The 144,179-nt window shown below is 45.2% G+C and overlaps 1 protein-coding gene across 1 annotated transcript; it reads right to left on the bottom strand.

Moving 5' to 3' along the window:
- Window positions 1–29,071: 29,071 nt before the first annotated feature.
- On the bottom strand, window positions 29,072–138,486 carry PLPP4 (phospholipid phosphatase 4). The gene is made up of 3 exons (XM_049855265.1): window positions 138,381–138,486; window positions 88,675–88,783; window positions 29,072–29,230 (listed from the first exon to the last, which is right to left on the bottom strand). The coding sequence occupies exons 1-3, from the start codon at window positions 138,434–138,436 to the stop codon at window positions 29,105–29,107; spliced, it is 291 nt and encodes a 96-aa protein (XP_049711222.1). The 5' UTR covers window positions 138,437–138,486; the 3' UTR covers window positions 29,072–29,104.
- Window positions 138,487–144,179: the final 5,693 nt, after the last annotated feature.

Raw genomic sequence — 144,179 nt, 5'->3', positions numbered from 1 at the left:
TGTCTTCATCCTATTGGATGCCCCAAACCCCTGCAGTTGGGGGATTCTGTAACAGATTAGGACAGCTCTTTCCAGCCATTATTTTGACCATGGCCATTACTGAGAAACTATGGCTCCCAAGTTGGCCTTCTCTCAGGAAAAAAGCATGAGATTATCAAAAACAATTAGAAATAAATTTATCCTCATTAGCAGTCAGTCAGCCTTTTTGAGGATTGATAATGTTTAAAATGTATAATAATTGTCTTTATTCTTGACAGCCTGTAAGTTTTTACGTTTTTTTTTTTCTGACTCGTAATAGTAAAACCACTGTTATGACTCATCATTTATGAGGTAAGCATCCAACATGAACTCGTAAAATTGTAGAAATGTCTCTCTTGTTTTCTATTTCATTGGAAGTGTTGGTGATTGTCATTTCTAAGTCTGTTACGCATGTTGATGCCTCTCCCGAGTGTTCATTACTCTTAAGGTTAAACAACTGGGAGAGATTGTTCTGAAGATCACAGACAGCATTGACGGTTGATATGCGCGATGTGTACAATCTTCGTTAGTCACCCCTACAGATGTAGCAATTCCCATGAGGCAAATCTCCACCATGTGGTGATTTCAGCTGATGGAAGAATTTGAGGTGATGTTTACAAAGCATAGAGGTCTCATGACTCTCTGGCAGCAGATCAATTTCAAGTGGAAGGTACCAGGCCTGCCTATTGAGCATAGGCTTGGCTGGCATTATGTCTGAGAACCAGATGCTAAGGAGGCCAAGGGTGCCATTTTAATCTCCATATCCTGCTTTGTGACTACACACTCCACTCTTATCCCAGCCACTCATTCCACAAATGCCTGACTACAGATACAAGGGCATAAAGGAGGCGGAGAGAGAGAGAGAGCAAGAAATCTATCCAGTCACATGTCTAAGCTTTCACACTCATTGTTTCATATATAAGCCCAACAACCATCCCGTGAGTTAGGTAGATCTGGTGTCATTACCATTTTACAGATGAGAAGACTGAGGCTTGTCTATGATCACAAAGCCATCTTGGATCTACTACCCACTTATACTTCTGGAATCCAACTCAAAGAGATTGAAGGGGTTGAAGGTCTACCCTACAAATGCATGTCAGTCAAGACTGTGTGTATATTAAGGATAATTACCCCTCCCCCACTATTTTGTATAGTCCAGTCCCAAGCTCTAGGCCTATTTGACACCAGTGCCTTTATCCCTCCCTGGTAGCCAAAAACGAAGGCAGCAAAAGGGCCATCGAATATGCCCATCACAACATAAACTCAGAGTTTATGTACCCTCTGGCAATTTCTATTCTGAGAATTCTTTCTTTCAATATCTTCTTCACTCTTGTTCTTTTCAGTTCTTTTACCAAGTAAGTCACTCACTCCTTGGGGTGAGTTACACCACCTACTAGAGAGCCCACGGTACCAAAATAGGAAGATGTATTCAGGAACTGTGCCGACAATGCTGCAGTATACACAACGCAAAACCAATTCTATCTTCTCCCCGATGCATGACTCGGGTTGTTGATTGGTCTTCTGTGAACCTCAGATCTTTCTCCTTAAAGTGTTAAGGCACTGTCTGGTCAGTCCAATTCGCAATCATAGCTTTTACCCACTGCTGGGAAAGGGCAGATCAGAAAGGACACTAAGGCCATGTGAGAGAGCCATGTCAGTGGGATTTAGAGAAGGACAGAACTCTAGATGTCATCTAGTTCAAAGTTTCACGGTGGGTGATCAGTAAACAATAGTTCCCTTCTCTAATATTAGTCTGCAAGACATAGTAAAAATAATAACCAATATTTCTCAAGTACTTATTAGGTGCCAGGGACTTTTTCTAGGTGCTTTACATGCATTGATTCATTTAATCCTCAAATTGCCCTCTGAGGTGAGTGCTATCATTATTTCCATTTTACAGATGAACCAACCAAGGGTAAGAGAATCTAGGTAACTTGCATAAGACTACATGTTTGCTTAGTGGTATGGTAGAGCTGGGATGTACATCTATAGATACAACCCTGTGTTTGAGCTAACATCTGAAAACTTCTATAGCTGTCGTTCTTACCTGCTCAGCTATACTTTTCAATGAAGCATGGACTTGAGCCAGCAAAATATTTGTGCACAGAGGGCAATATTCTGAAGAACAATAGAAAGCCCCCTTGACAGGACCACTGAGCACACATATCCCATCATATCTGGATAAGACTTGGCGGTTACGAACTTAAATGGACCTGTCAAGCTATTTAATTTTTTTTTTTTTAATCAAATTAACTTTGACTCCGAGTCCCCACTGGAACCTCACTGGGGTGGCAAGAAATTCAAGTTCAGTGAATTTGGATTTCTCCCCACCCAGCATCAGAGAAAGGTTCTGGGGTCTCAGGCAGAGAACATTTGAAGAGGCCCTGGTGATTTTCATTCTTCACCAACCTACTCACTGCCTAACCCCACATGGTTCTGCAGGGTCCAGAAAGTCTGCTGCCCTTTTGAGTCAATCAATCTTTGTTGAGGTTGGGGGCCCCGAGACATGGGGTTCCACTTCTCTAGACAGGTCACACACCCCCTTCCCATTCTCCTGGAGATCCTCCCACATTCCCAGAGGACCATAACTCTTCCCACTAGTCCTCTGTGCCCTTCCCAGCGGAAGCTCTGTGAATGCAGGAATTTTTGTCTGTTTTCTTTGCTGATGTCTCCCCAGTGCCTAAACTACAGCTTGGCACACAGACTTGTGCTATTTTTTCCTTCCCCACCCCAAAAACCCCTTTCCATCTTTCTGCCCCTCTGGAACCCCCATCATTATCTTGTCAGGGACCTCAGGCTCTCAAGACAGCAAGTTCTGCTAGCAAAGTCCCCTCCCAGTGCAGCAAATGCCTCTTGGGCTAAAAGCTCAGGCCTGGGGGAGGGAAACACCCAGAGAACAGGACAGCAAAGACCCTCATTCTCTGATTCTCTTTCAACAGCCAAGGCAGAACCAAAGCAATATCTCAATAGTTATCCTACCTTCCATGGCACATGAAAGTAGCATGAATGAGCATTCAGCACTATTTACCTACCCTTTACTGGGGAGGGGGGGAGTGGGAAGACATAAGTGGGAAGATAATCTTAAAAATTTCAAGGTCTTTCTTAGAGAAAGTTTGAGAGGTTCTCTCTCCAGTCTAGGATAATGAGATAGCATTTGCACAAAAGGATTTTTCTCTCTGCAGTGCTCTTTTGTCCCAAAAAGAGCTCAGCTTTCAGTGTGGAGGAGCCTGCCACACTGGGCACCCAGCAGCCCAGGAAGCCAGAGACTGTGGCTGCAAGTCAGAGAGACAGAGAGAGAGAGAGAGAGGGAGACACAGAGAGAGAAGCACAAGGAGAGGCAGAAACACGCTGGCAGGGGAGAAATGAGAGAAGTCACAGACATACAATGATTCACAGGGACCCCGAAAGACATGCCAAATGACACAGAGACAGACTGAACCACTAAGCAAGCATGCAGAGGAGTTAGAACACACCAGTGCTGAACCATACTTTAAATGTTCTGTCTGTCACTCCTCAAGCTTAACTAATTTCACAATAAAGTCATAGCTTCCCACTTAGGCACCCTGGGAAAAGAATGATTTCATTTAACGTGCTATCTTATTGCAAACCTGCTTCGAGGCGCAGCCACTCAGAGTATCTTTGCTATCTGCTGCCTGCCCTCAATCCTCAGGCACCTCTCCACATGCACTTGGTGTTTTGAATTTGCTTTCTCACAGCACTTCTGGGGTTGGTTTAGAAGCTCCCTTGGCCCCTCCTTTTCTGGCCATTCTGGCAAATGCCTCTTGGTTTGCTGGCGTGTTTGGTCCACAAGCCTGTAGCTCCAAGTGTGCGATAGGCAGCTTCTTGACAGACGTTTGTGAATGGAATTGGAATAAAGTACATCATATGTAAAGGGACTGGAGCATTCAGTTTATAAACCAGTGTTACGGTCAATATTAGGCTAAGAAAAGAGTATTTTTGCTTAATTAGTTGGTTTGCTTTGTTTAATGCAAATAACCACCTTCAAGGTAACTGGATTTGGTTGGTGTTATTATTTTTGCCTCTCCCCCAACATCTCAAATGAGCTAGCTTTGCACCTTCTAATAAACTTTCAGGAGAAGAAGCGTTCCATATCATATAAGAAGGAAAGGACCGTGGATTTTATTTTCAGATTCTATTTTATTCATGGAGGCCCCTGGGAACTCTGGTGTGACTGGAATGGCACAGGACAGGGAGTTGGATGTTCTCTCACTTTTAGCCATGTCACTGTGAGTCAGTAAACTTAACCTGATGAATCATCAATTTTTACCTACAAAATGGAAAACATGCCAACTTCACTAGGAAGAATGGTGAGAATAAAACAAGTTCATTAATTCAGCAGGCTTATAGGGTTGCTATGAGTGGGAATTGACTCGACAGCACTGGGTTTGGTTTGTTTTTTGGGGGTTTATTAAGCACCCATTCTGTGCTAGGCTCAGTGGCTGGCTCTGGGGACCTGGTCATCAGTGAGACATGAATGAGATCCCTGCCCCCTAGAGGCCTACACTCTAGTGACAGCAGAAAAGGGGTGGGGACCGAAACTTGGATGACATAATTGTGACATGAAGGAAATAGAAAAATGTGTTAGAAAAATAACTATGGTTGGGGGCGGGGCAGGAAGCTCTTCCAGGCTGGCTCTTTCTCCTCCTCCTCTAGTTCTCTGTTTAAATGTCACCTCCCTCCCATGTCAGCTCCTCCCTTCCTCTCCCCCTCCACAGTTATTTTTCTAACACATTTTTCTATTTCCTTCATGTCACAATTATGTCATCCAAGTTTTGGTCCCCACCCCTTTTCTGCCATCACTAGAGTGTAGGCCTCTAGGGGGCAGGGATCTCATTCATGTCTCATTGATGACCAGGTCCCCAGAGCCAGCCACTGAGCCTAGCATAGAATGGGTGCTTAATAAGCCTGCTGAATTAATGAACTTGTTTTATTCTTACCATTCTTCCTAGTGAAGTTGGCATGTTTTTCATTTTGTAGGTAAAAATTGATGATTCGTCAAGTTTAAGGTTACTGACCCATGGTGACATGGCTAAAAGTGAGAGAACACCCAATTCCCTGTCCTGTGCCATTCCAGTCACACCAGAGTTCCCAGGGGCCTCCATGAATAAAATAGAATCTGAAAATAAAATCCAGGCAGAGGGCACAACAAGTGCAAAGGTGAGAAACAGCTTGGCTAATTTAATGAACAGACAGGAGGCCAGTGTGAGCAAGGATGGGGAGCCCAGATGAGGTTAGAAAGGGAGAAAGAACCAAGTCATGCAGGGCCATGCATGCTGGGGTGAGGATTTTTTAAGTGCAATAGGAAGCCACTGTAGAAGTAATACATTATTTATGCTTAAAAATACATAACTTTGGCCAACAAGCACATGGAAAGATGCTCAGAATCACTAGTCATCAGAGAAATACAAATTAGAACCACAACACTACACCACCACACACCTGCAATAATGGCTAAAATTAAAAGGCCTTACAACACCAATTGTTGACAAGGATGTGGAGCAGCTGGAACTCTCATACACTGCTGGTAGGATGCGAATGGTATACCACTTTGGAAAACTGTATAGTAATACCTTATAAAGTTCAACATACATTCACCATATGACCCAGCCATTCTGCACCTAGCATTTACACAAATAAGTGAAAACACATACCCACACAAAATCATCTATGCTATTATCCATAGCAGCATTATTCATAACAGCCAAAAGCTGGAGGCATTCAAAGTGTCCTTCAGTGGATAAATGGATAACCAAATTATGGTACAGTCATACCATGAGATACTGCTCAGCAATAAAGAAATATGAAATATTATTACACGCAACATGGATGATTCTCAAAAAGAGAAAGAAGTCAAACACAAAATACCACATATATGATTCTATTTAAACTTGACTCCACCCATATCATTAAGGTTGACTCTACTTTGAGGGGGCAGCTCTTCCTCAGTTGTCTTTTGAGTGTCTTCCAACCTGAGGGGCTCATCTTCCGGCACTATATCAGACAATGTTCTCCTGCTATTCATAAAATTTTCACTGGCTAATTCTTTTCCGAAGTAGACTGCCAGGTCCTTCTTAGTTTTAGTCTGGAAGCTCAGCTGAAACCTGTCCGCCATGGGTGACCCTGCTGATATTTGAATACCAGTGGCATAGCTTCCAGCATCATAGCAACACACAAGCCCCCACAGTATGACAAACTAACAGATGTGGGGGGGGTAACTAGTAATTGGATAAGCTGTCCCCTCCCCCTCCAGGTGTGCGGGTAACCTGAGGACTCTACTCTGAGAAACACTGCACCTGGAAGAAAGGGAACAAGGTACGCCGTCAGACCACAGTGAGAGTCCAGGCTGGGGCAGGGCTTCAAACTGGTTCCTTCCGGTTCAAACCCCTGCGGAAAATTTGCTTTTCTAACAAGTTACCAGGCAGAGGTGGATTAATCAGTAAGCAAGGTACCAAAATGGTCTTAATTGTGTTTACATACTATGCATAATTTCACATGGGTTTCATCACATCTTTTAAAAACAGGTGAAATTGTGCACTACAGACAGTATGTAAACACAAGTCGGCCCTTGCAGTACCTTGCTCACTGGGTAATCCTCCCTGTCCCCAGGTGATGCTACTGCTGACGAGAGACCAGTTCTGAGAACCACTAGTACAGCAGTGGGTCTCAAGATCTATTATACTTAAGAATCCCCTGGGGAGCTTGTTAAACTATAGGTTCTGACTCAGTATATCCGGGGGTGGGGGATGCAAATTCTCAGCAGGCAGAACGAGTTGGTTCTAAGTCCTGGTCTGGGGTAAGATCCGGGCTCTCTCTTTAAGCCTGAAGCTCCTGGATTGGGTAAGCTTGGAGACCCGGATGCCACTGTGGTCCAGAGGTGCTGTCACTTCCCTCTACCATGTCTTTGGTGGTCACCCACTGAGGACACACAGGCCATCTGTGGTGCCAACACTCCATCGGGAGGGGCCCCCACTGTCAGAGAGGGGCCCCAGTGTGAGGCTGCAGCAGAGACCTCCCAGCCTGAGCTGTGCATAGGGCTCCTGGGAAGTCTTCATCCAGGCTGGGGGGTGCCCTGAGGTTGGAACTGGGTGAAGGCAGCCCAGCTGGCTGGTCGTATGTCAGGGAGTGAAGGGAGCACCTCAGGGAGCCCCTGGAGCATGACTTTAGCCTCTTTTGGGGGGAGGGGAGGCACAGAGTGGGACAAGAGTGGCGCTGGGCCAGTGCGCAGAAGAGGAGCGTGCACAAAGGAAAGTCCTGTGTTAATACTGCAGTGCAAAATTTCCCATCCACACAAAGTTCCCTACTCACCAGATATAGTCCTCCAAGTCCACTTGGCCTTTGACCCCAAGGTGCAAAAGCAGAAGACGGAGGACGTGGAAATAAGCAGGATTTCCGTCAGTATCTCGGGAGTCAGCCTTCATCTGCTCTGCTGCCTCCTCCCTCCACAGTGCAGTCCTCGGGGGCCTCCCTGGCATCCTCCAGCCTCACACTCACAGGCCAGCTGTGCACCTCGACATCCCTGTGGGCTGGGAGGCCTCTGGGCTAGCCACTCAGCTATAGCCCAGAAAGGTCTTCAGCAAACTCTCCTAAAACCCAGCTTGGACCTGCAGCTTGGGCTTTCTGTCCTCCCAGCCCCCACTGCTCCCCAAATCTCCATCCGCTTGTGGTTTCCCAGGCCCCAGATTCCAGTTTATAAAGAAGGGCCTCCATTTCCCCTGCTTGTTCCTGTCCGGGGAGTGTGTCCTCCTGCTTTGGAACAACAGCTATTAACGCAATCTCAGCCTACAGCAAACCATGACAGACAAAATGAAGGAGCAAGGCTCTATTCTCTGTTCTTAATGCTCATTCCTTCAACAAATACTGAGCCTCTACTAAGCTCTGGTACCATTCTAGTGCTGGAGACCCACCCACTGCTGAGTCTATTCTGACTCTTAGCTGCCCTACAGGACAGAGCAGAACTGCCCCCATAGGGTTCCCAGGGCTACAAATCTTTACGGAAACAGACTGCCTACCACGTCTTCCTCCCGAGGAGCAGCTGGTGAGTTCAAACCACCCACCTTTTGGTTAGCAGCCTATTGCTTTAACCACTGTACCACCAGGGGTCCTCGTGCTGGGGACAGAACAGATAAAGTTCCCCTTTGTAGTGGAGTCCTAGGGCTACTGCAGCAAAACAGCACAAACTGGGTGGCTTATAAGAACACATTGTCTCACAGTTCTGGAGTAGGTCAAGGTGTCAGCTGTGTTGATTTCCTTTTGAGGCCTTGAGGAAGAATCTGTCCCCTGCCTCTCTCCCAGCTTCTGGTAGCTCCAGGTTCCTTAGCTTGCAGCTGCAGTATCACATGGCAGCCTTTCTCTGTCTCTTTGTCTCTTCTCCTTTACAAGGACACCCCTCAAACAGAATTAGGAATCCACTCAACAGCCACGCGTTTGGTTTGGTTTTGGCTCTACTTCAGTATGACCTCATGTTAACCTAACTGATTTAACATTTTGAAAGACCTTTCCAAACAGGATCACATGCACAGGAACAAGGATTAGGACTTCAACATATCTGTCACGGATTGAATTGTGTCCCCCCAAAATGTGTATCAATTTGGCTAGGCCATGATTCCCAGTATTGTGTGATTGTCCACCATTTTGCCAACTGATGTGATTTTCCTCCATGTTGTAAATCCTACCTCTATGAAATTAACGAGGCAGGATTAGAGGCAGTTATGTTAACGAGTCATGGCTCAATCTACAAGATTAGGTTGTATCTCGAGGCAATCTCTTTTGAGATATAAAAGAGAAGCGAACAGAGAGACAGGGGGACCTCATACCACCAAGAAAGTAGTGGCAGGGGCAGAGTGCGTCCTTTGGACTTGGGGTTCCTGCACTGAAAACTTCTAGACCAGGGGAAGATTGATGACAAGGACTTTCCCCCCAGAGCCAACAGAGAGAGAAAGCCTTCGCCTAGAGCTGGCATTCTGAACTTCTAGCCTCTAGATTGTGAGAAAATAATTTTCTCTTTGTTAAAGGCATCCACTTGTAGTATTTCTGCAGCACTGGATAACTAAGACAAATATCTTTTGGAGGGACACAATCCAATCCATACCACCTCTCAAGGTGCACATAGTCAAGAGTGGATCTTTATTCAACCTGTAACACAGTGGGCTGAACATACGTGTTTATCTCCACCCCTTCCTCCACCTCCACTAAAATGACAGTAAAGTCCTAGACCACCCACAGGACAAGGAGCACTGGGGGGAAGGTGACGGCAGAAGAGGGAAGTCAGCAATATCTAGGAAGATAGCAATTTAGATGGACAAGAACTCCAGCTTTCCTCTTCTGTTGTGACAAGGACTCGCACAGGGAGCAGCTGACCAGATGCACATGGCTTTGGACCACAGAGGCAGGAGAAGGACAAGGAAGTTCACCGCTGACAAGAACTGTGTGTGATCATCAACACTGCAGGGTCTGGGAAAGATGGACTGGGTTCAAATCTCAGGCCCCTGTCCCCTGGCTGGGCAGTCTAGGGCGTGTTTCTGAACCTCTTTGTGTCTGCTTTTCCGCATCTATAAACTGGGGATGGCAATAGTGCCTCTCCTAAAGCTGTTCTGAGGATCAGTGAGCTGGCAGGTGGAAGGCACTCAGGGCGGCTCCTTTCTGTCTTCTATTCCACATCTCCAAGGTTTTGAGGCCACTTTTCTGGAAAATCCACTTATGTAGAACATCCTAAGCTTCACGACACAGTGGCAGATCACGTTAAACAATAACAATCCATAACATTGACTGAGCACCTATTCTATGCCGAGCCCTGTGCTAAGCTCTCCAGACGCACTTTCTCATTTCATCCTCACCACAGCCCCATCATACGCATCTTCAGTTGCTTGTAACCTGCCCCAACAGGTGGCCGAGCTGGATTTGAACCCAAGCCCGTGCAGCTCAGAGTCCATCATTTACGTGTATGGGATTCCATACATTATTGTGATGATGCTACCTTACCAGGTAAATCGCAAAAGGCTGCCCCGAGCCCCTTCACCCCTCTGAGCCATCACCAGTGAGTCATGAGTTGGAGGAGCTTTCTTGAGCTCCAGGGTGCAGACATAGGGCCAGTCGGGCAGGATGAATAGCTGCAGAATGTTCTACAAAGTCTGCTTCAAGTAGGGTGAGGCATAGTTCAAACTATCCAGGAACGGCCCACCTTCAGACAGTCTCTGGAGTGACAGTGTGTGTATGTGTGTCTGTGTAACATGCACACGTGCGCATGTGTGGCTGCGTATGCAAGGGGGGTCTGGCACCCATTTTTAAATTAGTCTCAGCTCAGTTTCCTGAAATCTCCTTTCCACTGAAGCCAGTCCTGCCCCTCTCTGCAAACACATCACCCTCTCTAGCACCAGGATACCTTTTACACCTGGTATACAGGTGAGTACAAGCTTGGGTTGCCTGAATTGTTTCCATATGCACAGAACACCCTGCTGTCCTTAAGATGCTCACAAGCCTTTGAGTCTTTTCATGGGTTTTCTTCTAACTTCACACTTGTCTCCAATAATTCAAGTATCTGTGGGTTCTGCTGACCCTCTTACTGGGATTGCTGGAGGCTCTCCCTGCCCCTTTCCTGTTCCTCTTCTGGGCTGCTTCCCACGAGACTTTTTTGTGGGGGCCTGAAACCCTGGTGGCGTAGTGGTTAAGTGCTACGGCTGCTAACCAAAGGGCCGGCAGTTCCAGTCTGCCAGGCGCTCCTTGGAAACCCTATGGGGTAGGTCTACTTTGTCCTATAGGGTCGCTATGAGTCAGAATCGACTTGATGGCACTGGGTTTGGTTTTGGTTTGGTCATTCTCTATAATGCCTGAAGCTGCTTTTGCTGCCTGTGTGTGTGGTGGGCCGTTCTCTCCCGCACAGCTGGTGACTCAGCAACATCTGACTTAGGCTGAACACCTCTCAGTTAATTCTTATAAAAACCAACACAGTGAATTCTACAGTAATATTAACTCAATCTTATGGTGGGAGCTTGAGCTCCCTAAGAGGATAAATTGTACAGTTGTCTACTAGCGGCAGCAGCAATTAGCGGAGGGATTATAATTCAGCTAGGGCTTTAAGACTTGATCGCCACTACAGTATTACCGATGACACTCTCCTTGCTTGTACTAGAATGATCCTTTTCTCTTTAGGAAGTTCTATAATGCTAGGGAGCTTGCTCTATCTATTTCTCAGAAACTCAGGATTTCTGCAATAGTTACAACTCTTCTGGCCTGATATACTCTTGATCAGAGACAGTCCTAAAAGGTCCTATAGGGTTGGCATTGTTTCCATTTTGCAGATACAGACACTGAGGCTCTTGAGGGGGACACCTGGCCTAGGGGAATTGATCTCAGTCTTGTGCCTGATGTAGGAACTGAGCTGAGCTACCTTAATGGCCATCTCTTAGAGAAGATGAATACAGTCCCCTACTGCTGGGGTCCTCAGAACCCCCCAGTTCCCTGCCTTCCTGAGATAGTTGTTCGACTCTTCCTTCAGTCCTGTGAGCCATCCCGGAACTTCCCAGTGCATCCATATTTTTTTCAACTAGAGTTGCTTTCTGTTGCTTGTAACTAAAACAGCATCTAAAGAAGAACTTTAACTTCATCAGTCACAGCTCCTGAGATGTGGACGGTTGTTCCCAAGGACTTTAGGGAGCATTGCATTGATGATAGCTAGCCTTGTCCACCATGCAAACCCCAGCTCGAAATCTCAGAGAATTCCTGACAGGTAGTAATCTACATTGGAATGTTCCCCAAGTCTTCAGCATTCCACAGTTCCAAACACTGACACATACATACACACACACAAAAAATGCCCAGCTAAATAAAGCAGCTTAGATGAGGAAGGTCTGACATGGTGCTTTCATCTTGCTCTCTGTCCCTGGTTTAACACAAACACAAACCACTTCCCTAGGTCTTAGGACATGAAATACCATGGATTTTAAACATGTAGTGCTTCTTTGGGGAGTATTTTTGCCCTTATATGTGTGTGTTTCGGAAACCCTGGTGGCATAGTGGTTAAGAGTTGGGCTGCTAACCAAAAGGTCGGCAGTTGGAATCCACCAGGCGCTCCTTGGAAACCCTATGGGGCAGTTCTACTCTGTCCTATAGGGTCACTATGAGTCTGAATCAACTTGATGGCAACAGGTTATTGGTTGAACTGTTCTTAGTTGGGTGTTTTGTTACTTGCGTCCTAAAGCATCTCAGTGGAAACAGATGCCAAAGTAAAAATCAAGTGATTTACAAAACTACAGATTTTTTACTTCTTTTTAAAAAATAAGATCTGACAACACTGGGCTTGACTTCCTACCTGGCAAGAACAACCTGGAACTTAAGAGGCTCAGAGCTTTTTCCCTTGGTGTGTCCTCATGTTCCCCATGGTCTCACCATTGCCCACTAACACTGTCCCTGGCCTGCCTCATCCACTACTTTCCTCTCCTGCTCCCTCCAGGTATCTGACTTTGTGACTGCGGGTCTCCAATATGAACCCTGAGCAGGTGCACTCAGCAAAGGAAAAGAAGACTTACAGATCATAGCATCTAGGCTGGGTTCTATGTGTTACTGGGAAGTAAGTACTAAGGACATTCAAGTTGGCAAGTTAGTTTCTTGTAAGTAAGGTAAGCGAAGTCCATTCCCTAGAACCCATCATCACCAGGAGAAATGCCGTCATCAAGTTTCCAAGTCTACAGAGCTCAGAAGACATGTTGCATCACTGCAGCCTTCCTTCCCATCATGCTCCATCCTTCATTCCAAGACTCTGCTGTTCCCATTCCATGTGGCCATGCCCAGAGACCACCACCCACCTCTGCCTGTTCCATTCCTGCAGGGTTCAGGCTGTGTGCAACTGGCTTTGTCAAAGAGTCTGAATTAGTAAGCCTTCACAACCAAATGTCACCTTGAAGACTAAGGTGTGTCTGACCCAAGCCACGGTGTTTTCAGTCACCTCATATGAATGTGAAAGCTGGACAATGAATAAGGACGACCAAAGAAGAACTGAAGCCTTTGAACTGTGGTGTTGGAGAATAATATTGAATATACAATGGACTTCCCAAAGAACGAACTGATCTGTCTTGGAAGAAGTACAGTCAGAATGCTCCTTAGAAGCAAGGATGGCAAGACTACATCACACATACTTTGGACATGTTGTCAGGAGGGATCAGTCCTTGGAGAAGGACATCAGGCTTGGTAAAGTAAAGGGTCAGTGAAAAAGAGGAAGACCCTCAAGGAGATGGATTGACACAGTGGCTGCAACAATGGGCTAAAGCATAATGACGATTGTGAGGATGGTGGACTGGGCACTGTCTCGTCCTGTTGTACATAGTGTAGCTATGAGTCGGAACTAACTCCATGGCTCCTAACAACAACAACACCACCACCACCACATCCAAAAAAGATCAGGGGCTGAGGAAGAAACTCCCTCGTTCGTGGCCATTTGTTGGTGCATTATGATGTTAACATTTCTTTCACCTTAATAGAGCACGGAATTAAAATACACAGACCCACAAACATGCCTGCCTTTCTTGAACTGGCTTCCACTGTTCATTATAGCTGCTCAGGATCCTGCCATAAGCTTCATGTTATCATGTCCTCTGTAATTTTAATTACTTTTTAATCAAGCTTTTACATGGCCTGTCTTAGGGCTCTCAGTTTAATCATCAGCATTAACAATGCTATTCCTTGTAACTTGCACAGTCCTTTTTGGCCATTTGTCTTTAAATATAAGTATTTATATTGAATTTACACTTCATGGTCCAGAATTCTAAGTCATCATTAACTGAAGTACAACCCTTTCGCTTTCTTAAAAACCAAACCAAAAAGACCAGACTTACTGGCCTGAGAGAGACTGGAGAAACCCCAAGACTATGGCCCCACACATCCTTTTAGCTCAGTGATGAAGTCATCCCTGAGGTTCACCCTTCATCCAAAGATTAGACAGGCCCATAAAACAAAACGAGACTAAAGGGGCACACCAGCCCAGGGGCAAGGACTAGAAGGCATGAGGGAACAGGAGAGCTGGTAATGGGGAACCCAAGTTTGAAAAGGGAGAGTGTTAACATGTTATGGAGTTGTTAACCATCGTCAAACCTGTTGCAGTCACATTGATTCTGGCTCCTGGAGACCATGTGTGTCAGAGTAGAACTGCTCCACGGGGTTTTCAGGGCTGTGACCTTCCAAGAGCAGATCATCAGGCTTTTCTTCTGAGGTGCCCCTGGGCGGGTCTGAGCCACCAACTTTTCAGTTAGGAGTTGAGCGCTTAATCATCTGTGCCACCCAGGGATTCATCTTTTACTACTTGCTGTTGCATAGTGTGGGTAAAACTAGAGTTATAGAAGAGTAAGGGCTATATCAGATTGTTTTCTAACACAGCAAAGGATCCTTTTTCTGTATTTTTATTTTTGGATTTATTTTTGAAAATTACAGAATGTTTAGTTAAATCAGAATGTTGTTTAATTTTCCAACCTTATATGAATTTTAAATTCTGGATTGAAGACGGTATTTTGGGAATTGCTATGACTTAGTTTTGATGGTGCAAACAGTTAAGCATTCGACTACCAACCAATAGACTGGCAGTTCAAATCCACCCAGGGGCAACTTGGAAGACAGGCCTGGTGATCTGCTAAGCCCTATGGTGCAGTTCTACTCTGTACACATGGGGTCACCATGAGTTAGAATCAACTCAATGACAACTAAGAACAGCAATAAGCTTTTAAAGTAACTCACATGTTTTCAAAGTTGTTTGCTAATATACCAGATGTAATTTTAAAAAATCAATGGTTTGATTTGGAGGGAAGTCAATTCAAGCCTTCCACTCCTGTCCTCCATGGCTCTGTGCCTGAAGGACCATGTTGGAAGGACCATGGCTGCAGAAGGATGGAAAGACCGTGGCCACAGAGCGTTGCTCTGGGCTCATTTAACAACGTCTTCAAGAGGTGGTACATGCACTCCAGGGCTTAGCCCGCAGCGGAGAGGGCTGATCAAAGCCATCCTGACAGTTCTAACTGGCACATCCAGGCCAGAGATATTCAACAGATGATTTACACGGCCACTTGGGTCTTTCAAAACGCAGTCTGTTACACTAACTGCTAGAAAGTGACATTCATTTGGACATCAAAGATACATCACCTCACAGCAGGCTTAGGAATCTGGAGAACCACATGGTGCAGCCGTTCAGAACAGAATGGAGGGAATGCTCACTGCTTTGAAAAGAATGAGCTGGGCAAGGAGGTGTATACCGACAACAGGTGTATCAACCAGCCACATTTAAACCTTGCAAAGAGCTGAGCCAGAGTCCAAGTTTTTCTTGGACTTTCAACTGTGCTCTGTCACACTGGAACACTTCCCGCAAGACAGGAATGGGATACGGGCCACCACCTGAGGAGCCCTGAGGTACAGCAGAGCTCAGCAAAACTCGCATCTGAAAAGAGATAAAACTCTTACCTGAAGCTGCTTCTTTGGACCTTGGGCCAGTCACAGGTAATGTACGTTTGTTTTCAAAGGTGTTTGCTGGTGTAAATACTGTAATTTTAAAAACTGTTTGACTTTGGACAGAAGTTAAGTCAAGTCTTCCCATCCTCCATGCCCCCTTGGGATGGGCCCCAAGGCACTGGTTTTTCTGTCTGTGAGAGGGTTTTTCATACAGAAGGGTCTGTCATAGATTGAATTCGTCCCCCGAAAAATATGTGTCAACTTGGTTAGGCCATGATTCCCAGTATTGTGTGATTGTCCTCCATTTTGTGATTATAATTTTACATTAAGAAGATTAGGGTGGGCTTGTAATACCACCCTTACTCAGCCCACCTCCCTGATCCAGTGTAAAGGGAGTTTCCCTGGCCTGTATTACCTTTTATCTCTCAAGAGATAAAAGGAAAAGGAAGCAAGCAGAGAGTTGGGGACCTTATACCACCAAGAAAGCAGCACCAGGAGCAGAGCTCGTCCTTTGGGCATGGGGGTCCCTGCGCCTGAGAAGCGGGAAGATTGAGGAGAAGGACCTTCCTCCAGAGCCGACAGACAGAGAAAGCCTTCCCCTGGAGCTGACGCCCTGAATTTGGACTTGTAATCTACTAGACTATGAGAAAATAAATTTCTCTTTGTTAAAGCCATCCACTTGGGGTATTTCTGTTGTAATAACAGCACTAGATGACTAAGACAGGGTCAGAACAGGGGGACAAGTGGTTGTGCTTCAGAACTGGCTCTCCAACCTATGCTGTAAGTGTGGGAAGAAGGACATGGTACCTGAGTCCCACAGATACCTGCAGTGACCCCCTCTCCCACTTGCACTCATGTGTCTATAGTTTCACTGTATTTGGTGAAGGTCTATGCATGAAGTTACTCAGCTCATTTCCTTCTAGAGTCAATGACTCAAAAAGCCCTGGAAATGCAAAGACTGTAGGTCCAGTTTCAACTCCATTTCAGAGACATATGCTATAACAAGCTCACGGTGCAGAAAGCTCCTGAGCCTTTGCTTCTAAGTCCAGCACCTGGCATGACCTGCAGACAGAGCTGGCTTTGGGCTGGCTTCTCAAGCCTGTCTCACCTACAACACCTACTGCACCCCCAAACAACCGTGGCTGCATGGGATGGCCAACACCAAGTCTTCCAGGTGGGAAGTTTTATTATGTCTTACATCCATGAAAACATAGGAAGGTGGCTGATACAACAAACATTTTAGGGGAGTTGGCCAAGTGACACCCACCCCACACTAGCAGCCTCCTTCCACTGTCTCCCAGAGAGGATTCCTGGTGTCCTTCCCTTGCAAACTCAAGAAAGGTGAAAGTAAACATTCAAAGTAGCAGGAACACCGTTGGCAAAATGGAAGCAGAAAGATAACTTTGAGAAAAAACTGATGAGAAACACACTACAGAAAACCTTTTCTATGGTGTTATGGTATCAGGGTGGCAGGTGTACCCAGGGCTAAGTGTCCATTCTCCCAAGATACTAGTCATACGGGGCCTTCGGTGATGCCCTCTGGAGGCATGCTGGGCGCACTGTCTGGTGTGGACCTCTCATCCTTCTTCACTGAGGTCGGGACCTGGAGGCTGACGTACGGTTTATGACAAGCTGTGTTGGCCAGAGGAGGGTAGTGCTGTCTGTAGCAAATGTAAGCGAAAATGAGGCCAATGACGCCACCAACAAAAGAATCTAGGTGGGAAAAAGCAGAGCAGAAGAAACATGTTAGTATTCATTCAGATGTAACCAGTAGTGTTTTCCAGAAAACTCTTCCCACCTGCTCCGGTAACTGGTTGCTTATTGCTGTTGAGTTGGCCCCCAACTCATGCTAACCCTATGCACAATGGAATGAAATGCTGCCTGGTCCTGCCCATCCCCATGATTGGTTGAGGATCAGACTACTGTGGCCCTAGTGGTGTTTTCACTGGCTGATTTTTGGAAGCAGATCTCTAGGCTTTTCTTCCTAGTCCATTTTCATCTGGAAGCTCCATTGTAGCAACACGCAAGCCTCCACTGACAGATGGGTGGTGGCTATGCATCAGGTGCATTGCCTGGGACAGAACCTGGATCTTCCAAGCATGGAAAGTGAGAATTCTACCATGGAACAGCCACTGCTCCCTGGTTTGCTTATTAAAAAAAAAAAAAAAAAAAAAAAAACCATTGCCATCAAGTTGATTCTGACTCATAGTGACCCTATAGGACACAGTAGAACTTCCCCATAAGGTTTCCAAGGAGCAGCTGGTGGATTCTAACTGCTGACCTTTTGGTTAGCAGCCAAGCTCTTAACCACTGTGCCACCAGGGCTCCGGTTTGCTTATAGGGCCCCTCAAAAGACCAAGAAATAGAACTCAAACTGGAGGCATAAATCCTTAAGGCCCCTGCAAGATGCCATCATTTCTAGCACTTAAATATCCCTTTAAGTATGCGTTTATTCTCTTGTCCCCATTACTTATTTAACTCCTACCCGAGCACTACAAGAACCCACATTTGTGCTCCTGATTTTGAAAATCAATTCTAAATTCTGGAAGAAAAATTCAAGCCATCTCAATAGAATCTAAAAATGCTCAGGGGCTGTAATTTCTTTTTGTTTAGCAAGTTCTCACTGGAGCCCAGTGATGTGACTGGTGAGCCATAGAAACCCAGTGGGCATGCCGGTCTCTGCCTCCCAGTAAGTGGTTTCCCAGGGATGAAATGAACCTTCTGAGTCACAGACAAAGTGAATCAAACATTTTACAATCCACAAGGATTGGCAATATCCACAGACCTCTGATGGTGAGGGGGCCTGATCCCTCTAAGGGGCTGTAGATCCTAGCAGTTTGGGGGGCAAAAGATGGCGTGAGGCAGGAGGAGGAATCTGCAGGCAAGTCAGGATCCTCTACTACAAAGCGGTCCCTCACCAAATAGTGCATTCAACTGTAGCCCTACAGGTACCCCACGAAAGTAACTCACTCAAAAAGCCCTTATTTAGTGTGTCTGTGCTTTAAACTGTGAGCTCTGGTGTCACAGCAGTTAAGAGCATGGCTGCTAACAAAAGGTCAGCAGTTTAAATCCACCAGCCAGTCCTTGGAGACCCTATGGGGCAGTTCTACTTTGGCCTAGAGGGTTGCTATGAGTTGGAATTGACTCCACAGCAATGGGTTTGTTTGTTTGTTTGTTTGTTTACAGGTTTTCTGACCAAAAAGGTCCTAGCACAACAGAGAACTGCCCCTAACAAAAGAAATGTTGAGCTCTTGATAAGATTGCTGCCATGCTAAACCAATATTCTATTTGGGGGTTACCACTTTCACATATATTGTTGAATCTCATAAACCTCCTCTGGGCAGGTAGCATTAGTTCCATTTTACCAAAGAAACTAAGGCTCAGAGAGGTCAGCTGGCCACCCCACAGCCTGTGCTGTTCTGTGAGGCTATTTGGACCCTGGCAGGTTCTGGGCTTAACAGCACCATGAATTTCTTATGTCCCAGCCTTCAAAAGGCAGCAGGCCCATGGGCTGAAGGTGCATCTACCTGGGTTCAGGTGAGGTGCAAAGGTTCTCCTTGACCGGTCAACGTTCATGGTGGCAAGTTTCCAAACACTTCCCAGAAAATACTACTGTGTAAGGACCTCAGGCTGTCACAAGTTAACTCCCTGTGTTAATTTCAAGAGGCTGTCAAGGAAACGTATGTTTCAAGGAAACAGTCTAATGCGGAAATATTTGCACTACACTCATCAGTCTTTTTGTGGCCATGTTATAGGTATTCTGGATCCATGTAGATCTAGCAGAATAGTTTTTGAGGAAAGGGACAATACTTTTGTATTTCATTATCTCTCATAGAATTGCTTCTACCTTTGGCTATTCATAATGTAAAAAGTTCTATAATAAATAGCTTTAAGTTTTTTAAAAAATAAATTTAGTAATTTAGCATATACCAAAACAAAACCAAACCCAGCACCGTCGAGTCGATTCCAACTCATAGTGACCCTATAGGATAGAGTAGAACTGCCCCATAGAGTTTCCAAGGAGTGCCTGGTGGATTCAAACTGCCAACCCTTTGGTTAGCAGCCATAGAACTTAACCACTATGCCACCAGGGTTTCCAATTTAGGATATGTAATTTTATTTATACGCAGTAGCAAAACAGGTTAAGAAGTATAAATAAAAGAAAAAGCTCTTTTATACCCTTCTGTAATGGCAGCATAAATGTTGATTGCATGTAGACCAAGTGCCAATTCACTGCCCCGACACCTGGAACCTGGACACAGCAGCTAATAATATTTTTTCAAGTGATAATGGATGAGATCATTTCCTTGCTTAAAATCCTTCTTACTGCTCTTGGAAAACTGACCAAGTACCCATGGCCTCCAAAACTGCTCACCTGGCCCTGCTGACCCTCCCAGCTATCCTATGTCCTTTCCCCTCACTCCCTCTGCCGCAGCCACAGTCTTCCTATCTGTACCTCAAATATGCCCTGCTATTCTCCTTCCAGGGCTCCACACCTGCTGTTCCATCCTCAAGAATCCCCTCCCCTCCTTTATTCCATTGTGACTCATTCTTTGAAGCTTAACTAAACACCACTGTGTAATGAAGTTTCCCCTGACTTCCAGACTAGACCAAATCTTCCAGATACACACTTTGATACTCACCCCCCTGCAATCAGAATGCAAAATCACAGGCACACTGTGCATTTGTTTAACATTAACATATAACATTTGTTTAGCATTTAATATAATACTTAACACTCAATACTAACCTCCATGAGACAGGGCCTGTGCCTATCTTCGTGGCTGTGATTTCTCAATACCTTCAACAACACCTTGCTCAGAGCAGAATTAAATTTGTTGAGGGATGTGGATGAATGAATAGGTGCACAGTAATTCAGGGGTTAGGTTCTGGTTGCTGTCCTGTGTGACCTTGAGCGAGCCCCTTCCCCTCTCTAGGCCACAGCTACCTCATCAGTAATGTAAGAACACTGACCAAGGACATATGGCTAAGGTGGCTTCTGATGTTAATGTTCAGGGACTTTGATCCCCAGAGGCAGCCTGCTGAGGTCAAGTACTCAGACTGTTAGGAAACTGTGCTAACGCACATTTAGAAAACAGGTCACATCTTTGGTTGGGATAAAACATCTAGAAACAAAAGTTACTGCAACTGGCAAAAGGAAGAGACTAGATAATTGTCACTGCTTCCTCTCTATAGACTCAAATTTAAATGACCGAAGAGCACACTGTGACCGTGTGTCTCCATTTGGCAGAAAGGCAAGCAAAACATGTTAGTATCAACTCAGCCCTGGTGAGGAGCCATCAAGGAAGGAGGGGAGGAGGATCTGAGAGACAGCAGTGAAACCCAGGCTCCTCCAGGCTACAGGGAGCAGACCCGTTCCCCCTCCCAGTAGTGGAACCTGGGGCCATGGAAAGGTAGCACCTGCCCCCACCCTCCACCTAAGAATCTGCCATTCTGAGGAATCCTCAACCTGAGATACTGCAGCCCCTACCAGGACCACTCACGTCATCTCTCTGAGTCTGTTTCCTTCTCTCTCAAATGAAAATAACAATACTCACTTCGCTGAGTTGTGACAATGATTCAATGACACAGTGCTTCTTAAGAGTATGCCACAAAATAACTTAAAGAAGTGTCCATCACTATTGTTCGTATTCTGTTCCTCACATCCAGCTCCAGAACTGCCGGGGGCTTTCTGGTCCTTCCCCATCCTTCTCCTCACACAACAACTCAGTAGGCAATCTAGAGTCCCAATTCATTTAGCATGGACGTGTAATTGGTACCAATGGGTTGGTTTTTGTAGCTTTTTAAATACACTTCTAACGAATTTAAAAAAAATTGGCACCCAAGAAACGGGAAAGCAATATGTACCATGAATTCTTGAGCAGGGCCATAAGCCATAATTTCTGTGATTAAATGAAGTTCCTCAAATAGGGAAGCTCTTCATGTAGCCTATGGCTACCAGCCTATAAAATGTGCCAGGGCTTTTTCTAGCTCAAGGTCTTAGAGTTGCACTATTGTTTTGTTTCTCCTTTAACCCCAGGGAACAGCTCCATGGGATGTTATTTGATTAGCCTCTAAAATGATCCACAACACCTGCATTTGATCCAATGACTATGGAACAGGCCAAACAGCAAAACCTACAAATGACACCATTCGACTTTCTAATTTCTATAACACGGCATTTCATTAGGTGGATCATTGACCAAAAGACATCAAACCATTCCAAGTATGTGTTTGCTAGGCTTACTGGTTTAGCAGCACGAAAGGAAATGACAGGTCCTGCAGATGCTGTTTTCCCATTTAAGGGAATGAGTGAGACGTGATATCCTGGATGCTTCAGGGATTATCAGAGGCAGTGAGGGCAATGCAACCTCTATTCAAGCCATTTTCTCAGCAAAGTCATTGGGAGTATTGTTTATTACAAAGGTGGTGAATGGGATCAAAAAAATGATTTACTTTATGCAGGAGATTGTCACCAAGTGCCTTGAGTGGGCTGTGTTATTTTGATGAAATCACATTGGAATCTACAGGGCTTGTGCTGACAGAAAAGCGGGGGGTGGGGGGCAAGTAGGACTTTATTAGACAAAAATCGCATGGGATTAACTTCACTCCAGATATGGTAGCATGCAACTGGAGGGCTCCAAAGGAAAACACGTGAATCTCAGAGCCCCAGGAATGCAAAATACCGCTGTCTCCTTACTTAGCATCGGGTTTATCCATTCAGTGTATGTGTGTTGCACATGTATCAGGTGTCAGGGATGCTACCTGGTCCTAGGACATTAACTGAATAAATCAGACAAGTCCCCGCCATCCCAAGAATCTACAGTCTTAAAGGCCAAGACAGACAAAGATACTAAGGCAAAAATCAGCTCTGGCAAGCTCAACAACCCCACGAGGTTATTTTTGTCCCTCCCCACCGCCTCCCCCCACCCAGCCCCCAGAGGCTCTAATATTAGCGAAGCTTTCTGTTTTCATGACTCTGAGTTTCTATGAGAGAAATGACAGGGAAGGGGGAAACCACGATCTATCCGGAAGAGTGTAAGCTTGGGGGTGGGGGGCAGGGGCCACATCTGTCCTACCCAATACCATGCCTACAGCAGAGCACCTGTCTGGCACACAGACACAAGAGACATATGAATGAATGAAGAATGAATGTTTAAAATGTAAATTCTTTGGTTTCTTTTTAAATGGATAGAATGTGCAGAGAATAAGGTTAAATTTAGTAAAGCCAGTACAAAGAAAAAATGATACTAGTAAGAGAAGATTTCACTCAAATCACTCATTCATTCACTCAACAAATATTTATTGAGTACCTACTATGTACCACATGAACAAAAGAGACAAAAATCCCTGTCCACAGGAAGCTTATAGTCTACGGCACGAATCAGCAAATTTTCTAAGCCTGTTCATTTATGTATCATCTCTATCGATCTTTCACACTGAGTTGTGCAGTTGGGATGGAGACTATCTGGCCCTTTACTGAAGAAAAAGTTTGCTGACCTCTGTTCTAGTGGATAAAAACTCAACATAAAATAAATTAATTTATCAGAAGGTGGCAAATGAGCACAGGGAGAGGGACAGGGAGCATGGGATGTGGGCTGCAATTTTAAGTGGGCCGGCTATCACAGGAAGCCTGACACATAAGCCAAGATCAGAAGAAGGGAAGGGGAGGAGCCATGCCTACATCTGGGAAGAGAGCATCCCAGGTATAGGGAAGAGGCAGTGCAAGGGCCCTGAGGAGGGATGGGTCTGACATGTGCAAGGAACAGCAAGAAGTCTGAGGGGGTGGGGTAGTGTGAGCAAGGAGGGCAAGTATTTAGAAAATGATGTCAAAGAGGGACTGAGGGACCGCATCTTGCAGGCTATCGTAGAACCAGGGTCTGATGCTGAATGAAATGAGGGGCCACCAAGGATTTAAGTCACCAAGAATTTAAGCAGAGAGGTGACATGCGTGGACTCACAGCTGTAAAGGCTCACTCTGGCTGAGGTGTGGTGGGGCAATGGCGTAGGGAGGGAGGCTGTCAGAAAGCTTTTGCAGAAATCCAGGCACAGATGATGGTGGCTTGGACCAGGGTGGCGTGGAGAGGCAGCTGGATTCTGGAAATATTTTGAACATAGAGCTACCAGGAGATGCCAGAGAAAACCACAGAAAGCTGAGGGGGAGAGTCCCTGGAGTCAAATGAAGTAAGGCTGTCAATGAGACTTGGGAGCAACCCATGTCCATCTTCCCTGGGAACTAAGCAATAGGGACAGACCAGGACTAATGAGATGACAGAAAGAAGACAGTTCTGACTGAGATAGCCTCTCTCAGGACCAAAGCTTCCTATCTAGCGGGTTCTGATTGAAGGCAGAGGGTGACTTGGAAGCTGCAGACTCCTGAGGGGGGCCGTGGATGTGAATACAGAGATGAGTGGACTCATGGGACAGTCAACAGGTTCCTGAGGGGAGCTGCGTTTTGTAGCTCATGATAAATGTGTGTATGGACTCTGCTGCATGGGACAGCTGACTGAGGAGGAAAACTGGTGAGATCAGTTCACTGGGGCCAAGCAAGTCAGAAGGATAATTTTAGTGTTTTTGTTTTATGCAGGGCTGGTGGGGTTTTGGTGAGAACAATAATATAGTTCCAAGGACTCCTTTTCAAGTCACTTAATTTTGAACATCTAGAGACTGTTTCTGACAGCCCAAGGGAGGGCTGGCTGACAACACTGTGTGTCCCTCACTGGTATGTGTGTGTGTGAGAGAGAGAGAAGAGAGAACTTATGAGTGAGCTGGGCACTTCAAAAAGCCATCAGGCCTCGATGGAAGGGTTTCTCCAAAGGGAGCAGCCTCTGCCAGACTGTTGAGAGGTCAGACACCTTGCGTGGCACCTGCACAGCCCAGCACAGTGTCCAGCCCCAAAACACACCATCTGCAGAGTTGACAATCTCCTGAAGATTCATTTCAAATCACATGTCCATCACAACCCAGTCAGTAAACATGACAAAGGCAGTGGCGGCCATCTTGAAAGACTTTCACCAGATCACACAATGGCATATGTGACTGACAGGGAGGCTTCCAACCTCAGCCTGGGTGTGAACTAATGACTGTTTCCTTCCTTGAGACCCCCTTTTCTGGATTACATTCAGAGGGAGATACTGTTATGATGAAACACCACATGGGTACCCAAGGCTCCTTAACATCACCTATGATTAGGGAAACCAGTGTCAGTTAAAGGTTATCCCAAACAACTGGAGCTACATGAGGAAAGCCTGGATCCAGATACAGGGTCTCGAGGGGTGTTATTACGCCTGGCGATGGAGCAAACACATCCCTCTCACTCCTGGCTGTACCCGTCCACGGGCTAGAATCCATAACCACACAAAATTGTAAGTAGAGGCAGAACCTGATTTAATGACATGCTCTGCTTTCTTGGCACTTGTTCTCTCTACTTGTGTTTTCCCTAGCGTGGGCATTCCACACATTTTAGTGCTTGAAAACACATGGTGAGTCACAAAGATGAGGCTCTTTGTGAGGCACTGGGCTCAGTTAGCATCACCTGTGACATTTCCCAGCTTCCAGTGGACCTGAAAACCGGCATGTCACAGACATGGGGACATGAGCCACGGGCCGATGTAGTACTGATCCAGCTGGTCTCATTTCTGGAGAAGTTCCACTAAGTGTTTCACGTGGCCCTCCCTAGGCCCTGGCCTGTGCTCTGCACTTTCCTCACTTAATAGAACAACAGACTTGTGTATCCGGCATGTAGCTAGGGAGGTGGAAAAGCCCAGAGGGGTGCCGATAACAGAAGATGAGACAGAACACAGGCACGGTAATGGACAGATCAGGGCATTTAAGACTATGGGCCATTTATTGGATATAAGCATGCAGTTGACTAATCGAATGTATTTCCACATTAGGCACAGTTACTTGAATCAGTTCAAATGCATCATAAAAATCTCATAATATTAATGTAGTTAACTAAAGTCTATAATGAAAGGGTACTTGTCTTTGTTGATACCACAGGGCACCCCATGAACTCTCTCACGATGGGGGGCCCCGCCCACGGCCGCTGGGTAGCTTAGTCCACCAGAGAAAAGCAATAAGTATGTTCTCAGGTACACTCCCCACCTATGCACCAGTCAATGGCATCACCATCCATCTGCTTCTCCATGCTGGAAACCTTGGAGGCCTCCTTGCTTCCTCCCTTATTGAGTATTAAATGAATACATGCTCCCGCCCCAGAACTGGGATGCTGCTTCTTCACGTGTAGTAACAAGAGAAAGATGGATGGAACCGTGGTACAGTGTAGAATAGCATTTCTCAACCCTGGGACTATTGACACTTGGAACTGGAGAATTCTCTGTTGTGCAGGCTATCCTGTGCATTGCAGGATATTGAGAAGCCTCCCTGGCCTCTACACATCAACGCCAGTAGCACTTTCTCCAGTTGTGACAACCAAACAAGTATCTCCAGATATTGCCAAAGGTCCCCTGAAGGACAAAGTTGCCTCCAGTTAAGAACCACTGGTATAGAAGGTGACAGAGTTATCTACCTCAACCAGGTGTCCTGCCACATGAAGGGGAAAGCAGGTAAAGTAAACCACACTCATTGCTAACTAGAGGGCTCAAGGAAAGGCACACTCCCCTCCTGGCTCACCAGGAAATAATCTGAACAATGACACAGCTGAGCCACTACTTGGGTCACATCAATGGTCCATGCCAACTGATGCATATTCAGTTTTGGCTGAAGTCTATCATGTCACACTTTTGGTTTGCCCCCTGAGCATGGCCCTAAATGACACTGAGCATCAGTTCTCTAGCTCTTCTTTCCCATCAACCCACAGAGCAGTAATATTCTCCGTCTTCTGCTCAAAGCGCCTCTCTGTGCCCGTTGCATAGGATGGGTCTGAAGCCCCAGTCACCGGAGCCTTGGGTGCACCAGGTGTCCATGAACCTGCCATTTCCATCAAGCCAAGAACTGTGATTCGGACTTCTTTCACCTGCTACACCTAGGTGATGAGGAACAGCACAGGCCAGGGCTAAAGAGTGTTTAAGATGGGCCAACCTCACATCTGAAAGTTTTCAGGACAAGATCACTACACAAAGGTTCTTACTACTTTCCAATATAAAGCAAAAATTGATTTGACTCTGAGACTCTTGATCCTTCCCCAAATCCAAAGTGCTTGAGTAAAAGTGGAAACTGGGGGCTCATAGCTTACAAAGAGACTATGCTCCAAAAATCTGTCTGCCTCTCCATCAGTTGCTGGGAAACACAACACGTGCCTCCTTGGACGCAATGTGCTATGCGGCAGCAATGCCAATTTGCATATGTGCAGTGTTTTCAAATTACAAAGTCATTCAAGGTCAGTATTTCCCTGAGCCTATGAAAGAGCTCTGGGACGTATCTGGGGGTTACTGGTCCTGGGTTCAGAAGAAGAAATTGTGGTTCACAAGGGCTAAATGAGGGGAAGTCCATAAAACGTGATTCTACCCATAATATTCTTCACAGGAGATAGGTCAGTAGCGTCTGGGGTCTTAAAAGCCTTCAAGCAGCCATCTAGGATACTCCACTGGTCTCGCCCCTTTGGAAGCAAGGAAGAATGAAGAAAACTAAAGACACAAGGGAAAGATTAGTCCAAAGGACTAACAGGCCACATCTACCATGGCCTCCACCAGACTGAGTCCAATACAACTAGATGGTGCCCGGCTACCACCACTGACTGCTCTGACAGTGATCACATTAGAGGATCCTGGACAGAGCTGGAGAAAAATGTAGAACAAAATTCTAACTCAAAAAGAAAGACCAGACTTGCTGTCCTGACAGAGCCTGGAGAGACCCTGAGAGTATGGCCCCTGGACATCCTTTCAGCTCAGTAATGAGGTCACTTCCGAATTGTACCCTTCAACCAAAGATTGATCAGGCCCATGGAACAAAACAAGACTAAAGGGGTGCACCAGCCCTGGGGCAAGGACTGGAAGGCAGGAAGGAACAGGAAAGCTGGTAATAGGGAACCTAGGGTTGAGAAGGGAGAGGGTTGGCATGTCATGGGGTTGTTAACCAATGTCATAAAACATTGTATGTGCTAATTGTTTCATGAGAAACTAGTTTGTTCTGTAAACCTTCATCTAAAGTTCAATAATAAAAAAATACATATATATATATTCTTCATGGGGGAAACATCCTAGCCATATGGGCAGCACGTATTCCCGGTTCCAGGGAGGCAATGGGCATGCCTTGTTGCTGCTCATTCAGAGATTCTGTCTCCCTCCCTCTCAGGATGTAGCTTCACAGGATCCAGAACTTTCCCCAAGCCATTGATAGAACAGAGAACTGGGAGGGTTCTGGGCCCAGCCTTGTGGCCCTCTACCTCCCATCCCCTACAGGTGGGCTCAAGACCTTGATGGGCACCTGATGCAGCCACCTGTCCAGACCATGCTCCCACTTCTTTTCCCCAGTCCTTAACCCCCAGCTCCAAGCTGCTGCTGGGGAACCATCATGCCTAGAGCATGAGCTCCAGGGGGTGGTGGGTAAAGTAGAGGCTGGCTAAAGAGCAGGAAAAAGCTGGGAACTGCTGGGAGGAGCATGAGGCCCCTGGGATAATGGGGGAGCAGGCGTCCCAGAGAGGAGCCCCCTCACGTCTGGCCTTGCTTGCTGTAGGACTAGGAAGAAGACAGGTCCCACAAAGCAGCTGCTGCAGAGACAGAAGGAAGGGTGTGGGGAACAATTCCTGGTGGCTGCAGGGTGGCAGGGCAGGAGAGGAGGTGCAGGGCCATGGACAGATGGTGGAAGGCCACTGGGCTAGAGAGGCAGGACATTTCATTTGCTTTGTTTAGTGATGACTCACACAGTGGAGCTCTTTACCACTGCTTCCCAGATGTAATCAGAAACAACAGGCTTACTTGTTATTAACACAGATTCCTGGGTACCACTCCAGACTCACCCCCGAGAGCTGGGGTCCTAGCTCCCAGGGACTGATCAAGGTTATAGGAGGACTGCCCTGTGGAGGCCATATCTCCAGTAGCAACCTGTCTGCTCCCTGTCTGCATGGAGAGGGTGGCTGTCTCCAGGAGAGCTGTGAGCTGCAATTTATCTGCAGAGAGACACAGCATGGTTGGTTAGATTCCCAGGACAAGTCCCTCGACTATTCCATGCTATTTTGTGTTCTTTACGAATATCAAAGGACTGATGCAATAGGTGAGCCTCCTCCCAGCCTTGTGGCTGCTGCTCAGAACATTCCTGAAATTCATCTCTCAGCTGGACACACCCCTTGGCAAAGCATCCATGGTAAGAAATGTCCTTGTAGGGTAGATTTGATGTGCAAAAGGACCCAAAGCCACTTGGCACCCAGTCGGAGGACAGAGGCAAGTGATCCAACTGGGAAAGCACAATTGGGTCCCCGGCCAGGGAGATCTAAGGGTCTGAGGTGGGCAGAGTCTCTGTGAGCACGCCAGGGGAGGACGGGCTCTGTTCTTGCCCCAGCACGGGCAGCAGAAAGGCCCGGATGCACTTGAACACACAATTTGCTTTGGAACTGTGTCTGCTACATCGCTTGAGTCTACACCTGCTCCTGGAGGAAGTGGATGGGGCGCTGCAAGGGTGGGGGGCCTGGACAAGGACTCACCTTGCCAGTGATGCTTGTAGTCACACATACGAGACAGGGCGATCATCATGGCGCAGTATAGGGGCAGGATGGCAGCGCACAGCCGCCAGCTCTTGCCCCGCCCGCTCTCGGTGAAGCAGTGCAGCTTGCCAGCCAAGTAGAACGTCGTGAAGCCGAGGCCAGAAAAGGCAACTGGCAAAGAGAAAGAGCAGGTGTTACTCGAGCGGGTGGTGAGGGGCACAGGGTGTCCTGTGCGTCCTGCCCGCCATCTTGCTCACCCCCGGGGCCAAGGCCACACTGGCATCAGGCACCAGCTAGTCAATCTGTGCTCTTGCTAGAACCACATCGGTAGGAACTTTTCAACCATGAGAATGACCTTTCAGGCTTGCATGTGACCAAAGCCTATTCTGTCTCGTTCATTCAACAATGATTTCATGAGCGCTTACTGTGTACTAGGCAGGCACTGTGCTAGGAATGGGAAATAAAAGACATATACATGCTACCTGGTCTCAAGGAGCTCCCAGTCTGGTTAAAGGTCCTGGCCACACTAATAAACCCACTGCTGTCAAGCTAATTCCGACCCATGGTGACCCTATACCTGTACACTGTTTGCCCGATGACACTGAGTCAATTTCAACTCACAGTGACCTTATAGATAATTTTAATAGAAAAATGTGCATACGAAGGGCAAGAAGGGAGAAAGGAAAGGAGGCACCCATGGTTGGTTTCCCACAGGATGGAATAAGCAAGCATCAGATGGACAAGGTGGAGGGCGGCCTCCAGCCTGAGGGTGTGAGTGCCCAAAGCGCAGGGCAGTGATAGGACTGGGGGCTTTGCAGCAGGGAAGCTGGTTCAATATAGCTGAAGATAGGCAGCTTCAGGTGGCAAGAAGTGGCAGAGAATGCTCGTTGCAGATCAGCAGGGACCGAATTACGAAGCTGGTTTTATTCAGTGGGTGGTAGGGAGCCATCAGAGGCTCTTGAGCAGGGCAGGTAACAATACAATCAAATGATCTTCATCAAACTATTCAGAATACCCTTCTTTCAAGATGCTCAGGGAGCTATATACGGGGCGTGTCCTCACCTTTACATCCTGACTAGGGGTGGGCTATGGGGAAACGGGGGCTGGAGAAGTTACGTGTCTTGTCTAGCACCACACAACTGATCCTGGAGCCCAGTCTGGATGTAGACCCTGAGAATACTCTAAGATGATATCAAAATCACACTCTTGGACAATGATTAATTGATCTTCAATATTCTGAGGCACAACAGTGGACTAGATGACCTGGATTGCTGCTGTCCTGAGGCTCACAGACAAGCAGAGACAACTGCCAACAAGCAAGAGAACAAATGCAGACTCAGATCGTATCAAACAGAGATGTGCTATGAAGAGAGTAAAACTGGGTAATGTGACCAAGATGGGCAGGGGGCTTGGGGCTACCATAAGAAGGCAAGATCGGTGGTGGGGGGGCGGGGGGGGAACCAGCAGAACTGGAAGATATATATATATATTTTAAAGCTTCAAAGTAGCCCCGATCAAAGGACCAAAACGTACTAATCAATTTGTCTTAACTGGTAGAATCATTGGTTTGGGGGAAATAATCTAGGCCTTATTAAATAAAAGAGAGCAATAGTGAGAAAGTGTGTGTGAGAGAGAAAGAGAGAGAGAGGCACGCTGGGACTCGATCACATATGGAGCTCTGAGCTTTTCAGCCAATTAGTTTAAAACATGGTTGGCACTCAGTGAGATTTAGGGGGGTCTTAACTCCACGGTTGAGAACTGTTGTTCTAAGTGCACAGAAAAAAAAAATTTTTTTTTTTTTCTGTGCACTTAGAACAACGGTTCTCAACCGTGGAGTTACCTTTAACACTTGGGAAGTTTTTAAAAAAATACTGGCAGCCAGGTATCACTGCCAGGGATGCTGCTTCTACTGGTCCAGAGTGTCCCGGCACCCACCTGTATTCATTTTCTAAAGCTCCCAGGTGTCTGTAATGGCAGCCAGGGTCGAGAACCACAGCCTGAGAGGCTTCTGTTGAAGGCAGGGGCTGGTTTCCACCTCCTCTGGCTGCCAGCCTACTCAAAACTTTCCTGTTGATTAGAAACAATCCCGAGGGGCAGAGTTCCTAGGTAACCAGCCCACACATCAGCTGGTAAGGTGGGTCTTGTAAATCCTCACAATGCCAGGATACCAACACCATTAAGCGATGGCCAACGGCCTGAGCAGCGGCCATTGCTTTTAGCTGGTAGAATCAAGCTCTACATGGGAGCTTGTCAGAAATGCAGACTCTCAGGCCGGCCCCAGACCTGCTGAGTCAGAACCTGCATTTCAACCTGGTCCACATGTGATCTGGATGCATGCTGAAGTTCGAGAAGCCCTGGCCTAAAACATTCTCATCACCTTTACAACAGATCTCAGAGTTCGTCCTAAGGAAATAATACAAAACAGGGAGAAAACTAGAAGATGTTCAGCTCAAAGTTATTTACAATCATGGAAAAACTGAAAGTGACCAATAACAGGAGCCAATATAAGCAACCAAACCGGTTAACCTCAAGTCAGTTCTGACTTACAGACTCATAGCGACCCTGTAGGAAAGAGTAGAACTGCCCAGACCTGCCCCCCTAGGGTTTCCATGGAGCAGCTGGTGAATTTGAACTGCCAACCTTTTTGGTTAGCAACTGAGCTCTTAACCACTGTGCCACCAGGGCTCCTGTGGCATTTCCATGTCATGGACTATGATGCAACCATGAGCAATACTTAGAATATTCTGTTCAGTGAAAAGTGCAAGTTCAACAGAATTACAGCTATGTTCTTGCTGTCATCCCGACTCACAGTGACCCTGTGCACGGCTACTGTATGTAAGAATGAATAACCTGCAGCTTTTTCAAATTACATCTGCTAAGAATGTGGCGCCATGAGTCAGAATTCGGCTCGACAGCAATGGGTTAATAACGTGTCTTCTTCCTGTTCTTTTTTAAATCAAATATTAAACCAAGTTTATCCCAGAAATAAAGTGAAGCAAACATAGGAAACTACAAACATGGTGTGTGTACTGAAACACTTTGGAATAAAGGACGGCACGCAAACAGCAAAGCGGTGCCGACCCAGGCTGAGGTTTCATTGAAAGACGAAGTGAGGGCCTGAACTGGCCAGCCTGCTCTGATCCTTTGCTATGATGCAAGGGGACTCAGTGATTTACACGGCCTTCCCAAGTGGCACCATTTGGCCACCATCCCAGCAAGCACAATGGGCTCGTAATTTCCCCACGTCACCCACTTTGCTCCGTTCCTTCTACTCCTTTACACTCTTACGGGAGGTATTAGAGCAGGCGGCGACACTGGACACTTGGCTCCCATTGGTTTTGGCCTCCTGGGCTCTTAGGGAGGAGTACCGGACTTTATTCAAATTAGATGCTTAGCAACTCTATCCATCTAATCTATGTCCCCATGAAAAAATGAACTGGAAACTTTTAGGACAGAGGTGGCCCCAGCCAAAGCAGCCAGCACCACCCGGGCCTCCCAGCATGTGCTCAGGAGGGATAAGGGAAAAGCCGTTTGCCTTTGAGTCGACTTTGACTCATGGTGACCTCACGTGTGTCAGAGTAGAACTGTGCTCCATATGGTTTTCAATGGCTGCTTTTTCTGAAGTAGATCGCCAGGCCTTTCTTCTGAGGTGCCTCTGGATGGACTCGAACTGCCAACCTTTTGGTTGGCAGCTGAATGCTTTAATAGTTTGCACCAACCTAGGGATAAGGAAAGGGGTTGCCAAAAACCCTCCTGGGTCAAGACCTCGGGCTGCTGGTTTGAGGCCAGTCGTTACAAGCTACACCTAATCTCCTCCCTGTTTCCCAGGGACTCTGTTATGGACCACCTTTAGCACCTGAAGGCTCTGGCACATTCTCTGGAGAGCAGGTGAAATGTATTCTTTCCCCAAAGTGTTGAAGCATCTGCTTCTCTGAGGAGGAGGGGTTCGAGGGGATTTTTAAAGGCTGAGCTCAATGGCCCAGACCATGTGAGAGTCTGGCAGCAGCTCGCCTTCTTGGACACACTCTACTGGACCTTCGGGCAGCACTCTGAAAGCATTCCTGCAATACTCTCACTTTTCAGTGAAATGAAGTGCTCAGCTGCCAACCAAAAGGTTGGCAGTTCAGGTCCACCCAGAGGCACCTCGGATGAACAGCCTGGCGATCTACTTCAGAAAAAGCAGCCATTGAAAACCCTACGGAGCACAGTTCTACTCTGACACACGTGAGGTCACCGTGAGTCAAAGTCGACTCAAAGGCAAACGGCTTTTCCCTTGTCCATCCTGAGCACGTGCTGGGAGGCCCGGATGGTGCTGGCTGCTTCAGCTCTGATTTCATGCTAAACCTAGTGCCTGTCGTTTTCTCACTGACACTTGTACAGTTATTGAACCAACCTAATCTTTTGACAAAGTGCTCCCCAGGTGATTCCTCCTGGCCCACCGGGCATGTCTGAGCACGGGCAGGCTGGTCCTTTGCACGCCTGCTTCTCCAGTAACTGCCCCAGCAGGAACTCAGCTCTACCAAGCCACACTGAGTTAATATGACCCTACAGCTTTTCTGCTGTGAAATGGGGGGCTTGGGGGCCAGCGTGCAATCTCCGCTGCCCCGGATCTGAGATCCTAAACATCAGGGCTGAAATTGTAATTCATCCAGGAGAAAAAGAAAACAGGAAGAATAGCAAATGAGTGTTTTTAATTCTAGCCACACGATATCCTCAAAGAAAACATGCATTTGAGACACAAAAACCAAAACCAAACCCACTGCCATTGAGTCAAATGCGACTCACAGCAACCCCACAGGACAGAGTAGAATTGCCCCATAGGGTTTCCAAGGAGCAGCTGGTGGATTTAACTGCCGAACTTTCAGTTAGCAGTGGAGCTCTCAGCCACCAGAGCTCCACATGAGACACAGGACGGTTGTAAAACCATTTATTCCAGTGTTAGATGCTGTTTGGTCCAGCTGACTCTGTCTTTCCCCTTAAACACGGACAGAGCTTTCAGCAGGATTTGGAAAAAAAAAAACAGGAAATGAACATTCAAAGCACAGGCAGGGCCCCGGGTGTTTTGTAAGAAGAGGATTATAAATCAATAACCAGTTGCCATTGAGTTGATTCCAACTCATGGTGACCCCACCAATAACGTTACCATCAAGTCGATTCCGACTCATGGCAACCGCACATGTGTCAGGGCAGAACTGGGTGCCATAGGGCTTCCAACGGCTAATTTTTTGGAAGTAGATTGTACACGCACACATGTGTACATGCATGCACATACATGCACACATGTGCGCTTACATTCACACACACATATGTACATGCACGCACACACCCAGGGGCGGATTACTCAGGAAACAAAGTAAGCACGGGCTTACCTGTGCTTACGCATCTGTAGCGAACGATTTCATATGGGTTTCGTCACATCAAGATTTGCACCACATCAAAGATTCTGCTTCTAGGTATGGCTGGCATCTGTCTTTCTCCCAACCCCACAGCACCTCCCTACAGAATCCAAGCCTCTTTTCAAAATTTACAATCCTGGACAGAAGCAGATGACCCAGTAAGCAAGGTAAGCACAGGCTTACTTGTACTTACTTACTAATCTGTAGTGCATAATTTCACATGTTTTTTTGTGGAGAGGTGCTGTGGGGTTGGGAGAGAGACAGAAAATGTGAAATTGTTTACTACAGATGATCTGGTAAGCAAGGTAAGCACTTTGCTTACCTTGCCTATTGGATAATCCGCCACTGCTCACGCCCATGTTACACTGATGGAAAGGAAGTGCACAGAGTGATCAGGAGGGAAGGGCGTATGAGCCCCTTGCTTCCAGGTGGGTGGCAGGTTTTCTTGGCTGGAAGCAGCTGACTGTAAATATTTATATGTTAACTTAGCTGTGAAAAGCAAAGGTGCCTCTTGGAGCCCCTGAACCAGGAAGAAGATGAAAGATGGGGGTTTCTCCACCCACATTTAGCACTTTCGATGCTCACCCTGCTGCTGCCGATGACAGTAGATAAGCAAAGTGTCATAATAAAAACCAGAGGGTGACAGGAGGTGATACCAGGTGCATCCTGTGAGCAGGGCTCTCTGCCTGCCTGGTGACACTGAACAGAAACGGCTGAGTTTTCTCGCTGGGTGCATCCATGAGTTACCACGGGTTACAGCTCTCTCCTTGCAGAGAAAGGTCTATTTACTAAGCTAGCTTGGGTCCAATAATGTGGTTTTTCTCTCATCCCGAGTTAGCATTTAAACCAGAGGAAGACCTTTAGAGCCTAATGATCACAAGAAATTAGAAAATTGGCACCAAAAACAAATAAAAAAGTTTTAAGGGTAAACGAGATAAGAACCAGAGGGACAAACAGCTTTTCATTTTTTTTTTTCACTTTTGCTAATTATAATAAATTTCCACAGGAGAACAAACCATTCCTGACACCAAAAATATAACTGTGCCCTAAGGAGACAATCTGTACAAACTTTCCATGTTGTGACATTCAAAGAGTTTATTTCTTCTCTAGGAAGGAAAAGAGCAATACTAGGAGGTTGAATAAATATTAATGTTGAAAGGTGTTTGAGGGGGATGCAAGTGAGTCTCCACAAGACCACCCGAAACCAAGAACAGAGAAGCAAGCATGGCTGCCCAGCACCTACCAAGCCTGTTTATAAGCAGAAGCACTGCGTTGAGAGTCAGGGTCCCAGGTTCCAATGTGGCTCTGTCATTAACTGAATACATGATCCCAGGCAAGTCGTTTCTCTCTCTGGGCCTCAGTTCCCTCTGTAAAATGAGGGGCTGGACCACAGGGAACCACCACGTCATGCCCATGGGGGTCAGGCAGGGAGTGAACGTAAGTAAAGCCAGTTGGATATTGGAGCTTTCTTGCAACAGAAAACCCTCCTGGTTTATCTGCCTTCATTCCACTACTACTAGAAACTCTTGAGGAATGTCAGGAATAGCTTCCCTTTTAGAAGAAAGCAATGGCTCACTTGGACGATAAATGGCAACAGCTACCCGACATCAATGCCAGGGGGGACAACTGGGGGTGGTAAGGAAGTAAACTGCAGAGCACTCTCCTGTCTAAAAGACAAGCCACCTCAGCTCCTGCTAACGCCTGCCCCGAGGAAATGTGGACTTTGTGTCCTTGGAAGATTGATCTTCTCAGAGAAGAGGAAAATCCTGGTATTTACGGGAAATTTCTCCACTTTGAAATGTCAACAACTAATCAAAAACATTAATATGTGCACACCAATGTTCACTGTAGCCCAGCCAAAAGGTGCAAACAGCCCAACTGTCCACACAGATGACTACACAAAAAATCATACAAAAAAACCCACTGCTGCGGAATCAATTCGGACTCACAGAGACCCTACAGGGCACAGCAGAACTGCCCCACAGAGTTTCCAAGGAGCACCTTGTAGATTCGAACTGCCAGCCTTTTTGGTTAGCAGCCGTACTCCTAACCACTGGGTCACCAGGGTTTCTAGATAAACAGAATGTGGTCTGTCCAAACAATGGAATACTCTTTCAGCCATAAAACGGAATGAAGCTCCGATCCATGCTACGACATGGATGAACCTGGAAATAAGGTTCATTATTAATCATTATTTTAATATTATAATTGACGAATTATTAATGAAGTAAATGACACACAAAAGGACAAATAGTGTATAAATCCATGTATACGAATTATCTAGAATAGGAACCTAAGAGTCAGAAAGCAGATGAGTGGTTACCGGGGCTGGGGAGTGGGAATGGGGAGCCATCGCTTAGTGAGCACAGAGCTTCTGTTCAGGGCAATGAACACGTTACAGAAAGCAACAGAGGTGACGCCTGTACAACGCTGTGACTGTGATTAATGCCAGTGATCACACACCTGAAAATGGATATAATAGCTAATTTTAGGTTGTATATATTTTATCGCAATAAAAAAGTAACAGTGCAAACTAAATGAAGTTCACCTTCCGGTTGGGAGGGCTAGATGTGCCGGCTGCCACTCTGAGACCTCACTCAGGTCCCACCCTCCAGCTCTAAGAATCTACTGTTTGAACGACCTTCTAAGCCTGAGCTTGAAACTACACGCGTCACTGTGTCACTGTGTGCCTATTCCCCACATGAGAGCAAGGAAGAACTCAATATGTTTGGGGTGGTTTTGTTTAAAACAATAGTGACAACAAATTCAATTATGCTGCCAACTTGGGGGCTAAATACTCCACTTGACAGCAGGCAGAGTGTGTGCTGTTTAAGAAGTGGGCCTGTAAAGCAGAGCAGGGTGCTCAGTGTAAGCTCACCTTCCAAGGCCTCAGTTTCCTCATCTATATATAGGGCTAATGGCACATGCCTCACAGTTACCATGAGGGTGAGTGAATGAGACACTGTAAGACGCGGACCACGGTGCTTGGCACACAGAGGCCACTCTGCCTGCTGCAGCTGCGGCGTACAGCCTCCATTCCATCAAGTTGCATTTTGGAAAGAAAAGCCTTCACGACATCTACGTGAGTAATTTGCAGCTTTGCAGCTAGTTACACTGCTGCAAGTTCGCTTGAACAGAATTCTAGGGCCAGGTTTTCAGGCTCCTATATCTCACAGCCCCTGGGCTCTCAGAGGAGCCCTGGTGGCATAGTGGTTAAGTGCTCAGCTGCCAACTGAAAGGTTGGTGGTTTGAACCCACCAGCAGCTCCACAGGAGAAAGATGTGGCAGTCTGCTTCCATAAAGATTACAGCCTGGGAACCCTATGGGGCAGGTCTATGCTGTCCTATAGGATTGCTACGAGTTGGGATCAACTTGGTGGCAATGGATTTTTTGGTTTTGAGACTCAGAAGGCATCCTGGTGGTGCAGTGGCTAAGCGCTCAACTGTTAAAGGAAAGCTCAGTGGTCCAAACCCAACCAGCAGCTCCACAGGAGAAAGATGTGGCAGTCTGCTGCCATAACGATTACAGCCTGGGAACCCTGTGGGGCAGATCTACTCAGTCCAAAGAAAGGCTATGAGTCAGGACCAAGTCGATGCCAATGGGTTTGATTTGGGGAGGCTCTCAGTAGATGTGAGCTGATAAATTTCACAAAGTTGAAGATTTAGTGTACTGGGCCAGTGGAGATATCTTCTCATCTCACTCTGCAGGATGCCTGGAATTCTTTGAGGGGGGTGGGGATCAGATATGAGGCCATTCCTGGGCTAAGTGACCCATCACACAGCTTGTCTCCTAAGGCTCCCCAGAGACATGCATCACTGTGTTAGGATGAACTATGGACCCAAATTCTCTCCATGAGCTGTAGAAATTTTTTTTTCCTCCTTTGAAGGAGAAATTTCCTAATGACCGAATATTATTGACTATAAACCGAAACACCAAACCAAATCAGTTGCCAATGAGTCGGTTTCAACTCATGGTGATCCCATGTGTTGCAGAGTAGAACTGTGCTCCATAGGGTTTTCAAGGCTGTGACTTTTCAGAAGCATATCTCCAGGCCTTTCCTCCAAGGCACCTCTGGGTGGGTTCAAACTGCCAACCTTTCTGTTAATAGTCAAGCACTTAATCTTTTGCACCCCACTAATGAATACAACTTATCATTAAAAAAGAAAACAAAATGAGTATCTTAGCCAGGCTGACACTTGTCATTCTAAGGACTAGTGAATTCTCTGCTCACTACATCCACCCTCTACACCCCTCTCTGGGCTCTGCCTACAAGAATGATCCCAGAATCCTCCTGTGGCCTTCAGAACAGAGATCTCCCTATTCTCCTACAATGCCTCCAGAAGTCTGGGCTTGACCCAGCAAACAAGGTGTGCCGCTCTCAGAGCCATCAGATAAGGTGAAGTGATAGAAGGGAAGCCATACAAGATCCCAAGGGCCTGGGGAGTGGATAGGAGTGATGTTTCAATGACTGGAAAAGAAGGAAGAGGAAACTGTGGACACCTGAGCAGGTACTAAACATGTCCATCAGAAGGAAGACAATCGTGTGCTGAGTGGCTCCCAATTTCCAGGCACTGTGGAAATTGGGAGGACCTTTCGTTACCTCACCTCACTCCCTCCCAGAACAACGTGACGACATACGTATTAGGCCCATTTCATGGATGAGAAATAGAGGCTCAAAGAGGTCAAATTATTTACCTAAGATTAATGCAGCCACTTCATTATTTTTAAATAGAGTAAAATTATTTTTAGATAATTTAGATGAAGTGAATTATTTTTAAATAGTGCTAAAATCCCAGGTTTTCTTCGTATATCTGCAGGTATGATAACATTGTTCTCCATCTGGCTATTGGTTTTGATTCCCCAGTAGAAATGTGCCTATCATGGCCACCACTGAAGCCCGAGGACCCAGCACCCATCACACACTGACTGAGCCATATAGGGAAATTTATTCATTCCATAAGCATAACTGGATCCCACAAAGTACTGACACCATGCCAAGGTCCTTGGGGACAGAAAGATGTGCATGTCAGGAAATGGCATGTCCTCCATCCCCTGCTTCTAACCCGGGTGATACCTAAGTTCCTGTGCCAGTGAGATTCCACGCACCAGGATTTCAGAGCCCTGTCTGAGAAGAAGCAGTGGGGAAAAGGAAAAAGAGCCCAAAAGCTCACAACTAGCCTGAAAGCAAATGTCAGAGGCAGGAAATGCAAACAGAGAAAAGCAGAGTGTAAATTCCTTGTGTGACCCCAGTTTCCATCTTCAAAGAGGATTTTGTTCTTAAAAAAAAAAAAAAAGAACCAACTTAAGCACAATGCACACCAAGTGCAGAGGAAGCACCACAAGAGGGAGGAAACTGGACTTTGGGGAAAGAAGGTGGGGTCCTTTTGTCAAACTGCCAGAGTACCAGTCCTGGGAACCAGCAGTTAGAGGAGGCGAGCGAGGCACCAGCAAAGGAGGATTAGCGATTTTTAAATGACAGGAGCTACCTGGCCCCCCCAAACACCCTGAACTGCTTGCTGAAAAATGATTATTAGGAATCCTAACCGTGACGTTGCTCCTCTCCCGGGAGAGAATCGTGCGCAGTCACAAAGGTGGGAGTGCTTTGGTGTATCAGAGCATCCTAACCTATGGGAGGTCCAGCTCCCCAGGACACCTTCCTTTTTTCAGCCTTGACGGTATGCCACAATGACCTGAAACATAAACATAAAAAAAGGGCTTCCAAAGGAAGAAATGACCTCTCCCAGCAATACCACTGGGGGAACCGAGAGGATGGGCAAGATTCAGATGTAGATGATATTTTAATGAAAAAATTTTATTTTACCTCCCGAGGACTTAGCAGGATATCAACTTGATGGCGAGATTTGACCGGTAATGTGCACATTCAAGAAACAACCAGGCAGGCAGCAACCATTACTTTGCACAAGGTGCTCATCTGAGTATCCTCTATGTGGGTGAATGGGCTTCAGGGGGTTGGTGCGATTGTTAGCTGCTGCGGAGCTGGTCTCTGTCTTGGCCTCCAACTCATGGCCACTCCACATGTTACAGAGTAGAACTGTTTCATAGGGTTTTCTTAGCTGTAATCTTTATGGAAGCAGTTTACCAGGCTTTCTTCTGAAAAGCCACTGGGTGGGTTCGAACCACCAATCTTTCAGTTAGCAGTCAAGGGTTTAACCATTGATCCGCCAGGGCTCCTTCTTCCAACCCTGTTGTTGTTGTTGTTGTTAGGTGCCATTGAGTAGGTTCCGACCCATAGTGACCCTATGTACAACAGAACGAAACACTGCCCAGTCACGCGCCATCCTCACAATTGCTTTTATGCTTGAGCCCATTGTTGCCGCCACTGTGTCAATCTACCTCCTTGAGGGTCTTCCTCTTTTTCACTGACCCTCTACTTTAAAAGTGTGATGTCTTTCTCTAGGGACTGATCCCTTCTGATAACATGTTCAAAGTATGTGAGACAAAAGTCTCACCATCCTTGCTTCTAAGGAACATTCTGGCCATACTTCTTCCAAGACAGATTTGTTCATTCTTCTGGCAGGTCATAGTATATTCAACATTCTTCACCAACACCATAATTCAAAGGCATCAATTCTTCTTTGGTCTTCCTTATTCATTGTCCAGCTTTCGCATGCATCTGAGGTGATTAAAAACACCATGGCTTGGGTCAGGCACACCTTAGTCTTCAAGGTGACATCTTTGCTTTTTAACACTTTAAAGAGATCTTTTGCAGCAGATTTGCCCAATGCAACGAGTCATTTGATTCCTCCAGCCCCAGTCTCCTTTAATGGCAAAAAGTGTGACTATAAAAGCTCCATCTTAGGGTACCAGGATGCTTTAGCAACACACTAAAGCACTGGATTTCATTTTAGGAGACACTACGTATTTTAATTATGGGGAATTTAAATGGCATTTTTATGACAACAGTGGTTTGCTTAACCAGAAAATGGAAGCAACACTCCTCAAAGAAAAACAACAAAGGAAGCCTACCTCGTTATTCAAGGGCAATGAACTCCAACTAACATTTAATTACAATAGGCACTTGGAGGCTCAGGGTAGAATAAGACATGGCATTCTCCCGAGGCACTTGATTGATTTCTCAAATTGCAGATTCAAGCCACTGAGAATTCTGAAAACACTGATTTAGCAAGAGATAGCCCAGGGAACACTCAAGGCTTGCAATGCGAATAAATACAGAAGAAATGAAACTGGCCAGGTTGCCGGTTACACATCTCACACCAGGATGGATTGCAAACTTCATTGCCATTTCATTTTTCTAACGTAGCTATTTCTTCAGGGTGAAAAGACAGACTTCACCCCTTTTTCTCTTGTTCATTATAAAACGCACCTGCGACTCTGGGCCATTTGTTCTGATGTTTTGTATGGCTTCCACAGGGTCTGACAAAACTGCTAAGCCAGGACCTGGATTGCTTATTTTCTTTGAAAATCATGAGCAATAAAACATGCTCCAAAAACATGAAAATAAAATAAAATACTTCCGTTACAAAGTTTTTGAGGAAGAAAACAGCAACTTCTTGCATGAATTATCAAAACGAGATTTCTTCATGGAGTACAACACCTTGACTTGAATATAAACCCATTGTCGTTGCATCACTTCCAACTCATAGCGAACCTATAGGACAGAGTACAAGTGCCCCATAGGGTTTCCAAGGCTGTAATCATTATGACGGCACTGGGTTAATCGTTATGGAAGCAGATCACCAGGTCTTTTCTCCTATAGAGTGGCTAGTGGCTTTGAACCAACGACCTTGTGGGTAGCAGCCAAATGCTTAACTACTGCACCAGCAGCTCTCCTTGACTCAGATATAACATAGGTAAATATTTATGCAAAGTAGCATCAAAATGATTGGGTTTGAATCCTAGCTTCACTGCTTGCTAGCTCTGTGGTCCTGGGCAAGATCCTTAACCCTCTGGGTCCCACCTGTAAAAGAGTAATAAGAGCATCTCTGTTCGAATTATGGTATTGGCAAAGAACATTGAATATACCACAGACTGCCAGATGAGTGAACAAATCTGTCTTGGAAGAAGTACAGCCAGAATGCTGCTTAGAAGCAAAAATGGCTAGACTTCCTCTCATGTCCTTTGGACATGTTATCAGGGGGGACCAGTCCCTAGATAAGGATATCATGCTTGGTAAAACAGAGGGTCAGCGAAAAAGAGGAAGACCTTCAATGAGATAGATTGACCCAATGGCTGCAACAATGGGCTCACACACAGCAACAATTGTGAGGATGGCGTAGGATCAGGCAGTGTCTCGTTCTGTTGTACACAGGGTTGCTATGAGTCAGAACTGACGTGACAGCACCAAACAGCAACAACCTCATAGGGTTTTCCTGAGGATTTCGTGATGTAATACATGTAGAACATCTGGCTCCTGCCCAGCATACAGTAAGCACTCAATAAATGTTTGTTGTATTTTCGGTGCTAATATACAGTCAGTAGAAAGCCTCTACGCTTAGCTCAAAGTACTCAACAGGAGATTGAACTTTCTCTGTGTTCCTTCCATTGCCAATGGCAGGCTTAGCTTCGGCATACATGTCCACACCACTGGGAGTCCTGCCCACGAAATACGAACATATGCTTCGTGTTGCTCAGAGACAGGAGAACTGGTACTCTCCTACACCCACAAACAGATACTTGGTCGGAAATAGTTGAAGTTAAACATAACTGTTGCACTGCCACTGTGATTTCCAACACGAGAAAGAAGAGAGCAAACATCAGAAAAATCAGGGATGCTGTCGGCCACCTGCTAGCTGTAAATGAGCCAACATCTCCAGGACTATAGTGTCTGGGACACTTTGAGGAATCTGCAAAAACATGGATAACAGGAAAGGTGCCAGAAGCCTGATGCCAGGAATTACCCTGATCCGTAAAAAAAAAAAAGATTGAAAGAACGCACTGGAATTCCTTAAACCTTTGACACTGGTCCCTGGAATATTCAAAGCAAACCGGTCACCAGTTGCTGTTCAGCCGCTTCCAACTCACAGCAACTCTACGTGTGTCAGAGTAGAACTGCTCCACAGGATTTTCGAGGGCTGATTTTTCCAAAGTAGATTGCCAGGCCTTTCTTCCGAGGCATGCCTCGGTGGACTCAACCACCAACCTTTTGGTTAGCAGCCGAACATGTTAACCATTTGTACCACCTAGGAACTCCAAAGAATGGGGTGTGGTGATCTCCTAACCACCCTGACTTTCCTAAGGCAGGGAGGGGAGAGGGGGGCCACTGGCCTAAAGAACAAAAGCTCGGGGGCAACTACAGTCACAACTGAGGCCCCCAGTTTACAGGCATTTACTCCCCTCCAAGAAGCCCGCCCGGGTTACATTTATCTCCTCGAGCCTGCAGCTCCTTCAGGACAGATGCCGCCTTATTCACCTGTGTCTCTCCAACACTTCATTTAGTGCCTGACACCCAGGAGGCAATCGATAGATGTCTGTTGGGTGAATGAATGAGACATCAAGTAACCTGCTGAAGGTCACAGCTGATAAGTGACAGATACAGGACTCAAAATTACATCCATTCACTCAACTGTTCAAGCAGGCACTCAGTTAGGCAGACCCCAACTCCTATGCACTCTCTGTCTTGGCATGACACCCCATCCCAGTGGGTACTGATTTCATATGGTGCTTGCCAAAGCCACACCTGATGACCTTAATGGGTGGAGCAACAGGGGCTATTCTGGAGTTTGGGTAGCTGAATGAACAACTAAACTAAAAAAGTACTGATGGCAACCTAGCAGAGAGCCTGGTCTTATGTCTGTTCCAAGTCTTAGAGGGTGACCTGGCTAAGAGGGATTGAAGAGAGAGATGCTGAATAAAGTCCTTCTGGTGCTGTGAGGGAGTCAAGGTCCCTTCCACCTGAGCAGTCCCACACACACTGTGTACAATGCAAGGAAAATGTAGGATGTGATCAAACCCTATGGAAAGAAGTTAGCTGAATTGAGAAGAGCCTGCATTATGAAGATCAACGATAGTATAAAGACGATTTTTTTTTTTTTTAATCTAACTGTGGGAGTGAAAACTACCACTCGTCTGTCAGTTCATTATACCGTGGTGGCTTGCATCTTGCTGTGATGCTGGAAGCTATGCCACCAGTATTTTATATACTAGTAGCGTTACCCATGGTCAACGAGTTTCGGTGGAGCTTCCAGACTAAAAGGGACTAGGAAGAAAGGCCTGTTAATCTATTTGTGAAAACTAGACAATAAAAACCCTATGGATCACAACAGAACACTGTCCAACTCATTTGCTTTGGACACGTCACCAGGAGGGATCAATCTCTAGCGGAAAACATCATTTTTGGTGAAGTAGACAGCCAGCAAGGGTATGGGAGTCCCTCTGTGAGATGGATTTGCACGGCAGCCAAACGATAAACTTGAATTAGCTGATGACAGTGAGGCAGACACAGGACCAGGAATGTTTTGTTCTGTTGTATATGAGGCCATCATGAGTCATGGCTGACTTGACCATGAGTAACTAACACGGGGGTAGAAAGGTGACTACTTCTTACCCTAAAGGCAAAAATAAGTGCTTTCCTACTTGGGATCCGCTTGCTTCCGGTCTCTTTGGTTCATTTCTCACTCAGTGGTAACATGCCCCATTTCCCATCATTCCCAGCCCCAAATTTGCCACTTACTCTAACCTAACAGTGGCTGGGAGATTATCAGCCTTCCCATAACCTCCCAAAGGCAGGTTTGGGAGAGGGAACAACAGATATGTACTGCCCAGCCAGACAGGCAGAGCCGGTTACCATGGACCTGGGGGTGGGTAGGTCTGGGGACATAAGGAGAATGGCCAAGTCTGGCTCCCAGCTCAGGCCACTGCACCAGTTTACTCAGACATGTCTCTCTACCTCTCCGTGACTCCCTGCGCATCTCAGACACCCACAGGCAACAGAAGGCCCCAGGTACAGGGGACCCAGGTTACTCTCAGGTACAGACAACTTCACTGACAGCAAAAGGTCCCTTAACGTGGGTCCACTCAAAACCAGCAGCAGCATTTCATATTAAATAGTGCAAAAATGATTTTACTGAGACTCTCATTTGAGAAATCACATCAAAATTTATAAGAAGAAATTGATTTTGTCTTATATTTAACACAATGGGGTCACAACTGCCACTAAGTTAATTTTTAGAACAAATAAATCTAGCTTTGATTGTTTTTGACACTATTGTGAAAATAAAAGTACAAAATAATATAACACTTTCATCTCATAATCACCAAAAAACCAAAAATCAAACCCATTGCCAAAGAATCGATTCCGACTCATAGCGACCCTACAGGACAGAATAGAGCCACCCCATAGTGTTTCCAAGGAACAGCTAGCTGGTGGAGTGGAACTGCCGACCTTGTGGTTAGCAGCTGAGCTCTTAGCCACTACGCCACCAGCGCTCCTCAAAATCACCAAGAGGATAATTATTTTTTTACAGAAATGCTAGTAGTATTCAATTTTCCTCAATTACACATTTGAATTCCTTGATATTCAACAAGCCTGCCTTCTTCTGAAGCAACTTTACCGGCATCATCCTAATGGACTGGCCCCTCCCCAACTGCTGCTGGTCTAACTACCAGGTCCTCATTTGTCGGTAGGCTCTCCTGTAATTCCATCAGTTCTGCAACGTCACTTCCATTGACTTCATGAAATCCCACATCGATTTCCCAAGATATGCAGTTTTATTTTGTCATTCATCTGCAATGCGATTCCACTGTACTGTCATACAGGAACACCCCAAGTCAGTGAGATTGAGCAAGAATGAGTGGCCCCCACTAGGATTTGGCAGGAATGGATTTTTTGAGAAGGCGCCCCAGTGGTGCAGTGGGTAAAGCAATCGACTGCTAACCAAAAGGTTGGCGGTTTGAACCCACCAGCCGCTCCACGGGAGAAAGGCCTGGTAGTCTGCTTCCACAAAGATTTACAGCCTTAGAAACCCTATGGGGTTGCTATGAGTCAGAATCAACTTGATGGCAGTGGGGTTTGGGTTTTTGAGGGGAGGTTAGTTTTGGAGGTGGTCATTCTTTTGTGGCATGCTGATTTTGGCTTCCCCGTGCAATCTCGTAACTGCAAAGGATCAGAAAATGGTAACTAAGACAGCGAAAACCCCCATGTCCATGACCGTTTCAAACGAGAGCGAGCTTTATTTATACTGTATCAAACAGCAAAAGAAGACAGCGTTAGTAACGGAGCCCCAGCCACCTGCATTGCAGCTTCAAAGATCTTCTGCATTGATTCCATCAGCTCCAGTCCTTGTCGCTCGCTTCTGTAAAGAGCTCAGCAGAGTCGACATGGCTTTTTGATCACTGCTGCATGCCTGGAGCTTTGGGGAAGTTTGAAGCTCAGGGGTGAAAGTGGCTTTGGGTCTTGTGGTACCAAATCAGGTCATGCATTCAGTCAGTTCAGTTAAAGAAAAGAAGCCACCTGTCAATTCAGTCAAAATGGTCCATCTGGTCACTCCCTCGACCTAGACAGGCTGCTTTCTTGGGAATAAGCACAAAAGTCTGTGCATATGGAACACAGGAAAAATTCCTGATGAATTTAAATGATAAAGTTCCAGAAGCTTCCCAAGACACTCTTCTTGATGGCCAACTGTGATACAGTGAGGATGGAGAATATCAAAGCCTTGGAAGAAAATCAGATTCCAATTTTTTACCCAGAGGGGTATAATGACGTATTATCCTGACTTCAGCTCCAGTATTGCATCCGTCAGGTAGAGAAGCTGGGCTTCAGAGAAAGGTCATCTAACGAAGCAGCCAAATGCCTGAGCTTAGAGAAAGGCTCCTCATTCCCTACAATAATATCAGTTTTCATCAAAGTAGGAATCTGGCCTGCCAGATTTAGAAAAATATATGCATGTCACCTGAAACACATACGCACATTTATTCAACACGTCACCATCATCATCACCACCTGGGGCTATAGGGTTGAAAGTTCTACGATCAAGCCATTTATTTAACAAATACTTGTAGAGTTCCTACTATGTGCCAAGCCAGGTGTTGTGCTCACCTCTGAATGAGATGATGAACAAGACAGATTTGGTTCTTGGCCCCATGAATCTAGAGAGAGAAATAATTACAAGCCCTGAAAAAGTGTTAGGAAGGGGGAGTATTAGGAAATGTCAGGAATAAACATACTTTTGGAAGAAAACGTGGTTGATGGGGGCAGGGGAAACACCATTTTATCTCAACCTGAAAGATGAAAACTAACTAGCTATACAAAAAGCATTAGACAGAGTGCCCAGGTGGGGAGCAACAGAGGCCTTGAAGAGGGGGAGCTGGGTACACTCAAGGACTGCTGGGGGGTAAATGTGGCTGGGGTGTGGTTTGAGATGGGGCTGGAAAGGTTAGGTAGGGGCTAGATTTTACAGAGCCTTATGGAGCACATGCAGCAGGTCAAGCCATTTGAATTTTATTCGAATAGTTTTAGAGAGAAAAGTAGAAGAATCCATTGGTTGCTGCAGTACTGGCCCAAAGATAAGCAAAATTGGAAGAGGGAAGATCTGCTAGGAGTCTACAGGTATGAGTGACTGTATCAGAGGACAACGACTTATCTCAGGGGACCCAGTTATATCACAATGTGACTTCAAATAATACTTAAATGTAATCACAATTTATAACCTGCTTATTTTCAAGTTGGAGCCCTGGTGATGCCGTGGTCAGAAGCTTGGTTGCTAACAAAAAGGCCGGCAGTTCAAATCCACCAGCTGCTCCTTGGAAACCCTATGGGGCGGTTCTACTCTGTCCTATAGGATCGCTACCGGCAACGGATTTTTTTGGTTTTATTTTTGAGTTAAAATAAATCACATACAAAAGCCTTCGTCAATTACCATGCTGTTTTTAAATAGCCTTGAGATTCCCTAATACCTGAACAGCAATATTGTGATATCAGAACATTCTTGCTTTTGATCTCATTTTTCTTACTGAGATAAAATTTATATACAGTAAAATACACAGATATTAAGTTCTGACAGACACAGATACTTGTGTCAGCAAGACCCTAATCAAGATATAGATTTCCATCATTCCAAAATGTTCTGCCACTTTCCAGTCTTCCTACCACCGCCACACTCAGGACAACTGCACTCTGATTCCTATTCCACAGACTAGTTTTGACTGTTCTTGAACTTCATATAAGTAGAATAATATAGCGTGTTACTCTTTTGTGTCTGGCTTCTTTTGCTCAACGTCATGTGTGATAGTTTAGGTTGTATGTCAATTTGGCTGGTTGACATTCTCAGTGGTGTGGCAGTTATGATGTAGTTTGGCAGCTATGTAATGATGTACTCACCTCCATAATGAGATAAGATATAATATAACCACCTCCATGATGAGATCTGTTATGAGCAGCCAATCAGTTGAAAGGGCGTTTCCTTGGGGGTGTGGCCTGTATTCAATATAAGTGGGCTTTCTGGCAGAGCTCACGGATTTTTGCTAGTTCTGGATCCTGCCACTGGCTTCTGTTCATCTGACCTCTAGTTCTTGGGACTTGTTCTAGCATCTTCCCTGCCATCTTCCCTGCCAATCTTGGGATTTGTCAGCCTCCACAGCCTGTGAGCCAGAGGCCTGCTGTCTGACCTGCCAATCTTGGGTTCGCGAGCCCCTGCAGCTACAAGAGTCAGGAGAAGCCTCCAGCCTGACCCCTGGGCTTGGGACTTTCCAGCCTCTATAACCGTGTGAGCCATCTCTTTGATATAAATCTGTCTCCCTCTACATATATGTGTGTGTGTATACGTATAGTCTTCCAGTCAGTTGACTGGTTTTGCCTTTTTGGAGAACCCAGCCTAAGATATCATGTTTTCAAGATTCATTCATGACGTTTTATGTATCAGTCATTTTTGTTCCTTTTAGTTGTTCTCCTTCCCCTACGGATAAACATTTGGATTGTTCCCAGAAAGGCTCAGGAAGATGTTGGTGCCGATGAAATGCCTTTCCCTCCCTGAGTGTCCCAGGACCTCCTGGCTTCTGGACTGCTGTGATGTTATTCGCTCAACTTGCAGCAGGCAGATCTCAGATGTCAGTGGGTCCTGCTGGCTCTTCCTCACAGCTCATCCCCACCAAGCTGCCCCAGCCCTGCCACCCACACCTGCCCCTGCCCTGGCTGACAGGGGCAATCTGAGAGGTACCATATTTTTCATAACCTCCATCTACCACGCACATGATCAACTATGACTGACACATCTTGTAAGCAATATCTTGAAGAATGAAGCATACAGACTGCCTCTAGGAGAAGAAAAACCCCACCCAACATAATGTTACAAATGCTTAAAAGGATTTTGGAAGGTTTTGAAAATGAGGTCTTTTGCCGATACTAAGGATCCAGTTGTTCCTAATGCTTGGGACTAGAATGAAACCATTTGCATCACTCTGCAGTGGGTTTTGTGGTGGTTGATGCCCCATGAAAAGCTTTTACCGGTTAATTACTCAGTAGCACTTGAGGAGCTGAGGCACAGGCCGTCTGCATGGGAAGGACTGAACGTACTTTCACAAAGTCCCTTCTTGCTGAGGCTCACACAGTTCCACGGTTGGCCCAAGTCCTCCGATAGCACCTCTGCTCCTTCTGGGGGAAGCAGTCTTCTCCTTCTGTGATAAGCTCTTAAAGCCACGCAGAGCCATTCCAGATCTTGTCTCTCATATATGGACTGGAGGAGGCCCAGCAAACAGCACTTCCCAGACAGCCTCGAGCTTTTTAAGACAGCCTGCCTAGCTGCACCCAGAGGCATCCTTTGCATCCCTAAATTGAGCTCCATAAATTACGCTATTCACGTAGAGAACTGGCTGTAATTCCAACCTTCAGTGTTAGCCATCATTCCATGAATACAATGGAGGAAACTGCAAGTAATGACTTTAACTCCAACCGTCCAAGGTAGAAGGCCCCTGGGTGGTTAAATGGTTAACACACTGAACTCGTAACCAAAAGGCTGGAGGTCTGAATTCACCCAGAGATGCCTCAGAAGAAAGACCTGGCAATCTGCTTCCAAAAGGTGAAAAAAACGTTGCCATCGAGTTGATTCCAAACCATAGCAACCCCATGTGTTACAAAGTAGAACTGCACTCCATGGGGTTTTCATGGCTGTGACCTTTTGGAGGCAGATTGCTGGGTGGATTCGAACCTCCAACCTTCCAGTTAGTAGCCACACATTTAACCATTTGTGCAACCTAGGAACCCCATTCAGAAAGGTCACAGCCATTGAGAACCATATCGAGCAGTTCACACATGGAGTCACCATGAGTAGGAATCAACTCAAAGGCAACTGGTTTGTGGTTTTGGTTGGGCTAAGGTAGGCTCTGATCTCGGCAACTTGTGTCTGGGCCACGCCTCAGCCAACAAATGCACTGACCAAACTCTGGGTATCCCTGCCTCTGGGAGCTCTGCAGGTGTGGGTGCGACCATAAACACACATTTCTGGAAATGAACCTTCAAAAGGCCTCCCCCTCCCGAGTCTGAGGCTGGCAGTAAAGAGCCCTCACCGAGCTATTAGACTGCACCATGGCCAGAGCCCAGTTCAAGGGAGGGCTCTCTGCAGCGCACGCTGATTTTCAAGAAAGATCTAAATGGCACTCCGTAGGTCTTCTTTTTTTATGTACAAGCTAAAATTAGGTATAAACTTTTTTATTGTTGTAAAGATATAACACATTTGCCAACTCAAGGTTCTTCACCTGTACAGTTTAGTTATGCTAATTAATCATGCTGCACAACCATCACCAATATCCACCGTCAAATTTTCCATCACCGTCCACAGAAACAATGCTTCCTAAACAACGCCTCTCCCCGTCCCCTCCCTCCCACCCCTGGTAACCAGCAATAAACTTTGCTCTACTTGCATCTGCCTCTTCTAAATATTTCATGTAAGTGGGATCACACAATACTTGTCCTTTTGTGGCTAACTTATTTCATCCAGGATAATGTTTTCAAGGTTGATCCATGCTGTGGCATGGATCAGAACTTCATTTCTCTTTATGGCTGAGTACACACCATTCTTCTTAAACACACAACAGGCCATGATCAGAAAAACACTTTTCTTTTTTTTCTTACTTTGAAAAATTGCAAGACACTGAGTTTCCGGAGTTTATAGATCTGTACTTAGAATCAAATTAATACTGGCAGTGTGGACGTGAAAACCACTGCAAAAGGAATAAACCCACTGCCCTTCAAGGCAATTCCAACTCATAGCGACCCTACAGGACAGAAAACAACTGTCCCACAGGGTTTACAAGGCTATAACCTTTACGGAAGCAGACCGTCTATGTCTTTCTCCTGTGGAGCGGCTGGGGGTCTGAACCCCCAACCTTCCAGTTAGGAGCCGAGTGCAAAAGCAACGTGTTGCCTAAATTTATGGCCCAAATCCTACAGCCAAACACATACCGTAGAGGAAATTATTACTAATGCAGTAATTGAACAAACACTGTTAGGTGGGGAGAGAAACTGGAGTGATGGACTGGTGGGCTGCTGGGGTGCTGCCTTAGAACAACCACATCCAAACAGAAACTGTCAGGAAAGGAAGCTTTGTTTCATTCTTGTTCTCCCTTCTCTGTCACAGGGGCCAGAGACCAGCCCTCTCTAATCTCAAGGGAGAATCGGACTAAATTACCCCATCACATTTTCTCCCAAACCCTGAAAGGTAGGGATTAGAACTCCTAGTTTACAAACGAGTAAACTGAAGGGCAAAGTCAAGAACTGACTTGCCCAAGGTCATGTCATTATTAAGTAACAGGGCCAGTTCCCACTCGGGCCTGTCTGAATCTGAAAATAATCTCTCTCTTCACGTCATGACCCATATAGAAATGCATCTGTATACAAAATAATTTATGTAGAGCAATTTAACAATCCTAAAAAAGCAAATATATTGTCTTTTGCTCCCAAGGTAGGTCTTAAAATGGCATTCTTTTGCCACCCCAAAACACGTGGTTATAAATATGCAGAGAAAGAAGAAAAAATGAATGCAAACGGAACTTAGGCCAAGAATCCAAACGTCTTACAATGGCCTACATGTCTAGCCCCTCCTCCGTCTCCAGCTCACCTTGGGCCTCTCCTCCACGCACACTGTGATGACAGCCAGGTACACCTGATGCTCCTCCAGTCAGAAATGTATTCACCCCTCTTGACCCAGTCAACCCCCACACTTCCTTCAGAACCAATTGTCCCTGATGCCTCAGACCATGTTAGAGACACTAATTATTACAGCACTCTGCATTTCTCCTACTAGTTATGCATCAGGATTATAATTACATAGGTGTTTGTATTATTATCTGTTTAATGTCCATTTCTGTCCATCAGGATTGCCAAGGATGGTTGTTCAGACTGTTCACTGCCCAAGAGTGCCCAGCCATGGAGGAAAGTGTCACTGGCACTCAGAAGAGTGGACCACATCACCCTCCCTGCTCAATGCTCTCTCTACAATAACCAAATGAAGGTATGGGGTGTTCCATGAACTAAGGGTCAATGGTGAATTTGGGGTTCTGAACATACATTTGTAGCATAAATATAGCTTCAGTTTTTATTCAATTAAACCAACAAATCAATTTGTTCAATAAATATTTGGGGATACCTTTATCATGAGTGGTCACTGTGAGTTGGAATTGACTCAATGGCAATGGGTTAGGGTTTTGGCTTATTATGAGTGGCTAAGAGCTTGGCTGCTAATCAAACGGTTGGCAGTTCAAATCCACCAGCTACTCCTTGGAAACCCTATGGGGCAGTTCTACTCTGTCCCACAGGGTCACTATGAGTCGGAACCAACCTGAGAGCAACCCATTTGGAGTTGTAGTTTATTATGAGCAATTAGCTGAGGTAGGCCCTCGGAACATGTTGGTCCTTGAGGCAGCTAGGGTGCCTTCCCTCATGGTGCTAAAAGCTAATGGGAGAAGCAGACAAACAGGTGAACAAATGGGACAATCACAGACTCAACTAAGCGTGATGACAAAGAATAATGCGAGGGATCTTCAGGCATACTTCTTTAGTAAGGCCACAGTTAAGCTGAAATCCAAGGGATAAGGAGCTGACCATGGTATGTCTTAGTCTGGGTTCCCTCAGAATGAAACCCCAGTATGGGTTCAAGTGCAAGTAGGTTATTAGGCAGATGATCCCAGGAAACATCAGTGGGGAAGAGAGACAGGGCTGGGAAGGAGGCCAACAAAGGGTGTGATGAAAAGCAAGTTACCACTGTGAACAGCTAGAGCTGGGGAACTCTGGGAGACATCATTGGACACCCACCTCAGAGATGTCCCACGTGAGGGACAAGGGAGAGGGGGTATTTATACACCTACTTCCGTTAACCATTGGCTGAGGGCTGCTCCAGGGAACAGGGTGAGTGGCTATTCCCCACATGTCCAGTCTGCTGTGAGCACAGCAGAAGCCCTGAAGAGAGAGACATGCAGGTGGCTGGAAATCAAACTGGTAGGCATGGCACAGTGAAGGCTGAAGGAAAGGTGGGTTCTGACAACATACAGGAAACGTGAGAGAAGGGCGGCGCAAAGGCAAACAGAGGAAAGAATGTCTCATGTTGAGGGAGCTGTCAAGAGTCAGGCTCTGAAATCATGAGTTTGGTTCTGAAGTCAGGTGATCTGGGTATAAATGTCAGCTGTGTGGCTGTGAGCAAATGATTATCCTTTCTGAGCCTCCGTTTTCTTATCTGGAGAACAGGACTAATTACAGTACTGACCTCACAGATGTTGTGAGGATTAAGTGAGATAACACTTTTAAAGTTTTTAACATAGGCCTAACATGTTTTACATGTTCAATAAACATTTTCATTAACGTCAAAACGACAGTGTGGCTGGAATACAGCAAACGGGGTAGAAAGCAAGGCGTGAGGTGGAAGAAGTGGTACGAACCAAACCTCACAGGCGCCTGAGACATGTTAAAGAGTTTGGATTTTCCTTTAGATGCTCTGGCAACCACTAAAGAATTTTAAGCTGCAAAGTGACCTGACATGAACATTCTAGAATGTCATACTCTTCAAAGGCATGAGATGCCTTTTCTACTTCTACATCCCCAGTGTGCTAAATCCACTGCTGGCATAGAAGGAAATGCTATTTACCACTAATTAACATACTCCAGAGGCTGATGGAAGGAGAGGCAGGTTGGTTTGACTCATCCAAAGGCCACACAGACTTGGCTGTGAACTGATCTGTTTCATTTTCCTTCATCAGACTTAACTTCCTAATTATGTTGGCTGAGGATAACGTTCAAATGTGTTTGCATTTTCCAAGTAGGTATCGACAAAGGTGGGAAATGTGGCCCCCAGACCCACTGGGAGGCATAAGGAAGCAAGCCTGGAATGAAATGTTGTCTGTGGAAGATCCCCATGGGAATAACATATATGTTTATGAGTTCTATCCAAAAGGAAAAAGAAAACACAGTGGTTCTAAGAATATGCATGTTGTTGTTGTTAGGTGCCATTAAGTCAGTTCCAACTTATAGCAACCCTATGTACAACAGAATGAAACACTGCCTGGTCCTGAGCCATCCTCACAATCATTGTTATGCTTAAGCCCATTGTTGCGGCCACTGTGTCAATACATCTCACGAAGGGCCTTCATCCTTTTCGCTGACCCTCTACCTTACCAAGCAAAGAATATACATACTAGACATGAATCGGAAAAAACAGAAAGAAAGGGCCTGATGATTCTTAACCCAAAAAATAACATTTCTATGGCAGGGCTCCAACTGAGGATGGACACCCTCCTCTGCAGACTTGGACAATTTCCAGAGGAAGGATTATGAAGCAGTGTTGATTCATACTATATACCCATCTATCCATCCATTAATCCATCTATCCATCCATATCCTATATCCCAAAAGATGTCTATTACAGAAGACATGTGGTAGTTTTTAATTTCTTCTTTATTTGGAATACTTCTAACCTCTCAAATAATCTCCGGGCTCAAATTTGGAAGATTGTTAAAAGCCAGTGGTTTGAAACAGTGATAAAAGGAGACCACACAAATAGTCTCTCTAACAATTATTTTATAATTCAAGACCATTCCAACACCAAGGGCCAAGAAAGGGCTCAGTAATGAAAATGTTTCACAATTGTTGATCCCAGGAACTTCACATCCACATGATCTGATATTGTAAAATAGGAAGGGATAGATTGAAGAGCAGAAGGCATTTCTGCTCTCGATGATGAAAGGGTCAAAATAGCAAGAAAACATAATAATATATGTGTATGTGCCTACAAGCAGAGCTTCAAAATACATGAAGCAAAACTCAAGAAACAGACAAATCTATATTGGTAGTTGAGCTTTGAAACCCAACTCTCAATAACTGATAGAACAATGAGACAAGAAAAGCATGAAATCTGTGGATGACACCACTGTGACCTAATTGATACATTTGGAAGGCTACATCCAACAAAGGAAGGATATTCTTTCAAATGCACATGGAACATTCACCAAGGTAACCATACACTAGGCAGTAAAACAACTCTCAGTAAATTCTAAAAGACTGAAATCTTATAGAATACATTCTCTATTTGAAAGGGGCAGCGTGAGAAAGAGATTGTAGGGGCCTAACGTCCTGAGTATTGTAGCATTGTTTCTACATGGCTTGCATAATTAGCTTTTGCATACCCTGGTGATTTTGAGATTTGTGCTTTGTCTCCTCCCTTCTCTCTCCTGTCCACCATGATTCCATCAAGTTTAAAATCAACCTGTGTTCCTCTTGAATGAGCAGAACAATGATCAATAAGAACGGGGACGAGACAACCAGACAATGGGGACCCATCTTGTGACTGAAACCAGGATGGCATCAGAGACCTCTAAAGAATACCCACAGAAGGTCAACATGTTTGAAATGTGATCAACATACCCCCTCCCCACCACCACCACCGCCAAAGGGGAACTGCCTTTCTCTAGATTCTTTAAGCCTAAGCCCTAACCCTATAAAACCCTCCAGTCGGTCTCCAGCAGACAGACAGACTTTGGAGGAGCCCATTCCCCTCTGTCTCTTGTATGCCAGTATACAACAAGGCCCCCTTGCTGTTTACCTTACCCTGTCTCAGTATTGGCTTTGCAGCAGGCGGCTCAAATCCCTGTTTTGCGGTAACATATTCACAGTAAACTAAATTAAATGTGTAACATTAAGATAGCTAGAAAAGTTTTAAATATTTGGAAAATAAACAACTCACACCTAAATTACCCATAGGCAAAAGATGAAGTCACAAGAGCAGTTAGAAAATATTTTGAAGAGAATAATCATGAAAATATAGCATATCAGATTTTGTGGAGTACCAACAAATTTGAAAACCTAGAGGAAATGGACAAATTTCTAGAAACACACTACCTACCTAAGCTAACACAAACTGAGATAGAAAATCTGAACAGACCCATAACAAGACAAGAAATTGAAAAGGTAAGGAAAAAAAAAAAAAACTCTCAACAAAAAAAATCCTGGCCCGGATAGCTTCACTGGAGAATTCTACCAAGCATTCAGAGAAGAGCTCGTACCAATACTACTCAAACTTCTTTAGAACATAGATAAGGAACAGATACTTCCAAATTCATTCTATGAAGCCAGCATAACCCTGATACCAAAACCAGGCAAAGAACTACAACAAAAGAAAATTACAGATCAATCTCTCATGAATATAGATGCAAAAAATCTCAACAAAACTCTAGCTAATAGAATTCAGCATCATATAAAAATAATAATAATAATAATACACTGCGACCAAGTGGGATTCATACCAGGTATACAAGGATGGTTCAACTTTAGAAAATCAAACAGTCACAAATCAATCATAAATAAAAGAACTGCATGATCACCTCAATTGACATAGAAAAGGCATTTGATAAAGTCCAACACCCATTCCTGATAAAAACTCTCAATAAAGTAGGAATAGAAGGGAAATTTCTCAACATAATAAACGGTATCTATACCAAATCAACAGCCAACATCATTCTCAATGGAGAGAGACTGAAAATATACCCCTGAGAACATGAACAAAACAAGGACGCCCTTTATCACCACTCCTATTTAACATTGTGCTGGAAGTCCTAGCTAGAGCAATAAGGCAAGAAAAAGAAATAAAGGGCATCCAAAGTTGTGACGAAGAAGAATTGGTAACTACTCCCATTCACAGACGATAAGATACTATACATAGAGAATCCAAAAGACACTGCAAGAAAACTACTGGAACTAATAGAAAGATTCCCCAGAGTAGAAAGATACAAGATAAACATACAAAAATCAGTTGGATTTCTATACACCAATAAAAAGAACTATGAAAAGGAAATAAAAAGAGAACCTACATGCTGGGAAAATTTTTTTGGCTATGACAGACATATCCAACAAAGGTCTAATCTCTAAAATCTACAGGAAAATCCAACACCTCTACAACAAAAAGATAATAATCAATTAAAAAATGGGCAAAGGATATGAACAGACACTTCCCCAAAGAAGACATTCAGGCAGCTAACAGACACATGAAGAAATGCTCACAATTGCTAGCCATTAGAGAAATGCAAATCAAAACTACAATGAGATACCATCTCACCATGATATTACTGGCATGAATCAAAACAATAGAAAATAACAAATGTTGGGGGGGTTGTGGAGAGATTAGATCTCTTATGCACTGCTGGTGGGAAGGCAAAATGGTACAACCATTTTGGAAAATGATATGGCGCTACCTTGAAAAGTTAGAAATAGAAATACCATACTATCCAGCAATCCTACTTTTAGGAATATATCCTAGAGAAATAAGAGCCATCACATGAACAGACATATGCACACCCATGTTCATGGCAGCATTATTCACAATAGCAAAAAGATGGAAACAACCTAAGTTCCCGCCAACAGATGAGAGGATAAACAAACTATGGTACATAAACACAATGGCATACTATACAATGATAAAGAACAGTGATGAATCTGTGAAACATCTCACAACATGGATGAATTTGGAGGGCATTATGCTGAGTGAAATAAGTCAATCACAAAAGGGCAAATACTGTATGAAACCACTATTATAAAAACTCATGAAAAGTTTTGCACACAGAAACACTCTTTGACAGTTATGAGGGAGGGGAGGGGTGAGAAGGGAAAAACACTAACTAGACAATAGGTAAGCGGTAACTTCGGTGAAGGCTAAGACAGTACACAATACTGGGGGAGCCAGCAGAACTTGACGAAGGCAAAGTTATGGAAGATTCATAGACACACCCAAACTCCCTGAGGGACCAAATTACTGGGCTGAGGGCTGGGCATCATAGTCTTGGCGGACACCTAGCTTAAATGGCATAACATAGTTTATAAAGAAAATGATGAGTAGCATCTGGGGTCTTAAAAGCTTATGAGTAGCCATCTAAGACATGTCTACTGGTCCAACCCCGTCTGGAGCAAGGAGAATGAAGAAAACCAAAGACACAAGGGAAAGATTAGTCCAAAGGACTAACGAGCTACAACTACTACAGCCTCCAACAGACTGAGTCTAGCACAACTAGATGATGCCTGGCTACCACCACCAACTGCTCTGACAGGAATCACAATAGAGAGTCCCAAACAGAGCTGGAGAAAAATGTAGAACAAAATTCTAACTCACAAGAAAAGACCACTTACTAGTCTGACAGAGACTGGAGAAACCCCAAGAGTAGGGCCCCTGGATAACTTTTTAACTCACTACTGAAGTCACTCCTTAGGTTCACACCTCAGCCAAAGATAAAACAATAATATACGTAGCTCAACCACGTGTACGAGACTAAATGGGCACACCAGCCCAGAGGCAAGGGCGAGAAGGTAGGAGGGGACAAGAAAGCTAGATGAATGGAAATGGGGAGCCCAAGGTGGAGAAGGGGAGAGTGTTGATACGTCATGGGGTTGGCAATCAACGTCACAAAACAATATGTATATTAATTGTTTAATGAGAAATTAATTTGGTCTGTAACCTTTCACCTAAAGCACAATAAAAGTTTTTGTGTGTGGAGTATGGTAAAAAAAAAAAAAAAAAAAAATTTTTTTTTTATGGTCAAAGCAGGTTTTAAATGGAAATTTATAGGTTTAAATGCTTATGTCAGAAAGTAAGAAAGACTTAAAAACTATGATTTAAGCTTCCTACTTAGAAAAATGGAAAATGATGAGCAAATTAAACCCAAAATAAAAAAAAAAACAAGGAAATAATGATAAGAGCGAGAATCAATAAAAAAGAAAAGAGAACAAAAATAGAGAAAATTAAGGCAAAAGCTAATTTTTTAAATAGATTTAAAAAGAACTATAAAGAGCTTAGAAAAAAAACACTGGCATAAATCTTCGTGACCTTGGATTTGGAAACGATTTCTTATACATGACACCGAAAGCATAAGCAACAAAAAAAAAAAAGGAGGGGGGATTGGATTACATCAAAATTAAAAACTTGTGTCCTTCAAAGATCACCAGCAAGAAACCAAAAATACAATCCACGTGGGGGAGAAATATTTGCAAATTACATATGTGATAAAGAATTTATATCTAGGTTCTATAAAGAACTATTAGAACTCAATAATAAAAAGATAAAAAAAACCCAATTAAAATTGGGCAAAGGATCTGAACAGACTGTTCCCCAAAGATACACGAATGGTCAACAAGCACATGAAAAGATGTTCAACATCACTAGTCAGTAGGAAAACTGCAAATCAAAACCAGGTTGAGCTACCACTTCATAGCCCCCCACCCCCCGCAAAAAAAAACATTGCTCTCAAGTGGATTCTGACTCATAGTGACCCTACAGGACAGAGTAGAACTGCCCCATAGAGTTTCCAAGGAGCCCCTCGCAGATCCGAACTGCCGACCCTTTGGTCAGCAGCCGTGGCACTTAGCTACTACACCACCAGGGTTTCCTTAAAGGTCTTACAATTGCCACGACAACTTAGAAAAAAACAAAGATTTAAAGTGCGTGACTTCAAGACTGACCATAAGGCAACACTGATCGATACAGCGTGGTTCTGGCATAAGAACAGGCACACAGACGAATGAAAAGCAGAGTCCAGAAACAGTCCTACACTTACATGGTCTATTAATTTTTCACAAAGGCACCAAAGCAATTCAATCAGGGAAAGGAAAGTCTTTTCAACAAATGGTGCAAAAAAAAAAAATGCATATCGATATGGAAAAATGATGAACTTCAAACTCTACCTCAAAACCCCAAACTATAAAGTTTTTGAAGGAATCATAGGAGGATATTTTTGCAACTTAAGGGAGGAAACAGCTTCCTTAGGCAGGATGCAGAAAGCGATAGCCATAAGAGAAGCTTAAATCGCCCGCAGCTCTGGACTTGGGTAAAGCGGGCAAGTAGAGGACAGGGCTGAGAAACCAGCCTGAAAACAGGGAGACTAAGTCAAAGTCTGCAAGCTGACCCATGAGAACCCAGAACCCCTTCTGCACAGCTCCCAGAATGCCGGGCACACAGACACCAGGCAGGAGCCTGGAGGAGCCACCTACGGGGCATCAAACAGCCTCAGAAGAAAGGCCAGACGCTAGTACTCAGGGTAACCTGTGAAGAGCCCAGCTCTCTTTCCAATTCTTCTTCAATGAAGCCATAAGGATTCCGCCCATTTAGCTTTAGTGCTTCAACCTTCCATAAGAACACATTGCCACCAATCGCCAGATATTTACGACAAGCTTCCCTCATGAAAGATAGATACCAAAACACAAAAAATGAAGAGAAGGCAGGGCGCAGATGGCAGGGAGCAGATGAGATCGCCAAACAAAGGAAGGTAAGAGATATTGGGGGTGGGGGTGGGGGGATGGCAGTGAACAGGATGGTATTAATTAAAAAAAAAATCAGTTCAAGAAAGAAATCTGAGAAATGAAAAATATGAAAATTCAACAGAAGGGTGGGTAGATAAAATTAAGAAAATCTCCTAGAGATGAGGGGAAAAAAAAGAGAGAGATTGTAAAGAAGATATTAAAAAGATAAGACTGATCCAGGAGGTTCAATATTTGCCCTAATAGGAGTTCCCAAGAGAAAGAACAGAGAATACAGAGGGAAAGAGCATGAAATTCCAGATGAAAAGGATCCACTGAGCAGCCAGAACGATGAATACAAAAAAGAATTCACACATCACTGTGGAACTTCAGATGACCAGAGATAAAGGATCCTAAAAAGTTCTAGAAAGAGAAAACAAAACAAAGGAATGCTATCAGTGTAAACTAGAATTCTGTGTGGAAATGATTTCCAACCTAGAATTCTACACCCAGCTAGCGAATAAAGACATTTTCAAACACAAAAAGTTTCAACTCTGCCATGGTAGAGCAAAAACCTCCACTGACAATTTGTAAACAAATGGGCATGGCCGTTTTCCAATAAAACTTTATTTATCAAAACAGGCAGCCACCAGATTCAGGCCCATAGGTGGTAGTTTGCCAACCCCTGAACACCACTGTCATTTTAGCCATCCTCAGCAATTTTACAGGAAAGAAATTTCCTAATATGTCTGATTTGGCATTAACAGTTTTTTCCCTATATTTCTCTCTGAAATCTATTCTCTGTCTGGAAATCGAATCAAGACCCAATCAAAAATACAGCTTAGAGCTTATGCTATGAAAGACCACTCCCTTTTCAGCATAATTCCTGCTTTCAGCACCCTGAGGAAGCTACACTGCCTGTCTCCACTTTAAATCCAACCTTCTCCTAACTCTGAAGGAAATCACTCACTCTTTGAAACTGTGATCTCTGCTTTTCCAACCAAGAGTGGCTTAGGCTGCCTCACAGAGCAAGTCCTATAAGAACGCAGCCACGGGGCCATGCTGTTTGCCAACAACTTGCCATACAAGTTCTTCAGGTGAATGCTGTTTGGCCGCTTGTGGTAGATTGAGAACAAGATGCTTTGTTTCCGAAAGAATCCATGTTTGTTCTTAAGTTCAAAGAAAACCAACGATTCTGCAGGATGATACAGCACTCTGACTGCATCCCAGTTGTCAATTATCTGTAACCAGAGGGATGGAACAACCGTCTTTACCTAGCATGGGGAATTGGTCCTAGGAGACCCCTTAGCCCAGAATTATTCTGTCCAGTCTCTCAAGCCCAGTCTACAAAATTGATTTTTTTTTAAGAGAGAAAGATTGTATCACCATGGGAGGCCCCCATGATCATCCCCTCTGAGGAACAAAGGGCCAAGCCAACGACTAGGCTTCCTAATTAGCCACAATAAGAAATCCAGAAAATAGCACCGGTGGTTTTTCTAAGTGGACATGGCAGCGCCCTTCATGCCAATCACTGACCTGTCATAAAGAGGGGAAAGAGAGCAGATGGAAATACCATCACCAAAGCCTAGAAGCTGGGAGGATTCTGGGTCTGCCAGTAAAAATTGTTAACATGTTAAGTAGCACCTTAAGCCAAAGACAATAACAGTCCCTGTCAAAAAGCTTGTCTAGCACGACTCTGATGTCAGCTAAGCATCTGACAAGTCTGCAGACGGAAGCCCTCCAGAATCCCACTGGGCTGTGGCGGGCATCTAAAATAAACATTTTTGTAGAGCCTGGCCTCTAATTTCTCCGGGTCAGCAGCCTACCAGCTTGATGTATTCACGTGAGAACTATTTCCTTCATAAGCTCAAATATAAGAGTAGATATTAAATTGTGCTGCAGTCCTCAGTCAGCCATTCCAAAGGCCAGGATTAAGATTTTCACATAGGGTGTAATTTCTAACTTTTAATTTTTGAAGCCCCTTAAAACTCAGCATCAAGTCTTTGGGAGGACAGCACATACTCTAAAAGCTGAAAACTTGACTCAGCCTGAGAAGAGACAGAAGAAGAGCTGATCGGAGCAGATCCCAGATGGGTACAATTACAGGTACCTCTAAACATTGTGGAAATCCTGGTGGTGTGGTGGTTAAGAGCTACGGCTGCTAACCAAAAGGTCGGCAGTTCAAATCCACCAGGTGCTTCTCAGAAACCCCATGGGGCAGTTCTACTCTGTCTTACAGGGTCACTATTACTCTGTCTGGATGACTCAGAATAGAGTCAACGGCAGCGGGTTTTGGTTTTTTGGTCTAAACATTGCCAGCGTGGGAATACCTGACAATAGGCAACAGTAACTCAATATGGCAAGAATTCCTCCAGCCAGGAACTTCTATCCTCTCTAGAACAGACAAACTCACTTAAAACGTGACTTCAGAGAGAAAAAAGCAATTCCAAATGAATGTTTTGTCTTAAGTACCTGGAGTGGCCGAAGCTCCCAGAACCCTGAATGCTATGTCTTCATGCATTGCTGAGCTCCTTGCCACATTTAACCTCATACTGCATTTTAGAGAAGCACACACGAATCCTTCCCACTAAGTGTTAATGGTTCCATCTACACCTCTGACAAACCAAAGGAGAAAGTGAGTTATTTATTTAAATTAATGTGGCCTCTGAAGACTTGGTTGCATCTGATCATCAAAAGCCCTGTGACACGATGGTGTCCGAGCCTGGCGTGAAAATGAGCTAAGTGACCTTGGACAAGTTCCTGAGTCTGATGGAGCCTCAGTGTCATTGGGTGTAAAATGGAAATTCCCCATATATTGCAGCATTATTGTGTGGGCTAACGGTGGTGCATTTAGAGTGCCTGAGCACCCCAACATCTTGTGGGTGACAGGTGCTCACTTCCAATGGCTGTGAGCAAACTGTCCAACAACCACTTCCAGGAAAGAGCATCCAGTTACTCCTTGATCAAGTCACTATTAAGGTGTGCCTGAAGTATTTATAAAAAGAAAAAAAAGATTGAGGTAACAGGCTTGCCAACAGTAAATGACAATCAAATTTGTGTGGTATCAAGGACTTGGAATCTCCCAAGCAGTGGCCTGTGGCCATGGTTGTTTTGCAAGAATCTCAAGAACAACCAGCCTAGGTGTGCATTCTGCCATGAGCTGGGCACTCCCCAGAGCCTGAGCTATTTATCTTCATGTCCCTACATTTGGCAGAGAACCTGGCACCTAAGTCACTCCATAAACACCTACGCCCTTCAGCCAAAGGCTGAACAGGCCCATGGAACAAAACAAGACTAAAGAGGTGCACCAGCCCTGGGGCAAGGACTGGAAGGCAGGACGGAACAGGAAAGCTGGTAATAGGAACCCAGGGTTGAGAAGGGAGAGTGTCGACATGTCTTAGGGTTGTTAACCAATATCATACAACAGTGTGTGTACTAACTGTTTGATGAGAAACTAGTTAGTTCTGTAAACCTTCACCCAATGTACGAAAAAAGAAAAAGGAAAAAAAAAACTATGGATTAAATGAAGCTAAGAACCAGAATATTCTGGGAATTTCATCTCTTAATAAATAACCATATGCACAACTACTGTTTAATTAAAGTCTATCATATAGCACTCAGACACTGTAAGTGCTTCACATATATTGAGAAGACTAAATAAGATAACGTACTGAAACATTTGGCACGGCGGATGCTCCAGAAATGTTAACGACCATCATCCTTTATTTTAATCACCAACACTGTAACGGAGGATAAGTATTCCCATTTTATACAGAAGGAACTGAGACACCGAGAGGTTGAATCACAGAGCTAATAGGTGGCAGAGTCACGATTTGAACCCATGTTCGTAACACTCTAGGACCTGTGTTCTTTCCACTACACCACATTGCTCCCGATGCATACATTCAGTCTTTGCTTTAAGGCTAGTGCCAACTCACACACCCATCATCAAACTATATATTGGTGTGAATGCGTGTGCATGTGTGTGTGTGACAAAATGCCTTAATTGAAGGAATAAACTTGAGCAAACACTGAACTGAAAAGCACATCAGGTCCCAGGGAACACGGGCAAATCCCCATGGATTGTTCTAGTTCCCCAACCACGTGCTAAAGGGTGAAGTGCCATACACTGCACTCTGCCAAGCACATGAAAGCAACACGTACAATGTTCTGTAAACTCCGACATCTCCTCCCCAGGCTTCTTCCCACCCATCGAATATCTTGTCTGTAAGCCACCCACTCCACAGTGAAGAAAAATGAACCATGCTCAGCATTCATATACCAACACTTTTCTCTCCGCCTAAACTCCCAAAGAAAGCGATCGGAAAATACAGCCCCGGGAACTGATGAGCAACCCAGCCACTGAACTTACAGGAGGAATGGATGCTGGGGAAGCTTTTGCGGCCCTCGGACACCAGGTCAGGGTCACCTGTGCAGTGCATTTCCGAGTTCATCACTCCATCTGGAAAGCAGCGGTAAAAGAAATCGGGGCGAGGTCTACAAAAGACACCATGGACATTTTCACTATAAAATGCTGCCATCGCAAATGAGCCCCAAGCTGCCCCGCCACTCCCTGCTGGCCCCACCTACTTCTCCAAGCCTCCTCTGCCATCAAAAGAGGGCCTCCCCATGGAATACTCTAGATGAGGTGGGCTTGGGAAATGCTCAGGTTTTGGGGTCAGCAATACCTGAATTGGAACTCCAGCTCTGCCACTGACTAATCTGTGACCTTGGGAAGGTCACTCCCCCAAGCCTCAATTTCCACATTGGTAAAAGGGGGCAATCAACGTCTACCCAAAGGTGAGGTCCCAAGGATTAAATGAGTTGCCTTACGGAAGGTACCTAACCCCAGGGCCGGCAGAGTAAAGGGTAATTCCTGGCCCCTCTAATGCTCTGCCAACTCAGGGGCTGCTTCCAGGATCCAAGACTCCAGCCTCCTTATATCCCTATATCCTGTACCTGGGTGGCCATCTGCCCTTTCTCAAACAGCAGATCACATTTAACCTCATGAAGAGGATATGAAAGCTCAGCACTGTGATGGAGAGCCCAATTACCCAGGTTGGCATCTCTGGTCTGAGTCGTGGGAGAGACCTCCAGAAGAAGTGAGATGGAACCTGGCCCTGAAGCTGAGCTACCCACAGCAATCATGGATAACATTTATTGAGGATTCCCCAGGTACCAGACTCAGTGCTAACCACTTCACCTGCATCATATCATTTGTTTCTTATGACAACCCTGAGGCAGCCCCTTTACAGGTGAGAAAAATAAGACTTAGATAAAGTTCCTGCCCAGGGTCACATACAACCAAAAAGTAGCAAAGGCAAGCTCTAAGCCCCAGCAATTGGATTCTCATTGCCACACACTTCGCCCCAAGCTTCACTGTCTCACCCAAGTAAGGACTCTGAGACAGATGCCTGAGGGCTGGTCAGGTCACACGATTCAACAAATGTGTGCTGAATGCCTACCGAGCCCTTACCTGCACCTATCGGTCACCTGCCCTCCCAGCTCAGGGATCTAGGTAGGGCCCTTGTTCATCTCTCAAAGACACTTGTGTCCCATCTCTCCCATTTGGCCCAGTGTTTCTCCACATGTGGCTGTCCACCTACTGCAACAGAACCTCGCAGGACCGAGGCCTGAGAATCAGCATTTTCTCAGCCCCCATGGGAACTCTTCAGCACACCCAGTTGGAGGAACACTGCAGGACTGGGTCACGTGTTCCCCAATATATGTCCATCTTTCACCTGCCCAGGCGCCTGGCCAGCATCCTGCACCAAGTAGATCTTCAAAAAGTGCTGAGCTCCTGAGGGGGGATCTAACTTGTCCAAGGGAGCTACTAGTCAGGGCCAAAGTCAGTCTGGACCTGAGGTCTTTCTAACTGCTAACCCCTTTGGGAATGGCTCGCCACCAGGCAGTTGGGAAGGAGGCAAGATACACAGAGAAGAGAGTAAGAAATGTGTTGTAAACTCAACTTCAAATGCCAGGCTGTGCTTCTTATGCCAAAGAGGACGATAAATATGTAATCCTATTGATTTATTAGTGGCCCAAACTGACGAGTGAGTGAGTGTCTGGTGAGGACCTGGGCAGCAGTGGATAGGCCTGATGACAGCAATGGTCACCAGGTTACCAACTGGCCCCTAAGAGGAATGGTCAGTAGATGCTTCCTGACTACTGATCTCCTGCTTTGTAGAACAGTGAGTTCATAATTCAAAGGAGAAGGAAGATCTGCGCTCAGGTCATAAATCCCAGAAAGACAACTGTTTAAAGGAAAATATAAATACCCAAATTTGTTCCATCCAGTGTTCTCTGGCCAGAGCCTAAGTAATTGGTCACTATGCAAGGTTCCCACACAGACGACCTGGACAGTCTAAGTCACCATTTGCTTCTTTTTGGAACTTACCTTCCCACTATTAATTTAATAGTGTTTGTGCAGACGCCATTCAATGCAAGAGCCAAGGACACGGCTGAAAAACAAAACCAACAGATAGAAAAATAACCAGCTGACTCTCAAAAGAAAAGCATCATTATCATCATCACTGTTACATTATAATACTATTTAATTCATGACCTCAGAATCCAAACCAATACTTAAAAAAACTGAAGGAACTCTGCGTTGCTAGGGCAAAATATAATTACGATAGGCCTATGGAGAGTGACTCATAAAATTCCTGGCCCCTATGACGTGAAATTTCTCTCTCCTCCTTGACTGAAATTTTCAAATGAAGTCCATTCATCATATCCTGGCCTGATGGGGACAGATTTAATACTACAGCATGTGTAATTTCCTTTACTGGTAGAAAGACACATAACTTTTTTATTTCCTCCTGGCAACCTTCTCAGACGTCATTCTACTCGGAGCTTCTGCTGGAATCCCGCTGCAGAAGGGGACACCCCACCCTGAGACTACATCAGGGTTGACCAATCACCCACCCACAGCTGCCACTTGTTATCATACAGATCTCTGTTTCCAAGGAAGGCTGAGTCCAAAAGCCTCACTGGTTTTGCAGAAGGTTTGCTGGTTTTTTTTTGTTGTTGTTGTTTTTAAGCACTTAAAAACAGCAGGAGCTTGTGGAATTCATTATTTTAAAACCTACAGCACAGAGCCTTTCTCCAAGCAGCTTGGAAGGCCTTTGCTAGATGAAGCAGGGATCACTCGAAGGGTGCACATGGTACGAATCACAGAACTGTTCCCACAAGGACCTCGCACACCTCCTCCGTGGCTTATCAAGAGTGTGCCAAGGCAGAGCCATTCCCCTCAATGTGACAGAAGGTCACGTGCCTTGCATACACAGTCTAAACCTACTGCTGCCCCTTCCATTGCTCTGCTGAATAATAAAGCATGTGAGCTACCATCTCCCTCAGGCAAATACTAACTGTTCAATACTCGCCGAGATTGAGGTAAGTGTATAGCAGCAGAGGGGCGTTTTTGGGGAAGAGCTGCCTCAAGCACTTGATGGCCATAAGGGAGACAAATATGTTGTTCTACAAGTAGAAAGTACTGGGGAATGGCTAGCACAGTCACTAAGGCACAGCCATATCAGGCCACAGAGAAGGGGACAAAATCCATCTGCTTATAACAAGCAGTCAGAAGCAGAGAGGATGGAGGGACAAGTTCAAGTGAATACCTTTGTCAAAGGGACACTAATCACCCAAGTGTGGGGTGGAGAACAAGTTGCCATAGCAGAGAGTGGCAGCAAAGGAGTGATGGGCCACGGGGTGACAGTGGAGCATGACGCAGCAGCACGGCGCTGCCATGAGGACACCAAGCCTGCAGCTGGGGTGCATACGCTGAAACCAAGCCTGGGGAAGCTCAGAAAGAGCCTCTGATTACATTCTGCACACACAGACCCTTCCTTTCCCAAAAGCCAAGAGCAGGGATAATTCCCTAGGCCATCTTCCCTGTACTGTCCCCTGGCGCCAGGCTAGGCTGTCATGACAATAACTGGGTTGTGACATGGCATTGAATGGCTGTGCTCTTCTCCCACTTAGGGCTCCTCCACCAGGCTCCCTGCTGCGTTTTCCTGGTGGCGCTGGGTTCATTCTTCTCCTGGTCCTCACACAACCTCAGCACAGATAAGGTCTCTGGGAACAAGCATCTCTAGCTAAGCTCCTACTGTCCCCATGAATCTTAGTGAACTTCATAGACTGACTGCTCCATCGATCCAGAACACTGTACACTTCCTCAGCCTTCTGAATCTGGTTGGCATACTGTACAGCCCAAAGCAGCTCCTTGGAAAAATTTCAAGTACCTGAGCTAGAAAATACGTGGATGGGATGTACCCACCAACGGCTGGCAACTTCACTCTCGGATCCAAAAGCTTGAGGTGGGTAGAGAAGGGTGGGAAATGGGAGTAATGCTATTTAGAGTGGAAGTGGTCTCTGCATTCTGGAGGTAAACTGAGCTGATTAATATGCTCGTCTGAATAGCACAACCCCCCAGGGGCCAATGCAGGGGCCTCTCACTGGCAGAGAGAAGGCTGGGCTGAGACAGAAGGAAGGGCTGGACGAGCAGGAAACAGGGTCTCCGTCAGGAGCTCGTACTGGTTAACAATAGCCCAGTGGGCCTGGCTCATAAGGGCCATGTCTACAGCTTTTTTTTTTTCTACAGCATCCCGACACTGCAGGCTTGGAGAAGAGTCAGAAAGACAAACCAGATCGTCTAGTAAAGAAACTCAAATCAATATGTCAGAATTAGAAAGTGGAGCCGGCCTACAATGGCATGCATTGAGGGCGCATTCGTGATAAGCATTCTAGGGGATTAGAGGGCTTTGCGTTGCTATTTCTGATGTTGGGAAATTCAGCACCATAGCACTTCCAAGTCGAGTTCTCTAGTACACAGGCCTGGCTGGGCAGCAGCCTAAATCCCTAAAAAGCCAGATGCCACCTGGAGCACGTGTCCGTCCTATCAGCCAACACCGGATACCTGGAGGTGGCCCAGCGCTAGGTACGTGCAGGTAAGGGGAGACTTTGGGATCCAGCTTTAAAAACCTTACTTAAAGTCTGCTGAAGATGCCTGAGTAAAGAAGGGACCTGAGAACTAAACCACCGTCACTGAAAACATTCTGGGTTCCAGATAACATCAGAAAAACTACACCCAGTTTTCTGTCTTCGGTTTTCAAAAATCATTCCACTCGCCTCCCTTCCATGGCTTCCCCAAAACAGTGATTTAAAAAAAAAAAAAAAAATGACAACTCTGCAAGACAGGCGGCTCTTCACATTTGCACAAGGCAGGCTCTCATTTCTTTAGGGAAACAGAACATCAATAATTCCACTTTCCGCGTTAACATAGAAGAGGCAGAGTATGGCGTTCAATTTTGAAATGTCACCCTAAGGGCGATTTAGTGGAGAATTAAAAGGTCTAAAACAAGTAACAATGAGCGACTTGCTGCCCTAAAAACTACCCGACTCCAAGGACTGGCCTTAAGTCGTAACCCTAACCATGGAAGACAATTCTTACCCACAGAACAGATCCGGGGCCTCGGTGCCAGGGGGCAGCTAGGACAAACACTGAGGCGAAGGGACTTCCAGCCCAACTGAGAGGACTCCCAACAGGACGTTTTAGGGACCACAGTGATATATGTCCAAACGCTGCCTGGCTGCTCAAGCCATGTGGGGGGCACTACTCCCTTTTTGGGGAAACTGACCTACCTGCCAGGAGCCCCACCCCACATGTCCACAAAGCCCGCCACCTACAGGTGACCTGCCCAGGGAGCACAGCTAGCCTGAGAGCGTCTACAGACTGGGCAGAGACACGCGCCTTTGTGTCCAGGCTAAGAAACGAGTTAGACCAGAGTCCTGTCTGGGAAGCCTGGACCCAGAGACATGGTGAGGCTGTGGTGGGCGTGGGAACAGTCCCACGGATTTGGGGGGGAAGCAGGCACCACTGCAACTCCAAGCCTCCCATAAGTCACTGGGATGGAGCAGCAGGAATGACGTTCAGGAGGGAGAATGGAGAAGGGCGTGTGAGGAGAACAGGAAGACATATTACAGGGGAAGGGGGGCTGGAGCCGAGGGGGGAGTCCCCACTCCGGAGGGTCCAGCTCCCTCGTCTGGTCCCCATGCAGCCCTTCTGTACTTTTTTCCCCCCATTCTCGAGCATCTGTGAGACTGCTTGTTATAGCCCTGTAATTAAACCCCTAATTTGTTTGCACTAATCTGAGAGGGGTTCCTGTTCTTTTTAACTAGCAGAGCAGAGCTAAAGCCAGGTTATATAATAAATGTTCTCTGTGCAGCTTCAGAGTGGAAAGCCCTTCATACCCCAGATGTAACCCTCACCCTTGCCCCGTTACCACGAAAGGGGAGGTCCGTATTTTGCTACATTTTCATTTCCTCTTTGCCCAATAATGAACGAACATGCCCTTTAGTGAGGAATCGCATTCTTCCAGATTGCACTGCTTCCCTTAATGGCAAATCCATGCAACGCACCAAAATCACAATGCAGGTGAGGATGTGGGTAACTTCTATGTGAGGTGTCAAAAAGATAAATGGGATTCCGTTTTCCCAATGATCAAAAAGCTGAAAACCCAGCTATAGGCTACTTTATTTTGGTTGTTAAACAAGAGACGTTTTTGGCTATCTCTTACTACTGCCATTTATTCAGCATTTGAATAACAGGCAGATGAGAAAAGCTGATTTAATCCTCAAAATGTTAAGCTCTTGTCACTTGCAGATATGGATTAGCTTAGGGAGAAGTTATAACAATGGTGTTATAATCAACGAGAAAGATCCCACCAGGCTTTACACAATAACCATTCTTTAACTGCTAAAAGGTTCCCCAAATGGATGATGAAGTCTGGGCTTGTTCCCAATTTCTCTTTTATTTTATACCTGCCTTTGCCCATCTTTGCTTCTAGTCAATGTGATTTGTCAAAGGAGCCTGTGGTTGATTTCTGAGTTGCCCCTAATGGGACTATGTGCCATGAACCTGGTGGTGACAAAGTTTCAGATTCTCTTTGTCTTGGCATCAAGAGCAATGCTGTGCCTGCACAGCATGAATCTTGGAAATGTGTTCAGCACAATGGACAGCGGTAGCGGGTAGCTACTGCCAATCCCATTGTTAACAACTGCACATTAGCCCTTCTTTGGGCTTCAAGTTCATCTTGCCTTGCTTCTCCCAAGCTTAATTTGACCAAGAGAAAAAATCAGTTGGGTGCAACTGAGTTTTGTTTTTAAATTCAGCCCCATCCCCGAAAGCAGGAACTGTGAATACTCTACCTAAGAAGGCTTCCTTAATTTCAGTCTTGTCTGTTCGCCGGATAATTTTCACCACACAAATAACAGCCAGGGGTGTGAGGAAAGAAATTGCCTGGAAGAAATAACAAATAATCCCTTATGAGGACATCAGTTTGCCATCAGAAAGGCTGATTGATCGCTAGTTCCAGTTAGCTTCATTTAGACTCACAAGTTGAATGGTCTTCCTGAACTCCTCACCTCACACAAAGGAGGATAATTTATACCTGTACTTAAAGACTCTGCAGACTTGAAAAAGTGAAGGTCTGATTGTAGGTTATAATTGATTTGTAATTGCTGGGAGCCACGTTTAGTGGCAGCTTTTTAAACAGAAAAGAATAGTCTATAATCATCATGACTCATCTTTGCCAGTAACTCCCCTCAGGTTCTCCTCTGCAGAAGGGCAAAGGAACTCTTGGCCTCTCAGTCCCATCTCTCCAGCAACATAACAGCGTGTGCAACTTGTTTAGACTCAATCAATTCATTCTCTTTTGGTGTTCTTTCATTGAATATTCATTTCTTCTGCAAGGCAGAGGTTAACCCTTCTTCTGCATAAAGTTTCTCCTCTTCCCTTCCTCTGTTCCCTTCCCTCCCAGAAGCATACAGAGGCTCACTAAATGCTTAATGAGTTAATCTGGTGGAATTCAGACGCAGCAACAGACAGAAAACCTACCATGACAGAGGAACTGTGCTAGGTACCCACAAATACAGGAGCCTTTTAAATTCTCACCGTGGCTCTGGACCTGCTTTCTCAGGCTTGGGGATTAAACAATGTGCCCAAAGATACACAGCTGGTGACTGGTGAGTAGCAATACCAGGGTTTGGAGACCAGGTCTTCTGCCTCCCACACACAAGTCTTTATTCCGGCATACCATAATTCCATAATCAGTAGATATTTTTAACATTCCAAAAACCAAAAAAAAAAAAAAGCATTTATGTTACTTCCTTCTAATTATAACTTCTCAGGATAACAGTATCAGAAATGGTTGATTAGCTGACAAATCCACAGTTGACCTGGCAGTTGGGAGAGGGGTTACTACTGGCCAACAGGGTTCACGCTTTTGGAAATCTTCATTTGTGCTCCAACATGATATCACATTTTGGAGAGGGGCTTCCTAATAGGACTTTACCCATTCAGGGTTAATAAGGCATGGCTAGAAGATAATTTTGGTGGGTTAGAAGATAATTAGATGCTTTTCTTTTATAAAGCCTGAATTCATCCCAATTAGTATGGTCTTTTAAAAAATAACTTGAGATGCCCCACACAACCAGGCTGCCAGGAATCTTGGTGGTGCTCTTTGGGAACTGTCTTCAGAGACTGTTGACGAGACACAAGAGCGCCCTTCTTCTCACTTGCCACCATTTCTTTCCAACTGAGTGTGGCGGTAACCAGTCTGATGATCCACCTTTTCAGGTGTGGCCCTGAATGACTCAGACTGTTTAAAAGTCAAGTAGCAAGTCTTGTCCCCACAGAGGGCACAGCTGCTAAGGGCAGCTACAAGAGGGGAGACCCAGAGCTGAAGCAGAGAAGGCAAGAACTCCCTGCAGGCCACAGCAGAAGACGACATTCCCTGGTGAGAAACAGTCCCGGCAAATCTGTTGCTCTCACACCTTAATAACTGCAGGGCTTGTTACTATTCCCTCCAAGAGGCTGATATGACAGGTCTGTGAACCTACAGTTTTTAACAAGCATCTCAAACGGTGCTGGTGCTGGTGATTAGAAACACTGACGCCAAGCTTCAGCTCACACATCCAGTGTTTACAGACGGATAGTTGAAGCCCTGCTCACTGACTGCCAAAGATCTGGTCAAAGCAGAAAAATTCCTTGTTTTCCCAAACACCATGCCTACCAACTTACATCCTCCTGTGCCTCAATTTGTTTGTTTGTTTGTTTACTGTACTTTAGATGAAGGTTTACAGAACTAGTTTCTCGTTAAATAGTTAGTACACATATTATTTTATGACATTGGTTAACAACCCCACAACATTTCAACACTCTCCCTTCTCTACCTTGGGTTCCTTATTACCAGCTTTCCTGTCTCTTCCTGCCTTCTAGCCCTTGCCCCTGGGCTGGTGTGCTCCTTTAGTCTCATCTTGTTTTATGGGCCTGTCTAATCTTTGGCTGAAGGGTGAACCTCAGGAGTGACTTCATTACTGAGCTAAAAGGGTGTCCAGGGGCCATATGCTCTGGGTTCTCCAGTTTCTGTCAGAGCAGTAAGTCTGGGTTTTGTTTTGTTTTGTTTTTAGTTAGAATTTTGTTCTACATTTTTCTCCAGCTCTGTCCAGGACCCTCTATTGTGATCCCTGTTAGAGAAGTCAGTGGTGATAGCCGGGCATCTTCTAGCTATACTGAACTCAGTCTGGTGGAGGCCGTGTTAGATGTAGTCCATTGGTCCTCTGGACTAATCTTTCCCTTGTATGTTTAGTTTTCTTCATTATTCCTTGCTCCCAAAGGGGTAAGACCAGTGGAGTATCTTAGATGGCTGCTCACAGGTTTTTAAGACCCCAGTTCCTCTCAATTTAAACACCATATATAGACTGGTCACAAGTCCTCAAATATAAGAAACTAGCCCAGTTCCTGATAAATAGTAGGCACTCACTAAATAGCGAAAGACCCTGCAGCAACCCCACCAACAAGTCCAAACTTAAAGACAAGAAAAACAGTAGTAAAAGAGGCATTACAAGATCATCCTAGCTGATATGTAGTTAGAATAGACAGAAAAAGACGGATGGATGGATGGGCAGATGGACGGATGGATGGATGGATGGATGGAGAGACAGATGGACAAATAGATGCATGAATGCCATTAAGTTGACTCTGACTCTGACCTTTTATGTACAACAGAACAAAGCACTGCCCATTCCCACGTCATCCTCACGATCGCCAGCATATTGGAGGCCATTACTACGACTACTGTGCCAATCCATGTCATCAAGGGTCTCCCTCACTCTCACTGGCCCTCTGCTTCACCAAACATAATGTCCTCCTCCAATGACTGATCCCTCCAATGACGTGTCCAAAGCAAGTGAGTCAGACAATGCTCTGTTGGGATCCATAAAGTGTTCCTTGGCTCATTTTCAGAAGTAGATCATCAGGCCCTTCTTCCTAGTCAGTTTTAGTCTGGAAGTTCCCCTGAAACTTGTTTATCATGGGTGACGCTGCTGGTATTTGAAATACTGGTGGAATAGCTTCCAGCATCACAGCAAGATACAAGTCCCCACAGTATGACAAACTGACAGACAGATGGTGGTAGACAGAAATTAGACCCCAGGTGAAAAAAAAATCCAAGTTGGGAAGGCTGTTCCTATGAGGCTCGCAGAGGCTCAGGAACAAATTCCCCAGCAGGAGTGTGTGGACCACACAGTACCTGGAGGCACCACAGGGGAGAACTTTGTCTCAAGGTCTGTGTGTCTTGATAGGAAGCCATTAGCACTGGGGTGGTCCTGAGAGCTTAATAGCCAAAGGGGTCTCTTTAGCACTGCTCCCTGACTCAGCTCTCCTGCTCCTAATTGAATCCTCACTTTCCCAACCATGTTGGACTTAATTTAGCCCAGTTCACAGCTTTGCTAGCTAGATATATAACAGTACCTTTTCTAGAACCACTGAACTACTACTTCCTGGGCCAATGCTAAGCAGTAGAAGGACTAGAACAAAATGCTCCCAGGGGGCCCAAGGCTCCCCACCTCATGAGCTTCACAGGCAAGGAAATGCAGCTCTCAAAGTCAGACAAAGCACCCACCCTGGGGCAGCAGCAAGGAAAACGTCCTACCAGCATCTAGTCTCATTTTTAACTCCTGGACACCTATCTGTCATACCCTAGAGCAGCACAGTTGTCAAACCAGGATAGGCAAAAAAAAAAAAAATTTTTTTTTTTTTTTTTTTTTAGGATAGGCAGAGACACATTTACTCTTATCACCCCCCTTTCTTATTCAGATTATCTTTTAACTAAAAGTTGGAATTCAGAGATAACATCCAAAGGTCAGCACACTTGGAACTTAATTTCCTCTTGGGGCAGCAGGGCCTCTGAGCTGAGTCAAAGAGGGGTGAAGAGAGACTAAGCCCCCCACTTTCACTCAGCAAACAGCCTTACATACAGTTCATGCCCCTCCTGCTCTTCTGATGAAAGCCGTTGGAAGCTGCTGTTCTGCCAGCCGAGCTGATGGAGAAAATGCAGAGGGACACAGAGACATGGAGGCAAGGAGTGGCTATTCTGCCTCCAGGCAGGTATAGAGATGGAAGACCAGAAATTCCAGGCAAGATTTCCCCTGGTATTATTTTTCCTTGAGTTAATGTTTCCTTGGCTTAAAAACAAAACAAAACCCTGGGAATGAGTCTACTATAGAAAGACAGCAAATCCTTGGTGCTTATTAAAAGGGATCTGAGAGAGACCAGAACAATTCACTCAGCCAAAGGCTGCTCTGGGATGCAGGGAAAGTACAGAACTCGTTCTGTGTTTGCACCTTCCTCACCTGTTGTGAGTACTGGACTGCTGAATACACATACCTAGGTTAACAAAACAAAGGCTGGCAGGTACTGAGAACTTAAGTACCAAGCACTGTTCTAGGCACTCTATGTAAATAAACTAATTCAATCCTCACAGCAACCCTATGAAATAGGCTCTACTATTACCCTTATTTGGAGTCCTGATGGCACAGTGGTTAAGCGTTTGGCTGCTAACCAGCCGCTCTTGGAAGCCCTGTGAGGCAGGTCTACTCTGTCCCAGAAGGTTGCTCTGAGTCAGAATCAACTTGATGGCAATGTGTTATTATCCTTGCTTAATCAGTAGGAAGCTAATGAACAGAGAGGTTAGGCAACCTGTTGAAGATCACATAGCTAAAAAGTGGTAAAGAAGGAATATACACCATCACCCCCTCCCCCCCCAAAAAAACAATGAAATGTATTAAGAAAACGTTATACACCCCATTTTGGTGAATGGCATCTGGGGTCTTAAAAGCTAGCAAGCAGACGTCTATGATGCATCAGTTGGTCTCAACATACCTGGAGCAAAGGAGAATGAACACCAAAAAAACAAGGAAAATATGAGCCCAAGATAAAGAAAGGGCCACATAAACCAGAGTCTCCATCAGCCTTAGGCCGGAAGAACTAGATGGTGCCCAGCTACTGCCAATGACTGCCCTGACAGGGCAGGAGAAAAGTGGGATGCAGACCTCAAATTCTAGTAAAAAGACCAGACTTAATGGTCTGACTGAGACTGGAGGAACCCCAGAGGTCGTGCCCCGTGGGCTCTCTGACAGCCCAAAACTAGAACCATTCTCGAAGCCAGCTCTTCAGACATAGAGTAGACTGGACTATAAGACATAAATGATACTGGTGAGGAGTGTGCTTCTTAGCTCAAGTAGACACATGAGGCTATGTGGGCAGCTCCTGTCTGGAGGTGAAATGAGAGGGCAGAGGGGGACAGGAGCTGATAGAATGGACACGGGGAATACAGGGTGGAGAGAAGGAGTGTACTGTCACATTGCAAGGAGAGCATCTAGGGTCACATAACAATGTGTGTATAATTTTTTTTTATGAGACTTGAATTGTAAACTTTCACTTAAAGCACACACACACACACACACAAAACTAGCTGTCCAGTTGATTCTGACTCACGGCAACCCTAGAGGACAGAGTAGAACTGCCCAGAGGGTTTCCAAGGCTGTAAATCTTTATGGCAGCAGACCGTCACATCTTTCTCCCACAGGACATACACTGAGATTGCCTAAATCACAATCTGTACCCTTAACCACAATGTTACAGCAGTTCTCACCTTAGAAAGTAGGAAGCTTTAGGTAAAATATGGTGATCATTCTTCTCTGGACTTGGAAGAGGAGGGTACAGACTCTTATCCAGCAGCATGGATACCCATTGCTGTCGAGTGCATTCCGACTCATAGTGACCCTACAGGACAGAGTAGAACTGCCTCACAGGGTTTCCAAGGCTGTAATCTTTATGGAAGCAGACTGCCACATCTTTCTCCCTTGGAGTGGCTGGTGGGTTTGAACTGCCAACCTTTCGATTAGCAACCAAGTGCTTAACCACTGCACCACCAGTGCTCCTTGTGACATGGATAAGCTGTACAAATGTTTGTGACAGCTTTCAGGCAGTAAGCACCTAATATGTGGTAGGGGGCTGTCATGGATTGAATTATGTCCCCCCAACATATGTGTCAACTTGGCTAGGCCATGATTCCCAGTATTATGTGGCTGTCCTCCATTTTGTGATTTGATCTAATTTTCCTATATGTTGTAAATTCTGATTTCTGTCTCTGGTTAATGAAGCAAAATTAGGTGACATTAAATAGGATTTGGGTGGGATGCAAAACCTTTACTCAGCTCACAGCTTTGATCTAACGTAAGTGGAGTTTCTCTGGGTTGTGGCCTGCATCACCTTTTATCTCACAAAAGATAAAAGGAGAGCAGAACTAGCAGAGAGATAGGGACCTCATGCCACCAAGTATGAAGAACCAGAAGGCGACTGCATCCTTTGGACTCAGGATCCCTGCGCTGAGAAGCTCCTAGACCAGTGGAAGATTGAAGACAGGGACCTTCCCCCAGAGCTGACGGAGAGAGAAAGCCTTCCCCTAGAGCTGGTGCACTGAATTTGAACTTCTAGCCTCCTGGTCTGTGAGAGGATAAATTTGTCTTTGTTAAAGCCATCCACTTGTGGTATTTCTGTTATAGCAGTACTAGATAGCTATGACAGGGGCTTTCCTCATATTTGTTTAATTTTCTAACAACTCTGTTGGTGAACACATTATCTCCATTGTACAGATAAGAAACCTAGGCCTCAGAGAGGTACATGAATCACACAAGGCACACAGTGGGCAGGATGCCCCCAAGCTGGGCTGCCATGCTGCCTGGACTGGAGTCCTAAATCTCAGCGATCTCCTTAGCCCAACAGCCCATTTTACTGACAGGGAAACTGAGGCTGAGAAAGATCTTATAAACAGCATCTTGTAAATTACCAATTAATGTATTACACAGCACCCACATAATGAGATAATATATGTGGTTATTATTATAATTTTATATAATGAAATTAATTCATATATATTTTTTATATAATGTATTGCATATACATTATAAGTATCATGCAGCAGGATCCGGTATACAGCTGGTTTTGCATGATGCTTATTCCACAGTCTGGGAAGCCAGAGCTCTGCAGAGGGAAGTGTGTGGGAGAGACTCAGATAAAGATGAGCTGCGTTCAAGCCCCAGCTCTATGACCTTGAGCAAAGCACTGCTGCCAGGATCTAAATTCCCCAGCAGTTATTGAATGCTTACTGTGTACCACCACTAAGCAAAATGTTGTTTGTCTGTCACCCCATTGGATGTTCTCAACATCTCAAGAGGGAGATGTTCTTAAAGCCCCTTTTTCACAGATAAAGAAACTGAGGCACTGAGAAGTTAAGTGCTTTCATATGCTAGTAAGTGGCAACGCTGGGATTTGAACCCAGGCAGTCCACTTCCGAGCCCACACCAACCGCCCACCCACAGAGCCCACAGGAAGTGAGCATCCAACACACGCTGGCCATGGGCTACCATTTCATTATTTCCCAGGAAAAACTGTTGACAAATGACCCCAACTATACCAGGAAAAGGGTGCCAAGACCCTCTTGCCAGACTAATGAGGGTAAAGTGTTGCTAGCACAAGCCCACCTGTGCCCTTAGGTCTGCATAACAGGTACCTTCTAGTGCAGGGAAGATGTCAGGGACAGCGGAGGGCCTAATTCTCCAGGCGCCTTGCCCATGCCCTAAATGACCAGCATCTCCAAGAAGGGCCCCACCCAGGGCATCTGCAGTGAAACCAGCACGGACGAGCTGGCACACCTGGAAAGTGAGACCTCCCCTGATGTTAATGCATGGCACCTGGCTGTCTGGGATGCTTCCGGAAAACCGCAGAATGAGGAGCAGCAAGTCTGTGCCTGCAGGGGGAGGGGCAAGAGCACACCAAGAAATTTTAACAACTGAAAGGGATCAAGGTCAGAGCTGCCAGATGCTAGGATGGGAGGCAGAGAAGAACTTGTCACTGGGTTCATCCACATCCAGTGAGACAATGGGCCCAAAGAGCCTTAATTTCCGGCATCTGACAGAACAGTGTGTGGCAGATTGATGAAGACAACTTCAGGACGTGCAGACACCTGAAAAGGCCCTGCTGTGGCTAAACAATTGCATCTGTCACCAGAAAAAGAACTATCTAGGACTTCTTAAAAGCGCTGAAAAATTAAACTGTCCATCACAAGCCAGCTTTGTCTCTCTTCCCTCCATCCTCCCCCAAACTGACTCTATTTCTGTCTTCCCAGGAAGCAACCCTACTCCAACGTAGTGTCAGAACTATTCTATGAGAATAAATCTTCTGGACAGATTGCAGCCACAGCAAAAGAGACAGGGCAAAGGGTAGGTCTGGGCTGGATTTCATTTTAAAAACAAACCAAAGAAATTGGCAAATGCCTATCATTCCTTCAAGACCCCACTGGAGTCTTGCTTGTTCTTCAAAAGCTCTTCTGTGAGAAGGACCTCGGTGGTGATGGCCCCCAGACCTTCAGCTGGCCCAGGACAGGAACCATTCCCAAAGCCAACTCTTCAGACATGGATTGGACTGGACAATGGGTTGGAGAGGGATGCTGGTGAGGAGTGAGCTTCTTGGATCAGGTGGATACTTGAGACTATGTTGGCATCTCCTGCCTGGAGGGGAGATGAGAGGGTGGAGGGGGTTAGAAGCTGGCCAAATGGACACGAAAAGAGAGTGGAGGGAGGGAGTGGGCTGTCTCATTAGGGGGAGAGCAATTGGGAGTATGTAGCAAGGTGTATATAAGTTTTTCTGTGAGAGACTGACTTGATTTGTAAACTTTCACTTAAAGCACAATCAAAATTTAAAAAAAAAAAAAAAAAGCTCTCCTGCAATGGCAAGCTGTCTGCCTGCATTCGTGTCCAGGTCTCGCATAGAATAGGAACCGGGTCTCATCCGGCTGGGCATCCCAGCACCTGGCACCACACTCAGCTCAGAGCAGGAGATTCACAAATATCTGTCGGATTAAGTAATAACTAACTAGCCTGAGGAGTCCCTGGGTGGTACACAGGTTAATGCACTCAACTTCTAGCTGAAAAGGTTGGTGGCTTGAGTCCACCCAGAGATGCTCGGAAGAAAGGCCTGGCGATCTACTTCTGAAAAATCAACCATTGAAAACACTATGGAATAGTCTACGTGAATTACGGCCTCATCTACCCGGAGACCAGAACAACTAGACGGTGCCCCGATATCAGTAATGTCCGTTCTGATCAGGAGCACAGTAGATGGATCCTGATGGAAGGGGAACAAAATGTGGAACAGAACTCAAATTCTTAAAAAGTCCAGACTTACTGGACTAGCTGAGACTGGAGGATTCCCCAAGACTACTGCCCTGAGATATTTAAACCTTCAACCAAAACTACTCCATGAGATCATCTTTTAGCTAAATAACAGATTGGCTCATAAAGTAAACAATATGGTCCTTTAAAAAATCACCTATGAGACCAAACGGTCAACATTTACTCAAAATCAAAGACAAGAAGCAAGGAGGGAGGGAAACTATATTACTGGAAATGGAACAACCGGAATGGAAATAATGAGAAAGTTGGCACACACTGAGAAATGTAACCAATGTCACTGAATAAATTGTGTAGAAATTGTTAAATGGAGACTAATTTGCTGTGTAAACTGTCACTAAAACACAATAAAGTATTTTAATAAATAAAATAACCCTATGGAGCACAGTTTTATTCTGATGCACACAGTGTGGCCATGAGTTAGAATTGGCTCGAAGGCAACTGGTTTGGTTTTTCGCTTTAACCTGAAGCTGTCCACAGTCTGATTTTATCCTTACCTCACTCTGCCGCCTTTGCCCTTACGAATATGCCAAACAAACTTCCATTCACTGGGTCCACACACCCCTTGCTTTTCTGAGTCTGTGCTTTTCCCCACCTGCTCTTCTGTATGTGGCATGCTACTCACCGCCTCTCCATCTCATCCGAGTGCACAAGGAGCAGGGCAGCAGAATGGCTACCAGTGAGGGTCTGCACTCTGGCAGGCAGGGCTCACATCCTGGTCCAGCCACTAAGGTTGTATAACCTTGCACGAGTTGTTTAATCTCACTATAGTTTTGGTTTTTCCACTGAGATTATGGGATAACACACACACCTGCCAGAGTTGCTAATTAACCATTAAAGAAACATCTGGGGAATATCAGGTGCCTTTAAAAAGCACCTTTGTTAGAAAATTAGAAACTCTGCCTTTACGTTAAAACATTCCAGACAAAAATTAAAAAGATTCCAAGATTTTGTTTATGCATTAAATAATGAAATTTGAGACTTTTAAGGAAATCAAGCTATTTTAAATTATCAGTGAAATATATACGTCCTATAAAAAAAAAATTTTTTTTTTTGTTCATTACAAGGAAACCCTGGTGGTGCAGTGGTTAAGTGCTACGGCTGCTAACCAAAGGGTCAGCAGTTTGAATTCGCCAGGTGCTACTTAGAAACTCTATGGGCCAATTCTACTCTGTCCTATAGGGTCGCTATCAGTCAGAATCAACTCAACAGCACTGGGTTTAGCTTTGTTTGGTTTTGGTATTCATTATACATTCTCCTACAAACATCTGAAGGTTCTAAAGAATCAAAAGCAGACACATGATATTTTCCATTGGAGCTTCTAATAAAACTGAGGGAACCAATCTAATGTACATGGCAACAAAATATTTGTCATCTTTATGTTAAAAGTATTGTAAATTTATCTTCTGCCCTCCTTGCGTGATTATGGAATCACACTATATCTGGTGGTAAAATGAAAGAAATTCATCAAGGACTATTAATAAAATAAAAAGTTGAACATACTTCATTAGGAGATCAGAGGGTATGAGTCAGGGTTTGTGGCTGAATGCACTTATGTAATCTGAGAACCACAACAGCAAATAACTCCTTCCTTCACTGCCTCCTTCCCACCCATCGGAAGTGTGCCCCATCCAATGTGTGTCTGTAGCCAGAATATCTGTATCTACATCTCAAAAAAATCCGTTGTTCATAAATTCAGGATGCAGCCACAAATCTCTCACTATATCCCAGGTGAACATTTAGCTCCAAATTGCCTTTTACATTACATGAAATGTGAAGTCTTTGAAGAATGGAGGCAAGTGATAAATAGAAGCGTCCTCCTATTAAAGCCATTAGAGGAAACTGCTTAGACACACTCTGAGTTCTTTATTTCCAGGATTTATAGATGACCTGAGTTAGAGCTGAAATGGAAAGGTCCAATTTTAATTCTCAGGTCTTAGGTAATACCCTTCTCACAACCACCCTAATTTTTCAATCCCCTTGAGGTTTCTAAAAACCCAGTTTATTCTGCAGCACAAAAGTAATTATTAAAAAGCAATTAACCAGGCTACCATCACTCAATGTTTTGATCAAATGCTCCGCAGAAGAATCCTAATCAAAAAGGTGGGGGCGGGGGGAGGAAATACGGAACAGAATTTCAAATTCTCATGGAGCCATTGAGGCTAGATGAACCCTCAAAACTATTGCCCTGACATTTATACAAAGCCAACAGCCAACATCATCCTAAAAGGAGAGAGTCTAAAAGCATTCCCGTTGAGATTGGGAACCAGACAAGGATGCCCTTTATCACCACTCTTATTCAACACTGTGCTGGAAGTCCTAGCCAGAGCAATTAGGCTAGATAAAGAAATAAAGGGCATCCATATTGGTAAGGAAGAAGTAAAAGTATCTCTATTTGCAGATGACATGATCTTATACACAGAAAACCCTAAAGAATCCTCAAGAAAACTACTGAAACTAATAGAAGAGTTCAGCAGAGTATCAGAACACAAAATAAACATACAAAAATCAGTTGGATTCCTCTACACCAACAAAAAGAACATCGAAGAGGAAATCAATACCATTTACAGTAGCCCAGAAGAAAATAAAATACTTAGGAACAATCTTAACAGAGACGTAAAAGACCTATACAAAGAAAACTACAAGACACTACTGCAAGAAACCAAGAGACCTACATAAGTAGAAAAACATACCTTGCTCATGGATAGGAAGACTTAACATTGTAAAAATGTGTATTCTACCAATAGCCATCTATGGGTACAATGCAATTCCAATCCAAATCCCAACGACATTCTTTAATAAGATAGAGAAACAAATCACCAACTTCATATGGAAGGGAAAGAGGCTCCGGATAAGTAAAGCGTTACTAAAAAAAGAAGAACAAAATGGGAGGCCTCACTCTACCTGATTTTAAAACCTATTATACCGCCAAAGTAGTCAAAACAGCCTGGTACTAGTACAACAACGGCTACACAGACCAGTGGAACAGAATTGAGAATCCAGACATAAATCCATCCATGTATGAGCAGCTGATATTTGACAAAGGCCCAAAGTCACTTAAATGGGGAAAAGACAGTCTCTTTAACAAACGGTGCTGGCATAGCTGGATATCCATCTGCAAAAAAATGAAACAAGACCCATTCCTCACACCATGCACAAAAACAAACTCAAAATGGATCAAAGACCTAAATACAAAATGTAAAACGATAAAGATCATGGGAGAAAAAAGAGGGACAATGTTAGGAGCCCTAACACGTGGCATAAACAGCATACTTTTAATACATAATACAAAGCATTACTAACAATGCAGAAGAAAAACTAGATAACTGGGAGCTCCTAAATATCAAACACCTATGCTCATCCAAAGACTTCACCAAAAGAGTGAAAAGATTACCTACAGACAGGGAAAAAGTTTTTAGCTATGACATTTCTGACCAGCATCTGATCTCTAAAATCTACATGATACTGCAAAAACTCAACTACAAAAAGACAACCCAATTAAAAAATGGGCAAAGGATATGAACAGGCACTTCACTAAAGAAGACATTCAGGTAGGTAACAGATACGTGAGGAAATGCTCATGATCATTAGCCATTAGAGAAATACAAATCAAAACTACAATGAGATTCCATCTCATCCCAACAAGGCTGGCATTAATCCAAAAAACACAAAAGAATAAATGTTTGCAGAGGCTGTTGAGAGACTGGAACACTTCTACATTGCTGGTGGGAATGTAAAATGGTACAACCACTTTAGAAATTGATTTGGTGCTTCCTTAAAAAGCTAGAAATAGAACTACCATACGATCCTGCAATCCCACTCCTTGGAATATAGCCTAGAGAAATAAGAGCCTTTACATGAACAGATATACACATACCCATGTTCATTGCAGCACTGTTTACAAGATCAAAAAGATAGAAGCAACCGAGGTGCCCATCAATGGATGAATGGATAAATAAACTATGGTATATTCACACAAAGCAATAGCACGCATCAATAAAGAACAGTGAGGAATCTATGAAACACTTCATAACATGGAGGAATCTGGAAGGCATTATGCTGAGTGAAATTAGTTGCAAAAGGACAAATATTGTATGAGACCACTATTATAAGAACTCAAAAAATAGTTTAAACAGAGAAGAAAATATTCTTTCATGGTTAGAAGAGCAGGGAGGGAGGGGGGAAAGGGGTTTTCACTAATTAGACTGTGGATAAGAACTATTTTAGATGAAGGGAAAGACAACACACAATACAGGAGAGGTCAGCACAACTGGGATAAGCCAAAAGCAGAGAAGTTTCCTGAATAAACTGAATGCTTCAAAGGCAAGCGTAGCAGGGGAGAGGGTTTGGGGACCATGGTTTCAGGGGACATCTAAGTCAAATGGCATAATAAAATCTATTAAGAAAACATTCTGCATCCCACTTTAGAGAGCAGCATCTGGGGTCTTAAATGCTAGCGAGCGGCCATATAGGATGCTTCAATTGGTCTCAACCCACCTGGAGCAAAGGGGAATGAAGAACACCAAGGACACAAGGTAATTACAAGCCTAAGAGACAGAAAGGGCCACATAAACCAGAGACTACATCAGCCTGAGACAGAACTAGATGGTGTCTGGCTACAACCAATGACTGCCCTGACGGGGAACACAACAGAAACCCCTGAGGGAGCAGGAGAGCAGTGGGATGCAGACCCCAAATTCTTGTAAAAAGACCAGACTTAGTGGTTCACCTGAGACTAGAAGGACCCCAGAGGTCATAGTCCCCAGACCTTCTGTTAGCCCAAGACAGTAACCATTCCTAAAGCCAACTCTTCAGACAGGGATTGGACTGGACTATGGGATAGAAAATGATACTGGTGAAGAGAGAGCTCCTTGGATAAAGTAGACACATGAGACTATGTGGGCAGCTCCTGTCTGAAAGGGAGATGAGAAGGTAGAGGGGGACAGAAGCGGGCTGAATGGACACGGGAATACAGGGTGCAGAGAAGGAGTGTGCTGTCTCATTAGAGGGAGAGCAACTAGGAGTATACGCCAAGGTGTACATAAGTTTTTGTATAAGAGACTGACTTGGTTTGTAAACTTTCACTTAAAACACAATTAAAAAAAAAAAAAAAAACTATTCCCCTGAGATAATCTTTAAACCCTAAACCTCAAACCAAAACTATCCCCTGAAGTCTCCTTTGAATCAAACAATAGTTTAGCTTAACTAGTAAAGGATGTCTGCCTTGAGCATTGTGCTCTTTTAAAGAATTATCTATGTGGGATCAAACTGACAACAGCAACTCGAAAGGTTAGAGAAGCTTAGCGGAGTGAGTTCATGTTAACGGTGGTGGGATAATTTGGAAAAGGATAGCGAGAATGGTTGCACAACTTGAAGAGTGTAATCAATGTCACTGAATTGTACATGTACAAGTTGTTGAAATGTTTTTCTGTGCATATTTTTATAAAATTATAAAATAACCTACATTTTTAAAAAAGCAACTAAAACAATACTTTAACGTTCATGGGGCGTTCTAAGCATTTCAGGGAGTTTGCAGACACAAAGGTCTTTCCTTTTAATTAACAAGATTTCTTCCATGGAACAAGAGGCATCTCTTCCAAAACACAAACTATTCCTAGAGTGCTCAAGGGAAGCTTCTGGAAGGGTTATCTCAGTTCCCAGAGGCATGAGACACAACGGCTCATGAACAGGAACAACCTTCATGCTGCAGTACTGTCCCTCCAAAAGCTACCTTATTCTTCTGGGACAAGGGAGTGCTGCGGGAAGCTCTGATGGCAATTCTCCAGGAGGCAGGTCCCATCTGCAAGGCAGCCTTGACTCTCTTCCCAACTCTCCTTTGCCTCTGGGTTGGGCTCTCGGTTCCAGAGCCAGATGCTTGGACTGGAATCCTGGCTGAGTCACCTACTAGCTGTGTGACTTGGGGCAAGTCTCCTCATCTCTCTGAGGGGCAGTTCTGCTCCTGCAAAGTGTGGACAGTGATGCCATCTTCCCCACCGCCATGTTTAGCAGGGTTCAATGAGATAATTTTCTTAAACACTCAGCCAAATGGCTGGCTCCCAGGAAGTGAAGCATAAAATGTTGCCACAGTCAGGCAGCAGGGATGTGGAGGTAAAAATAATCTCACTACGCTTGCCAGCTTCTTGGGTTCTTGCTTATTTACTCTAGAGAGACACAGATACTGCCTGGAGGTTGGGTCAGAGGGTGGTCCTCTGGTCTGCAACTGACCAGCTAAAACCAGAAATTGTTGTTGTGAGTTGCCGTGGACTTCGCCCCTGACTCTTGGCAACTCCATGCATGACGGAACAAGGCACTGCCTGGTCCTGCATTAGCCCCATGATCAATCGTGGATTTGACCGTTGTGATCCTTAGTGTTTACTGGATAATTTTCCAAAGTAGATTGTCACTCCTTTCTTCCTACTCCTTCTTAGTCTGGAAGCGCCACTGGAACCTGTTCAGCATCATAGCAACACTCAAGCTTCCACTGACAGACAGGTGACGGCTGCATATGAGGCGCATTAGCAGGGAATTGAACCCTGGTCTGCTACCCGGAAACCAAGAATTCTACCGCTGAACCACCAATTATCCACCAAGAAGAGTGGCTGCCGGGCCTATCTACTGTGTCTTAGTTTGGGAAAATCGAGGCTTATCCTTAAAGAAAGAGGGGATAGGAAAATCAGGTCACTGGCTTCTAGTCGTCCCTCACTGGAAATATTTGGAAACAACTCCACACAGCCCAGGTAAGCTGGCCTCTCCCCTTCCCAAAGTGTTGGGCAATTGCTATCTCACACCTAACCAAGCAGCCCCCCTCCTGGTTTGGAATTGAAGTTTAATCTGATGGGCCGCTCACCTTCTGCCTCTTCCAGGCTGCCCACCATCTTCAGCAGGGATAGAAGGCAGAGATGCAAATGTATTTGGTTCCTACTTGGGAGAAGAGGCAAATCAGCCATGGTACTTACAAACATGAGGCGGGTCGGTATGTTGTCTGATTGCACCAGAGGATTTTTATAGAGCCAGATCTCTTCCGGCTGGATGACTCTCTGGAACGGATCCAAAAACTCCGTAAACCTGAAACAAAACAAAGAAAGATGCATGAGGTCCGAGCTCTCAGCTGTTGCCCTTGCTCCCAAGAAGGCCTGCCCCTGCACACCCTCGGGCAGAGAACCCAGCCCTCAGGGGTTGGGAAGGGAAACAGGCTGTCCCTCCTGATGGTTCTCAGCCAGTTCAAACTGGGGAGAGATGGAAGAAACCACTGAGATGTCATGGACTCTTCTGTGGCCATCTGCCAGCAAGACCACTTCTGGGTACGAGGGAATAGTGTGAGGCCAACTTACAAAGAATCTAAGAATTTGGGGTTCCAAAGTGAACTCCATTGCCTGTCTGTCAGTTTGTCGTACTGTGCTGGCATGCATGCTGCTGTGATGTTGGAGGCTATGCCACCGGTTTTTCAAATACCAGCAGGGTCACTCATGGTGGACAGGTTTCAGTGGAACTTCCAGACTAAGAGAGACTAGGAGAAAAGGCCTGGCAATCTGTTTAGGAAAATTAGTTAATAAAAATCTTATGGATCACAGAATACTGTCTGACTTCCACTCGCTTACTTTGGGTTAGCTGGGATGAAGCACTTGCTGGAGAAGGACATCATGCTTGGAAAGGGGAGGGCCGATGAAAGTGAGGGAAACTCTCATTGAGATGGACTGACACAATAACCGTGACAATGGATACAAACACACCAACGATCATGAAGATGGCACAGTACCAGGCAACTTTTGGTTCTGTTATACATGATATTGTTATATTTGGAGCTGACTCAATGACAACTAACAACGAACGTCAACTGGAGGCTGAAGTGCAGACTAGAGGCTCAGACTGGGGCAAGGCAAAGGCCAGCAGCAGTCTTTGGGAGCCAACTGCCCTGGGGTTGGAACAAGAGTGAGAGAATGGTTAGCAATTCTGGGGAAAGAACCGGCCTATTCTCTTCCTCTATGACGGCACTGGGTGGGTTTATGATACCCTATACCACCATCAGCACCACCACTAGGGGGCAGAGAATGAAAGGGTTGGGACAGGAGAGAAATGCGTTAAAATAAGATAATCTCTAAGGAGCCCTGGTGGTGCAATGGTTAAGAACTTGGCTGCTAACCAAAAGGCTGGCGGTTCGAACCCACCAGCTGTTCTGCAGGAAAAAAGACCTGGTAATCTGCTTCCATAACATGGGGCAGTTCTGCTCTGTCATGTAGGTTCGCTGTGAGTCAGAATCAACTCACCGGATCTGCACTCGTACCCACAGGGAGCGGAGACCCAGTGGTTTAACTCTCCTCACCAACAGCTCTCCTACCCACTGCAGGCCCAGGCTCTGGGGTCAGACTCATCAGCACTCACATCCCAGCTCAGACTCTCTGTGAGTTCCTTAACATTTCTGAGCCCTCAGTTCCCCCATCTGTAAAATGGGCACATCTCCCAAGTGGGAATGAAAAGAAAATGAAAGCATAGATGTAGAGTGCCTAGCAGAGCATGAATAGAAACTATTATTTTATTCTAGCTTCCACTCTCACACTTTTACCAGTTTGCGGGCTTGTTCTTTGTTTGATTTTGTGACAATCGATACTCTGCCTGGAAGTGTTTTTAAAACATTCTACATAAAAGGAATGAAAATGAGTTTTATTTGAAAAAAATTATGAGACTGTATTATGTCCTTGTGTAACTGAAGCTTCCAGACTACTCCAGTTATCATTGCTGCATAACAAATTGCCCCAAAACTTAATGGCTTAAAACAACCATTTTGTGGACTAGAAAATCAAAGAGGCTTCAGCCAGACTGTCTCCCTCGGGGTCTCTCCTGGGGCTGCAGCAGCTGGACACCGGCTGGGGCTGCAATCATCTGAGGGCTCCACGCTCCTTGGAAACCCTGTGTGGCAGTTCTACTCTGTGCTATAGGTTGTTATGAGTTGGAATCGACTGGATGGCAACAGGCTTCGTTTTTTGTTTTTTTTTTTTTTAATCAACCCAAAACAATTACACAGCTGTCAGCTGGGCTGTGAACGGCAACACCCACATGTGGACTCCCCAGCACCATGGTCTCAGAGCAGCCAGGCTTCTTACAGCAGCTGGCTTCCCCCAAAATGGTGTCCCAGGAGAACCAGGCAGAAGCTGACTGGCCTTTTCTAACCCAGCCTCAGATGTCACACAGTGTCACCTCCACAGCACCCACATGGTTATAAGGGACTCATTACTGAGCCCAGATTCAAGGGAGGGGATATTCCACCTGTGGATGGGGAATGGCAAGCCCCCTTTCTAGAAAAGCATGTGGGAGGAGAGACACACTGCAGCCCTCTTTGGAAAGACCGTTTGCCACACACGAGTGCGGTCACTCTAACGGCATAGGAGCCCACACTCTTAGAGATGCCACAACCTTAACCCCATATCGCCCGCCACAGGGCCAGGGACCTGTGCCCACCTCTGAACACCTTCCTTCCTTCCCTTCCTTGTTGCCCAGGTTTTACTCTCCTCAGGCACCCACCCCACCTCACGTCCCAGGAGCTGCAGCCAGATCCCATCTGCCAAGCAAATGATATCCTCTGGGAGTGGCAGGACCAAGAAAAATAGATGTTCTTCCTCTAGCCACGTTCCCGGCACAGGCGTCCAGCTCAGAGAATCCAGACAGCAAGACAGCTGCTCAGGGGACCAAGGTCTTAACAAAGCAAGCAGGGCAAACGCGGTCATATGGCAGAATGGAAAGTTCTGGAGACAGCAAAGGGGTGTTCCCAAGAGAGGGGGATCTTAGTTATTTAGTGCTACCATAACAAAAATACCACAAACGGGGGCTTTAAAGAATAGAAATTTATTTCATCACGATTCTGGAGTCTAGAAGTCTGAGTTCAGAGTGTCAGCTTGAAGGCACAGTCCTTCTTTGTCTCTTTCAGCTTCTAGTAGCTGCTGGCAGTTCTCAGCATTTCTGGGCTTGTCCCTCCATCTCCCATGTGTCTCCTCTGCTCTTTTTTATAAGATGCCACTCAGAGGGGATTAGGGTTAGGTCCCACCTGACTCTGGTATGACCTTGTTAACATAACAAAAGAAAACCCTATTTCCAAACTGACTCATATTTACAGATACAGGGATAGGGACTTCAACATGACTTTTTTGGAGACACAATTCAATCCAAAACTGAGGGCTCGTTCGAGCCTGGAAACATTCTCCCACTCCCATGAGCCCTTGGGAAGTGCATTGGAAACCATGAAAAATGGAAACCCTGCTTCTAGGTAAGGAGTAAAGGGGTTGCCTGTGCTCTCTGAGGGGTCAACAGGCACCGACAGCTCCCAGCAGTGTGCTAGGTCAGTGGTTCTCAGCCTTTAGAGTGCCCAGGAACCGCTTGAGGTCTTGTGGACACAGATCCCACACGGCAACACACAGCAGATCCAGGGAGGCCCAGCACTTCCAGCAAGCTCCCCAGTGATGCTGAGGCCGCTAGTCCATGCATCACACCAGCGTAGCAAGGCGCCAGGGTACTCTCATCTCCTGGATGCTTGTTAAAATGCAGACTCTTGGCCCAGGGGCTGTCATGTACACTACAGTTTAGACACACAACTCTCAGGGAAATAAAGTGGATGTTAGCCAGTGCTTCCCAACTTCAGCCACTGAAGAACCAACTCCACGTAGGAGTCCCTGGGTGGTGCAAACAGTTAAAGTGTGTGGCTGCTAACTAACGGGTTGGAGGTTCGAGTCCACCCAGAGGTGCCTCAGAAGAAAGGCCTGGCAATCTAATTCTGAAAAATCAGCCATTGAAAACTCCATGGAGCACAGCACCATTCTGCTCCGATATACACAGGGTCGCAACCGACTTGACAGCAGCTGGTTTCCGGTCCCCGTTATAAGCATTCACCAGATGTTAACTACTGTCAATGCCGTCACCTCACTTAACAGAGACGTTAGAACTAAAACTAAAAAGCCTGAGCTGCGTAAGTCAAAATGTTTCCATGTGAAAAGCACAGAGTTAGTACTAAAGTAAACATATCCTTTTCTTTCCTGAAAATTGCAACTGTTCAAACTGGTAACTTGCTGTTTGATTTCGATTTATGACATGCTGCTTCTATCTCTTCACTGTTTGAACCAGACGACTGTCTTAGTCTACAGTATCTTAATTTCTCCTTGGCAAAGCAGGGACAGTGCTACTGGTTTTCGCCTTATGTCTCTGATGGGACAGTGGAAGAACTCAGAAGACATACACTATGAAAATAGAAAGATGTTATTCTAGCTTTTTACAGAGCAATTCTCCTGTTAACGCATGCACATTATAGATGCTTAAACCCTCTCCGGATTGAGTTTTGAATCCACATCCCTCTCCTTCTCTGTCTCTGTCTCTCTCTCACACACACACACACCAAGCCAGAATTTAAGTGAGTGTAAGGTAAGCCATTTACTGACCTGCAGGGAGAAAAAAAAAAAAACGAAATTAACTACAGCGGAGAAGAGGGAGTCTGATGGTTACATGGAAAGAAAAGCCAGCAGAAAACTAGAAGAGGAATGAAGTCTAAGAAAAACAGAAAACCAAACATGTCTTTCCTTCGGGCAGACTTTGGTTGCCAGTGGCTTTTTTATGCCAAATCACCACATGGCCTGCCTCCCTTCCTTTGGTCCCTGAATCTTCACCTATGAGCAGTGAGAGCAACTCCAGGGGTTACACACCTTCACCATCGAATGTTCTCGCACCTTTTACTGGCTGGCATTGCACAAAATAAGAACATGACCTGCCCTCTGAGGATCCCCAGACAGGGCCCAGTTGGGGTAGCTGCTAGACCAGTGACAGACGCATCCACACTCGTGTACACTCCCGCCCTCCTGGTGGCTGGTCCCGTTCTCATCACTCAGCCTGACTTTCAGCAGCCTACCATGCATTTTTCGTTAAACAAGAAGGGGTGCAGCAGGGGACAGCCGGCGACTATCACCTTGGCCAGCTGTTTATTCATTCAGCAAGTACTTACTGAGTGCCTGCCACATTCCAGGTACTGCACCAGGATTGCTGTCCTCCAACTGTGGAGATTATAGTCCCAGGACCCTCAGTCACAACAGATTGCGGAATGAGATGGCAAGGTCTTTAGTCGCAGGCATCAGAACAGCATCTACGCATCAGATTGCCACCCCACTCTGCTTTGAGAGCCATGTCTTTGAGCCTAGGGACTCGGTCATTGGACCTGTGAAATGCCTCCAATCCAAGGACCATAAGGGGCCCCAATCCTCTAAGGAAGTTCCAGGGTATGTATTTATCACTGTCCTCATACAGAATGTGGCAAAGGACTCATCAGCCCAAAGATGGGAACCCCAAAGAGTGCCGACCCAACACCACACAAGCAGGAACAGTAAGTCCCAACCAAGGACATGGGTGCCACTGTCCCTTGCCTCTTCTGACTCAAAGTCAAGTTCCCGAAGCCCCAGAGTCTCCCCATTTTTCCAGAGTCTCATCGTTACCTAAAAGACCCCATGGATCTGCAGCAACCCTGAATCCAGAAGCCTTGGTAAAAGACCATTTTCAAGATGGCTTATGACTTCAGGGGCCTTAAAGTCACATACCAGACACAGACCTCCACATCCTTCTGAACCATAAATGACACAAGACTACTGCAATGGAGCTCTGGTGGCACCGTGGTTAAGTGCTCAGCTGCTAACCAAAAGGTCAGCAGTTAAATCCACCAGCCATTCCTTGGAAACCCTACGGGGCAGTTCTACTCTCCTGTAGGGTCACTAAGAGTCGGATCGACACCACAGCAACAGGTTTGGATTTTTTTATACTGGAATACGAACTTAGACAATTAGCCTTTGTTCTGATCCCTGCTTTGGCATTCCCTAGCTGAGAAGTCTGAGAAAAGTCATTAACCTCTCTGAGATTTCATTCCCCTCAAACACACCTGATGGCTATACCCTCCAGGGCCATTGTGAATAAGTGTCAGGATCCGACAAAGCACCTGGGCACCATCGGCCTCAATAAAAGGTGGCTGCTGCTCTTGCAAACGCGAGTATTAGTGACACTGATGACAACATGACTGGGAACAGTGAGACTGGGGACGAGTGGGGGGAGATCAGACAGAAGAGCACCAACAACAAGCACTCGTCATCTGGCCATTCCATGAGCAAACAACGATCCAGAAAGTCACTTCGGAACCTTGCAATCTGAAGGAGAAAAAAACAAGACATGATAAAGAAGCTTTCTAAGCAAAAACAAAATGTAAGGCATGGTTCTTAACTGCACTATTCCTTTGCAAGAGGAAAAACGCTTACAAACGGGCATCGGACGTGGGCAGCAAGCTGGCCGCTCAGTTCTGGGCAGGGAGGAGGCATATCGTATTTTTCATTAGTCCTGGGAACAGTGGGTGGAGTGAGGCTATCAAGAGAACATATTGATGAATTATCTGTCTGTGAACCAGCAACCTGCCTCTGGACAGGACTTACCCTGAGGTGGAGTAGTGGGCTACCTCTGAAGACAAAGGTAACAATTATTATAATAATAACAAGTTATCATGTAAGAATGCATCACCCCAGAAGTCCCAACGTTTAGCGCAACTATTTCCAAACATTTCTGCGGAGGGATCCTTCCCACTGGAAGCAAACAATGGAAAACTGAAAATGTTTCAGCTGCCTGAGCTGAAACAGAAAAGCCCGGTCTCCATAAACCCAGGCTGCAGAGGCTGGCACCCTAGGATCAGGACGGGCCCCACAAGAGGCACTCGGCAAAGGGCATTAACACAATTTATCACTGAAAAGTTCCAAATTAAAAAAAAAAAATCATTCCTAAAAAGTTTGCTCACCAAATAGAATGTGTGAGTCTTGTTCTGGTGATGGCTCAAATGAAAATTGTTAATTTCAGTGGGTGTCACAAAGGATATTGCGGTTAGTTAAAATCATATACTGAAGTATTTACATATGAAACGATTCCATGCCTGGAATTTGCTTGACCAAAAAAAGGTGAGGTGGGGGGGAGGCTGAGCATGTAAGAGAACAAATAAAAAACAAAAAAATACTGATTATTGGGGAAGGGTGCTTGAAATTTCCAAAACAAAAGGGTTTTAAAAATTATTGTGTTCCTTGGCCTGGAGCCCTGGTGGCACAGTGGTTAAGCGCTCAGTTGCCAAACCACTAGCCACTCCTCGGAGGAAGATGTGGCAGTCTGCTTCTGTAAACCCTGGTGGCGTAGTGGTTAAGCGCTACAGCTGCTAACCAAAGGGTTGCCAGTTTGAAGCCGCCAGGTGCTCCTTGGAAACTCTGTGGGGCAGTTCTACTCTGTCCTGTAGGGTCGCTATAAGTCGGAATCGACTCGACGGCACTGGCTTGGCTTCCATAAAGATTAAGGCCTTAGGAACCCTATGGGCAGTTCTACTCTGTCCTATAGGGTCGCTATGAGTCAGAATTGACTCAATGGCAGTGGGTTTGGTTTTTGGTTTGGTTCCTGGGCCATTAAAATCCTACAAAATGAAGTGCTTTGTCAGCGAAAGCAAGTGCCTACTCTTGAAAAGTATTGTTAACTTCGACTCATTTCAGTACAGGGTGACAACGGCAAATGTAATAAGAAAAAAGAAAGTCAGAAAGAAGAAAGAGCGGCAGGAAAAGAAAATCTGAAGCAGAAGAAAAGAGAGAAACTGGAAAGAGGTTAGCTCACTCACGAAATGAGTCACCTTCTGTAATAGATTGAATTGTGTCCCCCAAAAACACATCAGCTTGGCTGGGCCATGACTCCCAATATTGTGTGATTGTCCACCATTTTATCATCTGATGTGGTTGTCTTCCGTGTTATAAATCCTACCTCTATGATGTTAATGAGGTGGGATAGGTGGCAGCTATGTTAATGAGGCAGGACTCAATCTATAAAATTGAGTTGTTTCTTAAGTCAATCTCATTTGAGATATAAAAGACAGAAGCAAGCAGAGGGACACGGGGACCTCATACCACTAAGAAATAAGAGCCAGGAGAACAGCACACCCTTTGGACCCAGCGTCCCTGTGCTGAGATGCTCCTTGACCAGGGAAGATTGATGACGAGGACCTTCCCCCAGAGCTGACAGAGACAGATAGCCTTCCCCTGGAGCTGGCACCCTGAATTCAGACTTCTAGCCTCCTAAACTGTGAGAGAATAAATTTCTCTTTGTTAAAGCCATTCACTTGTGGTATCTCTGTTTACAGTAGCACTGGATAACTAAAATACCTTCAGAAGCCCACACACCTGGAGTAATAAGGCCATTTCCTCCTAGGACGGTCTTTGGTTGGGCTAGTAGGTAAGAAGAGTTGGATGCATGAGACAGAACAACCACAAGTCAGAAGGCCAAGGACTGGACAAGGCCAGTGTTCAGATGAGAGGCTGACACTGGGGGGCACAGGACAAGGTCGACATATAAATATGACATAAGACGCAGGAATACAGCTGCTTAGAGCCACCAGCCTGCACCGCAGCCAGCTGAGGCCAGGAGAAGGCAGAAGCTTCCCCTTCCTCTGAGGAGTGGCCAGGTCTGTAGCTGCTCACTCAAAATCTTCCTAAGTAGCAGATGGTGAACAACCAGGTCATCACTGCTGCCAAGATAAAGGGGTGTGAGGCAGAATGCAGTGGCCACACAGCAGAACATCAGCTCCAAGGGGCCAGCAGGGATTCCTGGCTGCTTCTGATCAGAGCTGTACCCCCAGAGCCTAGAACAATGCCTGGCATGGAGTAGGTGCTCAGCAAATATTGTTGAATGGATGCCTGAACAAGCAAGCACATGGCAGCTGTTTCAATAAAGATCCAACCCTCTGACACATGGAACCTTAAACCAGAGGCTGGCAGCCAGCTGCCCTCGGCGGTCTGCTGCCCTCGGCAGCCTGCTGATATGTTTGGTTTGGGCTGTAAAAAAATGTAATTCATGGCCACTATTTAAAAACCAGGCACCCTTAAGTCAAAATCTGAATTTCTGGCCTCTGTTGAAAAATTCCGGCTGGCAACCTCAGGCCTGCTCTCCTCCGTGGCCACAGTCGTCAGAGGAGCTGAGAAGCAGCTGCCGGCTTTGGCTGGAGGAATGCTCACCCTGTGCTCCTCCCCAGCCAGCCTCCCGCACCCATTTATGCCTGTCACCCTGTCTCCTGTCCTGCCTGGGGACATTTGTGCTTCCCTCTCCGTGGCTGCTTCAGACCGATTATTGGTTGGGCTGGGTGGGAGGCATATTTAACAGCCTCTAGGATTCCTGAGGATACCCTGGGTGGTGCAAACGGTTAACACGCTCGGCTGCTAACTGAAAAGTTGGAGGTTCGAGCCTACCCACAGGTGACTCACAAGAAAGGCCTGGTTTCTTCTTTGAAAAATCAGCCACTCAAACTCTACGGGGTGCAGTCCTGCTCTGACACACAAGGGTTTGCCATGAGTTGGAATCGACTGGAAGGAAAGTGGTAACTGGTAGGAACCCTGGGACCCACCCTCCGAAGTCAGCACCTCCTGTGGACAAGCCTATCTCTATTCCCTGGGAGCCAGGCCTTTACTGGGTGCTCGCTTGCTGAGTGGTTGACTAAGACTAATCGGCTCACCCAGACAAACAGCAGCTGTTTGTCTAACCATCCTCTCCACCACCAGCACCACTGAGCCCCTAAAGAAAGAACCAAACGCACACCTTGTCGTCTGTCCTGAGTGACGGAAACCCCCCATTTCATGGCTCTCACTGAGGTCCCTGGGTTTGGTCCATCACAGACCACCGGAGCTGCTCGTATTCACGCACTGAGATGTCCTCTTCAGAGGAACCTAGAGGACGGGAGGGCCAGCTAACCATTTGCCGAGTGCTGCCTACCTGCCAGAAGCACCCTAGGTGCTTTTCCACTCTGTATCTCAAGCACAGCTCAACACTGAAAAGCGGAAAGTCATCTACCTTTTTCCAGACAGAGAAACTGAGGCTCAGTGACCTTCCTGCCCAAGGTCACTTAGCTAACAAGCAGTAAAACTAGAACTCACGCTCGGGTCTTCTGACCCTAATCTGGGCTGTTTCCACCGTACCCATTATTCTAAATGTGGGGCAAGAACACAATGAGGTGGAAGCGAGGGCAATGTGTGGGCTGAAGACAACTTGACACAGTAGAGCAGGCGATGGGAGGGCCCTGGGGCAGACCCAGGCAGTATGGGGAATGCCGGTTGCTGTTCCTTAGCAGCTAGTTGGACTAAGCTTTACATTCCACTACTGATGACTTTGTGATTGCAACAAAGTTCCTCACCCTTCGATTTTGCTACTTCTTCATCTGTAAAATGGAAAGTCATTCACTTATTCATTCATCGGCAGTACAGCAAGGTAGTTAAATTAAAAGCTCAGATTCTGAAATCTGCTTCCCTGGGTTTGACACCGGCCAAATCACTTCATTTCTGTGTGCCTCCGTTTCTTTATCTGTAAAACGATGATTATAAATGAGATGGCTGGCACATACCACATAGACTTAGTAAGCATTAGCTTTTACTCATTATTCATTCATTCATTACACAGGCACGGACATCCTGGCCACTTGGAAGAATTGCTCAAATAAGAAAATCAACATGAAAATGCTTTATAAAGTGTGACTCTACTCAAAAGGGGTTGGTACTGGTCCTGGGCTTCTGGGGGAAATGCCCTTCCATTCTTGAGTCCCTGCTCACTTTCTCTTTGTCAAGCTCCTCTTCTCTTCCTCTGGGTCTTTCCTGAATAATGTAGGCTCCAGAAGGCCATCTTGGGACTCAGGCTCTTCCCAGTGGGGACCACCTCTGCCCCAGGACTATACCAGCCCTTAACTTCTGAGGTCTTTCCAAATGGACTTCTCCGGCCCTCAGTTCTCATGACCCCTCCTGTCTTGGGGCTCTAATTGCCTCTGGGCTGGTAGCTATGGATTTTCTGTTGGCACCAGAAACAAATTCAGTCCCAAGTGGCTACCACCAACCCTAGGAGCCAGGACACCTGTGGTCTCATCTGGGCTTAGCTGCCAAACCAGCTCTGTGACTTTGAATTAGTCATTTAATCATTCTCTGTCCCTCATTTTTCCTCATTGAGGATCTGGACCAGAAGACTTCAGCGTTTTCTTCCTGTCTAAATGCTGCAAACCTCTCCTCCCAAACAAGGGGGAATGAGACTGTGATGGAACACTGCCTACATTCCAAACACCGAATTATGACACACTTTATTTTCCTCAGACTTTACCACAACCCTACAAGGTTATTTTGCCAATTAAGAAACTGAGTTTAAAGAAGGCCAAGTAGTACTGGTAAAACAGGGCTAATAATATGCCGCTAAATAAATCAACTGTCGCGTCTCTGCCTTCAATGATTTCCCACAGTCCTTTGACTTTTTATTCTACAAATGGTATCAATGTGTCTTGAAACGAATCAGTACCCAGTACAACTGGCACCAATCGGAACAATCACACTGTAAACTACCAAACCCACTGCTGTCAAGTCTATTCCTACTTACAGCGACCCTATAGGGTTTCAAAGGCTGTAAATCTCTACGGAAGCAGACTGCCACATCTTTCTCCCACAGAGCCACTGGTGGTTTCGAACCACCGACCTTTCGGTTAGCAGTCAATTGTTTTAACCACTGCACTACCAGGACTCCTTAAATTACCAAACCAAACAAAACCAAAGCCATTGCTGTTGAGTCAATTCCAACTCGTAGTGACCCTACAGGATAGCGTAGAACTCCCCCATAGGGCTGCCAAGGAGCACCTGGTGGATTCGCACTGCCAACCTTTGGGTTAGCAGCCATAGCTCTTAACCACTGCGCCAGCAGGGCTTCCTAAATTACCAACCCCCATTGCCATTGAGTCCATTCCAACTCATAGTGACCCTATAGGACAGAGAACTGCCCCATAGAGTTTCCATGGAGTGCCTAGTGGATTTGAACTGCTGACCTTTTGGTGAGCAGCCGTATGCTTAGCCACTACTCCACCAGGGTCTCCTAAATTACCAAAGGTGAGTCTAAATCACTATAAGCCAAATCAGTGGAATGGTTGGTGTTTTGCCACCTGTACATGTAATCGCTCTGCTTAAAAACAGAGTGATAAAACTCCCCAGCTTGCTCACTGAAATACAGAAAATCAGAAGAGTTGTTCTCTTCATGTGCAACCTGTTGGCAGACCTACTAGGCTTATGAGCGAGACTTCCCCAGGATCTGCAGGCGTTATTGTTAAAGGTCTTAATTGGCTTTTGAGGTTTTGCACAGCACTGCAAATCTGGATAATCAAGTTTGGGAAAGAGTGTAATCAAGCTGATTTATCCACAATTATCTCCCTCCATTATCCTCCTTGTTACCCCGTTCTGCAATTACTTGCATGGAAAATTTTTATGTAATGGAGACAGTGAAGGAGAAAGCAGATTCCTTTGAATTCTGCAGTAAGCAAAGGGGGTCCAGCTCTGTGCACAGAGCCTGGTCTCTGTACGGGAGGCAGTCCCAGGCAGGCTGCCCTCAAGACAGAGTAAGGGGTAAATGCCCAATGAGTCAAAGCTAACAAGCTCCACGCACCCCAGATTCACATGGAAACTCACAATTCCCAAACCATAAGAGAGGACTCATTCCATTTGCTCATGGAGTGGCTGCTGCTGGCCACCACCCGGTGCATTCCAAAGGAAGACAAGAAGTTACAGTGAACAACACATCCATCAATCATTCTCCTCCCTATGTCAACAGAAATTTCAAACAATAACATTATTTATAACATATGAGAACCTGTATGAGTCACACACTGCTCTACGTACTTTAAAAGCATTACACATCTGTTCGACTTCACAATCACTATGACACAGGCACCGTTATTATTCCCATTGTGATGGTTCATTTCATGTGTCTACTTGGCTAGGCTATGGGGCCCAGTTGTTTAGGCAAACATTACTCTAGATGTTGCTGGGAAAGGGTTTTGGGGATGTGATTAACATCTACAATCAGCTGATTTTAAGTAGACCATCCTCAGTAATGTAGGTGGGTCTCATTCAACGAGCCAAAGGCTTTAAGAGCAAAGACAGATTTCCAGAAGGAATTCTGACTCAAGGCTGTAACATGGATATCCTGCCCAAGTTTCCAGACTGCTGGCCTGCCCTAGAAATACCAGACTCAAGACTGCAACATCAACCCTTTCCTGAGTTTCCAGCCCGCTGGTCTGCCCTACAAATTTCAGACTTACCAGCTCCCACAATCACATTAGTCAATTCCTTAAATAATTTTCATTTTATTTGGATCCGCAATCAACAGCCATGGAGCCGGCAGTCAAGAAATCAAAAGACTCATTGCGTTAGGTAAATCCCCTGCAAAGGACCTCTTTAAAGTGTTGAAGAGCAAAGATGTCACCCTGAAGACTAAGGTACGCCTGACCCAAGCCATGGTATTTTCAATCGCATCATATTCATGTGAAAGCTGGACAATGAGTAAGGAAGATCGAAGAAGAATTGATGCCTTTGAATTGTGGTGTTAGCAAGGAATATTGAATATACCATGGACTGCCAGAAGAATGAATAAATCTGTCTTGGAAGAAGTACAACCAGAATGCTCCTTAGAAGCAAGGATGGTGAGACTGCATCTTACATGCTTTGGACGTATTGTCAGGAGGGATCAGTCTCTGGAGAAAGACATCATGCTTGGCAAAGTACAGGGTCAGTGGAAAAGAGGAAGACCTTCAAAGAGGTGGATTGACACAGTGGCTGCAACAATGGGCTCAAGCATAACGATTGTAAGGATGGTGCAGGGCTGGGCAGTGTTTTGTTCTGTTGTGCACGGGGCCGCTATGAGTCGGAACTGACTCGACGGCACCTAACAACAACGGTTCCTTAAAAATCAGTCAATAACCTACCTACCTCTCTCTCTCTCTCACTCACTCACTGGCTCAATTTGTAGCACTCCAACTGATACGCCCATTTTACAGAGAGTCAGAGTGAGGCTGTCACCCAGTCTAGTACAACTAGACCTCATATGAGTGATTCCAGAGCTCATACCCGCTAAGTGGCACTGCCTCATCAAGGCAAAGGTGGAGACAGATGGAGAAGGCAGAGCGTCCATGTTTCATATCAAGGGTCAGATGATCTTTTAAACAAACATCTAAGAAGAATCAAGAAAATTCTAAAGAAATTCAAAGAAAGCCACTCACAGATCAAAGTTGGTGGGACTGTCCTGAATTAAGGCTGTTGGCAGCACCAGCAAGAACTATGGTGGGCATGAGAAATCTCAGAAGGAGGTCCTGGTCTCATCTTGACCACCAAGTGCTCTGTGACCTTGAAGATGGCATTTACATCCCTCAGCCTTGCTTTCTCCATTTGTAAAATGAGAGGGCTGCTTGGGTGCTCTCTATGCAGTTCCACTGAATGAGTTTTAGAGCTTGGAGAACTTCTGATGTGAGGACCCAGCACCCTGGGGTAGTGGTCCTCAGCCCCAGCTGCATGTCCCACTCTGGAGCTGTTAAAAATATCCCTGCCCTTGCCCCACCCAGATCAACTAAGTAGACTCTCAGGGCAGCCAGGCTGGGCCCACTGCTAGAGCCACTGTACAAAGAGACAGGCAGAAAGCTACCTGGGAGGACAACAGGACCCGTTTCTTTATTTTCTTTTCCCTTTTCTTCTTCTTTCCTCTTTTATTTGGTTTTTCTCTTTCATTTTGACTTTGCTGCCTTTATTTCCCTGCTGACTGGGTCAACAATGGTCCTTTTTAAAATATGACAACAGATGCATCATATCTGGCATCACAAAACATCGGCATGCTTTAGCTCCACCCATCAGCCCTTCTACTCAACAGGATGCCCTTCTACTCAACTGGACACCATTCTAAGGAGGCCTGTGAGCCAACAGCAGTGCTCTCTCACTCTGTGCCACCTATCCAGGTTCAGGTGGGCCTGGGCTGGTAGCAGGTCCCTAAGGCCTGCAGGCCATTCCCAATGGGCAACATCAAAACAAGGGATCGGGTTTGGGGAAGAGAAATGAAGGGGCATCCCTCCAGCCCTAACTCAGAGGCTCACCTCCAGAGCAGGTACAAAAAGTTTAGCTGTGCTAGGCACCAGGGTCCAGAGTTAAACAGGGCACAGCCCCTGCCCTCGAGGAGTTTACAGTTCAGGGGGAAGGCACAGCTTAAAAATAGACTCTGAATTTCATATCACTGCCATAACAAATTGACAAACAGTGGTTTAAAACAACACCAATTTACTGTCCCACAGTTCTGGAGGTCAGAAGTCTGACATAGCACCCACTGGGCTAAAATCAAGGTACCAGCAGGACCACAATCCTTTCTGGAAGGAGGTCCAAGGGGGAAATCCATTTCCTTGCTTTTTCCAGCTTCAAGGGCCACCTGCATTCACTCCTTGGCTCATGGCCCCTTCGTTCATCTTCAAATCCAGCAACATCTCAACTCTCTGTTTTTCCAATGTCATAGTTCCCTCTAACTCTCATCTTCATCCTCCCTCTTCCATTTATAAGGACATCTGTGATTTCACTAGGCCCACCTGGATAACCTTTCCATCTCAGACTCAGGGGATTAGTGACCTTAATTCCATCCGCAACCTTAATTCCCTTCTGCCATGTGTATTAGTTACCTATAACAGAAAGACCACAAGCAGATGGCTTTAACAAAGAGAAATTTATTCTCTCAGAGTCATGTATGCTGCAAGACAAAATTCAGGGTGTCAGCTTCAGGGGAAGGCTTTCTCTGTTGGCCTTAGAGGAAGGTCCTTTTCTTCGCTTGGCCTGGGAGTTCTCCGCATAGGAACCCCGGGTCCAAAGGATGTGCTCTGCTCCTGACACTGCTTTCTTGGTGGTATGAAGTTGCCCTGTCTCTCTGCTTGCTTCTCTCTTTTATATCCTGAAAGAGATTGGCTTAAGATACTAATCTTGTAGGCCTCATAAATATAATTGCCACTAATCCATCTTATTACATGTCTGTCAGTTTGTCGTACTGTGGGGGTTTGTGTGTTGCTGTGATGCTGGAAGCTATGCCACTGGTATTCAGATACCAGCAGGGTCACCCATGGAGGACAGGTTTCAGCTGAGCTTCCAGACTGAGACAGACTAGGAAGAAGGACACGGCAGTCTACTTCTGAAAAGCATTAGCCAGTGAGAACCTTAGGAATAGCAGCGGAACATTGTCTGATACAGTGCTGGAAGATGAGCCCCCCAGGTTGGAAGGCACTCAAAAGATGACTGGGGAAGAGCTGCCTCCTCAAAGTAGAGTCAACCTTAATGATGTGGATGGAGTAAAGCTTCTAGGACCTTCACTTGCTGATGTGGCACGACTCAGAATGAGAAGAAACAGCTATAAACATCCACTAATAATCGGAAGCTGGAATGTACGAAGTATGAATCTAGGAAAATTGGATATCGTCAAAAATGAAATGGAACGCATAAACATTGATATCCTAGGCATTAGTGAGCTGAAATGGACTGGTATTGGCCATTTTGAATTGGACAATCATATAGTCTACCATGCTGGGAATAACAACTTGAAGAGGAATGGTGTTGCATTCATTGTTAAAAAGAACATTTCAAGATATATCCTGAAGTACAATGCTGTCAGTGATAGGATAATATCCATACACCTACAAGGAAGACCAGTTAATACGACTATTATTCACATTTATGCACCAACCACTAGGGCCAAAGATGAAGAAATAGAAGATTTTTATCAGCTGCTGCAGCCTGAAATTGATCGAACATGCAATCAAGATGCATTAATAATTGCTGGCGATTGGAATTCGAAAGTTGGAAACAAAGAAGAAGGATCAGTAGTTGGAAAATATGGCCTTGGTGATAGAAACAATGCCAGAGAGTGAATGATAGAATTTTGCAAGACCAACAACTTCTTCATTACAAATACCTTCTTTCACCAGCATAAACAATGATACACAGGGACCTCACCAGATGGAACACACAGAAATCAAATTGACATCTGTGGAAAGAGATGATGGAAAAGTTCAGTATCATCAGTCAGAACCAGGCCAGCGGCCAACTGTGGAACAGACCATCAATTGCTCATATGAAAGTTCAAGCTGAAAGTGAAGAAAATCAGAGCAAGTCCACGAGAGCCAAAATATGACCTTCAATATATCCCACCTGAATTTCGAGACCATCTCAAGAATAGATTTGACACATTGAACACTAGTGACTGCAGACCAGACAAGCTGTGTAATGATATCAAGGACAACACGCATGAAGAAAGCAAAAAAAAAAAAAAAAAAAAAAGAGGTCACTGAAAAGACAGGAAAGAGAGAAAAGACCAAGATGAATGTCAGAGGAGACTCTGAAACTTGCTCTCGAGCATCGAGCAGCTAAAGCAAAAGGAAGAATTGATGAAGTAGAAGAACTGAAGAGAAGATTTCAAAGGGCCTCTCGAGAAGACAAAGTAAAGTATTATAATGACATGTGCAAAGAGCTAGAGATGGGAAACCAAAAGGGAAGAACACGCTCGGCGTTTCTCAAGCTGAAAGAGCTGAAGAAAAAATTTAAGCCTCGAGTTGCAATAGCGAAGGATTCCATTGGGAAAATATTAAATGATGCAGGAAGCATCAAAATAAGATGGAAGGAATACACAGAGTCATTTTACCAAAAAGAATTAGTCGATATTCAACCATTTCAAGAGGTGGCAATGATCAGGAACCAATGGTACTGAAGGAAGAAGTACAAGCTGCACTGAAGGCACTGGCAAAAAACAAGGCTCCAGGAATCGATGGAATATCAATTGAGATGTTTCAACAAACAGATGCAGTGCTGGAGGTGCTCACTCGTCTGTGCCAAGAAATATGGAAGACAGCTTCCTGGCCAACTGACTGAAGAGATCCATATTTATGCCTATTCCCAAGAAAGGTGATCCAACTGAATGTGGAAATTATAGAACAATATCATTAATATCACACACAAGCAAAATTTTGCTGAAGATCATTCAAAAACGGCTGCAGCAGTATATCAACAGGGAACTGCCAGAAATTCAGGCTGGTTTCAGAAGAGGACATGGAACCAGGGACATCATTGCTGATGTCAGATGGATCCTGGCTGAAAGCAGAGAATACCAGAAGGATGTTTACCTGTGTTTTATTGACTACGCAAAGGCATTCGACTGTGTGGATCATAACAAACCAGAGATAACACTGCGAAGAATGGGAATTCCAGAACACTTAATTGTGCTCATGGGGAACCTTTACATGGATCAAGAGGCAGTTGTTCAGATAGAACAAGGGGATACCGATTGGTTTAAAGTCAGGAAAGGTGTGTGTCAGGGTTGTATTCTTTCACCATACTATTTAATCTGTATGCTGAACAAATAATACGAGAAGCTGGACTATATGAAGAAGAACGGGCATCAGGATTGGAAGAAGACTCATTAACAACCTGCGTTATGCAGATGACACAACCTTGCTTGCTGAAAGTGAAGAGGACTTGAAGCACTTACTAATAAAGATCAAAGACCACAGCCTTCAGTGTGGATTACACCTCAACATAAAGAAAACAAAAATCCTCACAACTGGACCAATGAGCAACATCATGATAAATGGAGAAAAGATTGAAGTTGTCAAGGATTTCATTTTACTTGTATCCACAATCAACAGCCATGGAAGTAGCAGTCAAGAAATCAGAAGACACATTGCATTGGGCAAATCTGCTGCAAAGGACCTCTTCAAAGTGTTGAAGAGCAAAGATGTCACCTTGAAGACTAAGGTGCACCTGACCCAAGCCATGGTATTTTCAATCGCATCATATGCATGTGAAAGCTGGACAATGAACAAGGAAGACAGAAGAAGAGCTGACGCCTTTGAATTGTGGTGTTGGCAAAGAATATTGAATATACCATGAACTGCCAAAAGAACGAACAAATCTGTCTTGGAAGAAGTGTGGCCAGAATGCTCCTTAACAGCAAGGGTGGCAAGACTGCATCTTACGTACTTTGGACATGTTGTCAGGAGAGATCAATCCCTGGAGAAGGACATCACGCTTGGCAGAGTACAGGGTCAGCGGAAAAGAGGAAGACCCTCAATGAGGTAAATTGACAGTGGCTGCAACAATGAGCTCAAGCATAACAACAATTGTAAGGATGGCGCAGGGCTGGGCAGTGTTTCATTCTGTTGTGCATAGGGTCGCTACGAGTTGGAACCAACTCGACGGCACCTAACAACAACAACAACAATCCATCCTATTACATCATAGTGATAGGATTTATAACATATAGGAAAATCACATAAAATGGTGGGCAATCACAGTATACTGAAAATCACGGCCCAGCTAAGGTGACAGCTATTTTTTGAGAACACAATTCAATCCATGACACCACCACATAAGTAACATATTCCCAGGTTCCAGGAATCAGGACATAGACATCTTTGGGAGACCATTATTCTGCCGACCACACTGACCATTCATGGTGATTGACCAGTTGCAATGATTAGGTCAAAGGAAAAAAGATTACGTGCTCTCTCCTTTTTTTTGTTATTTATATGACATGCAAACATGCGTATGAAAAAGAGACAAAATAAAGCTTCATAGTGTCTGCTCAGTCACTATTACATCACATTGCTAAACTTTCTCTGTGGCCCTTATTCCATGCAGGTGTTTGTAATTGCTGGTCAGTCCTCATAGCAGGAGAGCTATGATTCCTGACCACTAGGCAGGGGAAGTGCCACCTGCCACACATGCACGATGTGGAAATGGCAAGTCAACTGGTTTTCATGGAAATATCTGGACAACATATTTCCAACAACCACAACAACCAGCAACACCACTGAGAACTCAAAAGCAGATGGGAATGCTAGCCATCCTTTGCCAAGTGCTTTCCGGAGTTGGAAATTAAGTCTACATGTTACAGCTGAAGTTCAGAGAGGTTAAGTGATTGGACCATAGTCACACAGCTGGAGAGCGGCAGCGAGGGTTCAAGCCCAGGGGGACCAATTTCCAGTCCAAGAGCTCTTCCCATCATTCCACACCACCTCAAGGTCCACAGAAGACTAACGGCTGTGCATTAACAATGCAGACAAGTTTGGCTACTTGCTGTCATGCCCAATGCAAGTAGCAAATTCAAAAGGGCAGGGTGAGGGAGTTGTTATTGGAGAGTAGTGAAGGGTCAGCTGGCAACCTGAAAACATTAACAGAGGAGGCAGAAAAGGACTATCCAAGGCAGACACAAATCCTGCAGCCGCAGACTTAGAAAAACCACCTGACATAGAGATTGGAGGAGGTGCTGACAAACCACCAGTAGAACCCTGGCATCAGGAACCTTCAGAGATAAAGCCCTTGCCCTCATAGCGGGAACAAGACAATCTGGGAAAGACTGTATAGCAAACAAGTGGAACCAAGGTCTGTACATGCAAGTGGAAACAGAAGTCTGTGGATGGTGGACTGCCTGGGAGCAAATTTTCTGCATTAGCTACTTACTAGCCAAAAAACAAAACAATCAAAAAACCCAAACCATGCAAAGCTGCCAGGCCCAGTTTTCAACAATGGATTATTTAATATAATAACAAAAGCACAAACAGCAAAGGACAAAATAAATAAATGGAACCTCATAAAAGTTACATACTTTTATTCACCAAAAGCCTTTACCAAAAAAGTGAAAAGACAAGCTACCACCTGGGAGAGTATCTTCGGAAACCAAATACCCAACAAGAATCTAATAACCTATATATGTATATGTATATGTGTACGTGTACGTGTACATGTACATGTATACGTATATGTATATATAACTTCAACAACTTAACAAAAAGAAAAATAACCCAATCATAAAATGGGCAAAGGACTTAAATAGACATTTCATCAAAAAGGACATTCGAACGGCCACCAAACATATGAAAAGTTGCTCAGCGTCATTAGCCATCAGAGGGATGCAAATCGAAACCACAATGAGATACCATTTCACTACCAAGGGGATGACTAAAAAAACCAAACAAACAGAAAATAACATGTTGGCAAGGATGTGGGGAAATTGGAACCCTTATCCATTACCAGTGGGAATGCAAAATGGAACAGTTGTGGAAAACAGTGTGGTGGTTCCTCAAAAAACTAAAAATAGAACTACCATATGATCTAGCAATTCCACTCCTGGGTATATACCCAAAACACTTCAAAGCAGAGACTCAGAGACTTGTACACCCATGTTCACTGCAGCACTATTCACAATAGCCAAAAAGTAGAAACAACCTAAATGCCTATCAACGGATGAACGGATAATTAAAATGTGGTACATATATACAATGGAATACTACTCAGCCGGTAGGAGAAATGAAGTCTGGATGCATGCTACACTATGGTTGGGAGTTTGAAGGCATTATGAGTAAAATAAGTCACTTACAAAAGGACAAATATTGTACAACCTCACTTATATAAAAAAATAAGAAAAGGCACATGTCTAGAGAACAAAGTTTATTAGTGGTTACCAGGGTTGGGAGGGAGAGGGAAAGGGGGGTTAACAGTGATGAAAATATCACACTGATTAAGGGTAGGTCTGCACAGCCAATTATTGTAATTACTGTCAAGAAGTTGTACACCTGTAAAAACTTGAATTGGGGAAAGTTGTGTGATACATATATTTACAACAATGGCCAAAAAAAAGTGGCTGCTGAGGCTGCTTATGTACAGCCATAAACCTTACAGGATCTGGTACCTTGGTTTGGAGGTTTAGGGTCATGGTTTCATGGGACAGCCCAGTTAACTGGCCTAATAACATGTTTAATGCTTCTGTTCTACTTCCTAGTTTGTTGAGTAGTGCCTGGGACCTTAAAAGCTTGCAAGTGGCCATCCAAGGCACAACAATGGGTCTCCATTCACCTGGAGCAACAGAGGAAGAAGGAGAGTCAGGAATAGAAGAAGGATATGGAATATGTGGCTAATTGCCTCCATCAACAACTGCCTCCTTCGCCATGAGACCAGAACTGAATGGTGCTCACCCACCATTACTGAACATTTTGATCAAAGATTCTGTGGAAGAATCCTGATCAAAGGGGGAGAAATGTAGAAACAGAATTTCAAATTCTCACGGGTTCCAGATTTCCTGGAGCCATGTAGGATGGATGAACCCCTGAAACTATTGCCCTGAGATAATCTTTAAACCTTAATCCAAAAATACCCCCTGAAGCCTTCTTAAAACCCAACAATAGTTTAGCTTAACCAGTAAAAAATGTCTGCCTTAAGCATTATGCTCTTTTAAGAACTACCTATGTGGGATCAAACTGACAACAGAAACTTGAAAGATTAGACAGGAACCTTAGGGGGCAGTGAATTTATGTTAATAGGGGAGGAACAACTCAGAGGAGGATGAGAATGGTTGCGCAACTCAAAGAATGTAATGAGTGTCACTAAGTGGTACATGTAGAATTTGTTGAACTGGTGTATGTTTTGCTGTGTATATTCTCAACAACAACAAAACAGAGTCATTCTACCTATGGGGATAAAATTAAAACACGCACACACACAAAAAAAACCCAGTTGGTATTAAATCAATTTCAATTCATGAGGGCCCCATGTGTGTCAGAGTAGAACCGTGCTCCACAGGGTTTTCAGTGGTTGATTTTTCAGAAGTAGATCACCAGGTCTTTATTCCGAGGGGCCTCTGGGTAGATTCAAACTGCTAACCTTTCAGTTAAAAGTCGAGCACTTAACTGTCTGTGCCACCCAAGGATCCCATTTACTGGCTAGGGAACCTTAAACAAAGGCTCATGTCCTTATGTGCCTGAGGGAGGAGGCAAGAGCACCAAGCCCCATGCCTGGCATCAGGGAGAGCCCAGGAAGAGTGAGCAGTTGACGGTGTGGTTGTTAATATCTTCCAACTCCTCTCTTCCAATTCAACACTCCTCTCCACAGCTCAGCATTCGCTGCTAGTGAGTTGACTCTTCCCAAGCAAGCAGCCCCTATGTGGTGGGACAGCTCTGACCATTGTAAAGCTCTTCCAGCCAAGGAACCGAATCATCCAAGCCAGCCCCTCTCCCTGACACCCCCTGTGCTGCCTGGACACCCTCAGAATGTTCCACGCCCTTCCCTCCTTGACACAATCCTCACCTGTGTCTCTTCTATTTCTGGCTGAGCACTCATAATCCCATCACCTGCTCCCCACAGAACAAGGTTTGCAGACCTGCCACTGCTTGGGTGGCCTAGGAGGGTACAAGATCTGATGGTGTGGGGTCCAGAGCCCTCCCCCATACTGAGGAAGGGTCACACCACCAACAAAGGTATCCACTGGGTGCCTACTCTGTGCAAGTCACACTGTGCCACTGCTGGGGTGCAGGCTGCAGGCAGACACAGTCCCCGCCTTCCAGGAGTTCTCAGTCCAAGAAGACACGTGATCAAACACAATGGCCACACAGTTCGGTGACACTATAATGGGAGGGCGGCATTGGTGTTCAGTGGTAGAATTCTCACCCTCCACACAGGAGACCCAGGTTCAATTCCCAACCAGTGCACCTCATTCACAGCCACCGCCTGTTAGTCTGTGCAGGCTTGTATGTTGTTATGATGCCGAACAGGTTTCAGTGGAGCTTCCTGACTAAGACAGACTAGGAAGAAACGCCTAGAAATCTACTTCTAAAAATCAGCCAGTGCAAACAAACCCTACAGATCACAATGGTCCAATCTGAAATTGGTCATGGGGATGACACAGGACCAGACGGTGTTTCATTCCATTGTACACGGAGTTGCCATGAGTCGGGGACCAACTGGACGACAGCTAACATAATGAGGGGAGAGCAGGGTACTGTCTGAGCACAGGGAAGGGAAGCCTAACCCATTCCACCCCGCAGGCTCCTGGAAAGCTCCCCAGAGAAAGCCAGGGCCCAAGGGGGCCTGAACTCAGCAGGAGTTAGGGGGAGGGGGAAGGTGCAGCTGAGGAAAGTGGTCCCAGGAGAAGGAAGACAGGAAGGGGCAGAGCTGAAGCTATGAGACAATTAAAAAAAATAAAGTTGCCATCAAGTCAATTCTGATTCATAGCGACCCCATAAGGTTTCCAAGGAGCAACTGGTGGATTTGAACTGCCGACCTTTTGGTTTACAGAGAAGAGCTTAACCACTGCACCACCAGGACTCCATGAGACAATTATCATTCTTTATATCTGCATGTTCCACTGCCCTTAATAGTATATGAGGTGTAACTACTTTGGACACGTTGTCAGGAGAGACCAGTCCCTGGAGAAGGGCATCATGCTTAGTAAAGTAGGGGTCAGTGAAAAAGAGGAAGACCATCAAGGAAGTGGCTCAACAGTGGCTGCAACAATGGGCTCACAGGTAGCAATGATTGTGAGGATGGCGCAGGACTGGGCAGTGGTTCGTTCTGTTACATAGGGTCGCTGAGTTGGAACCAACTCGACAGCACCTAATAACAAGTCATAATTAACTTGAACATTAGCACCCTGAAAGCTCGCAGGCTGGTACCAGGTCTCTGGTCCCCAGCTGCCTCTGGCCCGGCTGCCCTGTCCGTGACGGGTCCTGGCTCTGCTCAGTGAGCTGCAGGACCCTCTCAAGTAATCCTGTTACAGCTTACCTTGTTAGCTTCAAACCCATCATTCCCGCCAAGAGTTTTATGAATCTTGATTCTATTATCCTACATATGAGCCTTCCACCCGGGTTTTGTGTCATTCAGAAATTTGATTAGCCCACCTTCTATGTCTTTATTCAAGTTGCTGATAAAAACCCTGGACAGAGGAGGTCAGATACCAAGTCCTGAGGCCTGGCCGCAGACAGTGTCCCGCAGATGAGCCAGCCACAGCCAGCACTCCCTGGACATGCTCCCTGTCGACCTCTAACTACCGGACTAGCCGGAGGGCATACTTCCATGGCTGGAGGGTGCCAACACGTGCAGTAACAGAACCACAAGACCTCACTCACCCAGAACTCAACTATCCACACCAGCCCTCTGCAAGAGCCAGGGAGCACCCACAGATGTCCCTGGGCTTGGGAAATACTCAAGCACTTCAACTCAGGAGAGCTATGCAGGCCCCGGGGCCAAACCTATTCACTCTTATTTTATACACAATTTTAATGACGTGGTTATCTCCTTTCAAAGCCTTGGCAGATTAAGCCACTTGTAGTCCAGTGGACTCTGACTCACGGCAACCTGCGCATGTCAGAATAGAACTGTGCTCCATAGGGTTTTCAGTAGCTGATTTCTTAGAAATAGATCTCCAGGCCTTTCTTCAGAGGTACCTCTGGGTCGGCTCGAGCCTCCAACCTTTCCATTAGTAGCCTATCATATTAATAGTTTGCACCACCCAGATTAGCCGCTGCAAATTGGAAATGTGTAAGTAACCTGCTTTAGCCAAGCATACTATCCACAGCCTTTCTAGAGAGAGAGAGAAAAAACAACAAAAAAAATGAGGGCTATTCCATTGCCAACAAAAGGTTAGATTCTGTTTGTAATCCTTGTAGAACGAAAGTGTCGTTAGTTGCCGTTGGGCCGACTCTGACTCATGGCGACCTCATGTACGTCAGAGCAGAACTACGCTCCACGGGTTTTCAAGGCTGTGACCTTTTAGAAGCGGATCACCAGGCCTTTCTTCTGACGTGCCTCCAGGTGGGCTCTAACCACCAACCTTTCAGCTAGGAGTAGAGCACGTAACGTTTGCACCCCCCAGGGCCCCCTAGAATAAAGGTAACAACTTTTTTTTTTTTTTTTAATGCATGATACCAAGTGTTACTGATGGCCTCGGTAAGTATTTATTCATTCATCAAACACGTCCTGCACATGAGAAGTGCCAGGCTCTGTGGAGTGGTGGAAAGGCACTCAAGGATACCAGTGACCCGGCCAGGTAAGGGCCCTGCTCTCGATGAGCTCACAACCTGGTCAGCTGAGATGGACCATAAACAGATACGCCCATAAGTAACAGGGAGCATCATTTCAGATTATAATTGAAAAAATAAAACAGGGCAATGTGATAGAGTGAGCAGGGGGTGGGGAGACAGGGGACAGGATGTTGTTCAGTGACGGTTTCTTGAGCAAAGAACATTTCAGGGGGATCAGTGAAGAGAACCTGCCAGATCACTCAGTAGAGAGGAAGAACGTAAATTGGTACAACCTTTCTGGAGGGCAATTTGGCCCTTTGACCCAGAAATTCCTCCTCCAGGATTGAAGCCTAGGTAAATAATCAGAGATGTAAGCCTCGATGTTTTGCCAGGATGTTCATCACCCTGTTATCTACATCAGCTAAACCTGGAGACAGCCTACAAATGTCCAGCACCAGCAGGCTGATTATTTGTCTTCATTTAGTAGACTGTGAAGAACTGCCCCAGAGGGCTTCCTAGACTGTAATCTTTATGGGGAGCCCAAGTGGTGCAGTGGTTAAGAGCTACGGCTGCTAACCAAAAGGTCAGCAGTTCAAATCCACCAGCCGTTCTTCGGAAATCCTATGGGGCAGTTCTACTCTGTTCTATAGGATCACTATGAGTCATTGTCTATGACTATGAGTTGGAATCAACTCACTGGCAATGGGTTTAATCTTTATGGGAGCAGATCGCCAGGTCTTTCTCCTGTGATGCCGCTGGGTGTGTTCAAACCTCTGACTTTTCAGGCAGTAACTGAGCAGTTAACCATTGCATCACTAGGGCTCGTCATATAGGCTCACTATGAGTCAGAATCGACTAGACAGCACAAAATGACAAGAGGACTCTGTTGCAGTTTTTAAAAACACAAGTTGGGGGAGAGTATATATTGGCACAGGAAAATGTTGAAGTTGGAATGCCAAGTGAAAATGGAAGGTTATAAAAGTAGAAGTTGGATAAAGCATATCTTTTTTTTGTATGTATGATATACCCATTGCTGTCGGGTCAATTCCAATTCATAGCGACCCTATAGGACAGCATTTCCAAGTTGCACCTGGTGGATTCGAACTGTCAACCTTTTTGTTAGCAGCCATAGCTCTCAACCACTACACCATCAGGTTGTACGATATAGGAAAGAAAAAAAAAAACACCAAAAAACCACAAACCAAAATGTTAACTGTGACTTTCTCTGAGTAGTAGGATAGTAAATAATTTCATCTTCTTCCAATTTTTCTGTGTTGTGTAAGGTTCCTGCATTAAGCCTGTATTTGTTTTATAATCTAAAAAGAAAAAAAATTTTTTTTAAATAGGAAGAAAGAATTATAGCAAAGATAACTTGTTTTAAAAGCTGTGGTTCTTAAAGAGGTCATCTACAGGAAACAGCTCATTCCTGGGAAGAGGTGCAGGGGAGCTGGGCAGGGGGTGCTGAGTCCATGAAAAGCCCCTCATGAGAAGGTCAGGTGGTCAGCTCAGGGCACAGACATTGATGGGGGAAGCGGACCTGGACCCACCATGTGTCTAGATGTTTAACCACACACACATACCCACTAAACTCTGTCACTTCATCCCCTCACTGCTCAGTCCTACCCTGCACAGCCTGTAAAAGATAAAGTACATTGCAGGGAGACCATGGTCACCCATCCCGGGGGTAACAAGCGCTATCAGAGTTGCAAATCCACACGGTATCTCGACACAAAAATCAGATGCTGTCGAGTTGATTCCAACTCTTGGCAATCCCATGTGTGTCAGAACAGAACTGTGCTCTATAGGGTTCTCAAGGGATGATTTTTCAGAAATGGATTGCCAGGCCTTTCTTCCGAGGTGCCTCTGGGTAGATTCGAACCCCCAACCCTTCGGTTAGCAGTTGAACACATTAACTGTTTGCACTGCCCAGGAACTCCATCTTGACACAACACCTGGCCTTTTCCTCTTTGCATTTCTTCCTGTGGAAGAAAGTTGTCTCCCTGAGTGAGCCACGCCGTTCCTCAACTTCTCCTCTGGAATCATCTGTACTCCTGTAGGACAAGTGTCAACCCCCGTCTTCCTACAGGCAGACCCGGGAGACTCCAGAGTTATGAGCCCCTTCCTCCATGAGGCAGATGGGTGCTCTGAGATCACCTCCCAGCCACTCATTCATTTGCTCCCTTAATATTCTCTGAGCACCTACCATGTGCAGGCATGTATTGGTGGGGACTGGAGAGGCTGCAGTGGAGGTAACTACAAGATGCATTCTCAAAAGAAGCTCCCAGCTGAGCACAGTAAATGCTTTCATAACCCAAGGCTACCCAGATAAATTATCCCCGGACTTATTTATATCTGACATTGATTTGTATTTAGAACTTGACTCCATTCAGTGTGAAATTGAACCCAGCTCAGTCCAGAGCCAGACCTGCTCTGATTCCCTGTTCCAGGCAAGGGCCAGGTGATCTGCAGCACAGCCCGCACAAAAACAGAGGGTGTGTGTCCAAACACATTGCTCAGAGCCAAAAACTGAAGGGGAGGAGGTTCTTTCTAGAGCACAACCTTTACTAAGTTCTTTTCTTTTGCCTTTAACTTGAAATAATTAAATGTAATCCACAAATTATCTGGCACACCTTTAGATGATCTGAGAAGGCAAAAGAAAACCCTCAGGCCGTAATTCGAAGTGCTGACCCAGCAGCAGGAAGATTGTTTAAAACACTGCTCTCCTGGATTAATTCAAAGCAGGCGGCTCACATTTTTGAGAGGAAAATGGAAACCATGATTCATGCTTTCAGCATAAAGTACACAGATAATTAATCAAGCTTCGTCCACGACTCTTGATGCTTTTATGTTGGCTATTCTAAGGCAGACACTGTTTTCCAACAATGCCTGCTGACACACGGGGAGAGGTTCCATTTGTTAAAGAAAGGGATGGCAATGTTGGGGAACTGAGACATATAATTCTTATAAATAAGCAGCTCTCGCAGGCAAGACAAGGTCAGCTTGGCAGGAGGACCAGTGGGGAAAGACACAGAAAAAGATGTTTTGTTCCAAAGACGAGGGTGAGACGAAGAGTATGGACTCAGAAATGGCACCAGTGAATACAGTGGCATGCACTTATGGCGTGCTCTCCGCATGCCTGGTGCCACTCTGCCAGCCCCATCCGGGGGGGACGATTCTTATCGCCACTCTGCAGATTAGCAGACTGAGGAAGGAGAGGTTAAAGTGACCCCTGCAGCTGTGGAGGCAGGAGTTCAGCCCAGGCCATCTGGCTGCAGACGCTAGGATCTTCACCGCTCAGCTCCGGGGCATCTGGATATAAGTTTGTTGTGGCCAGGGCACAGCGGGCAAGAGGCCAGGGAGCGGGTGCTTCAAGACAAATCCATCCCCCCAACGGCAGCGGCAGGGCAATGGGAACAAAGACGTTTTAGAGCCAGCAGACTTGGATCCCAATTCTACCTCTGCTGTTTATTGGCAACTGACTCACCTCCCTGTGCTGGAATTTCCCAATCTGCAAAGTGAGAATAATAACAGCATCTACATCACAGTGCTATAAGGATTATTATTTTATTAGTACCAGTTGCTGCGAAGTCGATTCCCACTCATGGCAACCCTCTGGGTGTCAAAGTAGAACTGCGCTTCATGGGGTTTTCAATGGCTGAGTTTTGGGGAACAGATCTCCAGGACTTTCTTCCAAAGCACCTCTGAGTGAATTCGAACCACCAACCTTTCGATTAATAGTTGAGCACTTAACCATGTGCGCCACGCGATAACTCCTGTTTTAAGGATTAGATAAGCCAATTGCACAGAAAGCATTAAAATGGCACCAGGCACATGATAAGTACTCTAAAAAACAAGCTATTATTATTTCTGGCAAAGCCAGCAGCAAGGTTGGTAAAGAGGAGGGTACAGCTGGCCCCAGGCAAAGTCTGTCCATGATGACGCCAGCTCCTTTTTTTCTCCTAGATCTGAGGACTGCCATTCTTCCCACCCAATTCCCCAACTCCCCTGCATCCCTACAACTTTTCCTGACAAGTCGTCATGCCTCGGCAATCCCCCAAGCCAGCAAGATTGACCCAGCTGCACCCCAACCTCCTAGGGCCTGCTATCCTCCGGCAGCATGAGCTGGGGTCGTGAGAAAAGGAGGCAGACACTGGGCATCATTGATCTCTGCTCCCAGTGCCTGGCCCGGTACCTGGCAACAGGGACACAAGAATGAAGACATATACATAAACCCAGAGCCAGGCCGAAGAGCCTCAATGAAGGAAGTCAGGTCACACTGTCTTACATGAGGGGAGGGGACTCTCCTGACCCCACATGGCATCCCCTTCTGCTGCCAGGATGAGGAAACCAAACCAAAGACAGCAAGCAACACGTCACCATCTGCCAACATCCTGCCCACAGAGGTGTTCTCAGTGGGACACGTGGGGCCCTCCAATTTTCAAAGGCAGTCTTTGCAGAGCAACCAAAAAAAAAAACCCGTTGCTGTTGAGTCAATTCCAACTCATAGAGACCCTACAGAGCAAATACCTCCAAAATACCCACCCCCCCCCCAAACTTCAGGTTCCATCCCCCTCCCCGGTGCTTAGAACAAAGTCCACGGGAAACCTTAGGCCGGGGAGACCACGAGGAGGGGAGGACTGCAGCCTCCGGTTCCCTGTATCCCTCAAGGCTGCTCTTGGACCTGCCAAACACCCCTCTCTGGTGCAGAGAGTTCAACCAGCGAAGGGAACCGTCAAGACGACCCTCTTAACGAGGGGCTGTTTTAATAGGTAGCAGCTCCCCCAATTAGCTGCCTCACAAAGGCTGCGTAGAAAGACAATGATCCCAATAGGATGGGAAAAGGGCAAGCCCAAACGTGCAGGGCCCATGTATAGAGCACAGGAGAGGACACCATACAGTGTGCCCCTGGGGCCAAAAGTCAACAGACTGAGGTTCTAAGACCAGCTCTGCTGCTGAAGAGCTGGGATCTGAGTAAGTCCCTGGGTCGGCCTTTGACTCACTGTTACGAAGTAACAAGGGAGGGGATGGATGAGACAATCCCTGAGGACACTCCCAGGGCAGATGTGGGTATACGCTAATTCGCTCTGTGGTGCCTTCCGGTGAAATGTCAGGAGCTAGTTCTACTGCACAGTATACGCTGATCCCCACGTCTGTGATTTTACTGTGGTTGTCGAGGTCATTCAGTTATCAGAAAGCCTCACTGCCAGTCCCTTCACCTTCCTCCCCCACCAACCAGGATATGAGCTGTTCCAACTCTAGAAGCCCTCAATTTAAAATTTCCACTCAGAACAGCGTCATCTCACTTATTAACAGTATGACTCCAGGTAAGCTCTTTAACCTCCCTCAGTCTTGAATTCCTCATCCAAAAAATGAGAATTATAAAATTCCTACCACATAGGGATGCTTGAAGATTTAATGGATAAATGGATTAAAAGCCTTTAGCACACTGTCTAGAATATAGTAAGTACTCAATAAATATTAGCTATTATTATCATCATCATCAATCCAAGAACCAAGCAATCCCAGTCTGCTACTTTCAGCATACAGTAAAAGGAATACTTGAGTCAAGAAAAAGCAAAGCAAAGCATCTCTGTTTCAAGTGGTTTTTCATAAATAAGGTATTTGTATTTTAAAAGCCCAATTTTAATACGACCTTGTTACGTGCCTGAAGATCTTTTCATTGGTTCACAAGACTGAATTAAAACACAAATACACCCAGGAATCAGGTATTTCATTCATTAGAAAAAAAAAGATAAATGTAAGACATCTATATAATTCTGTCCTGAGTATTATACACATCTATTCAAGGATGACGTGATCAGGCAAGACATCACAGAGAAAGGAAATTCTGAGCTAAGTCTTAAAAATGGGTAGAACTGCTAGTGGCACAGCAGTTAAAGCACTTGGCTGCTAACCAAAAGGTTGACAGTTCAAACCCACCAGCTGCTCCATGGGAGAAAGACATGGCAGTCTGCTCCCATGAAGATGGGAAACGTGCTCTGCGGGGCGGTTCTACTCTGTCCAATAGGGTCACTATGAGTCAGAATGAATTTGACAGCAGTGGGTGGTTCTTTTTTTTTTTTGATAGGCAAAGATGTGGCCATTTGAATGATGATTCTGAAAATTCATAAAAATGTTCATGGGTGAAAGTAAAAGTTCATAAAATTTTTAAAACATATCTTTGTATATAAACAATGTAAACACTGTGTCAAAGAGAACTCTTTGGACATCTTTTAAAACAGATATCCAATTCAAGACGGCTAATGGAACTCAAGCAGTTTTGTCTCTTTTTTCTCAAAACACACTGAAAAGAATGAAGACATGCACATGAATCCACAGCCAGGCTGAAGAGCCTCAAAGGGTACCATCAGAAAACCAAAGTAGTAGGAAAAAAAAGTATGAAAAAAAAATGGGCAGATGAGAATAATAGTACAACAAAAAGGAACTTACTTGTAAAGGAGGGAGCAACAGAGGGGGAATCCAAGTCAATGTACCAATTTCCTTCAAATCATTGGCTAACTCAGAAATTGCAATGCATAGGGCAAGACTCCAAGAACCCCAGTGAAAAGTAATAGATGAAGTCTAAAGAGCCAAGCAGAGATTTCAGCAGCTAGCCAGCGCTAGTAGACAGTGTGGAGGTGAAATTTCTCCAAGTTACAAGAGCTTGGAAAATAACTCAGGTTTTCCACTGAAACCTCAAAGGGGCCAAACCATAGGAGTAAGAACTACATTCAAGAACTAACGGATACAACCTAGGACCAAAGGCAAAACCAAAATAGACTTACTCAAACATAGCCTAAAACCAAGGTCCCAAGGATTAAGGTGATCCAACAGTAAATTAACTTCCTGCAGGAACAAAACTCAACACTCTTTAGAGGACAGTAACAATTCAGAATCTGCACAATGTATGCTTCACAATGTCCAATATACAATAAAAAAATTACTAGACATGCAAAGGAGCAGGAAAATACAAGAGAAAAAATATGATCCACAGAGCATTCCAATTTGGGGATTAGAAGAAACAGCCTTTCTGCTATGCCCTTTTATCTTGTAAAATTATAAATACATTAAAAGACTGTAAGTAAAGATGAACAGAATGAAGGCACAGATGGAAAACGTCAACAGAGAAACTGAAACTCCAAAAAAGAACCAACTGGAAATTCTAAAGCTGAAAAATTTAACATTTGAAATAAACCATTTATTGCATGGGCTTACCAGCAGACTGGTCACAGCAGAAGAACGAATGAGTGAATTCAAAGATAAATCAATAGAAATTTTCTTAAACTAAACTACACTGAGAGAAAAGGTGAAAAATTATATAAAGCAAAGCATCCAAGATCAAGTAACAATATCAAACTCTCTAATATATGTATAATTGAAGAATCAAGAGAAAAGAGAGCAAATGGGACAGAAGAAATATTAAAAGTAATAATAATAATAATAATGTCTAAGAATACTTCATTGAAAGACATCAAACCACAGCTCCGTGAATCTCAATGACTCCACTCAGGAAAATTACAAAGGAGACCAACTTAGACACATTATAGTCGAACTGCTAAAAACCAAAATAAAGAGAAAGTCTTGAAAGCTACCAAAGGGGAAAAACAATTTACATTCAGGCAAACAACAGTAATAATGGCAGCTGACTTCTCATCAGATACAATGGAATCGACAAGACAATGTACTGAGGAAGTACTGAAAGGAATACAACTGTCCACCTAGAATTCTCTATCCAACCAAAAAATCTTTCCAAAATAAAGGCAACTTCACACCCACTAGAACGGCTATTATCAGAAAAACAGAAAATAACAAATACTGGCAAGGATGTGAAGAACTGGAACCCTTATATATTGCTGGTGGAGATGTAAAAGGGAACAATTACCATGGAAAATTAGAAACAATTACTATAGTTGTTCCTCAAAAAGTTAAACATAGAATTATCATATGAACCAGCAATTCCACTCCTAGGTACCCAAAAGACTTGAAAGCAGGGCCTCAAACAGATCCTTGTAGACCAATGTTCACAGAAGCATTATTCACGATAGCCAAAAGATAGAAATAAGCCAAGCGACCATCAACAGATGAATGGATAGACAAAACATGGTACAGCCATATGACAAAATATCATTCATCCATAAAGAAAAATGAAGTCTGATACATGTTAGAACATGGATGAATCTTAAAAACATCATGCTAAGTGAAATAACTCAGACCCAAGAGTCCAAATATTGTATGATCCCACTTATATGAAATACCTAGAATAGGCAAATGGCATAGAAAGAAAGTTGGTTAGTGATCACAGGGGCTGGCGGGAGGGAGGAGTGAGAGCTATCACTTAAGGGGTACAGAGTTTCTGTTTGGGGAGACGAAAAACTTGGAAATAGTGGTCATGATGGCACACTACTGTGGATGTAAATAATGTCACTGAATTGTACACTTAAAAAGAATGAGAATGATAAAATTTTTGTTGTATATATTTTACCATAATAAAATTAAAAAACAATCTCCCCCCACAAAAAAGATTTATATTCAAATAAATCAGATAAAGAAAAAAAAAGTAGATAAAGGCAAAATAAACACACTGTCAGGCAAACCAAAGCTAAGATGATTCATTGCCACCAACCTGCACTGTAAGAAATGCTAAAGGAGGTTCTTCAGGCCGAAGGGAAATAATTTCAAATGGAAAATTAAATCTGAAAGAAGTAATAAATAGCACTGGGAATGGTAACTACGTGGGTAAATCTAAAAACATGTCTTCATTTCAATAATTATCTTAACTGTAAATGGCTCACCCACTCCAACTAAAATGCAGAAATTGGCCAGACTGGAAAAATTAAAAGATAAAACTAGATGTTGTTTACGAGAGTCATTTTTGAAATATAAAACCACAGGTTGAAAACAGAAGGATAAAAAAAGATATACTGTATAGACATTAATCTCAAGAAAGACAACGTGACTATAAATATTAGATAAAGTGGACTTCAAGGCGAGAAATAATATCACCAATAAAGACAGAAACTTCATAACGATAAATAAGGTTCAATTCATCAGGTAAAATTTAAGAACATTAACTAGAAATACAGACATAGGAATTATGATTTCCAAAAGATTAAAGAAAAAAAAGTAGAGGAGCAAAGAAAACTTGAACATTCTGCTAAAAACAAGAACCTAAAACAGAAAAAAAAAAAAGCATTGCCATTGAGTCGAATCCAAATCATAGCAACCCTATAGGACACAGTAGAACTGCCAAGGGAAAAAAGCATCAAAAAAGAAAAACACACACACACACACACAAAAAAAAAAAAAAAACCAGCACCACAATACAAAAACACAGAATAAGTAGGCATGAATAAGACAAAATATTAGTTATCACTAAAAAACAAAAATATATGAACATCTTAATTATGCAGTTTAAAAGGGATGATGTATCTTCAAATTAAAAGACTGAGTGAGACCATAAAGGAGTTCAACAGCACAGCTAAGTTATTTTAATATACTCAGATCTCTGTACCCACCAAACAGAAACTATTCATTATGTGTAAACTATGTGAATATACAAAAATTAACTATGTATGTGGCCACAAAGAAAACTGTAACAAATATAAAACATAGAAATTACATAAGCCCGTCGCTGATCTCAATACAATAAAACTATTTTAGTATGAGTTATTATTAGCCCATATTTAAGACTAGGAAACTGAAGAACAGAAAAAAAAAAAAAAAAAAAACGACCTGCACAAGTTCACGTAACTAGTATATTTGCAGATTTACATTCTGAACTCTGGCATCCTGGCTCTAGAGTCTGCTGTCTTAACCCTTGTGCTGTCCTTGGGCGGCACAAACAGTTAACATGCTCAGCTGCTAACCAAAAGGTTGGAGGTTCGAGTCCACCCTGAGGTACCTTGGAGGAAAGACCTGGCAATCTACTTTCAGAAAATCAGCCATTGAAAACCCTATGGAGCACAGTTCTACTCTGACACACATGGGGTTGCCATGGGCTGGAGTCAACTCAACAGTAACTGGTTTTATATTCCTACCCAGGGATGGGGGTAGAGGATGGGGATATTTTGCCTACAAAATATCTAAATACACTATAAAATTACAATAATTAAAGTGTTACGTGGAGCCACAACCAGGGACATAGATAATCAGATAGAATCCAGAAGCAATCCCATGGATTTATAGAAATTTGTATCTAATAAATCAGAAAGAAAATAATGGTCTATTACATAACTGGCAAAGAATTTCAGGGAAAAATAAATCCCCTACGTCACTCCATAAATAGAAAACAAACTTCCAGTATTTTAAAGAATTAAAATTAAAGAACAAAAGAATAAAATAGTAGACAATACAGGAGAATAGTCCTATTTTAGATGGGAAAATAGTCCTATTTTAGATGGGAAAGACCTCCCAATTAAGAGAGAAACTCTGAAATCTAAAGGGAAAGACTGGTCAATTTAGCTCCATGAAAATTAAAACATGCACACAATAACAGAAATTGCAAAGAAGCTTAAAAGACAACCATAGACGAGGAGAAAATATTTGCAAAGTATGAAAGAAAAGACTAATACCTACACGGCACAAAGGACTCCTGTACACCAATAAGATAAATTCAAAGATCCAACAGAAGCATGGCTAAAGGGAATCAACAGTTCACTAAAGAAATACAAACTGCCAATACACAAGTGAAAAGATCTTCAACATTAAAGAGAAATGAAAATTAAGGCAAATGTTAGATAATATTCCCCCCACAGCAGACATATAAAACATGAATAATACCCAGCATCGGAAATGATTTAGAAAACAGGCACTTCGACACGTTTGGTGAAACGGAAGTACAGCCCTCTGGGTAGACAATTTGGCTCTACCCATCAACATTTCAAACACATATGGCTTTTGACCCAGAAATTTCATTTATAAAAGTTAAATAAATACTGGAAGAGGTAACTACAATATATGCACAATTGCAGTTTACTGTTTGTCGTAGCAAAAATTGAAAACATCATAAAATTCCATGATGGCGAATACAATGGACCACCACCCTGTCTGTCAGTTTGTTGTACTGTGGTGGCTTGCATGTTGCTATGATGCTGGAATCTATGCCACTGGTATTTCAAATGCTAGCGGGTTCACTCATGGTAGACAAGTTTCAGCAGAGCTTTCAGACTAAGACAGAGTAGGAAGAAAGGTCTGGCAATCCACATCTGAAAATTAGCCAATGAAAACCTTACGGATTACAATAAAGTATTGTCTGAAATAGTGCTGGAAGATGAGTCCCCTGGGTTGGGGGGTACTACACAACAGCCTCAACAATGGACTCAGAACATACTAAAGATCATGAAGATGGTGCAAGACCAGGCAGCGTTTCCTTCTGTTAAACATAAGGTCACCAGACGTTAAGCAACTCAGTAGCAACTAACAACAGTAATACAACAGAACACCACACAGCCAGCAAAAGGAATGAAGCAGATCTGTACAGATAAAAAATACCTCCAAGATCTATTAGAAAATACAAAAAACTATATAAAAGCATGTTTTCAGTGTTTTTCTTAATCAAATATAAGCAAGTAAAAAATTTAACTTTGAAAAGTGTAAAGGATGGAGTTGGCAGAGAGGTGCAGGAGTTCAAGGAGCCTTATACTTCTTGTATTGTTTGTATTTTTCTAAGTATTCAATAATCTTCAAAAATATTAAGTGAGGAGGAAACAGACTCATTTCGATCACATTCACTTTTGTGTAATCCTTTCTAAGGTTTGCCCAAATCAGGCATATTTCAAATAGTTGCAATTATGAGATACATTTTTGTGTTGTGCTTTTTTCTTTAACCCTTACATGGTAAAATTTCACCATGTCTCTTCATGATTTTCCCTGCCCCCTCCTTCCCACCCCAGGAAACCCCTAACAACTTCGATCTCTGCACATTTGCCTGTTCTTGTGATCTAATGTAAGTGAGGTCATACAATATTTGTCCTTTTGTAACTGACCTACTTCACTCAACACAATGTCTTTAAGGTCCATCCATGTTATGGCATGTATCAGGACTTCATTTCTCTTCAAGACTGAGTAGTATTTTACTGAAGGAGCCTCAGTGGTTTAGTGTTTTAGAGCTCAACTGCTAACTGAAAGGTCAGCAGTTCAAACCCACGATTTGCTCCGCGGGAGAAAGATGTGGCAGTCAACTTCCGTAAAGATGACGGCCTTGGAAACCCTACATGGCAGTTCTAGTCTGTCCTATAGGGTCACTTTGAGTCAGAATCAACTTGACAGCAATGGGTTTGTTTGTTTGTTTTTAGTACAGTATTCCATTATATGTATGTACCACATTTTGTTTATTCACTCACCAAAATGATGATTTTGATAGCTATATATTACTTTGTGTCCATAATTTACCAAACCATTCTTCAAATGTTGGCCACTTGAGCTTTTCTTTATTTTTTTATTTTGCACATGTATTTATTTTGCTGAGCACAGACCACAGCAAGGAATATCTTTACACATCTTTTGCTTCTCTTACATTGGTGCCTCAACACATTTTTCCAGGAATTCTAAGTCAAAGGGCAGGAATTATTTCATGCCTGTTTATAAATTGCAACATTACTCTTCAAAAAGGTTGTGCCAGTTTACAATTCTACCTGCAACAGCTGATCACATCTGTTTCACCACAATCTTGCACGTTCTGGGTGCTAATTGTTACTTTCTAATTTTTCTTTAAATATTTTAGTTGATGTAAAATGCAGAAAGGTTGTCTTTTGACTCATGCTTAGATATTTCTAAAGTACTCATTTAAAAATCACCCACTATCCTACCTATGGATATTTCCTTAGCTTTTTTGGTTTTTATTTTTTCCCCACAATAGGAAACATCTATATTAATTATCTGATTGTCTACGGAAGTAATAAATGCTTACTATAAAATAAGCTAGACAATACATAGTATAAAGAAAAAAGCAAATATTATATAATATTACATAATCCCATGAGCCAGAAATAACCACCAGTAAGATCTTGATGTCTGTCTTTATAGACATTTTCCTTCCAATAAAGGAACAAATTGATTATATCACCACACTAGAAGAGCATTCGTGCGTACTCTTTTGTAAACTGCTTTTATTACGTAACCACAATTTATGGATATCTTCCCATCAATAAATAGCTGCAAAAGACCTCTTTAAAGTGTTAAAAAGCAAAACTGTCACTTTAAGGATCAAGGTGCATCTGATCCAAGCCATGGTGTTCTCAATCACCTCATATGCATGCGAAAGCTGGACAATGAATAAGGAAGACCAAGGGAGACTTGATGCCTTTGAATTACAGTGTTGGTGAAGAATACTGAATATACCATGGACTGCCAGAAGAACAAACAAACCTGCCTTGGAAGAAGTAGAGCCAAAATGCTTATTAGAAGCAGGGTTGGTGAGACTTCGTCTCACACACTTTGTAGATGTTATCAGGAGGGACCAGTCCCTGGAGAAGGACATCGCGTTTGCTAACGTAGACAGTGAGTGAAAAAAAAGACCCTCAAGGAGATGGATTGACATAGTGGCTGTAGCAATGAGCTCAGGTATAACAATGACTATAAGGATGGCCAAGACCGGGCAGTGTTTCATTCTGTTGTACACAGGGTCACTATCAGTAGAAACCAACTCGACAGCACCTGACAACAACAACATAAGTAATGTTAACGATCACCTAATCTTTCATTGTAACATAAAAAGCTCGTGCTATAAAATCAAACCAAAAAATAGCTGCTGTTGAGTCCATTCCAACTCATGGCATCCTCATGTGTGTCAGAGTAAAACCGAGCTCCCTAGGATTTTCAATGGCTGATTTTTCAGAAGTAGTTGCCAGCCTTTCCTCTGAGGTCCCTGAGTGGACTTGAACCTCCAACCTTTCGGTGGGCAGCAAAGCGTGGTAACCGTTGGCACCACCTCGGGACTCTTGTGCTAATCTATACTCACTGTTACTTAGTTTTGTTCTGTTTTCAGATGTATCTCTCGCATTTCTATTGAAATCACACATTTAAAGTTGGGTTAGTTCTTTGTATTTCTCCCTTTGTGAGTTCCCTGTTCATATTCCTAGCTCATTTTTTCTTTTTAACTGAAGAGCTCTTTTTCCTTATTGATTAGTAGGAGCCCACTGAACATGAAGGGCATGAATTCAGACCTCTGTAAATAGGAACAACACCACCCACAGCTCCTACGAGAGTTTGCAAAGGTCAAATGGTGGAACGTGGCAGGTGTCTAGTACAGAGCTGGCACGTGGTGGGTTTCAGTGAGTCTCCTTCCCTTCCTCCCCACTCAGCCTTCCTGTAACCAGGGAGGAGATGTAGGTCAGTTAAAAGATACCTATACACACATGGGGAAACCCTGGTGGTGCAGTGGTTAAGAGCTATGGCTGCTAACCAGAAGATCAGCAGTTCAAATACACCAGGTGCTCATTGGAAACCCTTTGGGGCAGTTCCACTCTGTTCTATAGGGTCACTATGAGTCAGAATCGAGTTGACGGCAGCGAGTTTGGTTTTTGGTTTATACATGCATGCATACTGGCTTTCTCTTTTTCTCAATGACTTGGACAAGTATTCACAATGCCTCCCTCGTGCATTCTAAATCCTGGTTCAAGGCTCAGCTCTCTCATCTGTGCTTAAGTCTCCCTTCGTCTTGATATAGACCAGGTATCTCTTTAGAACTACAGCGGCACAAAGAGAAACCAAATCCTTCTCTGAAAATCTCTGATGACTGACCCAGCATTTCTACTCCTAGGTATACATACCCCTTGCAGTAGAGTTGATTCTGACTCATAGTGACCCTATAGGACAGAGTAGAACTGCCTCATAGGGTTTCCAAGGAGCAGCTGGTGGATTCGAACTGCCGACCTTTTGGTTAGCAGCCATAGCTCTTAACCACTGCGCCACCAGGGCTCCACGCTGACCCAACAGAAACTGCAAATATATTCATCAAAAGACAAGAATAGCAGCATTATGCTTAATAGCCCAAAACAAGAAATAACCCAAACGTCCATAAACAGCAAAATGAGTAAATAAAGCAGGGGAGAGGCAGACGATGAAATGCTCTACAGCACTGACAGTGAACAAACTACAAGTGCGTTCAGTGTAGGTGAACTGCAGAAGCAGGTCAGGCAAAAGAAGACAAACACACAAGAGTACCTGCTGTAGGATTCCAACCACACAGAGTGCAAAAGCGGACGAACCAAACCACGGTGCTGGAAGTCAGGGTGGTGGCTACCCTCCGGGTTGCTGAAAAACATCATGGCGGGTGCCTAGGGAGCTGAAGAATTATGAATAGTGCACTTTTCTGTGTGTACGTTATTTTTAGGTTGAACTAAATGAAACTGCCATTTTTGTAAGTCAAAACAGTTGAATATCAGCAATTTTATGTGGTTCAGCCTAATACATCAATAAAAACGTTTATCAGCACCCCTTTGGATAAGAAGGAGCCTCTAGCATTGATTGGCAGAATGCTACCTTTCTGAAAACCACCCTAAATGCACCTACAATTTCTGACCCTATTTCTCCCTCCTTTGTCTTCGGCAGAGACAGAATAACAACTAGTCCCTCAGCTGTGTAGGTCAATTTTTCACAGTCACAATATTGAAAGATGTGATTAAGCCGGCCCTGGGATCCTAGTCTCTCTTAGCTTCCGGCTCACTCATCTTAGGCATCTCAAAGGCTCCCCTTAACACCTTTGTGGCTTTCAGTTGAATGATGAGGACAGTGGGCAGGCATCTGTCTTGTCTGGATGGACTTGCTCGCTGTAACAGTGTTTCTAACTCATCCACAGAGCAGCAAGATATTTTTTTCAAGCAGCAATATTACTAAGATAATTTTTATATTTAAAAACACTATCCTAGCAAAATAGAGCTACACAGCTTTTATGAGTCTAGCGTGGGTCGTAAAATGCATAATCTTTATAACTAATTGAGATAACTTTACCCACAAGTTAGGGAACTAATGATCTGATTTCGCAGTGTTATAAGCATTTATCTCCCTGTGGGAAAACATCATCTATTCTCAAAGTTCTGGGTACAGCCGACTCATTTTACCGTGGCAAATAATATTTCAAGCAGAAGAGTGCTCCATTTATCAGATGACAAGGCAAAAGTCCTCCCCGGAGAGGAGGAAAAGCACTGGGATCCACCTGTTCTAGCAAGCACCACGGGGGAGGAGAGGGTATCTGATGGAAAAAACTCTGTGGACATGGCTTCCACCTGAACTTGACATGATGAAAGCAGGCTCTGAAGGAAAAGATGGCAACCCAGCATTTTCCTTATATGTTATCTCACGCAGCTACGCTGATACCACTTTTGATTCGATGACATCAGATCAGTGTTGTAAAGGGCTAAGTCACCACTGGGAAATTACAAGACTGAGACCACCCCATCCCACCAGAGAACAAGCCACTCATGCTGCTGTGGGGGTAACAACTCATTAAATCAGCCCAAAGCAACTTACGTACCTCACTTCGGGGGAGGTAAAAGGGGTTATGTGAAATTTATTTAAAGGAGCTTACGATTTTACAGACATCCTGTAGTAAACCATTTATAATAAGAAATCACTAGCTTTTGTCTCCAGCGTACATTATATACACTCATAATAACAATATTACTATTTATTGAGTACCTACAATGAGCTGAGTACTGCCTGGTTTAATACTCATAAGCCTCACCTTCAGGAGAAGTGTTAATGTTCGCGTTGAACTGAACAAAGACTTAAGCTGGTACAACACTTTGCCCAAAGGCTCACATGGTAACGAGTGGCAAAACCAGGATTCAAATCCAGGCAACCTGAAGCCCAAAGCCACTCTGCAGCACCGCCTTTCTTAGACACTACATATCTGTGATAGAGATTAACAAGAGCAGGAGAAGACATCTAATTATGGCTGTATGTGCCACAGGTACTTAAAGCACTTTATCTAATAAAATCCAATAAAGTTTGTACATATACAAATGGTTGAACTGGTGTATGTTTTGGCATGTATATTCTCAACAACAAAATAAAATAAAAAAAAAATTCCAGTGAAGTATTATAAAAATGGCATGGGGTGGCATTTGACCTCCTCTAGCTTCACAAGGGGTAAGGAGGACCAAGATAAACGGCCCTAATTCCTATGAAGCAGAGGTCAGATGTGCCTCCTCTCTCTGCCATCTTTACCAATTCTGAGACTAAAGGTCCCTCCCACAGCACTCTCTACTTCTCTGCTGGGTTCAGTAACTCACTGCAATGGCCACACGGAGCTCATAGACTATATTCACGATTATGGGGTTTCTTAGGAAAGTAGCAGGTTACAATTCAGGATCAGGAAGGACTCAGGATACAGTTCTGCCATCAGGACAGCTGCTTCTCAACCACACCACAGGCATGCCTCTCTCTGGCCTTCAGCCTCTGCCCCACTCAGGTAAGCGTTACAAAGCTCTTTTAGCACTGCCAATAAGTGCCCAGAGGCACCCCACTCCACCAGTCAGCCTCAGCCCAAAGGCACACGGCTTATTCATTCTGTTGCACTGTCTCCTGCCAGTCTCTCCTGCCACCGTTTCTCTGCCAGTGCTTCTCACTATCTTCAGTGTTACAGCTCTTCTGTCTCGCTGTCTTTCTGTCTCTGCTCTGCCTCTCAGTCTCCTGGTTCCAGGACCTTCTCAGCACAGGGACCCCGGGTCCGAAGGATGTGCTCTTCTCTTTTGGTTGTGAGATCCTCTCTCTACTCTGGAATTGGCTCTCTTTTAAGCCTAACGGGATGGCAAAACTGACTAATCCCCTTGGTGGGCCACAACTGCCTTGTGCACAGTCCCACCCAATCACTTAGGTGGGAGTTACAAGACCACCGCGAGAAAGGCCACACAAAAGTGATCCATGGCACCACAAGTATTATCCCTATTTCCCACATGAAGAAACTGAGGTGCAGAGATTTTTACCAACTTGTTAGTGGCACAGCTGAAATTCAAACAAAACCTGCCTAGTCCAAAGCCATGATCTTTCATTATACCACTTAACCTCAGACAACTCTCTTTGTTTCTAGAGAGCAAGTAAAATTATTTCAGATGTGTAAATTGGATAGGTATTTGCAATGAATAAGTCAATAGTCTTGCAAAAATTCTACCATGTAATCTCTGGCATTATTTCTATCAACAAGAACAAATTTTCCAACTACCAATCCTTCTTCTTTGTTTCCAACTTCCGCATTCCAATCACCAGGGGTGACTGTGAAACAGACCATCAATTGCCCGTTCGTATGCAAGTTTAAGCTGAAGCTGAATAAAACTAAAACAAGTTCACGGAAAGAAAATATGACATTGAGTGTATCCCACCTGAATTTGGAGACCATCTCAAGAACAGATTTGACACATGAACACTAACGAACGAAGACCAAGCTCTTAACCATTGTGCCACCAGGGGTCGTATATGAAGGGTCTACTGTCAATATTTCAAACCCTACCTGACATCCAGCACCCTCAAGCAGCCCACTGAACCAGCTAGAGCACCGGGTTTCCCTGTGTCTGGATGGAATTACACCTACTAAAGTTAGTCATGAAGAGGGAAGTACCTGCACCTAAAACCTGTCCAGTTGCCAACTCTCGGAGACCTCATGTGTGTTAGAGTAGAATGTACTCCAGTGGTTGATTTTCTAGAAGTGGGTTGGCAGGCTTTCTTCCAAGGCACCTCTGGGTGGACTCAAACCTCCAGTCTTTCAGTTAGCAGCCAAGCATATTAACCGTTTGCACTACCCAGGGACTCCACCTGCACCTAAAAGACCTGTCATTGTCAAGCCGATTCTGACTCACGGCAACCCTATGTGTTACAGAGTGGAACTGCTCCATAGAGTCTTCTTGGCTGTAATTTTTACGGAAACAGATTGCCAGGCCTTTCTTCCATGGTGCCACTGGGTGGGTTTGAACCTCCAACACTTAGGTTAGTAAATAAGCACAAGCCATTTGCACCACCCAGGCAAGGTGCCAAATAAGTACCTATTGAATGAGTGAATGATAAAAGAGAAATATTTGGAGGCAAAACTTTCAAAACAAGTAACTGCACAGACGGAATAACTAGTCACGGTCCACCACGTGCTTGCTCTGCTGGACAGTGAGCACCGTGGAGGCCAGCGGGGCTCCCTCCTCCTCCTCCCGCATCACCTGGTCCAGGCTTCCTGCACAGGAAGTGCTCAGAGAAGCTTGCTGCACTGACCGGAGGCGAGGCAAACACCACTGCCTGAGCACCCTGGCTTCCTGAGCACTCTTGGCTCTGTGACTTGGGCAGACCCACACCCAGGGAGACACAGGGAGAGAAGGAGGAAGGGTGGGCCCCAGGGAACCCAGGCTGGCAAGTGAAAGAGGCACATCACCCTCCCTCTATGGCCAGCATTTCAGATCATCATTGTCTTTTTAGGGCCCCTGCTGCAGGGCTACAAATGAACACCTTTCCTAGTTCACTGATGTTCTGGAGTTGTTGCTGTTTGGTGCCATCGAGTGAGCTCTGACTCACAGAGATGCATAACGTTGCCTGGTCCTGCACCATCCTCACAATAGTTGCTGTTTGAACCCATTGTTGCAGCAATTGCGTCAATCCGTCTCGTTGAGGGTCTTCCTTTTTTTTTTTTTTTTTGCTGACCTCTACTTTACCAAGCATAATGTCCTTCTCTAGGACTAGTCCCTCCTGACAATGTGTCCAAAGTAACTGAAACCAAGTCTCCATGTCCTGGTGAGGGATGGACAAAACCGTGTGCTACCCCATACTTCCTTAATACCACCATGGTGTTCCTGCCAGCAACTGACCCCCACAGCTTGCCCTCTGGGCTCCAGGAGCCAAGAAAGACCCTTCAAAATCCACAGTATGCCCAAATTCCATTTTTGGGGGCATGTGAACCACCATTCCTCTGCCAGCAAGGTATCATCCTACGATAGTTTGATTACAGAACTAAAGTGACATCCATCCATTCCCACACATTACCCCAGAAAATGTGCGTTTGCTTCTCTGGATAAGAACAGGTCATAGGAGGGGACTGCTTATAAGATGTAGTCACTTTTGCTCCAGTCTGGAAGCCCAGTGCTGGGAGCAATCTATTTCAGTGGCTGACGGATTGGGGGCACGGTGTCAACCTCCTGCTGGCTGGTGTCTTCAGGCAAGTTACTTAACCTTTTGAAACCTTGGCTTCCGTATTTGTAAAACGGGGTGATTTACAGTATTCACCTCAAATGAAACAAGGTTTAAAAGAGAGATCACATGGAGAGTGCTTCACACACAGTGAGCCTTGGGCCGACACTGGCTGCTCCTTTTTCTAAAGCAGTACAGCCAGGCAGCGGAGAGTACAGACTTTCCAGCTGGCACATCTAGGTTCAGCTTCAGACCTGCCCTTATTAGCTCTGTGACCTGGGCAGTCCTTAACCCGCCTGTGCCGCAGCTTCCTCATCCCTGACACAGAGATAGCAATGTGCCCCTTCATCAGGTTAGTATAAGGATTAAATGGCATACGTGAGAGCCTTCATTAATGCCCGGCACATAATAAGCCCTCAGTAAATGCTAGCTATTGATATTGGTAACCAAAAAAAACCACACCCACTGCCATCAAGTCAATTCCAACTCATAACGACCCTACAGGACAGAGTGGAACTGCCCCACAGGATTTCCAAGGAGCCAGTGGTAGATTTGAATTGCTGACCTTTTGGTTAGCAGCCAAGCTCTTAACCACTATGCCACCAGGGAAAAGCCAAACCCACTGTCGTCCAGTTGATTCCGACTCATATCGACCCTCTACAGGACAGAGTAGAACTGCACCAGGGCTTCCAAGGAGCGGCTGGTGGATTCGAACTCTCGAGCTTTGGGTTAACAGCCAAACGGCTAACCACTGCACCACCGGGGCTCCTTGATATTGGTGGTAACAGTAAAATGGAAGTAGTGAGCCGTAGGTGTATGCCATTGTTCTGGGGGACTGTGGCCTGGCCCCTCATTTCCTCACTGCATGTTGCTGAACAAGGTCCAGGACTGCTTTGGCATCTGCAGAAACACTCACAGCATCTCTCCTGGGGTCCTGGGTGGCAGCAGGAGAGCAGAGTCCCACCGGTGCGTCTCCTTCTGCCTCCCCAGCCTCCAGCCCATAAAAGGGCAAAGGGCCCCTCAGCCTGCAAGCTTCATAGCACTAAAGGCAGCCTCAAAGTTCCACATCATACTTATAGTTTTTCCTAAACTAAAAGTAACCAATTTATTTCCGGTTAGGTTACGCTGAAGGTGCAGTCCTAATTTGCATTACTCTTTGCTAATTCACTTCCCAGTGATTTGAAGTCCTTACACTAGACTGCCCATAAGGCCTTAAGCACCCTATGGTTGATCTATGGGGGCTGCCTTGAGAACGTCCTCTCAGAATCCTGAATTAACAAAACTCAGCACCACGCCTGGTCTGCAAACGGAAAACTGGTTCCTTAAGAGTTGGCACGAGAAAGCTTACATTCCCACTGCCCACCGGTCCAAAATGCATTTCATGAGTTCTGACTTCAAATCTACATGGAGCACGTAGGCAATGGGTGGTGGGGTCCCCACTCTCATGCAGAGCAAATGTGGTCAGAGAACAAGGTCATCTTCAGATGATATTTCTCTGAAGCCACAAGTTGGCAAAGAAGTAAGGTACTCCCCAAATGATTATTCCCTTGATTCTGAAGAATAGGGTAGAAATAGCCAGCACAACTCAGTGGTGAGCTATTCTGGCTAAGCTGCACACTGCAGCAGAGAAATCAGATTCGGCCTGCCCAAACAAGCCAGAGTGAGGCCCTGCTGCTGCGACCACCATCTTCATGGTCCGAGATGGATATAACCCATTGGCTCATACCATCCAGCCAGTCCTGGCAAAAGGAAGAATAAACCTTCCCCCAAATCAGCATCTGTCACTGAGCCAGAAGCTCATCTGAGAAAAACAAAGGGTCATCTGTATCGGGGAGCTCAGAGTTCGTCCTTCTGGAAATCTTATGTGCTGGATAACACATTTGAACATCCAAGATTCCCCACAGGGAGTTCTACACCCATAGCAACGCTGCTCTTTGCAGGTAAAAAAGCCAAAGTTGGACACATTGCTAACATTTCCCAAGTTGATAGGCAATCAGGGAATCGTCCAAAAATGCCATCAATTTTCCAGTGTTTCCCTCTAGAGAAGGCGACAGCAGATCACCCATTAAATAAGGCAAAGGGGAAGTCTGGAGAAAAAAACTATAAACTCCCTGTCTAGGTTCTACACAGCATCCTTGGAGGAAAGTAAGAAGCACATAAAAGGCAAATTACCAACTTTTCAAATCCCCTACACAGACCATAGTACATTTGAAAGTGGAAATTTGGAGGGAAACCTGAAAACAATATAAATATTTTACATATTATTGGATCCTTTTTCATCTGAGAGTTCTCAGCAGTGATCAAATCAGGCAGCCTACGATCCTATCTCATTTACTTCCTTGCTATTGACACATTTGCCCAAAGAATGTTAAATTCTGCTGTGCGCTGCACGCACTATTTTATTATTTCTATCACATCATAATTTAATGGTGTTTAGCCTCTCTGCCAACTGGAAACTGTCCCCATCTGATCACACAGCAAATGCTAGTTTTAACGCACATTCCAAAGGTAGGAAAAGAGAGTAAGCAGAGGGAAGCGTTTTCTGTTTTCCCAAATGCATCAACACCCGACTCAAGCTCTCCAGCTCCTATTTCCAGTGAATAAACTAGTGTTCCTCCGAGGCGCGGGAGAGGGGGGTTCGCCCACATCTGGAGGAGCTCGTCGCCCTTTCTGATCGACGAACAAACGCTCTGGGTGAATGTAATCCCTAGTAAAGGAAAACATGCAAGAAAGGGCATTTCTTTTCCATGCGTCTACCCAGGGCTGCAAAACAGAAGGCATCTTAGACAGACACAGCTTTCCAAACCTGCCCAAACCACCTCGATGCGGGGCAGGAACCCAGAGAGGGGCCTTCTGTTAAGAATGGCTCCTTTGGGCTTTTCAAAAAAAAATCTGGCTTATCCACAAAGTTCACGCAACGTGAATATTTAAAATGTGTCAGGACACAGCCCTGGGGTAGAGGAGGAGAAAGAACCTGACCGGCTAAAGGTGAGACAAGAGCAGGCGTGGGCCGCCCAGGTGGCGGGAGATCCCAGCGGATAGTGGGATGGGTCTGACCTGGTGTTCTGGGCTCGGGTGTGAACGGCAAAGACTCGACAGCGCCCTGCCGCTGGGCCCGGGAGACCGGTGGGCGGCGGGTCCCTGGGGCGCCTTGAGGCTCCGGCATCTCCAAGAACAACTGCGCAGCGCCCCCCGCCCCACCTTTCCGGGATCGCTGTTCCCAGGGGCCAGCCGCTGGGAGCCGCTCGGGCGTTTTGCTGACGCCCCCACCCCGCACCCTAAGCGGCCATGGACTCCCCACAGAGCCCCGAGTGCATCCAGCCCACACCGGTCAGCGGCCCCGACTTCCCAAGCCTCTGCAGCAACAGTTTTCCAGTCGCAGAAGTACTGCAAACGCCTCCTGGGGAAACGTCACCCGGACCCAGGCGGCCAAAACCAGGGTTTGGCGAGGGACCGAGCCCGAGCCTGAGCCCGGCACAGCGTGGGGGTGACGGGGAGACAGCGCCAGGAGTAAGGACTGAAACGTCGGGTCTCGGTGACCACCCCGGAGGAGAAACTTCCAGAGGACCTGGGCGAGGATGCGCATCCGAGTCCAGGGAGCAGTGCCGAGTCCCCCGGGCGGGGAGCGCGGAGCCAAGCGGCGGCCGGACCCGCTCCCGGAGCGGGGGCAGAGCGGTGGCGGAAGCAGGTCCCACCGAGCGCGCCCCTCCGCGCCAGGAACCCAGGCGGGGAAGGGGACGGATTCTCTTGGTCCGCTAGGACACATCCCGTAGCCAGGCGGGGAGGGGGCCTCGGATCCAGGCACCAGGGAGACGCGGCGGCGCCAACAAAGTTGGGGCGCAGAGAGGCTCGGTGGTCGTGGGTTCCCGCGTCCGTGGCCCCAGTCCCCGGGGCTCCACTACTTACACAAAGACCCCGAAGAGCAGGGCTCGGACCCCGATCTCGATGGCCAGCTCGCGCATGGTGCGGCCGGAGCGGCTCCCGCGGCGGCGGCGGCGGCTGGTGCTCTCGCGGCTCCCGCAGCTCGGCTGCGCTGGCTCGCCAGACCCCGGGCGGCGGGATGTGCTCCAGGCCGCGGGCGGGGGCGGGCTCCGGCGGGGCGGGCGGCGCGGGGAGGGCTCAGCCCCGACCTCCGCCTCGGGCCCGGGCGCCGGGCTGCAGCCCCGGTGGCTCCTGACGCTACGCGCCCGTGTCCGCCGCGCGCAGCTGGGGCGCCTCGGGGACTCCCGGTTCCCTGTCGCGGGCGCCGCCCCCACGCCCTGGGCCTCTCGGTGCGGCCGGGGGAGGGGCACCGGGGAAGCCCTGCTGCCGCCCCTGCGCGCGCCCCGCTCCCGCCAGTGGGCGGCCTCTGGCCTCGGCGTCCAGGCAGCGCGCGCAGGGTACCCGCCTGCGGACGCTCTGTGTTGCCCCGTTCTACCGCTCGCTCTCCGGGGCTCTGGCTCCCTGGCACACGAACGCACGTGGGCTGAGTATTTGAGCGCGCTGGGAATTCTCTCCCGTGCAGGGCAGTCTCAGCACCCTCTGTCCGTGCCGAGGAGCGCTCCCTCCTGTCTTTTGCCCTCCCTACATCTTTGCAACTGAAATTATTTCCTTTTTCTAGGAAGTTCCCCCGAGATCACTCGTGGGCTCCCTTTGCCTTCCGGAGGCACCAACCAGTCTCCAGAGCCCTGGCACAGACTGAAGGCAAAGGCGAGGCTGGCTTCCCACCGCGCCACCAGCGCCAGGCGGCCCCTGAGGACTGGAACCTGAAGTGTGCCCGCACAGAACAGTTTGGGGCCACCGAGCTGGGCGGAAAGCACCTGGTACTGCCCTCCCCCCAGCACACACCTCCTCCCTTCCCCCTGCTGCAGGCAGGCACTCAGGGTCGCTGGTATAGCATTCAGTCACCTCAGGAACCAGGTAGGACCAGGAGCCTCATTCTCAGGTTTTGAGCCAAAGGCCCCTCAACCCTCACCAGTGGTCTAGGGTTTAAGATGTTGTGCCAGAGTCCACCAGAGCTTGGCTTTGCTTTCCCATCATCTGTCAGGATGGGAGAATGGAAGAGACCCCAGTCACGGCAATGAATTCTAATGACCTAGATCTGAAACTGCCAGATCGCTGTACCCAGAAGGGAATACTGTCAAGAGCCCCTGATATGGAAACAGCCCTTACCTATAAGCATCAACTGGGAGCAGCCCTGTGCAGACCTGTGTCCTGGATACTAGGATTCTTCATGCAGCTCTGCCCTGGAGAAGCTGGGGAGCCAAAGAATCACAAAGGAACATCAGGGAACTAGGCAAAGCAGAATTAATAAGTCCCAAAGAAGTGGTTCAGAAAACTGGGCCACTCAGGTCAGCAGCTGGAGTCATCCTTCTGGGGATGGTCTCCACTGCCCCATAGTTAACCCTTGCAAGACAAAGTAGACACACAGAAAGGGAGAGGATTCTTGGTGCAGGTAAGAATGTGAGTCCAGGTGGGGCAGAAAATAGAAAGGGTTTGGAGGTCATAGAGGATTGACCTTGCTGGCAGAGCAGAAGGACAAACCAAGGTTAATAGTAGGGACCAAGATGTGGCAGTCCTGCTTACCAAGGTCTGTTATCTGGACCACAAATTAAAATCTTTGTACAACATTATCATTTCTTCTTATGTTGGAGTTGCCTTGAAAGGGAATTTAAAAGGGCATTCTATAGTCACTAAGAAAACCAAAAAAACAGAGTAATTGCCGTCAAGTTGATTCCAATTCATGGTGACCTCATGTGTATCAGAGTAGAACTGTGCTATGTAGGGTTTTCATGCCTGATTTTTCCTAAGTAGGTGGCCAGGCCTTTCTTCCTAGGTGCTTCTGGGTAAACTCAAACCACCAACTTTTCTATTAGCAGCAAGCCAATTAACCATTTCCAGTACCTAGGGACTCCAAGTTATTAAGAAGAGGCTTTAAAACACATAGATCTTAAGACCTGCCCAGTTCAAAGCCCTATTTGATGCTTAAATTTATTCTATACTACCCCCATCCACTGCATGATAGAAATCCTGACATGGAGAAGGAATCCACCCTTGATGGAGCTTGTACCCTCTTCAGACAGCTCTGTTGAAAGCTTGTCCTTATGGTGACCTGCAACACACCTTCCTGCAACGTCAGTGCAAATCCTACCCCACCTCCTTCCCGCCTACCAACTGCATACAACTCCTGTGGTGGCAAACAACAGAAGGTTCAACCCAAACTTAAGAAAAAAGAATTAATGGCTCACAAAAATGAAAAGTCCAGGGGAAAGTCTGGCTTCAGGCACAGCTGGATTCAGGGTACAAGTAATGTCATCAGGACTTGGTCCTTTAGAACTCTGCTCTGCCTTCCACTGTGTTAGTTTCAATCTCAGGTTCCAGGCGGTTGCAAGATGGCAGCAAGAATTCCAGTTTTCCATCCTCTCAAGGTCAAATCTGGCAGGATAGAACTCTGCCTTGGCCCCAGCACTCCCAGCAAAAGTCTCATTGAGTGCCGTTGACCTTGTGCAGCCCTGAACCAATCACTGTGGCCAGAGAATCATGATGGACTGATGGTCTCAGACTTGGATCACATCCTTCATCCCTACAATGTGAGTAGAACCCTCACCTAAAGCCCCTAGCCTGAGAGTGGAGGAAAGGTGAACCCACAAAAGGAGTGCGATACTTTGGAGTAGGGTAGATGTTTAATGGAGAGGCAAACAACCAAGGGCAGGAGTACCACCTTCCGTGCCACAACCATGCAGAGTGAAGACGACTAGCATGCCTGTCTGAGTTCTTGTCCGACCCCAGGATCTTCAACTAGTAAAGGAGGGTTCTTCTGGGTGCTCCATGGTAAGGCTTCCTACCTTCTGCCTTTGTCGATACAGACTTGCAGAACTGCCTTTAAACAAAGCTAAAAAAAAAAAAAAATTTTTTTTTTTTGGCACAGTGCCATCCCTGACCCTTGTCTTCAGCTCTCTGGTCTCTTCCTTCTCCACTCCCTTCTGCCACCCTGTCATCTTCCTTTTTCCATTTATCAAAGTCTGCTATGGAGAAAAGGCCAAAGACGCATTTATTGCATAAGCCTGGATCAGGATTTCTCGTGGGCTGTCTCTCGTAGAATTTATCATTTAAGACTGGTTCCTCTTGAAAGGCAGATAGTCTCTATTCCCCATGAAAGGGACTTCCGATGGCATCCTGGGTGCCCTGGGACCTTCGGCGGGCAGCCACCCCTATGTGTTTGGAGGTGGCTGGCTCTAGGAGCTGTGGCCCCAGCAGCTATCCAGCTGTGAGTGTGCGCCAAGCAGGCGGAGCCCCCCAGAAGCACCATGTTGCTGTGCCAGCAGTTAGAGGTGCCCACAAGGGAGTGAAGAAGCAAGAGCATGTAGGATAAAGGCAGCCCCTGTCAGTCTTTATGAGACTCCTATGGAATGCAGTGATTTTTCCAGTGAAGGAAGTGTGGGCCAGGTCTTCTAGTAGCCTCAGAAATGCCGTCACAGGAAATGGAATAAACATGGCGATCCCCTGTTTGAGCACGAGTACTGTAACTGTCAGGTGTGAGACTGACCTTAGAAAAATCATTTCAGGATTTAGGCACTCAAACAAACATGGCTTCCCCCAGTGCTTTTGTGGGTGCACACATTTTCAAAGTGCTACTTTGGGAAAATCTCTGATACTGAGTTACAGACATGCCAAGAAAATCAACTTTGTCTCTCTGTAGTCATGCCTATGGTGTTGGATTTTGTTTTAAACCCCAAACGTTCTGTTTATGGTGATGGAAAATTTGGCAGTGGATATTGATGATGGTTGTGCAACATGATTGGTGTCACTGGTACCTGTAAAAAATGTCAAACAAATATTATGTTTATATATATATATATATATATATTTTACAACATGAATATAAACCAAACAGCATTGTCCAGCATGATGATCCCATATTGACCAGACTTTTGGTTGTTTCCAAAAACCAAAGCCATCTTCAAAAGACACAAACTTGTAGCAATTTCGTATAATCTTATTTCCAGCAGCTACACTTTGTATTTCAGTGACACCTACCTTGCTGCTGTATGTCCTGGAGGGAGGCAGGTAGCATGGTGACTATCACCTGTAGAAACACATCCAAGCCTTCCCACTGTGGTTGCCTGGTACAAACTTGCTGATGTTTGTAAAGGATCCAAGAGGAATTCCAGAAGAGGTCACCAAGGTCACTACAACCTGAACCAAGAATGTCTTCCACAAGGGTTTCAATAAATCTCTGTGTGCTCGAAGACCTCCAAGGATGAGGAACTCACTCATTGTTCATTACATCCCCAGAGAGCTCTGTTTGTTGATGTTGCTTGAGTAGAAACGGACTTAACATCTATGGATCCAGCTTTGGGGGCCACACAGAATAAACTTATTGCCTATTCTTGTATGGAAACCCTGGAGGCGTAGTGGTTAAGTAGGAATCTGCCAGGCACTCCTTGGTAACTCTATGGGGCAGTTCTACTCTGTCCTGTAGGGTCGCTATAAGTCCCAATCGACTCCATGGCAGTGGGTTTGGCTTTTTGTTTGTTTGTTTTATTCTTCCATGTTATAGTCCTTCAGTTATTCTACAATGTGAAAGAGAGAGATTAATGGATTCTATCCCTGGCCTTCTCTTTTCCATGCTAAATATTCTCAGTTCTTTCATCTACTTTCTAACAGTAGTATTTATAAGACCTCTGAGGATAGGGCCCTAGACCCAACAATGATAGAGCTAAGACACACTCTGCATAATAAAAGGTAAATTTTCTGCTTCCAGGAAAGAGGTAAAGCACAGTGGGATGAATTAACCCTTTCAGATCCTTAGAGTAGTTGTTATTCAGGTAAAAGGGAAAATGTCTTAAGGAAGCCTTTTTTTTTTTCAGGGAAAGATAGTAATATGTTTTTCAGAAAGCTGTAAGTTAGGAACTTTCTTTCGTAGTAGGATTTTCCTATTCTTTTCAAATTTATCATATGAAAAGCCAGAGTGTCACTTCTCTCACTGTATCTAAGAAAGAAATCTTTTTGTGGAAGCCACCAATTCAATTATCATTGCCATAGATAGTGTGGCACAAATTAGAATCCTAGAACTTTAGTGAAAGAAAAATAAAAAAGCCTTCGTACTCAGCATATATTCTAGTCCTCTAGTTCTGCTCCCTCAGTGAGATGGATTGACATAATAGCTCAAACAATGGACTGAAACGTGGCAATGATCATGAAGATGGCACAGGATGGGTCAACATTTTGTTCTGGTATTTGTGAGGTCACTATGAGTTGCAGCCAACTCGACACACCTATCAACAACCACAGTTCTGCTCCTTCATTTTTCAGAAATCCAGAGCCTTACCAAGACCCCACAGGGAGCCAGGGCCCGGGGCCAGGACCAGGCCCCGGCCCCAAGTCTCCCCACTCACAGACAATGCTGATTAGTGGCATCCTGTTGAATCTTGGCTCATCTGGGTCTTTGGTGTCTACTAGCACAGAGCAGGACCCAAGAGAGATGGGTGGAGAAAATAAAAATAATTTAGTGGACTCACACAAATGGACAATTTGTTTTTTACAAAGGTGTCAAAGCAATTCAATGTGAAAAGATAGTCTTTTCAACAAGCAATACTGTGTATCCTTATGAAAAAAAGGTGAATTTCTGTCTCTACTTCATGCCACAAGCAAAAATTAATTTGAGATATAATATAAACATAAAGGCGAGTATCATGAAGCTTCTGGGAGAAGATGTAGGGAGAA

This window comes from Elephas maximus, chromosome 16 (assembly GCF_024166365.1).
Source record: "Elephas maximus indicus isolate mEleMax1 chromosome 16, mEleMax1 primary haplotype, whole genome shotgun sequence".
NCBI lineage: Eukaryota > Metazoa > Chordata > Mammalia > Proboscidea > Elephantidae > Elephas > Elephas maximus.
The sequence above is the reverse complement of the archived record's forward strand: the minus strand, read 5'-3'. Positions and strand labels throughout refer to the sequence as shown.

Excerpts from the sequence above, each read along its gene's own strand:
- PLPP4 (XM_049855265.1), bottom strand. The coding sequence starts at position 138,436 with ATGCGCGAGCTGGCCATCGAGATCGGGGTCCGAGCCCTGCTCTTCGGG. Across the intron at positions 88,784-138,380 it reads CTGCTCTTCGGGGTCTTTGT|GTTTACGGAGTTTTTGGATC; the intron begins GTAAGTAGTGGA and ends GTTTTGTTTCAG. Across the intron at positions 29,231-88,674 it reads TACCGACCCGCCTCATGTTT|TTGCCTTTTCTGGCCTCGGC; the intron begins GTAAGTACCATG and ends TCTCTTTGCCAG.